The sequence below is a fragment of the Salvelinus alpinus genome, chromosome 7, assembly GCF_045679555.1.
Source record: "Salvelinus alpinus chromosome 7, SLU_Salpinus.1, whole genome shotgun sequence".
NCBI lineage: Eukaryota > Metazoa > Chordata > Actinopteri > Salmoniformes > Salmonidae > Salvelinus > Salvelinus alpinus.
This window is the reverse complement of record NC_092092.1, coordinates 35,877,508-36,021,686: the sequence shown is the minus strand read 5'-3', so window position 1 is coordinate 36,021,686 and position 144,179 is coordinate 35,877,508. Positions and strand designations below refer to the sequence as shown.

The 144,179-nt window shown below is 42.4% G+C and overlaps 6 protein-coding genes across 12 annotated transcripts; 2 read left to right on the top strand and 4 right to left on the bottom strand.

Moving 5' to 3' along the window:
* Positions 1-14,161: 14,161 nt before the first annotated feature.
* On the bottom strand, positions 14,162-49,747 carry hectd2 (HECT domain containing 2). Its single transcript, XM_071410071.1, has 21 exons — positions 49,195-49,747; positions 47,550-47,667; positions 46,439-46,583; positions 46,149-46,251; positions 45,550-45,639; positions 45,398-45,462; positions 45,187-45,232; positions 43,795-43,904; positions 43,301-43,449; positions 39,878-40,001; positions 37,456-37,552; positions 35,506-35,613; positions 35,100-35,232; positions 34,571-34,659; positions 28,311-28,469; positions 25,519-25,593; positions 25,307-25,394; positions 25,050-25,156; positions 19,582-19,697; positions 15,788-15,931; positions 14,162-15,617 (listed from the first exon to the last, which is right to left on the bottom strand). Exons 1-21 carry the CDS (start codon positions 49,288-49,290, stop codon positions 15,497-15,499), a joined length of 2,283 nt encoding a protein of 760 aa, XP_071266172.1. The 5' UTR covers positions 49,291-49,747; the 3' UTR covers positions 14,162-15,496.
* A 28,998-nt stretch (positions 49,748-78,745) lies between these two features.
* LOC139580920 (polycomb group RING finger protein 5-B) lies at positions 78,746-97,149 on the bottom strand. 3 transcript variants are annotated; one of them, XM_071410068.1, is made up of 9 exons: positions 96,988-97,149; positions 95,466-95,791; positions 91,631-91,727; positions 91,107-91,162; positions 89,658-89,717; positions 88,892-89,037; positions 87,531-87,629; positions 85,425-85,514; positions 78,746-80,006 (listed from the first exon to the last, which is right to left on the bottom strand). In XM_071410068.1, the coding sequence occupies exons 2-9, from the start codon at positions 95,575-95,577 to the stop codon at positions 79,959-79,961; spliced, it is 708 nt and encodes a 235-aa protein (XP_071266169.1). In that variant the 5' UTR covers positions 95,578-95,791; positions 96,988-97,149; the 3' UTR covers positions 78,746-79,958. The 3 variants fall into 3 exon arrangements, 2 of the variants coding, with proteins under 2 accessions (XP_071266169.1, XP_071266170.1); XM_071410069.1 differs by having other exon boundaries at positions 88,892-89,034; positions 96,937-97,134; XR_011676124.1 differs by lacking the exon at positions 96,988-97,149 and adding an exon at positions 80,434-80,503 and having other exon boundaries at positions 79,904-80,006; positions 95,466-95,726.
* A 10,093-nt stretch (positions 97,150-107,242) lies between these two features.
* LOC139580917 (ankyrin repeat domain-containing protein 1-like) lies at positions 107,243-110,950 on the top strand. The gene is made up of 9 exons (XM_071410066.1): positions 107,243-107,331; positions 107,882-108,016; positions 108,311-108,439; positions 108,591-108,698; positions 108,812-108,910; positions 109,065-109,163; positions 109,256-109,354; positions 109,541-109,639; positions 110,195-110,950. The coding sequence occupies exons 1-9, from the start codon at positions 107,299-107,301 to the stop codon at positions 110,291-110,293; spliced, it is 900 nt and encodes a 299-aa protein (XP_071266167.1). The 5' UTR covers positions 107,243-107,298; the 3' UTR covers positions 110,294-110,950.
* Positions 110,739-114,796, bottom strand: LOC139580919 (ribonuclease P protein subunit p30-like). Its single transcript, XM_071410067.1, has 11 exons — positions 114,652-114,796; positions 114,408-114,463; positions 114,245-114,301; positions 112,577-112,642; positions 112,412-112,480; positions 112,211-112,300; positions 112,000-112,116; positions 111,873-111,902; positions 111,726-111,763; positions 111,506-111,585; positions 110,739-111,265 (listed from the first exon to the last, which is right to left on the bottom strand). The coding sequence occupies exons 1-11, from the start codon at positions 114,731-114,733 to the stop codon at positions 111,144-111,146; spliced, it is 807 nt and encodes a 268-aa protein (XP_071266168.1). The 5' UTR covers positions 114,734-114,796; the 3' UTR covers positions 110,739-111,143.
* A 92-nt stretch (positions 114,797-114,888) lies between these two features.
* On the bottom strand, positions 114,889-117,537 carry LOC139580916 (ribonuclease P protein subunit p30-like). Of its 2 annotated transcripts, XM_071410064.1 has the most exons (11): positions 117,346-117,537; positions 116,996-117,051; positions 116,849-116,905; positions 116,662-116,727; positions 116,503-116,571; positions 116,299-116,388; positions 116,048-116,164; positions 115,923-115,952; positions 115,788-115,825; positions 115,588-115,667; positions 114,889-115,149 (listed from the first exon to the last, which is right to left on the bottom strand). In XM_071410064.1, the coding sequence occupies exons 1-11, from the start codon at positions 117,425-117,427 to the stop codon at positions 115,031-115,033; spliced, it is 804 nt and encodes a 267-aa protein (XP_071266165.1). In that variant the 5' UTR covers positions 117,428-117,537; the 3' UTR covers positions 114,889-115,030. The 2 variants fall into 2 exon arrangements, with proteins under 2 accessions (XP_071266165.1, XP_071266166.1); XM_071410065.1 differs by lacking the exon at positions 116,503-116,571 and having other exon boundaries at positions 117,346-117,500.
* Positions 117,536-141,212, top strand: LOC139580915 (kinesin-like protein KIF20B). 4 transcript variants are annotated; one of them, XM_071410062.1, is made up of 27 exons: positions 117,536-117,639; positions 117,856-117,970; positions 118,154-118,243; positions 118,528-118,665; positions 118,779-118,917; positions 119,118-119,302; positions 119,410-119,464; positions 119,591-119,800; positions 119,898-120,081; positions 120,171-120,317; positions 120,427-120,589; positions 120,686-120,967; positions 124,941-125,080; positions 125,176-125,305; positions 126,805-127,009; positions 128,691-128,752; positions 128,852-128,971; positions 129,098-129,248; positions 129,351-130,508; positions 130,620-130,744; positions 130,884-131,051; positions 131,448-131,504; positions 132,437-132,619; positions 137,667-137,732; positions 137,812-137,947; positions 138,060-138,193; positions 140,593-141,212. In XM_071410062.1, exons 1-27 carry the CDS (start codon positions 117,584-117,586, stop codon positions 140,674-140,676), a joined length of 4,683 nt encoding a protein of 1,560 aa, XP_071266163.1. In that variant the 5' UTR covers positions 117,536-117,583; the 3' UTR covers positions 140,677-141,212. The 4 variants fall into 4 exon arrangements, with proteins under 4 accessions (XP_071266163.1, XP_071266161.1, XP_071266164.1 ...); XM_071410060.1 differs by having other exon boundaries at positions 131,448-131,594; XM_071410061.1 differs by lacking the exon at positions 117,536-117,639 and adding an exon at positions 117,642-117,757 and having other exon boundaries at positions 131,448-131,594.
* Positions 141,213-144,179: the final 2,967 nt, after the last annotated feature.

Below are 144,179 nucleotides of genomic sequence, written 5' to 3'. Positions count from 1 at the left end.
AGTCATTGCTCAACTGCAAAACATACAGAATGCTGCAGCACGGGTACTGACCAAGACCAGACAGAGAGCACACATTACACCAGTTTTAAAGTCTCTGCTCTGGCTGCCTGCGAGTTTTAGAATTCATTTTAAGGTAATTCTATTGGTTTTTAAATCAATTCACGATTGTGCAACCCAATACATATCAGACATGCTTTTGAGGTAAGTACCCAGTAGGATCCTCAGGTCCTCTGGCACTGGCCTTTTAACTATCCCAAAGCCTAGGACCAAGAGGAATGGAGATCAGCCTTTTATTACTTTGCCCCCTGCCTCTGGAATAGCCTGCCATAAAACCTGAGGGGCAGAAACTGTGGGCGTATTTAAAAGAGGTCTTAAAACACACCTTTTTAGCATTGCTTTTCCTTAAGGTGATATTTTTTCACTCCATTTTTTATTGGTATTCTTTTGTTTTTTATCCTCTCACAGTATGTTCGTTGTGTAGTAAATGCACTGCATGATCAAAAGTATGTGGACACCTGCTCGTCGAACATCTCATTCCAAATGATGGTGCCACGTTGAAAGTCACTAAGCTCTTCAGTAAGGCCATTCTACTGCCAATGTTTGTCTATGGAGATTGCATGGCTGTGTGCTCAATGTTATACACCTGTCAGCAACGGGTGTAGCTGAAATAACCAAATCAATTAATTTGAATGGGGTGTCCAAAGACTATTGTACAGATAGTGTATTTCTGTTTTTATTTTATTTTATTTTTTAAATAGTTTTTTTTTATTTGAAGCGCGTTGCAGTGCATTGATGTCTGAAATGTGCATTAGAAATTAAGCTTGATTTGGTTTGATTTGATGTAAGGATGAAATTCCTCAGAGCTTTCTCACTTTTATTGGAAAAGGCATTAGCTTACACTGTGTGCAAAGTCACTGACACTCATGCACATTATATTTGTGTATCTGTGATTTCTTGCAAGCCAGTATTCCCATTCAACTACTCTCAGGGGTTCTTTTAAGAGTTTTGTGGTACGATTACCTCGATGGCGCCACCATCCACCTTGAAAGTCTGCCGAGTGATTTTGTTTTGCCCCCAATGTTTTTTTGTGAAAAAAGAAATTCTGCTAAAAATGTGTTTAATTTAACAAATATTTTCCCATGAATAAAAAAAAGAGACATATGTGATAATGCCTCAGTGTAATCAAGGTATTAAATGATTGTCACACACACACAGCCAACGCTGCTGTCCCATGTATATAGAAATATCATACACTGAACCGTTTCTTTTATACCGTTTTTCACACTGTGTATTCACATACTATATTCTTCACATAGCTCATTCTAATATATCTACTGCTGTAGCCTACATTGCTATTTTGTTACACTGTTTATTTATACACTGGATTCTCAGCATAGCTTGCTGCATTATATATGCTGCTGTACATATCATACTGTATATATACTGATCCTAGTACTGTATATATCTTTGGTGTATATACACATAGATCACATTTGGATTAGTGATACAGTGTATTTCTGTTTCTAGTTTTTGATTATTACTTGTGTACTTTTTGCTGCACTGTTAGGAGCAAGTAATACAAGCATTTTGCTGTACCTGCTATAACATCTGCTAAACTGTGTACGCAACTAATAAACTTTGATTTGATTAGAATTGTTTTTTTCAAATAAAATTTATTTTTGGGCTTAGTTGGGGTCAATTTGCAGTGTACAAATTATTATAATTATGTTCCGGGCCCTCGACCATCCACTCCGACAAAAATTGTCCTGCGGCTGAATCTAGTTGCCTACCTCTGGTGTATTATAACTGTCTGCCTTAGACATTTCATCACTTTACCTAAAGCAATTTTATAGTGGCTTATAAGTATGCTAATACACATCATAACAAAGATTGTGATTTTTCTTTTAACCAGGCAAGTCAGTTAAGAACAAATTCTTATTTACAATGACGGCCTACCCCGGACGACGCTGGACAAATTGTGTGCAGCCCTTTTGGACTTCCAATCACGGCTGGATGTGATACAGCCTGGATTCGAACCAGGGACTGTAGTGACACCTCTTGCACTGAGATGTAGTGCCTTAGACCGCTGCGCCACTCGGGAGCCCAAATGCAGTAACAATGATGTGCTGCTCATTGACAAAAACGTTTGAAATGCATCACACTGATGGTCATTATAATGCTGTATGATCCTTGAGCAACAAATGACCAGCAATTATGAAGCACTATGTTGCTGTATATTACAAGTGATTATGAGTATGCTTATAATGCATTAGGAGTATTTATATACAGAATTATGAGTCTATATGAGTTTTTATGTGTGTCTATAAATATTCTTATATTGCAGTATTACTCTATCATTATGCATTATGAGTATAATGCATATGGGCTTCATAGAAAGTGATACTAAAACCTCTAGGTCCAAGTTATGGGCTATATAGTTAGGGCACAGAGTCTTTCCTGGTTAGGTCATGTGGTCAGATAAAAGCCCTAACCCTATGTATAGGACCAACCTACAGGTATCCTACAGTATGCCTTCGTTACCATTTCTAAGTCTTGGTGCAATAGCATAAGCTTTTCAGGATTGCATCTATATTTCACAAAATAAACAAGTGCACATTGTGCAGGAGCAACAAGTGTTCAGCGTGCTAAAAGCATATTTTCCTTGAAAAGACAGAACAGACTACAGGCACCAGTGCTCATGATAAGCACCACGCACTGCGCCATTGTCACATCAGATAAGATTGATATAAACAAGTCAACTAAAAAAGCTCAGAACAATCATATGTTCTTTAGGTGTCATGTGCTCACATCCACATGCCATGTGACGGATCGAGAGAACAGTTCAAAGTAACAAAATAAACCTGAACACTGTTGTGTGCTTCCAAGTGATTTTTATTTTCATGAGGACAACAACATCCTTAGTACAATAGCCTGACCTATTCTCTCAACCCTAACAGCCACTTCTAGCCACAGAGATGAGTAGATGCAGCCATGAGCTATGTGCAGCTCTGTTTAATTTCCCTTACAGAAGAGACCTCCCCCTCTCTCTCACCCCACTCCAGTGCTCTGCGTGGTCTGAGATCTGAATAGGACTGAGCAGGGTGGGTGCATTGCCTCACGAACCAACTGATTGGATGGATGAGGACGACAGAACCAGGGCAAGCCACTGCAGATCAGTTCACTCTGGTCTGCCAGAAAATGTACAAGCTGTTAAATCCTTGCACCCTGTTGTCACTTTTCATTTCCTATCAAAGGCCATTCGAGGAGGAGGTCCGAGTGGGAGACCTTGGAACCTCTACTCCGATGTGTTTTGAAAGGAACTGAGGAAACAAATGGTTAATACAGGACTAAGATCGAATCCTACTACACTGGCTCTGATGCTCGTCGCATGTGGCAGGACTTGCAAATTATCACGGATTACAAAGGGAAACCCAGCCGTAAACTGCCCATTGACGTGAGCCTACCAGGCGAGCTAAATGCTTTTTATCCACGCTTCGAGGCTAGCAACACTGAGCCATGCATGAGACCACCAGCTGTTCTGGACGACTCTGCAATCATGTTCTCCGCAGTCGATGTTAGTAACGCCTTTAAACAGGTTAACATTCACAAGGCCGCAGGGCCAGACGGATTACCAGGACGTGTACTCAACGCATGCACTGACCAGCTGGCAAGTATCTTCACTGACATTTTCAACCTCTCCCTGACCCAGTATGAAATACCTACATGTTTCAAGCAGACCACCATAATCCCTGTGACCAAGAATGCCAAGGTAACCTGTCTAAATGCCTATGGAAATACTATATATAGAGGAATGGTCTAAGATCCCTCTCAATGTGTTCTCCAATCTCACAAAAAAAAGTGTAAAGCCTACGCATATCAAACAGGATTAGTGCAGGTGTTGGATACCCCAGGATGGATTCACTTACTGAGAAAAGAAGCTGCCCTGTTTAAATACTGCAGATGTGAACTCATCATGGCTATTCATTTGACTTTTGATCTGTTTAACCGTGAGAAACTGATATGTGCCCTATCATGCCCAGAAGAATGGATGACTCAGCTGGCAGTGAAACCACCAAATGTCAAATGATAACGCCTGATCATGCAAACATCACCTGACAAATTGACCTCACTATCCTTCAAACATGCATCAAAAGTGGGCAATGCCAAATACAGTATATTAACAATATGTTGTAAAATGTCCATTACCTATTGATTCATATTCCACAACTATGTAGACTTAATTCCACCTTTTTGTTAAGTATTTTCATCAGAATGCTTAGAATAACTGTGATGGAATCTGTCTCACTGAAAGAACGCCATGCACAGTACCAAACAGCATTCAGAACATTTTTAATCTAGAGACTGGTTAACTGACATATTAATGCTTGAGCAATACTAGAGCATTAAAAAAAATGGTGCCACCAAGACTCAGTATAAACACTTTTTTGACCCTGAAATTTTTACATTGCACTAAAGGCATGTAATTTATGGATTGAAAAGTGGAAACATTCATAATTTCCATTCTATTGTGATGGCCCTAGGCTGGGTCAGTGTTCAGCCAGGACCCTAAGGGAGTACAGAAAACAAAATGGCGTCTCTGCACTGCTCAGAGGACAGGGCAGAACATTCTCTGTTATCAGTTCTATGAAATGGTACTAAATATGAACATATATATTTTACAGTTATAAGGAAGGTCTTATAGCGAGTAGTTTTATAATTTGTTACTATAACATTGGGCCTGGCCCGTCCTACCGTACCTCATATTGAAATATTGATAATTTATTTGACCGAGACGTGCGCCGACAGAAAGATGCATCAATTTCAGTTAAAGATTACGAGCGAGCGAAACAGCGCCCCTCTGTCTCAGTAGGTGTAGACCATGTACCTGATGCTGTCTGGACCAAAAGAGTATGGCATGTTTTACTATTTCTGTCCACACAGCATCAAATACGTGGGCTACATACAAAGGGGTGCTGTTTCGCTTGCACGGATGCTTTCTCCGGTGACATAGTTTCAGCAGAGAGGAAGAGGCTAAGCGAAAGGGCTCACTCTCGCCAAAATCTGTCCAGAATAAACCCAAAATACCCATTGCGTTTCAACTGGAATAATATACAGACCTAAGCTTGTCGCCTGCCTTCCCACCTTTGGGACAAAGACTCCCATTGTTAGGGCGGAGACATGAACATCTTGTCATTATATTCAGATCTCTGGTTTCAGAGCCTCTTGCGAATTGGAAAGGAAAGTTGGCGAGTGCACTGTCCACTGTTATGATGCTGGATTGCCCTAAGGTTTGCCCTAATGTTTCGCCCAAATTATATAATTACTCCTGTTTAAATGAAATCATTCAAAATACTTCACCCGGGAGCATGATTTAGCCACAGAGCATCATTAGATATATATTTTTTAAATTAGCTATTGATTGTTTCAAATTACAAGTGTGTAATGTAGCCTATGCCTATTTGGGAAGACCGCAATTTGGGTAGTGCGCCTGGCAATAGGTCTAGTTGAATTGCGGCTGTCAATGAAAAGCGTCTAAAATATTTATGAAGATAAATGTGTCTCGAGTATAATTTAAAATGTTGCATCAAGAAGAAGGGGAAGGGTGTGTAGCAAATATATGGTGCGTCTCTCTCCAGAATGCATGCACATGTAGGAAAGTGCCCATCTGTCAATGTCTGATTTCTGATTGTCTTAACACACCACTAATAAGCTGAGTTTCTCCGTTTTCACACAGTAAGTCAACCAAGTCCGTTTTTTTCTTCACCTCACACAGTAAGTCAACCAAGTCCAGTTTTTTCTTCACCTCACACAGTAAGTCAACCAAGTCTGTTTTTTCTTCACCTCACACAGTAAGTCAACCAAGTCCGGTTTTTTCGTCACCTCACACAGTAAGTCAACCAAGTCCGGTTTTTTCTTCACCTCACACAGTAAGTCAACCAAGTCCGTTTTTTTCTTCACCTCACACAGTAAGTCAACCAAGTCCGTTTTTTTCTTCACCTCACACAGTAAGTCAACCAAGTCCGTTTTTTTTAAACACACATTGTGCATGATAGTTCCTCAGTATTTAAAAAAAAAAATCCAACACTCCCGCCTCAATAATCACCAAGCCTCGGTGTGATAGAGCAAAATATCATGATCTGATGATCCCATATATCCAGTGGAAACATAAAAAACACCTGTCTGTCCCGAGCTCAGTGGCGTACGAAACTCTGAGGGCCTGGAATAGGCTAGTTGATACAATGCTGAACTTCCCTAGCAATAGCTCCAGTCAAGACAGATGGAAAGTGAGGCAGACACGCGGAGTATAGATGAATGTGATTGAAAGAACCGTAATTTTCATCAGGATTGTATCTACTGTTTTTATTTGTCGACTTTAGGCCTATGTATTTTACTTACAGCCAATGGATCACAGTGTATCAATGTGTCCATGTGAAGCTGGTGCTCTTCCCTTAGTTGAATTTGAACTTTTACAATTTTACTTTTACTATTTTTTATGATTAACCACGTGACATTGACTTTGAGAAACGAAAACAGTATTATTGAAATTAAACTGTTACACGAAAATGCACATATAAAAATAATCATAACTGGCAGCAGACCCGTAGAAATGTTAGGATAAATTGTAAGCTTCCATAAACTTGAAACTCAGGAGATGCCTGTGGTATTTCCTATTATACCCATAAATTGAAGCTTACAATTTATCCTACCATTTCTACGGGTCTGCTGCCAGTTATGATTATTTTTATATGTGCATTTTCGTATGCACATATAAAGTATTTTGACTCATCAAGGTGACAGACAGTGACACATTCAGTACCAGGTTGCACACTCTTTTCTGCATCTAGTTGATCTAGGGTGTAATCATTAGTCCAACAGTTGCAAATAAGAGTTTGTATTGGACAAATTCAAGTATGTATATCCCCGTTTTGTTCCATTTGCCTCCATTTAAGAAACGTTTTTTAACAGAATCGGCGGAATGAGTCCAATCCTGATCACAAGCAAACAGTTCACCTTCATAGCAGCCACATAAAAACAGCATGATCACTTTGCTCGTTGTATAGGCTGTATAATACCTTCTCGCAAGTATCTATGCACTCTCCTCCTCTCACCTTTTCCCTTCGTTTGTGGACTTCAGTGCACAACACATCAGCTTTCTGTGACCAGGCGAAAAAAACTTTCCAAGCCAAACCGTCATATCATGACCACTTAACGCTACACACAGCCTACATCGTTGTCACGTCAAAGTCAACTAGAACTACCAGAACTAACGTGTTAGTAAACCCGCTACAATCATGCAGTACAGTGTACAGTCAGAAAGCAGTTTAGCAGTTACACCGGCAGGCCCTGTGAAAAGAATGTATAAAACCAAAAGCTTACCTTGACTTGGAAGAGTTCCAGTGTTGGATAGCCATAGCTAACATAGCATCCCTCTCTGTTTGAGCCGGGTGTTTGAGTAGACTAAACTAGCTAGCTGCATTTGCTAGCTAGGTGAAAGTAAATACAACCAAATAAATCTCTCTCTCTCTCTCCCTCTCTCTCTCTCTCTTGCTTCTCCTTCATTTTGGAAGAAATTAATTTGTTCAAAACTGTTTAACTATTGTCTTTCTCTCTTTGAGTCAACTACTCACCAAATGTTGTGCACTGCAGTGCTATCTAGCTGTAGCTTATGCTTTCAGTACTAGATTAATTCTCTGATCCTTTGATTGGGTGGACAACATGTCAGTTCATGCTGCAAGAGCTCTGATAGGTTGGAGGACGTCCTCTGGAAGTTGTCATAATTACTGTGTAAGTCTATGGAAGGGGGTGAGAACCATGAGCATCCAAGGTTTTGTATTGAAGTCAATGTACCCAGAGGAGAACAGAAGCCAGCTGTCCTCTGGCTACACCATGGTGCTACCCTACAGAGTGCTGTTGAGGCTACTGTAGACCTTCATTGCAAAACAGTGTGTTTTAAAACATGATTTGGTGGCGTGAATATATTTAATATAGTTTTATCTAAAAAGGATCACTTTTTTCATGCTTCATTATTTTTATGAAATTCACTGAGGAGGATGGTCCTCCCCTTTCTCCTCTGAGGAGCCTCCACTGGTGCCTGCCTATGGAATCAAAGGCCCATCTAACTGATTGACAGGACCCTGTCTTTCAAAGATAATTTGTAAAAATCCAAAAAACTTGCCTTAGGCATGCTGCAAGGAGGCATGAGGACTGCAGATGTGGCCAGGGCAATAAATTGCAATGTCCGTACTGTGAGACACCTAAGACAGCGCTACAGGGAGACAGGACGGACTGCTGATCGTCCTCGCAGTGGCAGACCATGTGTAACAACACCTGCACAGGATCGGTACATCCGAACATCATACCTGCGCGACAGGTACAGGATTGCAACAACAACTGCCCAAGTTACACCAGGAACGCACAATCCCTCCATCAGTGCTCAGACTGTCTGCAATAGGCTGAGAGAGGCTGGACTGAGGGCTGTAGGCCTGTTGTAAGGCAGGATCAGACAGGACTGGCAAAAAGTGCTCTTCACTGACGATTCAAGGTTTTGTCTCACCAGGGGTGATGGTCGGATTCACGTTTATCGTCGAAGGAATGAGCGTTACACCGAGGCCTGTACTCTGGAGCGGGATCGATTTGGAGGTGGAGGGTCCGTCATGTTCTGGGGCGGTGTGTCACAGCATCATCGGACTGAGCTTGTTGTCATTGCAGGCAATCTCAACGCTGTGTGTTACAGGGAAGACCTCCTCCTCCCTCATGTAGTACCCTTCCTGCAGGCTCATCCTGACATGACCCTCCAGCATGACAATGCCGACAGCCATACTGCTCGTTCTGTGCGTGATTTCCTGCAAGACAGGAATGTCAGTGTTCTGCCATGGCCAGCGAAGAGCCTGGATCTCAATCCCATTGAGCACGTCTGGGACCTGTTGGATCGGAGGGTGAGGGATAAGGCCATTCCCCCCAGAAATGTCCGGGAACTTGCAGGTGCCTTGGTGGAAGAGTGGGGTAACCTCTCACAGCAAGAACAGGCAAATCTGGTGCAGTCCATGAGGAAGAGATGCACTGCAGTACTTAATGCAGCTGGTGGCCACACCAGATACTGACTGTTGCTTTTGATTTTGACACCCCCACATTATTCCATTTCTGTTAGTCACATGTCTGTGGAACTTGTTCAGTTTATGTATCAGTTGTTGAATCTTGTTATGTTCATACAAATATTTACACATGTTAAGTTTGCTGAAAATAAACGCTGTTGACAGTGAGAGGACGTCTCTTTTTTTGCTGTTTATATATTACTTGTGAAACAAAATGCCTTTCTCTGAGAAATTGTATAAAAAAATATAATATTCAAAGTTTTTAGCATACAATACAGATCAGCATTTGCTTTATTGATTGTATACAGTATTTTTTGCTCATCTTTATCAAGGGTGACAATAATTTGATTGGTATGTTTTCTACAGTGCAGGATATTTATTTAACCTTTAACTGGGCAAGTCAATTAAGAACAAATTGTTATTTTACAATGGCGGCCTACCCCGGCCAAACCCGGTATGGTATGTATTAATTTGTGGATGTCCATCATCCATTTCACATGATATGTTACGAATTGCAATTAATACCATATGTTTTGAATTTCCAATATATATGATATGTTACGAATTCCAATTCCAATAACGTTAGGAGTTAGGTTAAAGGGTTACGGTTAGGGTTAGGTGAAGAGTTAGCTAACATGCTAAGTAATTGCAAATTAGCTAAAAAGTAGTAAGTTGTTGCAAAGTTGCTAATTAGCTAAAATTGTTCGTGATAAGATTCGAACATGCAACCTATTGGTTGCTAGATGTTTTTGTTATATGACCAGCCATCCACCGCCCTTTTGATGTTGCTTTAAATCAAATCAAATCACATTTTATTGGTCACATACACATGGTTAGCAGATGTTAATGTGAGTGTAGCGAAATGCTTATGCTTCTAGTTCCAACAATGCAGTAATATCTAACAAGTAATCTAACAATTTCACAACGACTACCTAATTCACACAAATGTAAAGGGATGAATAAGAATATGTACATATAAATATATGGATGAGCAATGGCCGTGCGGCAGTGGCAAGATGCAGTAGATGGTATAGAATACAGTATATACATATGAGATGAGTAATGTAGGATATGTAAACATTATTAAAGTGGCGTTATTTAAAGTGACTAGTGATACCTTTACAAAATACATTTCTTAAAGTGGCCAGAGATTTGAGTCTGTATGTTGGCAGCAGCCTCTATGTTAGTGATATCTGTTTAACAGTCTGATGACCTTGAGATAGAAGCTGTTTTTCAGTCTCTCGGTCTCAACTTTGATGCACCTCTACTGACCTTGCCTTCTGGATGATTGCGGGGTGAACAGGCAGTGGCTTGGGTGGTTGTTGTCCTTGATGATCTTTTTGGCCTTCCTGTGACATCAGGTGCTGTAGGTGTCCTGGAGGGCAGGTAGTTTGCCTCAGGTGATGCGTTGTGCAGACCGCACTACACTTTGGAGAGCATTGCGGTTGAGGGCGGTGCAGTTGCTGTACCAGGCCATGATACAGCCCGACAGGATGCTCTCGATTTTGCATCTGTAAAAGTTTGTGAGTGTTTTAGGTGACAAGCCAAATTTCTTCAGCCGCTATTGCGCCTACCTAACCACACTATCTGTGTGGGTGGACCATTTCAGTTTGTCCGTGATGTGTACGCCAAGGAACTTAAAAGTTTCAACCTTCTCCACTACTATCCCGTCAATGTGGATAGGGGGGGTGCTCCCTCTGCTGTTTCCTGAAGTCCACGATCATCTCCTTTGTTTTGTTGACGTTGAGTGAGAGGTTATTTTCCTGACACCACACTCCGAGGGCCCTCACCTCCTCCCTGTAGGCCATCTCATCGTTGTTGGTAATCAAGCCTACCACTGTAGTGTCGTCTGCAATCTTGATGATTGAGTTGGAGTTATGCATGGCCACACAGTCATGGGTGAACAGGGAGTACAGGAGAGGGCTGAGAACGCACCCTTGTGGGGCCCCAGTGTTGAGGATCAGCGGGGTGGAGATGTTGTTTCCTACCTTCACCGCCTGGGGGCGGCCCGTCAGAAAGTCCAGGACCCAATGGTACAGGTTGGGGTTGAGACCCAGGGCCTCCAGCTTAATGATGAGTTTGGAGGGTACTATGGTGTTGAATGCTGAGCTGTAGTCAATGAACAGCATTATTACATAGGTATTCCTCTTGTCCAGATGGGATAGGGCAGTGTGCTGTGTGATTGCGATTGCATCGTCTGTGGACCTATTGGGGCGGTAAGCAAATTGGAGTGGGTCTAGGGTATCAGGTAGGGTGAAGGTGATATGATCCTTGACTAGTCTCTCAAAGCACTTCATGATGACAGTAGTGAGTGCTACGAGGCAATAGTCATTTAGTTCAGTTACCTTAGCTTTCTTGGGAACAAGAACAATGGTGGCCATCTTGAAGCATGTGGGGACAGCAGACCGGGATAGGGATTGATTGAATATGTCCGTAAACACACCAGCCAGCTGGTTTGCGCATGCTCTGAGGACACGGCTAGGGATGCCATCTTTGCCGGGCAGCCTTGCGAGGGTTAACACGTTTAGATGTTTTACTCACGTTGGCCACGGAGAAGGAATCCGTAATCCGTGATTGACTGTAGACCCTGCCACATACATCTCGCGTTTGAGCCGTTGAATTGCGACTCTACTTTGTCTCTATACTGATGCTTTGCTTGTTTGATTGCCTTGCGGAGGGAATAACTACACTGTTTGTATTCGTGTCATGTTTCCAGTCGCCTTGCCATGATTAAAAGCGGTGGTTTGCGCTTTCAGTTTTGCGTGAATGCTGCCATCAATCCACGGTTTCTGGTTAGGGAAGGTTTTAATAGTCACAGTGGGTACAACATCTCTGATGCACTTGCTAATAAACTCGCTCACTGAGTCAGCATATACATCAATGTTATTGTTTGAGGCGACCTGGAACATATCCCAGTCCACGTGATCGAAGCAATCTTGAAGTGTGGAATCCGATTGGTCAGAACAGCGTTGGATAGACCTGAGCAAGGGTGTTTCCTGTTTTAGTTTCTGCCTATAGGATGGGAGCAACAACATGGAGTCATGGTCATATTTGCCGGGGGGAGGGCTTTGTATGCATCGCGGAAGTTAGTAGCAGTGGTCTCATGTAACCATACCAAACATAAAATATCAAACTAATTTGAGTGTCCCCGATTTGTTTACTATGTTAGTATAGTCCAGGATAGTCTAGTCTATAAGACAAAGCTGATATTTTAAACAACTTCCATTACATCACAGTTGGTGGTATGCATTTCAACTTCACTTTCTCACTGTTGGGGAGAACTACACTGCTCAGAAAAAAAAAAACACATCCTAGATCTGAATGAATGAAATATTCTTATTAAATACTTTTTTCTTTACATAGTTGAATGTGCTGACAACATAATCACACAAAAATTATCAATGGAAATCAAATTTATCAACCCATGGAGGTCTGGATTTGGAGTCACACTCAAAATTAAAGTGGAAAACCACACTACAGGCTGATCCAACTTTGATGTCATGTCCTTAAAACAAGTCAAAATGAGGCTCCGTAGTGTGTGTGGCCTCCACGTGCCTGTATGACCTCCCTACAACGCCTGGGCATGCTCCTGATGAGGTGGCGGATGGTCTCCTGAGGGATCTCCTCCCAGACCTGGACTAAAGCATCCGCCAACTCCTGGACAGTCTGTGGTGCAACGTGGCGTTGGTGGATGGAGCGAGACATGATGTCCCAGATGTGCTCAATTGGATTCAGGTCTGGGGAACGGGCGGGCCAGTCCATAGCATCAATGCCTTCCTCTTGCAGGAACTGCTGACACACTCCAGCCACATGAGGTCTAGCATTGTCTTGCATTAGGAGGAACCCAGGGCCAACCGCACCAGCATATGGTCTCACAAGGGGTCTGAGGATCTCATCTCGGTACCTAATGGCAGTCAGGCTACCTCTGGCGAGCACATGGAGGGCTGTGCGGCCCCCCAAAGAAATGCCACCCCACACCATGACTGACCCACCGCCAAACCGGTCATGCTGGAGGATGTTGCAGGCAGCAGAACGTTCTCCACGGCGTCTCCAGACTCTGTCACGTCTGTCACATGTGCGTGTACACCTGCTTTCATCTGTGAAGAGCACAGGGCGCCAGTGGCGAATTTGCCAATCTTGGTGTTCTCTGGCAAATGCCAAACGTCCTGCACGGTGTTGGGCTGTAAGCACAACCCCCACCTGTGGACGTCGGGCCCCATACCACCCTCATGGAGTCTGTTTCTGACCGTTTGAGCAGACACATGCACATTTGTGGCCTGCTGGAGGTCATTTTGCAGGGCTCTGCCAGTGCTCCTCCTGCTCCTCCTTGCACAAAGGCGGAGGTAGCGGTCCTGCTGCTGGGTTGTTGCCCTCCCAAGGCCTCCTCCACGTCTCCTGATGTACTGGCCTGTCTCCTGGTAGCGCCTCCATGCTCTGGACACTACGCTGACAGACACAGCAAACCTTCTTGCCACAGCTCGCATTGATGTGCCATCCTGGATGAGCTGCACTACCTGAGCCACTTGTGTGGGTTGTAGACTCCGTCTCATGCTACCACTAGAGTGAAAGCACCGCAAGCATTCAAAAGTGACCAAAACATCAGCCAGGAAGCATAGGAACTGAGAAGTGGTCTGTGGTCACCACCTGCAGAACCACTCCTTTATTGGGGGTGTCTTGCTAATTGCCTATAATTTCCACCTTTTGTCTATTCCATTTGCACAACAGCATGTGAAATTTATTGTCAATCAGTGTTGCTTCCTAAGTGGACAGTTTGATTTCACAGAAGTGTGATTGACTTGGAGTTACATTGTGTTGTTTAAGTGTTCCCTTTATTTTTTTGAGCAGTGTATAAACAGCTGACATGGGCCCATAAATCAAAATAACAGCTTGCTCCTGTGACAGAAGCACAGGTAGTCTTTCTGTACTGTAAGTGTCCATTCTCCGAGGAGAGAGTGATGAGGGAGGCCTAAATCTAAGGCAAGATCTTCTAAGTCCGGTAACCTTGGTTACTATGACGCTAAATAAAACAGGAGTGACACTTACATAACGGATCTGTTTAAACAAATACCTTTTTTTAAATATTTGATTTTATTTGATAAACAATACAAAATATACACATACAAACGTCATCATACAAAAATCCACAACTTCACCCCTGCCCAGAACCACTAGCACACACCCCCATCTCCAGCACCCGCATCACTTTCCGCACCATGGCCTCACACTGCACCATTTTGATTCTCTCCGTCACCCATGCACTATCAATTTTTAAATAATAAAGCAGTTTACCTTTCCACTGCGTTAACAAATACCTTATTTTTCTTATCAAGATCATCATTTAAGAAGAGTCGTACAGTACATGAAATGTGGACATCCTGAGAGTGAGCTAACTACTACAACACAAGAGGTGTCACTTTACAATAGAGATCACTTTACAACCGCATTAAATTATATAGTTCCCGACACTGTACAAGTCATACACCCGTTTCATCATTCTAACCTGCAGGTGTGTGAGGTCCATAGAACTCTTATTTGCCTTGATATCAATCATGATCCTATTGCTGTTTCGTTACCATTTCATACCTTTCCATACAATATGCCAAATGTACCAAGCGTATCCATAAGACGTAATCTGTATCGAGAGGCATCACCGACAATTGGGGAGCAAAAGAGGTATACCCAAAGTTCTCACATTAACAATGGTCATAAACCAGCACAACTACTGTAACATGATAAAACCCTATTGAAGCTTGATTTCCTTTCAGGCTCTACATTAAAACATCCTGAAAGGATCGTCTACAAAGTCTGCTCACAAATAACATAACAGGAACTTCTTCCAAATGTTTTAAAATCACTGAGACCTCTGACAACAAAATATATTAGTATAAATACCAAGGAGACAATCTCTGTGTTCATAATTTACCAACAGTCTCAGAATGAGTTCAATCTTAAGCCTGAAAAGGCCTTCGTCAAAGACAGAGAGTACAGGGACTCTGTTCAGGAAGAGAGATGGGCTCTGTCACAAAGAACCTACACCTCAGTACTGACATGCCTTCTAGATATTTTATCACAGTCCAAAACAGCCCGGATCTAACCTACATTCAACCCCTTACTACTTCATTGTTACTGGACTGGGCAGAACCTTTTCCATGTCCATTTTGATTTCCAAAAGGCAAAGGTATTTAGAGCACAAACACAAGTGCTCTGAAAGCTTTACCTGTAATATAACGTTTCACTCATATTTCTATACAAACAGATTGGTTAAGTTAATTGCTAAGAACATTTGAAGCGGAGAGCTTACTGGTATACCAATAGCATGTCTGAACATATCCAAATGTACACACCCTACTGACCACAAAACAAGATAAATGACAGTTTCACCATTGTGGTTTGTAGATCAGAGTTCACTCCAGTCCAAACCCTTCTGCGTTTGAAATGGCAATAGTTAACTTCTGCTTCAGTTCTTTTTTATTTTTGTATGTTGGCAGGCAGATCTGGTTGAAACATGTGTGAGATATAGGCAACCTGGAGAGGAAGAAAAGGTAAATGATGAATTCACGTTTGTTCAAAGTTGCTGTTCTATATAAATCAAATGTGACAATAGCAACTGATTAAAGGAGGTCTGCTTTTAGTACTTTTCAAAATGTTTACAATTAATAAGAAAGAATACAGTGAGGACATCTGCAGTATCTCACCAGTCGGTGGATGCATCAATCTTGGAGATCTTGAAGTTGAGGTCGGCCATTCCTCCCACGGGGACACGGTCACTTCCTGTTGAGAAATGGAGCAGCTTCTTCTGGAGCTCCAGAGGGAAGGCCAGCACCACGTCCCAGAATGCCCTGACCACAGAGACAGACAATTTAACTCATTAGATGCATTACCTTCAGAAAGTATTTTTTTTAAATATTTTTTCCATTGAATATTAAAACATCCAAAATACTTGCAGTGAAGCTGCTCAACAACTACATCACATTAGTCATCTAACAGATCATCCAGATCGACACACAGGAGCAACCAGGGTCAACACAAGGGCACGTCGACAGAACTCCCACAAGGTCAAAAACGGGGACCCGAACCAGCAATCCATCAACCACCGGCCCAAGCTCCCAACCGCCAGGCCACCAGCCCTCCAAGACCTCACCCCACAGTTCCCCAAGAGCTGCCCCTTAACCATCTGAGACCCCACCCCCACCAGTCCCCCAGTTGCAAACCGTAGTCTGGCTTTTTTAATGGCGGTTTTGGAGCAGTGGCTTCTTCCTTGCTGAGCGGCCTTTCAGGTTATGTCGATATAGGACTCGTTTTACTGTGGATATAGATAATTTTGTACCTGTTTCCTCCAGCATCTTCACAAGGTCCTTTGCTGTTGTTCTGGGATTGATTTGAACTTTTCGCACCAAAGTACATTCATCTCTAGGAGACAGAACGCGTCTCCTTCCTGAGAGGTATGACGGCTGCGTGGTCCCATGGTGTTTATACTTGCGTACTATTGTTTGCAGATGAACGTGTTACCTTCAGGCGTTTGGAAATTGCTCCCAAGGATGAACCAGACTTGCGAAGGTCTACAATAATTTTTCTGAGGTCTTGGCTGATTTCTTTTGATTTTCCCATGATGTCAAGCAAAGAGGCACTGAGTTTGAAGGTAGGACAGTAGGCACAGTCAACTTAGTGTATGTAAACTTCTGACCCACTGGAATTGTGATACAGTGAATTATAAGTGAAATAATCTGTCTGTAAACAATTGTTGGAAAAGGTACTTGTGTCATGCACAAAGTAGATGTCCTAACCGACTTGCCAAAACTATAGTTTGTTAACAAGAAATGTGTGGAGTGGTTGAAAAATGAGTTTTAATGTTTCCAACCTAAGTGTATGTACACTTCTGACTTCAACTGTATATATATATATACAAAAATATAAACGCAACATGTGAAGTGTTAGCATCATGTTTCATGAGCTTAAAAAAAGATCCCTGAAATGTTCCATACTCACAAAAAGCTTATTTCTCTCAAATTTTGTGCACAAATTTGTTTAAATCCCTGTTATTGAGTATTTCTCCTTTGCCATGATAATCCATCCACCTGACAGGTGTGGTATATCAGTAAGCTGATTAAACGGCATGATCATTACACAGGTGCACCTTGTGCTGGGGACAATAAAAGGGCACTCTAAAATGTGCAGTTTTGTCACACAAAACAATGCCACAGAAGTTTTGAGTGAGCTTGCAATTGGCATGCTGACTGCAGGAATGTCCACCAGAGCTGTTGCCAGAAAATGTAATAATAAATTCTATACCATAAGCCACCTCTGATGTCTTTTTAGAGAACTTGGCAGTATGTCTAACTGGCCTCACAACCGCAGACCACGTGTTACCATGCCAGCCAAGGGCTTCCACATCCGTCTTTTTCACCTACGGGATCATCTGAGACCTGGGCCTGGTTCCCAGTGGGTGGTCCTGGCTCACAAGTGGGTGGGCCTATGCCCTCTTAGTCGTGTGAAATCCATAGATAAGGGTCTAATTTATTTCTTTTTATTGAACAATTTCCTCATATGAACTATAACTCAGTAAAATCGTTGACATTGTTTCATGTTGCATTTATATTTTTTTTCCAGTATACGGATTCTTGGTCACCTTCCTGACCCAGGCCCTTCTCCCCCGATTGCTCAGTTTGGCCAAGTGGCCAGCTCTCGGAAGAGTCTTGGTGGTTGCAAACTTCTTCCATTGAAGAATGATGCAGGCCACTGCGTTCTTGGGGACCTTCAATGTTGCAGACATTTTTTAGTACCCTTCCCAGATCTGTGCCTTGACACAGTCCTGTCTCGGAGGTCTACGGACAATTCCTTTCGACTTCATGGCTTGGTTTTCGCTCTGATATGCACTGTCAACTGTGGGACCTTATATAGACAGGTGTTTCCCTTTCCAAATCATGTCCAATCAATTGAATTTACTACAGGTGGACTCCAATCAAGTTGTAGAAACATGATCAATGGAAACAGGATGCACCTGAGCTCAATTTTGAGTCTCATAGCAAAGAATCTGAATACCTATGTAAATAAGGTATTTATGTTATTAATTTTGTATTACGTGTGCAAAAATGTCTAAAAATCTGTTTTCGCTTTGTCATTATGGGGTATTGTGTATAGATTGATGAGAAAAAATAAATATTGAATTAATTTTAGAATAAGGTTAACGTAATAAAATGTGGAAAAAGTCAAGGGGTGTGAATACTTTCCGAATGCAGTGTATACCCTATATATACAAAAGTATGTGAACACCCCTTCAAACAAGTGGATTCGGCTATTTCAGAAACACCTGTTGCTGACAGGTGTATAAAATCGAGCACACAGGCATGCAATCTCCATAAAAAAACATTGGCAGTAGAAAGGCTTTACAGAAGAGCTCAGTGACTTTCAACATGGCACCGTCATAGGTTGCCACCTTTCCAACAAGTCAGTATGTCAAATTTCTGCACTGCTAGAGCTGCCCCAGTCAACTGTAGTGCTGTTATTGTGAAGTGGAAACGGCTAGGAGCAACAACGGCTCAGCCACAAAGTGGTAGACCACACAAGCTCACAGAACGGGACCTGGCGTAGCGCGTAAAAATTGTCTGTCATCAGTTGCAACACTCACTAGCGAGTTCCAAACTGCCTCTGGAAGCAACGTCAGCACAATAACTGTTCGTCGGGAGCGTCATGAAATGGGTTTCCATGGCCGAGCAACCACACACAAGCCTAAGGTCACCATGCGCAATGCCAAGCGTCAGCTGGAGTGGTGTAAAGCTCACCGCCATTGGACTCTGGAGCAGTGGAAACACATTTTCTGGAGTAATGAATCACGCTTCACCATCTGGCAGTCCGATGGACGAATCTAGGTTTGGCGGATGCCAGGAAAACGCTACCTGCCCGAATGCATAATGCCAACTGTAAAAATTGGTGGAGGAGGAAAAATGGTCTGAGCTGTTTTTCATGGTTTGTGCTAGGCCCCTAAGTTCCAGTGAAGGGAAATCTTAACGCTACAGCATACAATGACATTCTAGACGATTCTGTGCCTCCAATTTTGTGGCAACAGTTTGGGGAAGGCTCTTTCCTGTTTCAGCATGACAATGCCCCCGTGCACAATGCGAGGTCCATACAGAAATGGTTTGTGGCGATCGTTATGGATGAACTTGACTGGCCTGCACAGAGCCCTGACCTCAACCCCATTGAACATCTTTAGGATGAATTGGAATGTCGACTGCGAGCTAGGCCTAATCGCCCAACATCCGTGCCCGACCTCACTAATGCTCTTGTGGCTGAATGGAAGGCCTAGCTGGCGATCGGCGCTCCAATTCATCCCAAAGGTGTTCGATGGGGTTGAGGTCGCGGCCCATCCCTGCGTTAAATGCACCATCTGGGATATTTCCTACTGTTCAATGGTCATTTAGAAACTCAGGATAATGGCTTTAATATCAGGCCTTTTTACAAAATGAATGATATGATGATTGGTTTACAGTACCTGATGGTGGGGTCAGTCTTGCTGTAGCCCTCATACTGGGCTGCCTTCTGCAGAGAGCTCATGTCCAGGTTGGGACTACCACACACCAGGATCTCCACCTCCTCTGGCCTCAGCAACTAAAACAAGAGGGACAAGACAAGGAATCAATATCATGGTAGTCTGACAAGTAAAACTACAGGATATGAAAATACAGGACACCTGGGATTCCAGTGAAACTACAGGATTTCACAAGCCAACCAATCACTACCATCCTACTAGGAACAGACGTCAATTCAATGTCTATTTCACATTGGTTCAACATAATTTAATTGAAATGGCGTGGAAACAACGTTGATTCAACTAGTATGTGCCCAATGGGATGGAATTTTGTCCATTAAAGAGCAACTTCTCATTTAGAAAACAGCCTACGTGGCAACAATATGTGTCAGAAATATTTATTCTACTGTCAAAATTGACTACAAAGTGGAAATAGGATCATTTTGGTCAGCCACTCTAATCAAAAACTGAGTTTGGTGAGACTTGTAGTCATTACTGCATCCTAGCAGTAAATTTGAGTTTGTTTCAATCCTACCCACATAACCACAGCTGGCAGCACACAAGTAATCATCAATTCGGACTACAGCTGCACGCAACCCGATTGTAATGCTTGTGGTTAATTTGGGTTGACTTTGGATATCCCTGTAGGGCTGGTTAGCGACTATCTGTAAAATTACACAATGTACATTGGACAATACGTAAAAATTCCAATAGCTCCAAATTTCAATGACTTAAAACCTCAAACTAATTATACATTGTAGAAATTCAAATACAAATATTGAAAGCATTTCATGAGAAAACTAAAAGGTGTGCAACATGAAAATATTGTCTCATTTACATTGTGTTGACGGTCCCTAACTAGCCCCAGAGCTAGGCTATCCAAAGTCAAACCGACTTTGCCACAGTCGCACACCAGCCGGCTGAAGCTAATTGCTAGCATTTCTTAATGAACCCCCCAAAAAAGAAGCTAAATCAGGAAGTGGAGTTGCCCTTTAAAACTAACCTACTGCATGACACAAGACAATTAGTTACGATCAATGGTAGTCTGAATCATGAATCCCTGTTCATTGCACTAGTGCTGCACAAAATGTGCGCTTAAACAGAGCAATCAATGATTATGGTACAGTGTCATAGTAAGGGCATGGGGTGCATGATCAGCATGCCATATGCATGGATCATTGTGTCACACACTGTCTAAACTGTATTTATCAGATACAGTATCCAATCTGTTGCTAACTTGATACATTTGGCCTCATTTTGCAAACCCTATTTGACATAGTTGCATTTTCTCTGTATCACTCGGTCCTTGACCACATTCACTCCCATGCATTCTTCATATCTGTGACTCCACCTTATCAAAACACACCCAGACGTCTGTGTCAGGCAGTGCACGGTCTGCACAACCACCTCACAGCATCCGAGTTTCACCGTGACCACGGAGTGCAAACAGAAATACAACCCGGTGACTAGTTAGAGCAAGCCAAGCCAATGGCAAGTTCCAGCTGGGATATAGAGTTACTGAAGAATCTGGGACAGTTCAAACCTTGTCTGCCACACCCCCTCTTCCCTCACCCCACCAGGCAGCTGGTGAGTTATAACTGTCAAAGCAGCGTTGCATAACCAATGAGAGCGTAGACAACTGTTGCGTAACTGTCACAATGAGCTGGTTTGAAAGACGATTGCTTTCACTGGCGTGGGGGAGCTATAGCTGACTTTTCCTACATGTACATTACATGCTTCTATCCCACTGTCACACTATCATTGACCAGCATGAACATACATGTATAGTACGAGCCTGTTTATAGGCGCATGCACTGCCTTGGAAAGCAAAGAGGGAAAATCTCCTGATTTGCAAGAACTGAGTGGACTAATACAAATGTAGGATATTAATTTGACAAGGTTTGCTGCAGCAGGGAAATAATCCAGCAGCAACAGGAAATGTGAATTATTATGTGGATTATAATTGATGGATATTTTTGGAGGGGTTGATCCTGTTGAAAATGATATTGCTGGTACATGCATACTAGATTTCTATTTTTGTGTTTCTTTTCTATCTACAGTATCCAAAAAGGATGAATCAGCATGCTACAATTGCTGCAAAGGGAAAAGGAGTTAGGTTAATTAATTAATTAACAGTAAATACCAACTCTGGCATTCACTGACACGTACACCAAACAGATAATTGAACAGTCAAATATTTGTACAGCAGACTCCTTGTCCAGACAGATACTATTGACAGCAATAAAACAACGAGGGAAATGTCCATCCCTGAGCTTACTGCTGTCAGCTCATCTGACAGTTCACTACACACAGTTAATTGCAGTACCCCAGTCTATTTTAATCGTGTCAATTTTAATTGATTGATTACTTGGTGTAGTCCAGGGGTACTCAAATACTATTAGAAAGGGTCAATTCACACACATTTCCTAGGTGGCAAAGGTCCAGATGTACATTGCCATCTATCAGTGTAGTAATAAACCCCTACCTCAACACAGGCACTGTCCACGACAAACTGTTCACACACAACTCTTGTTGGTGGAGAGAAATTGTTGCAGTTTTAAAACTTATTTCCTGCAATTCTTAACATTTTGGCATATCTTAATTGTGCATATGTCACCTTCGGTCCATATTAACGCCGTTCTGGGTCCAGATATGGACCATGGTTTGCCTATTAAGGATGGTTGATGTAGTACAGGTAACTGCCAAAATAATGGAAACACTTGAGTAAATAAGGGATACAAAAGCAGTGCGGTTTGGTTGGGTCGTGTATCGTAGGACGCATGGCTCTCGACCATCGCCTCTCCCGAGTCCGTACGGGAGTTGCAGCGATGAGACAAGAGTGTAACTACCAATTGGATACTACGAAATTGGGGAGAAAAAGGGGTAAAAAAATCATATAAACCAGGCAAAAAAAGAGACGTCCTCTCACTGTCAACTGCGTTTATTTTCAGCAAACTTAACATGTGTAAATATTTGTATGAACATAACAAGATTCAACAACTGAGACATAAACTGAACAAGTTCCACAGACATGTGACTAACAGAAATGGAATAATGTGTCCCTGAAAACAGCTGGGGTCAAAATCAGTGTGGCCACCAGCTGCATTAAGTACTGCAGTGCATCTCCTCCTCATGGACTGCACCAGATTTGCCAGTTCTTGCTGTGAGATGTTACCCAGTCTTCCACCAAGGCACATGCAAAGTTCCCGTACATTTCTGGGGGAAATGGCCCTAGCCCTCACCCTCCGATCCAACAGGTCCCAGACGTGCTCAATGAGATTGAGATCAGGGCTCTTCGCTAGCCATGGCAGAACACTGACATTCCTGTCTTGCAGGAAATCACACACAGAATGAGCAGTATAGCTGGTGGCATTGTCATGGTGGAGGGTCATGTCAGGGTGAGCCTGCAGGAAGGGTACCACATGAGGGAGGAGGATGTCTTCCCTGTAACGCACAGCGTTGAGATTGCCTGCAATGACAACAAGCTCAGTCCGATGATGCTGTGACACACCGCCCCAGACCATGACGGACCCTTCACCTCCAAATCAATCCCGCTCCAGAGTACAGGCCTCGGTGTAACGCTCATTCCTTCGACGATAAACACGAATCCGACCACGAATCACCCCTGGTGAGACAAAACCGCGTCAGTGAAGAGCACTTTTTGCCAGTCCTGTCTGGTCCAGCGATGGTGGGTTTGTGCCCACAGATCGACGTTGTTGCCGGTGATTTCTGGTGAGGACCTGCCTTACAACAGGCCTACAAGCCCTCAGTCCAACTTCTCTCAGCTTATTGCGGACAATCTGAGCACTGATGGAGGGATTATGCGTTCCTGGTGTAACTCGGGCAGTTGTTGTTGCCATCCTGTACCTGTCCTGCAGGTGTGATGTTCGGATGTACCGATCCTGTGCAGGTGTTGTTACACGTGGTCTGCCACTGCGAGGATGATCAGCTGTCCGTCCTGTCTCCCTGTAGCGCTGTCTTCGGCGTCTCACAGTACGGACATTGCAATATATTTCCCTGGCCACATCTGCAGTCCTCATGCCTCCTTGCAGCATGCCTAAGGCATGTTCATGCAGATGAGCAGGGACCCTGGGCATCTTTCTTTTGGTGTTTTTCAGAGTCAGTAGAAAGGCCTCTTTAGTGTCCTAAGTTTTCATAACTGTGACCTTAATTGCCTACCGTCTGTAAACTGTTAGTGTCTTAATGACCGTTCCACAGGTGCATGTTCATTAATTGTTTATTGTTCATTGAACAAGTAGCATGGGAAACAGTGTTTAAACCCTTTACAATGAAGATCTGTGAAGTTATTTGGATTTTTACGAATTATCTTTGAAAGACAGGGTTCTGAAAAAGGGATGTTTATTTTTTTGCTGACGCATATGCCATGGCCGATGTAAGCCATATGTCATGGCCGTCTCAGTCACCAGATCTCATCCCAATTGAACACTTATGGGAGATTCTGGAGCGGTGCCTGAGACAGTGTTTTCCACCACCAACAAACACCAAATGATGGAATTTCTCATGGAAGAATGGTGTCTCACCCTTCCAATAGAGGTCCAAACACTTGTAGAAACTATTCCAAGGTGCATTGAAGCTGTTCTGGCTCGTGGTGGCCTAATGCCCTATTAAGACGCCTTATGTTGGCGTTTCCTTTATTTTGGCAGTTACCTGTATTTCACTCCTTGCTAGTTACACAGTATGCTGATAGGCTTCTGTCAGCAGATCAGTGAGGATACTCACAGGGTTCACAGAGCCTAGCAACAGTTAAGGAACTATTGGGAAACCAACTGACAACGACCAGAGTGATCCAGATCCTCCCATGTTAAACCATGCAAATCTAACCCTAAAGCTGGGCTGGTTCTGCATGAAAACTGCAGATTTGTGGTCTGTCTGATTGATATTCATGGTGGACGTCAACCCTGCCACTGTGGTTCCCTACGTACTCTTTAAATAGGCCACTCATACGAGCCTCCCCCTTTTGGCCCAAAGAGCTCTGGTCACTAAGTGGAGACAGAGCACGCACGCACACACACACACACAACACCCCCGTTAGGAGGCCTGTGCCAAGAGAGGGGGTGGGGAGCCTCTGTGAACAGGCAGCGAGGAACACTAGACTCACTCACACACATGCACGCACTCACAGTTGAGCTTCCAATTCTGCACTCCTCGTTGCCTCTCCGGGCCTCACGATCACGATGCTGCCTAATCAGAAAAGTTTCTATAGGAGTTGACTAAACTCTTGGCTCCTGACACTTCAAACAGGACCAGCTGACACTGAAATGATGTCCTCTGAATTCTCAGTGATAGTGATATACTTTATTCCAAAAACCTATAATGAAAGTTGGAATTCATAATGTTTTTCTTCAGTTGGTCACACCAATTAGAATTAATTTATTAATTCACTTTGATAGTAAAAGTCTTGATATTCTTACCAACAAAGCGTCGGAGGCACACACACTGTGGAAGCCATAGAAGAAGGCAGCAAACTGCCTGTAAATGGACTTATTCAGCAGGAAATCTACATACAGCTGTACATACTCTGCAAAGACAAGAATAATCAAACAATCATTCAACTATGAGAGAACAAACAAATGCCACATAGTCTGAAAGGCACTGTTAGATATCACATGCTACTACAGGACAGTTGTCTTTTCTCTGGTCTTTGGCAGTCTGTCTACTCCTCACTTACCCTTCCTGTTCTGGTTGGTAACAGGAATCTTATCTCCTCCTGGTTTCAGATTGTAGGACTTGATCACACCTAGTTCTTCCTGCGACACCTAAAATGATCATCACATTAGTGGAGCGCTTCCCTTGTGCTCTAACAGTATTGATTATGGTGACGTCAAAGATATTATGTTTCACAAGTGTTATTGTGAACAACAATGAGTGTGTTTTCCCAACCTGAAAAGTTGTGCAGAAGTCCTCCTCCACGTTTCCTTCATAGCTGAGAAGTTCTGCCAGCCCATGAGCAAGATCCTGAAACACAAGACTAAATCTATAAGCAATGCTTTTTATATACAGTACCAGTGAAAAGTTTGGACAAACCTACTCCTTCCTCCTTTATTTTTACTATTTTCTACATTGTAGAATAATAGTGAAGACATCAAAACTATGAAATAACACATATGGAATCATGTAGTAACCAAAAAAAGTATTGTTAAAAGTTAATTTGTGAGCCAATCAGTTGTGTTGTGACAAGGTAGGGTTGGTATACAGAAGAAAGCCCTATTTGGTAAAAGACCAAGTCCATATATGGTAAAAGACCAAGTCCATATTATGGCAAGAACAGCTCAAATAAGTAAAGAGAAACGACAGTCCATCATTAATTTAAGACATGAAGGTCAGTCAATCCGGAACATTTTAAGAACTTTGAATGTTTCTTCAAGTGCATTCGCAAAAACTATCAAGTGCTATGATGAAACTGGCTCGCATGAGGAACACCACAGGAAATGAAGACCCAGAATTACCTCTGCTGCAGAGTATTGTTGCAAATAAACCACTACTAAAGGACACCAATAAAAAGAAGAGACTTGCTTGGGCCAAGAAACACAAGCAATAGACATTAGGTTGGTGGAATCTGAGTCCAAATGAGACGCAGAGTAGGTGTTTCCCACTGTGAGGCATGGAATAGGAGGTGTGATGGTGTGGGGTGCACACTTAACCAACATGGCTACCACAGCATTCTGCAGCGATACGCCATCCCATCTGGTTTGTGCTTAGTGGGACTATAATTTGTTTTTCAACAGGACAATTACACAACACACCTCCAGGCTGTGTAAGGGCTATTTGACCAAGAAGGACAGTGATGGAGTGCTGCATCAGATGACCTGGTCTCCCCAATCACCCAACCTCAACCCAATTGAGATGGTTTGGAATGACTTGGACCGCAGTTGAAGGGAAAGCAGCCAACAAGTGCTCAGCATATGTGGGAACTCCTTCAAGACTGTTGGAAAAGCATTCCAGGTGAAGCTTTGAGTGTGCAAAGCTGTCTTCAAGGCAACGGGTGGCTATTTTGAAGAATCTAAAATCTAAAATAATTTTTGATTTGTTTAACACTTCTTTGGTTACTACATGATTCCATATGTGTTATTTTATAGTTGTGATGTCTTCACTATTATTCTACAATGTAGAAAACCGTAAAAATAAAGAAAAACCCTTGAATGAGTAGATTTGTCCAAACTTTTGACTGGTACTGTAGATTGCAACCAGTCTTTATGAAGTATATGTCTTCTTCTAAATCTGTGAAGGACTAATAGGAAAAAAACTAAGAGGAAAACAAATTGCCATTTGAAAGTTGCCACGGTGAGAACGTCTGCCCTATGCAGCACAGTACACCATGTTCATTGAATGTTTCATGGAGGAAAATCTGACTTCATTTTATTATTGATATCTAATGACTGACTTTACTGAATTACTATAATGGCATTGTAAGACAAAACAACAAGAAAATCATGTAAAGCCTTTGCCACTACACAATCTAGAAAGCGTACTGAGGAAACAAAATAGCCATTGTATGCTGTATGTATTTTACATGACATCACTGCGATTATGCTTTTCCAATCCATACCTCATAAAATGAAGTACATTTTACAATGCAAAATCATTTGAAGAACAATTGCATGTTTTTGACGTCAGTGCTGGGCACTATTAGCATGTCTTTTTAAAGAACTTGCAGTAGCTTTTTCCCTGTCCTCCACCAATTTAGGAAAATGTATTCAACAGGGAGCAAATAAACGCCCAGAGCCCGTTATGTAAGCAAAGAGAAGGCCAGCTGCCAAGTAAAAACCAACATCTGGCCTCAGCAAGGCTGACTCGACAAAACGCAGCGCAATGAGATGCATACTTCATAAAAAGCTATACAATTACACCAAAAGCAGGTAAATACTAGTCTTAGTGACAGTAATGTATTGTATGTGCATAAAACATTTTTATATGATTAATATAGATTTGGTTTGTTCTTTTGAGTTTGTGGAGTTCAAACATGCAAGTGGCAATGTGCAAAAGTTGGGCTTGACAGCCCTCTGCTGGTGAATATTGGAAAATGTCAAGGCTTCAATCACTGACTAGCAAATGAAAAATCAACATATTTTGAGGAAATACAGGATTATATAAGGAAATATTATAACAACAAAACATAACTTTGATGGCAATTGCAGAATATTAATGCGTATTGCATGTATTCCTGTACATTTAGCTATAAGTAGGAACAATGGCATATTGCAGTTAATTCTAACAAAGTATTTTTAACTAACACAGTCTATATAACATCTTAGTCTAGCAACCATACATCACCCACTAGGCACAGACGTCAATTCAACGTCTATTCCATGTTGGTTCAACGTCACTTCATTGAAATGACGTAGAAACAACATTGATTCAACCAGTGTTTGCCCAGTGGGCCATATTCATATACAGATCAACACTAAACCCTTCAGAGACAATGTAAACCTTTCTAAAACAGTCCAGTACTCTCATAAGCATCACATCCATTCATTTGATTATATACATTATTATTATTGAAAAGCGGAGTACTTTGCAAGTAAACAAATATTACTTCCCCATGGTTTATTACCACTGCAAGCAATATTATTGTACTTGTGATCCTTACGAGAAGAGTGCAGTGTAATGGGAAAGAATGCCAGTGAGAGAGGGTAACTAAGAGAGCTGAGTCACAGCTTGTGTCGTGTACATACAGGCATGACCTGCTGCAGGTCGTCCAGGGTGAGGGTTGCCATGCCAACGGGGGTATCGGGGTCACACGGCACCACGGGCGGGGTCAGAAGCTTCTTGTAGACACAGGGAGGGAAGCGGATGTCCAGGGTGATGCTGTTGTACACGGCCAGGCCCATGAGCTGACACACATACGGTTAAGTGTGTAACAAAGTACAGATCCTTTACAAAAGAAAGTATCTTCAACACCAAAATATCTTCAAGTATCTTCAACACCAAAATAACTCACGGTTATAATCATATAAACCACTAGAACAGATTAAAATGTGGCAAGTTATATTCATTTAATGTAGCATAGCATTCAGATGAAAACCTTTTCACTTCATTGTTAAAGTATTCTGCTTCTGAGCTCTTCATACTTCGTAACAATGACACCATTTTATACCAGCTTCAAAGACCCTGCAGCATGTGCTAATGATCCCAATCATTACTCTATTATCACTGCATTTTGCCATGTACTTTATATTGGCTTGTAGCAGATCTGAACAGGGAATATAAACAGCAGGTGTATTACGCATTTAGAATGAAATTGTAGGGAGCCTGAACTCCTAAAGTGCTACCAGCTGCTTCTGGCAGATCTCACTCCACGTGTCGTCCATATGGAACTTCTGTGGGAGAGGTTGAGCTGCAGAGCCCTCTCTCTACGAGCTCCCTAGCTTGCTAAATAGAGTTTGGAAAAATGCTTAAAGTTATATTGGCGCAGGCTTGGGGAAAATTCCATGAGAACTGACAGGCGGAGGATGAAACGCAGTCCGCTCCAGACCAGACTTGCAGCTCACAAAATAAGACACAACAAAACCTTCTGTTTCTATTACATCTCTCTCTTTCTCTCTTGCACCGTTGTGACATGGAATTCTTTGTCACCCTGCCCTCCCTGTTGTGTTCGCTTCAGATAGAGACACATAGCCACTTTAGTATCTGTCAGTGTGCTGTAATTCTAACCGAGTGAGGTGGAAGGGGTGCGAGTGTGAGGGTATGTGGGTGGACTGACTCAGGCTGTCAGTCCACCCACATAACATACAGTGCATTTGGAAAGTATTCAGACCCTTTGACCTTTTCCACATTTTGTTACGTTACAGCCTTATTCTAAAATTGATTAAATCGGTTTTTTCCCTCACTAATCTACACACAATACCTCATAATGACAAAGCAAAAACAGTTTTTTAATATATATTTTTGCAAATGTATTAAATTTTTTAAACTGAAATATCACATTTACATAGTATTCAGAACCTTTACCCAGTACTTTGTTGAATCACCTTTGGCAGCGAATACAGCCTTTGAGTCTTCTTGGGTATGATGCTACAAGCTTGGCACAACTGTATTTGGGGAGTTTCTCCCATTCTTCTCTACAGATCCTTTCAAGCTCTGTCAGGTTGGATGGGGAGCGTCGCTGCACAGCTATTTTCAGGTCTCTCCAGAGATGTTCGATCGGGTTCAAGTCCGGGCTCTGGCTGGGCCACTCAAGGACATTCAGAGACTTGTCCTGAAGCAACTCATGAGTTGTCTTGACTGTGTGCTAAGGGTCGTTGTCCTGTTGGAAGGTGAACCTTCGCCCCAGTCTGAGGTCCCGAGCGCACTGGAGCATGTGTTCATCAAGGGCCTCTCTGTACTTTGCTCCATTCATCTTTCCCTCTATCCTGACTAGTCTCCCAGATGCTGCCACCACCATGCTTCACCGTAGGGATGGTGCAAGGTTTCCTCCAAAAGTGACGCTTGGCTTTCAGGCCTAAGAGTTCAATCTTGGTTTCATCAGACCTGAGAATCTTGTTTCTCATGGTCTGGGAGTCCTTTAGGTGCATTTTGGCAAACTCCAAAAGGGCTGTCATGTGCCTTTTTTTGAGGAGTGGCTTCCATCTGGCCACTCTACCATAAAGGCCTGATTGGTGGAGTGCTGCAGAGATGGTTGTCCTCCTGGAAGGTTCTCCCATCTCCACAGAGGAACTCTGGAGCTCTGTCAGAGTGACCATCGGGTTCTTGGTCACCTCCCTGACCAAGGCCCTTCTCCCCCGATTGCTCAGTTTCGCCGGGCGGCCAACTCTAGGAAGAGTCTTGTGGTTCCAAACTTCTTCCATTTAAGAATGATGGAGGCCACTGCATTCTTGGGGACCTTCAATGCTGCAGAAATGCCCTAGATCTGTGCCTCAACACAACCCTGTCTCGGAGCTCTACGGATAATTCCTTCGACCTCATGGCTTGGTTTTTGCTCTGACATGCACTTTCAACTGTGGGACCTTATATAGACAGGTGTGTGTCTTTCCAAATCATGTTCAATCAATTGAATTTACCACAGGTGGACTCAAATCAAGTTGTAGGGATGATCAATGGAAACAGGATGCACCTGAGCTGAACTGCGAGTCTCATAGCAAAGGGTCTGAACAGTTATGTAAACAGGGTATTTCAGGTTTTTATTTTTAATAAATTTGCTAAATTTCCAAAAACCTGTTTTCGCTTTGTCACTATAGGTTATTGTATGTAGATTAATGAAGAAATGTTTTTATTTAATCTATTTTAGAATAAGGCTGTAACGTAACAAAATGTGGAAAAAGGGAAGGGGTCTGAATACTTTCCGAATGCACTGTAACTACCCACTGGGAACAAACTGGTTAAATTAACGTTGTTTCATTGTCATTTGTCAACGTATTGTGATGTGGAATCTACTTGGAAAATATATTGGATTCAAAGAAAGTCATCAACGTAGTAAACTGTTGTTTTGAGGGTCAAATTTCAACCATAGGATTATGTCATCATAACCCATTTTCAACATAGACAAACCTTGTATAAAATATATTGAATTTGTACATTTGAAACATCTTACTGGAGATTTGATCTATCTACATCTATTCATTTGGTCTCCCATCCAGAGTTTTAACCAAGCCCAGTGCTGCTTAGCTTTGATATTTGTCACTGACTATTACCAATGTAGTGTACTATCATGACAAAAAATTGGGAGAAATCTCTACTTAATAGATTCACTGTTGCTATCGAAGTCATTCCAAATAGTACTGTAGGTTCAACAGTGCAGATGAAATGGAACCCTACTTTATCAATCATAATGATGCTATTTGGGCCTTTCAAATGGAATCTACAAGTTAATAATAAATATGTTGGATTCACGTCTCCATCTCAAACAAAAAATACAAGTTAACGAATATGATTAAATTAAATCAAACTGTATTTAAAGTTTGCATTTATTTGATTTAGTCATATTCTTTAACTTTGCTTTTTGGTTGAAATGGAGACGTGAATCCAAAATAAAAATTATTAATTTGTAGACAGACTGGAATTAAAGCCAGACTCAGTGGCACAGATGGAGCTATCCATGCAGAAGATATATCTCCTTCGAAAGTTGATATTTGGTTGAGTTGACAATCAAACACAATTCCATATCACTTTTACAATACGATAAAAAGCCTATTAACTTGGGATTCTCTGCCTCTAACCCTATTTAAGGGGGCTGAGTCACTGGCTTACTGGTGCTCTTCCATGCTGTCCCTAGGAGGGGTGCGTCACTTGAGTGGGTTGAGTCACTGACGTGATCTTCCTGTCCGGGTTGGCGCCCCCCTCGGGTTCGTGCCGTGGGGGAGATCTTCGTGGGCTATACTCGGCCTTGTCTCAGGGTAGTAAGTTGGTGGTTTGAAGATATCCCTCTAGTGGTGTGGGGGCTGTGCTTTGGCAAAGTGGGTGAGGTTATATCCTACTTGGTTGGCCCTGTCCGGGGGTATCTATCGGACGTGGCCACAGTGTCTCCCGACCCCTACTGTCTTGGCCTCCATTATTTATGCTGCAATAGTTTATGTGTTGGTGGGCTTGGGTCAGTCTGTTATATCTGGAGTATTTCTCCTGTCTTATCCGGTGTCCTGTGTGAATTTAAGTATGCTCCTTCTAATTCTCTCTCTCTTTCTCTCTTCTCTCGGAGGACCTGAGCCCTAGGATCATGCCTCAGGACTACCTGGCCTGATGACTCCTTGCTGTCCCCAGTCTACCTGGTCGTGCTGCTGCTCCAGTTTCAACTGTTCTGCCTGCGGCTATGGAACCCTGACCTGTTCGCCGGACGTGCTACCTTGTCCCGGACCTGCTATTTTCGACTCTCTCTCTACCCACCTGCTGTCTCTAACTCTGAATGCTATGAAAAGCCAACTGACTCCAATTTACTCCTGAGGTGCTGAATAATCACAACCACTGTGATTATTATTATTTAACCCTGTATAGCACATTGTGACATTGGCTGATGTAAAAAGGGCTTTATAAAAAATGTATTGATTGATATGTAGGATTCACGTCTCCATCTCAATGAAAACTCAAAGTTAAAGAATAGGACTACATTTTAAATAGGAGCTAATTTTAAATACAGTTTGATTTGATTTAATCCTAATCTTTAACTTTTATTTTTGTTTGAGATGTTAAATAATAGGATTAAGCCAGTGGCTCAGATGGAACTATCCAAGCAGTAGATACCGTACACCTCCTTTAAATGTTGATATTTGGTTGCGTTGTCAACCAAACACAATTCAATATTACTTTTACAAGACAGTAAATAGCCTAATGTTAAGGCTATCTTACAAACTAATGTAACAGTATTTCAACCATAAAATTAGTAACACATCCATGGACACATTTTGAGGTTACTGTAACAATAAATGTATTCTTATGTAATCGTAGAAAGCATTCAGGGTCTCAGGTCTGCACAAAATCTCAAACGGCATTGATCCCTTGCACCATGTACTTTAACGTAATCTCAACTAACTGCAATCCAGGTTATTTGGTTGTGCTATTAGATCAAGCACAGTGATAACACATTAAGTTGTTGTATTTAAATAAACTAAATATCTGACATTGAATTCCCATTTGTACTTTGGTGTGCTTTTAAATGGTTGAAAGCGCAGTGATAACACATTTAGGTGACAACTAATCCAAAAATCCTATATATTTTCCATTGGAATTTGGTTGTGCTTGATGGTTGAAAGCAGAGGGATAACACATTGGGAATTCAACAAACTTTTGGTTGTCTTTTGAGTGGGTGAAAAAAGGGTGGAATCTCAATCTAGCTAGCTCTGGTCCAGCGTTAAAGCTAACTCTCGGAAGTTCAGAGACATTCAAAGTTCCTTCATAGAAGCAGCTCTTCCGTAGGTATAATTTTGTGGGCCTAATTCAGATAATTCATGTCATAAGAAGATGCATTTCAAGCCAAGCTTCCTCCTCCACCCTCTCTCCCTGTCTCTCCACCCGCAAAATGTCAGTCTCATCTCGCGCCCTACACTTGTCTGTCCAATTCATATAAATAACTAAAGCTTGCCCCCGCCATAAAAAGCTGTTCTATTCGCAGTGATTGGTGAAGTAATTTAATGTTAAAAGAAAATTGATTTCAAAGGTTTTAAAAGGAACAGAAAGGAACTATATAAACGGTTACTTATTTTGGTTCTGTATTTTGCTGGTCGAAACAGTGGAACGGAACCAAAAACGTGCTAATGGTGCACTAAAAATGGTGCACTAATAATGGTGCTGTTCAGAAAAAAAAGATTGGAAAATAATTTTGGTTCTAACCCCTGGTTAAAATAAGTCAATAAGGACAATCATGTGGGACATGCCAAAATTAGGATTTTCCTCGGAAATAACTTAATGAAAACACACTACTATTGGAATTGTTTAACATAGTTTACTTTAGTTAGAGCGTAAATGTATTGGATCCAACTGTTAAAATTAGTGTTTTATCAAAATGTACACGCATAATGTCAAAAGGACATAAAAGGTACTCTACTTGTGGAATGACCCGGTAACTTAACACAGTAATATTCTGCATACTTTAATTATTCTATAAGATTACATCAGATTGCAATGTGTCAAATAGAAAAGCATTACAGTCTCCTCTGATTGGATCCGCAGTTTAGAAGATAACAAAATTTTAAACAAATCCCCACAAAATTATAGTTGTAAAACTTAAAGCTATCATCTGCAAAGCAGCAATTAACATGGCGTAGGGAGAGTGGAGAACCTCAGAGTATCTATGGTAAATGTGCAAAGATCCCCTTAAGAGTAACGCCAGGATGTGCAAAGATCCCCTTAAGAGTAACGCCAGGTGTTTTAGTCAGCTAACTATGTGACTTGATAAAAAAGCCAGTTAAAAGGGTACAACATGAGGACTGCTGCTGTACGTTGAGAATCTGTTTACAGTTCACCACAGGCTACACAGTACCAAAAATCACGGTATGGTACAAAAGGATACGGCTCCGACCAATCGGAACTCGGAGTAGTTGTCACACTTCCAGCTGCTGAACCAGTGACAGTGGGAATCCTTGAAGAATGTAAACATGCCTTCAGAGAGGAGACACAAATAAACTCTGCTTAAACACAACTCTGGCCCAGACATGACATAGAACACAGGCCTCCAGTCAAAGAAAGATAACAAATGGTCAGAATAGAGTACATGGGAATTTCCTTTATGGACTGCTAGGTCCCAGACTAAATGGGAGTTACTATAATTGAATGGATATCTATTATTGCAGTGCTATAAGACCCAGAACATCATACATTTGAGTTTTGTTCTTCATTTATGGCTATGTCAACATTCTTAGTCTGGGTACTTGTTGAAACTTTAGGATGAGATATAGACAGCTAGGGCTAAAGGTGAAGTAACTCCCATAATCTTCTACTGTTATCTATGGAGAAAAATATTATTGTTGTAAACAAAACATCTGTATCTCTATGGCTCAGGACAACACATATGCCTGATCTGTTTGTACCATATGTCTCACCGTAGTCTGTATGAAAGATCTGTCGGATGAGAAGGAGAAACCACTCCTTGGTCAGACCGCCCATGTCTAAACCAGCCTCCCCCACAAACGTCACTTTCAGCTTCTTTTTCAAGTCTGCTCGGTTTCTAGCAAGCTAAAAGCAAGAGAACAAGTTAAGCTGTGGCCAACTCTCTTGAACTTATCAGACCTAGGCATGCTGCATGTCTGAACCTATACATATCTTGGACGTTTCAGTTTTGAAATGCACTGGATTGAAAGCAGTGGAATAACTGCTTCAAACTAATTGGCTCTTGCATGAACAGAAATAGCTATCAAGCTACTCTACCAGGGCTGGGCTGTCTTCTTAAGTAATGCTTGTGTGTGTCTGTGCGTACTGTGCCTAGATTAAGATGGGAGATGGTATTACCTCATCCAGTGAGTCACTGACCAGCTGCAGCCGCCTGACTTTGATGTTGAGAAACAGCAGGCTCATGTCAACTCGCTGTCTGCGAGACACTTTGTCCACTAGGCTTTGCTGCAATAAATAACAAGACGCATTCTTTATTTGCAGTTGCTCCCACAGTACATGCTGTTAGCATTGGACCACTGCTTTCAGAGTGGGAGAGTGTATGTTTTCAGGCTGATGCAGTGAGATACACACTGTAAATATTGTATACTTATAGGGTTATTCCTGATTTCAAGACTTGACCGGGAAATACTCTGGGTCCAACATACTTCAATTATTCCAAATAATAATAATACTACTAATAATAAACAGTACCAGTCAAAAGTGTGGACACACCTACTCAACACCTACTCATTCAAGTGTTTTTCTTTATTTGTACTATTTTCTACATTGTAGAATAATAGTGAAGACATCAAAATGATGAAATAACACATATGGAATCATTTAGTAACCAAAAAAGTGTTAAACAAATCAAAATATATTTTAGATTTGAGAGCCACCCTTTGCCTTGATGACAGCTTTGCACACTCTTGGCATTCTATCAATTTTTTTTATTTTTTTATTTTACCGTTATTTTACCAGGTAAGTTGACTGAGAATCAATCAGCTTCACCTGGAATGCTTTTCCAACAGTCTTGAAGGAGTTCCCACATATGCTGAGCACCTGTTGGCTGCTTTTCCTTCACTCTGAGCACGGGTGATTGTGGAGGCCAGGTCATCTGATGCAGCACTTCATCACTCTCCTTCTTGGTCACTCAGCCCTTACATAGCCTGGAGGTGTGTTGGGTCATTGACTTGTTGAAAAACCAATGAGAGTCCAACTAATCACAAACAAGATTGGATGGCATATCGCTGCAGAATGATGGTTAAGCGTGCCTTGAATTCTAAGAGAGTATCACCAGCAAAGCACCCCCACACCATCACACCTCCTCCTTCATGCTTCACGGTGGGAACCACACATGTGGAGATCATCCGTTCACCTACTCTGCATCTCACAAGGACACGGCAGTCTCAAATTTGGACTCATGAGATCAAAGGACAGATTTCCACCGGTCTAATGTCCATTGCTCGTGTTTCTTGGCCAAAGCAAGTCTCTTCTTCTTATTGGTGTCCTTTAGTAGTGGTTTCTTTGCAGCAATTCGACCATGAAGGCCTGATTCATGCAGTCTCCTCTGAACAGTTGATGTTGAGATGTGTCTGTTACATGAACTTTGTGAAGCATTTATTTGGGCTGCAATTTCTGAGGCTGATAACTCTATTGAACGTATCCTCTGCAGCAGAGGTAACTCTGGGTCTTCCTTTCCTATGACGGTCCTCATGAGAGCCAGTTTCATCATAGCGCTTGATGGTTTTTGTGACTGTACTTGAAGAAACTTTCAAAGCTTCAAAGTGAAATGTTCCATATTTGACTGACCTTCATGTTTTAAAGTAATGATGGACTGTCGTTTCTCTTTGCTTATTTGAGCTGTTCTTGACACTGTTCTTGACAGTCTTTTACCAAACAGGGCTATCTTCTGTATACCAACCCTACCTTGTCATAATACAATTTATTGGCTCAAACGTATTAAGGAAAGAAATTCCACAAATGTACTTTTAACAAGGCATACCTGTTAATTGAAATGCATTCCAGGTGACTACCTTAATGCTATTTGCCTCATGACTCTTTGTTGACTTGAACTTGCTTGTTTACTCAACCGTGGGACAGTATATGTTTGTTCCCACACTCGGGACTCTGACTCCATAATTCCATAAATTAACTTTTAACAAGACACACCTGTTAATTGAAATGCATTCCAGGTGACTACCTCATGAAGCTGGTTAGTCTGGGACTGTGAGGCATTGTCCGTGCTATACAATGACACTGTCATAGATGGATGACAAGGACCTATGTGAGCAGTGACCTCTGTCTCACCCTGGCCATGCTGATCATCTGCTGCTCCGAGTCCTTCTGAATGATTGCTTTCTTCACCACCGTGGATAGAATGAAGGGGAACTGGCAGAATGTAAACCTGCGGATGGGGAAGAACAGGTAGGAACGGGGATGTTTGGTTTACACAAATTATCATATAGAAAGAATGTTTTGGTTTAATCGGGGATTGTGTTCTCTTGGTGTATGATACTCATTGGAAATTGTATCATAGCTGGATGTTATGATATGTCTGGGTTTAACTGTAAATGAAATACACACAACAAGACTGAAAGTATGTGGACACCTACTCGTCAAACATCTCATTCCAAAATCGTGGGCATTAATATGGCGTTGGTCCCCCCTTTTGCTGCTATAACAGCCTCCACTCTTCTGGGAAGGCATTTCACTAGATGTTGCAACATTGCTGCGAGGATCGGATTCCATTCAGTCACAAGAGCATTAGTGAGGTCGGGCACTGATGTTGGGCGATTAGGCCTGGCTCGCAGTCAGCGCTCCAATTCATCCCAAAGGTGTTCAACAGGGTTGAGGTCAGGGCTCTGTGCAAGCCAATCAAGTTCTTCTACACCGATCTCGACAAACCATTTCTGTATGGACCTCGCTTTGTGCACGGGGTAATTGGCATGCAGAAGCAGAAAAGGGGCTTCCCCAAACTGTTGCCACAAAGTTGGAAGCACAGAATCGTCTAGAATGTCATTGTATGCTGTAGCGTTAAGATTTCCCTCCACTGGAACTAAGGGACCAAGCCCGAACCATGAAAAATCGCCCCAGACCATTATTCCTCCTCCACCAAACTTTACAGTTGGCAGTATGCATTTGAGCAGGTAGCATTTTCCTGGCATCTGCCAAACCCAGATTAGTCCATCGGACTGCCAGATGGTGTATTGTGATTCCTCACTCTAAAGAACGCATTTCCACTGCGTTCTGAGTCCAAAGGCAGCAGGCTTTGCTCCACTCCAGCCGACGCTTAGCATTCCAAGATGGTAAGTTGGTGGTTGAAGATATCCCTCTAGTGGTGTGGGGGCTGTGATTTGGCAAAATGGGTGGGGTTATATCCTGCCCATTTGGCCCTGTCCGGGGGTATCATCGGATGGGGCCACAGTGTCTCCTGACCCCTCCTGTCTCAGCCTCCAGTATTTATGCTGCAGTAGTTTATGTGTCGGGTGGCTAGGGTCAGTCTGTTATATCTGGAGTATTTCTCCAGTGTCCTGTGTGAATTTAAGTATGCTCTCTCTAATTCTCTCTTTCTCTCTTTCTTTATCTCTCTTGGGGGACCTGAGCCCTAGGACCATGCCTCAGGACTACCTGGCATGATGACTCCTTGCTGTCCCCAGTCCACCTGGCCATTCTGCTGCTCCAGTTTCAACTGTTCTGCCTGCGGCTATGGAAACCTGACCTGTTCACCGGACGTGCTACCTGTCCCAGACCTGCTGTTTTCAACTCTCTAGAGACAGGAGGAGCGGTAGAGATACTCTCAATGATCGGCTATGAAAAGCCAACTGACATTTACTCCTGAGGTGCTGACCTGTTGCACCCTCGACAACCACTGTGATTATTATTATTTGACCATGCTGGTCATTTATGAACATTTGAACATCTTGGCCATGTTCTGTTATAATCTCCACCCGGCACAGCCAGAAGAGGACTGTCCACCCCTCATAGCCTGGTTCTTCTCTAGGTTTCTTCCTAGGTTTTGGCCTTTCTAGGGAGTTTTTCCTAGCCACCGTGCTTCTACACCTGCATTGTTTGCTGTTTGGAGTTTTAGGCTGGGTTTCTGTACAGCACTTTGAGATATCAGCTGATGTAAGAAGGGCTATATAAATACATTTGATTTGATTTGATTCCACATGGTGATCTTAGGCTTGTGTAAGGACAGACAATTTTTACGCCTTACTTTCTTCAGCACTCGGCGGTCCCGTTCTGTGAGCTTGTGTGGCCTACCACTTCGCAGCTGAGCCGTTGTTGCTCCTAGATGTTTCCACTTCACAATAACAGCACTTACAGTTGACCGGGGCAACGCTAGCAGGGCAGAAATTTGACGGACTGACTTTTTGGAAAGTTGGCATCCTATAACGGTGCCATGTTGAAAGTCACTGAACTCTTCAGAGAGGCCATTCTACTGACAATGTTTGACTATGGAGATTGCATGGCTGTGTGCTCGATTTCATACTTTCATACAAATCCACCAATTTGAAGGGGTGTCCACATACCTTTGTATATATAGTGTATCTGATGTTGCAATCTGATATCATAAACAATAAATCTGTTGTTATAAAGCTGAAAGCTGGCACAAGAGGAAGTTCCATTTATTTACAGAGAAACACAGGTATCATAACAACAAGGGTTGTGGGCAGAATTGAACAGTACTGGTCAACATAAGCTTTGCTCTGATATTGTCCTGCCTCACCTGGTAGAGTTTCCATGAGTCTGCCATGTGTGATAATCCTCCATGAAGTCAGTGTGGTCCAGTGTGAGGTTGTAGAAGTCAACAAAGGGCATGATGGGAGTGCAAGAAATGCTATTGGCTGCATCTACAATGAAAAAACGTAGAAAAATACAAATGTATCAAGGTCTCTTGGAGACAGATGTTTGCTTGAACCTTGACACCTCTGAACTTCTCCTGACCCTCAAACTATGTGTACCCAAGACAAATATGGATAGGCGATCCAGACATACAGTGCATTCGGAAAGTATTCAGACCGCTTGACTTTATCCACATTTTGTTACGCTACAGCCTTATTTTAAAATGTTTATATGGTTGGTTTTTTCCTCATTAATCTACACACAATACACCACAATAACAAAGCAAAAACAGGTTTTTAGACATTTTAGCACATTTATTAAAAATAAAAAAGTATATACAGTGGGGAGAACAAGTATTTGATACACTGCCGATTTTGCAGGTTTTCCTACTTACAAAGCATGTAGAGGTCTGTAATTGTTATCATAGGTACACTTCAACTGTGAGAGACGGAATCTAAAACAAAAATCCAGAAAATCACATTGTATGATTTTTAAATAATTAATTTGCATTTTATTGCATGACATAAGTATTTGATCACCTACCAACCAGTAAGAATTCCGGCTCTCACAGACCTGTTAGTTTTTCTTTAAGAAGCCCTCCTGTTCTCCACTCATTACCTGTATTAACTGCACCTGTTTGAACTCGTTACCTGTATAAAAGACACCTGTCCACACACTCAATCAAACAGATTCCAACCTCTCCACAATGGCCAAGACCAGAGAGCTGTGTAAGGACATCAGGGATAAAATTGTAGACCTGCACAAGGCTGGGATGGGCTACAGGACAATAGGCAAGCAGCTTGGTGAGAAGGAAACAACTGTTGGCGCAATTATTAGAAAATGGAAGAAGTTCAAGATGACGGTCAATCACCCTCGGTCTGGGGCTCCATGCAAGATTTCACCTCGTGGGGCATCAATGATCATGAGGAAGGTGAGGGATCAGCCCAGAACTACACGGCAGGACCTGGTCAATGACCTGAAGAGAGCTGGGACCACAGTCTCAAAGAAAACCATTAGTAACACACTACGCCGTCATGGATTAAAATCCTGCAGCGCACGCAAGGTCCCCCTGCTTAAGCCAGTGCATGTCCAGGCCTGTCTGAAGTTTGCCAATGACCATCTGGATGATCCAGAGGAGGAATGGGAGAAGGTCATGTGGTCTGATGAGACAAAAATAGAGCTTTTTGGTCTAACTCCACTCGCCGTGTTTGGAGGAAGAAGAAGTATGAGTACAACCCCAAGAACACCATCCCAACCGTGAAGCATGGAGGTGGAAACATCATTCTTTGGGGATGCTTTTCTGCAAAGGGGACAGGACGACTGCACCGTATTGAGGGGAGGATGGATGGGGCCATGTATCGCGAGATCTTGGCCAACAACCTCCTTCCCTCAGTAAGAGCATTGAAGATGGGTCGTGGCTGGGTCTTCCAGCATGACAACGACACGAAGCACACAGCCATGGCAACTAAGGAGTGGCTCCGTAAGAAGCATCTCAAGGTCCTGGAGTGGCCTAGCCAGTCTCCAGACCTGAACCCAATAGAAAATCTTTGGAGGGAGCTGAAACTCCGTATTGCCCAGCGACAGCCCCGAAACCTGAAGGATCTGGAGAAGATCTGTAGGGAGGAGTGGGCCAAAATCCCTGCTGCAGTGTGTGCAAACCTAGTCAAGAACTACAGGAAACGTATGATCTCTGTAATTGCAAACAAAGGTTTCTGTACCAAATATTAAGTTCTGCTTTTCTGATGTATCAAATACTTATGTCATGCAATAAAATGCAAATTAATTACTTAAAAATCATACAATGTGATTTTCTGGATTTTTGATTTAGATTCCGTCTCTCATAGTTGAAGTGTACCTATGATAAAAATTACAGACCTCTACATGCTTTGTAAGTAGGAAAACCTGCAAAATCGGCAGTGTATCAAATACTTGTTCTCCCCACTGTATATACATAAATATACAAGTATACATAAGTATTTAGACCCTTTACTCAGTACTTTGTTGAAGGACCTTTGGCAGCGATTACAGCCTCAAGTCTTCTTGGGTATGACAATACAAGCTTGGCACACCAGTATTTGGGAAGTTTCTCCCATTCTTCTCTGCAGATCCTCTCAAGCATTGTCAGGTTGGATGGGGAGCGTAGCTGCACAGCTATTTTAAGGTCTGTGCAGAGATGATCAATCTGGTTCAAGTCCGGGCTCTGGGTGGGCCACTCAAGGACATTCAACATCCCGAAGCCACTCCAGCGTTGTCTTGTCTGTGTGCTTAGGGTTGTTGCCCTGTTAGAAAGTGAACCTTCGCCCCAGTCTGAGGTTCTGAGTGCTCTGGAGCAGGTTTTCATCAAGGATCTCTCTGTACTTTGCTCCATTCATCTTTCCCTCTATCCTCACTAGTCTCCCAGCATGATGCTGCCACCACCATGCTTCACCGTAGGGATGTTGCCAGGTTTCCTCCAGACGTGACGCATGGCATTCAGGCCAAAGAGTTCAATCTTGGTTTCATCAGACCAAAGAACCTTGTTTCTCATGGTCTGAGAGTCCTTTAGGTGCATTTTGGCAAACTCCAAAAGGTCTGTCATGTGCCTTTTACTGAGGTGTGGCTTCCGTCTGGCCACTCTACTATAAAGGCCTGATTGGTGGAGTACTGCAGAGATGGTTGTCCTTCTGGAAGGTTCTCCCATCTCCAGAGAGGAACTCTGGAGCTCTGTCAGAGTGACCATCGGGTCCTTGGTCACCTCCCTGACCAATGCCCTTCTTCACTGATTGCTCAGTTTGGCCGAGCGGCCAGCTCTCGGTAGAGTCTTGGTGGTTCCAAACTTCTTCCATTTAAGAATGATGGAGGCCACTGTGTTCTTGGGGACCTTCAATGCTGCAGAAATATTTTGGTACCCTTCCCCAGTTCTGTGCCTCGACACAATCCTGTCTCGGAGCTCTACGGACAATTCCTTCGACCTCATGGCACCTGAGCTCAATTTCGAGTCTCATAGCAAAGGGTCTGAATAGTTATGTAAATAAGGTATTTCTGTGTTTTATTTTTAATAAATGTGCAAAAATGTCTAAAAACATATTTTCGCTTTGTCATTATGGGGTATTGTGTGTAGATTGATGAGGGCAAAAAATTATTTGATCAATTTTGGAATAAGGCTGTAACGTAACAAAATGTGGAAAAAGTCAAGGGGTGTGAATACTTTCCGAATGCACAGTGTATATGGACAGGAGAATTCAATGTCTGTAGAAAGTGTAGTTCAATCCATTACCACCCCCCATTACCTCCCTGTGGGGGTGGATATAGAAGACGTCCTACTCACTGAGGAGGGAGAGGACCTTGGTGGCGGAGGGGATCCACCAGTAGCACTTGGCCATGGGGGGCAGCTCCTCAGGCTTGGCTGGGAACAAACGGGTGGAGATGAAGAAGTGGAGCCGCTCCACTAGCTGTTTGAATCGCTTCTGGGACAGCCTGGGAGTTAGATAATCATCATTAAAAAATCGAGGCATTATCAGGATCACCATCATCATCAGAATGATATAATGGAAAACGCTGAGCACACGACAAGGAACACATTTGAACTGTCAAAATAGATGGTCTTTGTTTGAAAGCTACAGTATGACTGCTCAATCCCTACCAACTGTTACTAAAGCAATTTCGAAAACATATTTTTTACGTAATTGATTTAACTTTCCTGGATAAAGAATAACAACAACGATTTCTTTCTTAGGACTGTGTTCACTTTGTGGATAACAACTATACTGGCTTGGAAAAGCATGGGACTGCATAACACAGAGGAACAATTCAGACTCTTACTTCTTAAACCAGTGCATCAGGAAATTATGGTCTGCTTCAGCCAGCGCGGCTATTTGCCTCAGTAAGTGTGCATAGATGACATATGTGGCTGGGCTGGTGCACTGAGGATTCTGCAACAAAGAGGAGCTTTTTCAGCAGTGGCAGTGCATTTCAAAAAGGAAATATAGCTTTTCATTTGGAGCAGCAACATAAGACGTCTGGCTTTACAGAGCAAACCAGACTTTTCCACTCCAAACATGACCTCATCCGTTCCTTTGGCAGAGAGAGAGAGAGAGAGAGAGAGAGAGAGAGAGAGAGAGAGAGAGAGAGAGAGAGAGAGAGAGAGAGAGAGAGAGAGAGAGAGAGAGAGAGAGAGAGAGAGAGAGAGAGAGAGAGAGAGAGAGAGAGAGAGAGAGAGAGTAATACCACTGGTATTACCAGGGGCTGACTGACATCAACCATGTCAGACAGACACGTCTACTAAGGCTGCTTCCCAAATGAGGCCCTGGTCAAAAGTAGTGCACTATATAGGAAATAGGGTGCCAATTGGGATACACACCCAATAATTCCCTCGTGCCTTTCAATTTCACAGGATCCGCCACCAAAATATAGGTCAGAGAGCCTATCAACAGCCCAAAGACAAACGTATGTCATCATACACAAAATGTGGATGAAAGAGAGAACTGTAGAGGCTCAATAGCCACAAAAGGTTGTTGGTAAGAAAGGGATAGAAGACGTGCTTTTTAATTTACTGCCCCATAAACCCCATAAAACATCTGAAACAATAATAAAACTTTGAATGGGATAGAAACCAGAAGTCTCCAACCAAAGTCTCACTTTTTAGCAGACAGAAATCCTTCCAGTTCTATTCAGCCATTTCCCAGTCTGCCCCCCCAAGTCTTTACCAGACTCTGTGTTTAATGGTCGTGTCCATATTTGTCCAGTACCAAGCCTGCCTCTAGTCTGTTGCTCATGTGTGAAGTAAACACTCTGCTCTCATTATATCCAGAGCCTGAATGAGACTGACTAACTGCCTGGGCTATGACTGGAGTCAATGGGCCATGTGGCGAGGTAGCAGATCGAGAGTTTCCTGTGTTTCCGATTCGCCTTTAGACTGATGGCTGCTGTGTTTAACATACTGAGGCCCCAAAACAAAAAGAGATTTTGTAAGATGGCTGTGGAGCACATGCGTGCGTGTGCTTAACGCATACATTTGCGTGCAGAAACTGTCTCACTTCTAATGAGGAAATTGCCGTTGTTACTGGAAAGTACACCATGTTCTCTTGTTACGTAATGAAATGGTTTGCTATATATAGCGTGGAATTAAGTATTAGCGGTCGAAAGAGCTCCTTGGCCAAATCTGTATGTAATTTCTACCAGCAGTATGTACATGTAGATAATGCATGAGGTTACCTGAACTAGAATGAAATATGCTCTCAGGTCATCCTTCGTCCGTCGACTGCAAAACAAAGCAGATAATATGAAATTAATTTCATTTCTCATCCAGTATGTAACATTTGCATTAATATTCAAGTCACAAAGTATAGAGCTTTACTATGTAGATAGGAATTGCTTGATTTGAGTGAGAAATATAAGAGCACTAATGTATGAGAGTACCACTCACCCCTTCCATTCTCTTAACAAGCTGTTAATGATCCCCTTCAGTACTGCTCTCTGGGTATCAGGAGGCTGTTGAATCAATGTTGGATCAACGTTAGCGAAAGGTTTTCATTTCAGCATGAACGCGGTTATTCGTTGCTCCATCATTCTACATACCGTGAGCAATAACGCGTCATAGACAGCATTGACGAATTTGGTGTTGATTCCTGAGTCTTCAATCGTGTTGAACGGGGCGTTTGCTTCTTTCTGAAAAGAGAAATGAAGAACACATTTAGATTAGGACTAACACATGAGCTAGTTAAGTCGACCATCACATGTGCTAAACATTTACCCAACTGTTCCTTGCCATATATGATCATACGCTTTCTTATAGGTTCTGCTCTCATGATTAATACTCTCTATGGAAACCACACACGTGCTCGTTTTTTTTTTACAACCTTCTGAATGACTTCATTCATTCATTTACAGACTCAAAAACAACTCTCCAAATTCCCCTTTTCCTGGCTCCCAGAAAGACTCTATTCACAGACTTTAAACACCAAAACAATGGTCACCTTTTATTTGCATTGATCGGTCATATTTCAAAATGATCACTGTTGCTTTAGCAATTTTACCATCGCACTTATCCATACAAATGAATTGATATAGTGTAATAAGTCATTTAAAAACATGCTGTATAACTAGCACTGGCTTGACTGACGATACAAATATGGAACCGCAGGATTGGATATGGCACACACATGGGGATCACCCACCTTAAAGGCAGCATTCAGTTCCAAAAAGGAGTCGAATGTGGTCAAGTAGAAATCATGGACGTGTTTCCAATCGCCGGAGACCGTTGCCCTCTCAATGTCCTCCCTAGTGAACGTTAGATGAATATGAACAGATGTTTCTGTTTGAGTATAATATTGATGATAACGATGACACAGGTGTGTGTGTGTGTGTGTTTGTGTGTGTGTTTGTGTGTGTGTGTGTGTGTGTGTGTGTGTGTGTGTGTGTGTGTGTGTGTGTGTGTGTGTGTGTGTGTGTGTGTGTGTGTGCTTACTGAAACTCTTTGGCTGTCTTGGTGCGGATGGGGATGACAGGATCGGAGGCAAAGCGAGCCCTGACCTCAGGAGGCAGAATGTCAATGGTGATGCGATGTTGATGCTTTTGTCTGACATCAGGACAGATGGGGGGAAGATCTCTACCTGCAGGGGGAATAACAACACAAATATATCATCCTAGAAAATGATTTTTACATGAACCAATTCCTAACTAAAATGAAGGCGGTAATTCATACGATCAACTCTACTTACTGGCAATGAGAGCCCAGGTACCAGAGTATAAGATGTGTAAGACAGGTACTCTAATCCACAATATTATAGTTTAACTATCTCAGTTAACTGTTATATAACAAGATGGACAGACTTGCAACCTTGGACTTTGTGAGCCATTAGATGAAACATGCATAAAAAAAATTTTTTGCATGGGTCAATGAACTCTCCATACTTACAAGTAGAAGTGACAACAACATATTAACATCTTGTATTTTGAAAACACAACAGTAGTGCTCATTTTTCTCAGAACAAGTTCCCCAACTAAAGGATGAGCAGCTCTGAATGGCCCTTTGTCTCCCTCATCTGCATCAATCAATGATCCTCAAGTCTTCTCCAACATCTTTGATCTCAAGAATATGAAGCCATGACAACACATCTGCCTGGCGTATTGTTCATTATTTCAAAGCAGCCTGTTTGGGTCACTTTGAAATTGAAACAAGCCTTTCTTTTGTGAGCGCTGTGAAAATGATTTCCTTGTAAACATCTCACTGATATTTCTAAGTCTCAATGTGTTCCTCTTGAACACTTTGTTCCTACTCAGCCAAGGTGCAGTCTATCCCAGGACAGTACTGTTTATCAATTAGAGATGATTGATGCCACAGACAATATCTGTTCATCAAATCAGCTTTGTTAGACACCCTGTACCTGAAGGTAAGAACATCAAAAATGTGCTAGGTAGCCATACTGATAGCTCATGTTGGATATGCTATCAGGATCAAACTGGAGTAAGTTCTTCATGTCTGCACTTTGATATTGGTTCACTATGAGCTTCACAATCTCAAGACGGACTCTTGAATGAAGTAATGTGTTCATTAGGGTTACCATGATGGGACCTACCATGCCGTATGCCAGGAAGGATAAACTGGGAGGAGAGGCTGTGGCTACCAGCCTCCTTTTTGTGGTTTGAGATGAAATTGAGGGAAGGATATGGCAGCTTTGGTCCACGATCAGTACTCTATGACAAAAAACATTATTCATATTACAGACATCATGGAGTCTTGGATGTCCAAAAATTGACATTAAGTCCTGGATGTAATCATAATTATAATAGTATAGATGAGAACTATAACAGCATAGAATACTGTTCATTCACAGCAAGTACAGCAGCACTTAGGCTACAGAAATAAAAGTGGGATACATAAACAAAATGTACAGTATAATATGTGGGCTTTGTTTTAGTGATAATGTGTTGGGGAGTAATGAACTACATGTAGGTCAACTAGTAATGTAACAACATTGTGCAGTAGCTTGGTGGTAGTTGAACTAAATTCAAATCTGGGTAGTGTTTCAGTAGTTAATTATTTATTTTTTTGCCATGTAGTGCTGTAGCTGACTACTGGAACTACACACAACTTTTTTTTAAACTGAAAGAAAATACTGCCTAATTGATTTTCTTTTTCGACATCAGACCTGGCTAATTCTCACTTGAAACTTAATAAGCTAAATTACACATTCGAGTTAACTCCAGGGTGATCTGTTCGTGCAATTTGTAGTCTATGACATTTCAGATTTTTATGATATGATCATTTATCACAAAGTAGTTTGGATGTGGTGAACTATTTTTTCATAGTGCTACATCTGCATTGCTTGCTGTTTGGGGTTTTAGGCTGGGTTTCTGTATAGCACTTTGTGACATGGCTGATGCAAAAAGGGCTTTATAAATACATTTGATTGATTGATAGTAACTTGAATTAAGTCAACTATATTTTAAGGGTAGCTTTGCTATTTGAATTTGTATTTATTATGGATCCCCATTAGCTGGTGCCAAGGCAGCAGCTTCTCTTCCTGGGGTTCAGCAAAATTAAGGCAGTTATACAATTGTAAAAACATTCACACACTGTGTACCCTCAGGCCCCATACTCCACCACTACCACATAACGTTATCTACAATACAAAATCCATGCGTACGTGTGTATCGTGTGTATATTATCGCGTGTGTACGCATGTTTCTGTGCCTATGTTTGTGTTGCTTCACAGTCCCGCTGTTCCATATGGTATATTTGTATCTGTTTTTTAAAATCTAATTTTACTGCTTGGTATAGCTTAACTTCTTTCAGTGTATAGTAATTGGTAGCTTGATGAACTATATTTTCTGAGTAGCTTCCCCAACACTGCATATTAGCACTCATTACTCACAGAGCTGCGATGCTGTTTTATAGCATAATAGGGTAGGAAGAGCTGTCCAAAAGTTCCACCCTCAGTTTTAACGTTAACACATTTCCCCAAAAGGACAAGCTCTGAGATCATTTAAATGGGTTAGTACGTTACTATTATGCACATTTTTAACACATTTTTCTAAATCTAAACCTTTTTCTAAACGTTTTATTGTATTTTTACATTATGACTTAATTTGTATGACATTGATCCCACATGATTTTTTTTTTTTACATTTTCATTTTTATTTGATGTCTTTGTTAATTGAACATGAAAATATTTCTTTGTCATATTTAATAAATAAAAAAATGTAAAAAATCATACTCACAGAGGAGGAATTATTTGAAATTGGAGGGAGTCTATCTCTCTCCCTTTCCCCCTGGTGCAGTTGTGTGTTATTTTCTCTCATAATGTTGAGTAGCATTTCTTCATCCGTTGAAGTCTGGTTAAGGTCGCAGTCACATAGCTTTTTTTCTTTTTTCTTAACTAAAACAAGTTAAAAGAACTCACAGTACCCGTATACACGGTACCCGCAGTAACAAAACATTCGATCTGAAACGAAGTAACGGTTCAGGATCTGAAAGGCTCTCTCGTCTTCATGGTAAACAGGTGAGCTCGCGCAAAGTTGTCAAAGCGCGCAGAGACTGATGCTGTTTGTCAAAGTAAACACGCGCGAGCGTCTGCATCCGATCGTGTCGCCGAAGTCTATTTTAGGTGCTAGGTGAGCATAATTGACTCATTTTCCACCTAACTGGATGTATCGTATATATTTGCAGCGCAGCTGTACACATGCGCCATGTTGTTTAAGAGGAGGTTCATAGTTACGAGCTTGGATACCATGGATGTCCTTACGTAAGTGCGCGGGTTTGCTGTGTGCACTGCCCAGTAGTGCTGACTGATTTACTTCTCCCAGCCAGGGTCTGTTTAGACTTCCAGGAAACGGCTCGAGCGATTAATTTATCACTACGTACAGTAGGCTACATTTTAGTTTTTTCTCTGTAGGTCTATTCAAGGAATCCAAGTGATACGATATAGACTAGGTTTACTACCCTGCCCTACTGGCCTACTTTATAAACTCAACACGTTATTATAACTGTGTTATTACACGTGATGACTTGACCTTGCTTTTGCCTTTTCTAGTCATAATACAGTACTACAAAGTTGATTGTGAAGATAGACACTTTCAGCATCTCAGCAGGCTACTGGTACGTTTCACTGGCAAGACAACCAGAGCAGAGGAGCCTTCTCCACCCTTTACCACAACTCTGTCATTAGTGCCAACCCAAACTCCTGATGAGTGCCAGGCACATCATGAGCATGAGCTAAGCTTTAAATAATATGGCAGATGAGTAATGAGGAGGATAATTACAGCCTCGTCATCACTGTAGATTGTGGTGATTGTTGCTGACGCAAATTGCTGTTATGTTATGGAACTTCTCGCTGACAGAGAGGGATCCTCACAGCTTCATCACTGGGCACTGAGTCAGAGTCCTATATGCTATAGCTATTCCTCCTGTGTTTTCCAACACAGCCAGAGTGGGGCCAGAGCCTGAATACAACCACTGAACTAGTGATCAGCACCACTCGGTGGTGAAGATCATGGACAGTGGACAAAGCAATCAACTGCTGCTATCTGAGGAGGACTATGCCAGAAGAATATTGATTACATTACTGGTGCAAATTGCACTAGACTCCACACAAGAGGCCAATTTGACTTACTACATGATTTTTGGGGGCTATCGTTTATTTTTCTCTTTGGGATGGTAAATGACAAAATAGTGAATGAGACAGAAATGTGTTTATAATTCCTAATGAAGATAGTTGATCAGTCAAATAACGTATCACAAATGTACAGAATACAATCGCACTGTAGTGCCACATGCCACACATGCTATGGTGTAAGTGTCTGACTCAACCAGTAGGTGGTAGAAGCGATCTGTTTTCAAATCGTTCCAGGCCTACTGTATTTGAACTAGGGTATTTTTCTATTTTGCAGTGCTATACATTACCTCATTCTATTCATTGAACAGTTCTTCTGTAAGGACGACAAGGTCAGCAGAACCATCACATCTTGTTTCTCCTCTCACTGTATTTGGTTTCATGGATGGCTTTGTATTTACAACTGACTCTTCCAGATGTACCTTCTCACTGTAAGAGCTCCATAGGCAGGGAAATGCAATCATTGTCCAGCCAAGAGATTGATCATTCACTCTCAGTTGACCCCCCTGCTGAAATACAGAAGGGAACATCTGGCTGTTCATTCCATAACATTACACATGGAACTGCAAGACCAGATTTCCATCTGTGACATCTAGGAAATAAATCTAGGAAATCTATGATGTCACTCAGTCATTACAAACAAAGGAGTCATTGTTTGAATACTAGGTAAAAGACATAAGCTCACTTTATCCATCTTATCCAATTGTTGTCAAATGTCATAATTTGCGGTGAATAACACACATGCTTCAGGTTACAATAACTGTTATATAATCATTACAATCACATCTAATATTTTAAGCTTATAATGGTTTTTGCATATTTATCCAAGCAAACCTACACCAAGGCTGACTCACACATCAGTAATAAAGAGGTGATAATATACTGCATGTTCCTCGTAAAGATGTGAATCACACATGATGTTCCCGCATGCCTCGACTGATACGTAAACATACCTAAGTGATGTTCAGGCAGCTTCTGTAAACTGTACAGAGTGCTCCATGTGTGCACCTATCCCCGTTCCACCCTGACCAATACACATTACTGCCCACCTGTCGGTATCCAGTAAGTCAGACAGACATTTCCAACCGTAACATGACCGTGTGTGTACACAGCCAAGACCCTTGGTGCTCGCTGGCGCTGCTGCTCTGGCCTCATGCAGGGGAACATGGCTTGGGTGACACTGGCACCTTTTCTCAGCAGAATATAAATCCCTGTGGAATGACACCTGACTGTCACCATGACTTAAGCCTATCTGTAGGGTCCTAACACGGTACTTTATGGTTTGATATGTTTATGGCCTCAGATTACCATGTTTTAAAACCTTAGGTAGTCAGACCCTGAAACTGGATCATTACATTTTAATTAACAAGACAGGCTTTATTGGTGCTTTCCACAGAGACACCCGAGAGGTGGTGACTGGAGGGCCATGTTAGGGAACATACTTTTGTTTAGAGCCTGTTTTAATGGGGCTAAATGCACATGCCGCCATTGACTATGGACTAAGTCAGCATGTCCTGCGAATTTCTTGGCAGAGCTGGAATTTTAATGAAGTCTTAGCAGCAGCATTGACGAGGTTGGCTTTTGTGAGGCGCTGACTATTCAGAGTCTGCAACGCCTGCAACTCACCACAAGCCACACTGAGACTGGTCATCTGAAGCACTGTCAATCTGTATTCCCTAAACTTCTGCATACTGTACACACTTTACGAGGTGTACAGGAAATATGACAATTCATATTAGTGACAACACCAAAGAAACTTCAATGTGGTTGAATGAGGTTTTACCATTTTTCTTTATTTTTTATTTTTCACCTTTATTTAACCAGGTAGGCAAGTTGAGAACAAGTTCTCATTTACAATTGCGACCTGGCCAAGATAAAGCAAAGCAGTTCGACACATACAACAACACAGAGTTACACATGGAGTAAAACAAACATACAGTCAATAATACAGTAGAAAAATAAGTCTATATACAATGTGAGCAAGTGAGGTGAGATAAGGGAGGTGAAGGCAAAAAAAAGGCCATGGTGGCGTAGTAAATACAAAATAGCAAGTAAAACACTGGAATGGTAGATTTGCAGAGGAAGAATGTGCAAAGTAGAGATAGAAATAATGGGGTGCAAAGGAGCAAAATAAATAAATAAATAAATACAGTAAGGAAAGAGGTAGTTGTTTGGGCTAAATTATAGATGGGCTATGTACAGGTGCAGTAATCTGTGAGCTGCTCTGACAGCTGGTGCTTAAAGCTAGTGAGGGAGATAAGTGTTTCCAGTTTCAGAGATTTTTGTAGTTCGTTCCAGTCATTGGCAGCAGAGAACTGGAAGGAGAGGTGGCCAAAGGAAGAATTGGTTTTGGGGGTGACCAGAGAGATATACCTGCTGGAGCGCGTGCTACAGGTGGGTGCTGTTATGGTCACCAGCGAGCTGAGATAAGGGGGGACTTTACCTAGCAGGGTCTTGTAGATGACCTGGAGCCAGTGGGTTTGGCGACGAGTATGAAGCGAGGGCCAGCCAACGAGAGCGTATAGGTCGCAGTGGTGGGTAGTATATGGGGCTTTGGTGACAAAACGGATGGCACTGTGATAGACTGCATCCAATTTATTGAGTAGGGTATTGGAGGCTATTTTGTAAATGACATCACCGAAGTCGAGGATTGGTAGGATGGTCAGTTTTACAAGGGTATGTTTGGCAGCATGAGTGAAGGATGCTTTGTTGCGGAATAGGAAGCCAATTCTAGATTTAACTTTGGATTGGAGATGTTTGATGTGAGTCTGGAAGGAGAGTTTATAGTGTAACCAGACACCTAGGTATTTGTAGTTGTCCACATATTCTAAGTCAGAGCCGTCCAGAGTAGTGATGTTGGACAGGTGCAGACAGCGACCATTACCTCTGCCCTGAGTTGTTGAGTTGGCCTGAGACTGGACTGAAATCCACATCGGGTAAGGAATGTGCTATCAATGCACAAAGTCAAACCAATTTCCAGGACAAAGAAAATAGAGCATGTTCAAATGTCAACATAGCTTTTGTTCTCCACATTCCAAATAAGCATTTTCAAGCCTCCTCTCTCACTCCCACCAAGCCCCTTATAGTTTCAGGAAACAGCAGAGGGAGCACCCCCCTATTCACAGAACTGACTCCTGCAGATGTATCTTCTCATTGTAAGAGCTCCATACGCAGGGAAATGCAATTATTGTCCAGCCAAGAGATTGGCTAAAAAGATCATCAAGGATAACAACTACCCATGCCACTGCCTGTTCATCCCGCTATCATCCAGAAGGCGAGGTCAGTACAGGTGCATCAAAGCTGGGACCGAGAGACTGAAAAACAGCTTCTATCTCAAGGCCATCAGACTGTTAAATAGCAATCAAATCAAATTTTATTAGTCACATGCGCCGAGTACAACAGGTATTACCTTACAGTGAAATGCTTACTCACGAGCCCCTAACCAACAATAAAATATGGATAAGAATAAGAAATAAAAGTAACAAGTAATTAAGAGCAGCAGTAAAATAACAATAGCGAGACTATATACAGGGGGGTACCAGTGCAGAGTCAAAGTGCGGGGGCACCGGTTAGTTGAAGTCTGGGTAGTCATCTGATTAGGTGTTCAGGAGTCTAATGGCTTGGGGGTAGAAGCTGTTTAGAAGCCTCTTGGACCTAGACTTGGCGCTCCGGTACCACTTGCCATGTGGTAGCAGAGAGAACAGTCTATGATGAGCAAGTCTTTGACAATTTTTTTGGCCTTCCTCTGACACCGCCTGGTATAAATGTCCTGGATGGCAGGAAGCTTGGACCCAGTGATGTACTGGGTCGTTCGCACTACCCTCTGTAGTGCCTGCGGTTGGAGGCTGAGCAGTTGCCATACCAGGCAGTGATGCAACCAGTCTGGATGCTCTCAATGGTGCAGCTGTAGAACCTTTTGAGGATCTGAGGACCCATGCCAAATGTTTTCAGTCTCCTGAAGGGGAAAAGGTGTTGTCGTTCCCTCTTTACGACTATCTTGGTGTGCTTGGACCATGTTAGTTTGTTGGTGATGTGGACACCAAGGAACTTGAAGCTCTCAACCTGCTCCACTGCAGCCCTGTCGATGAGAATGGGGGCGCGCTCGGTCCTCTTTTTCCTGTAGTCCACAATCATCTCCTTTGTCTTGGTCACGTTGAGGGAGAGGTTGTTGTCCCTGCACCACACGGCCAGGTCACTGACCTCCTCCCTATAGGCTGTCTCGTCATTGTCGGTGATCAGGCCAACCACTGTTGTGTCATCGGCAAACTTAATGATGGTGTTAGAATCGGGCCTGGATGTGCAGTCAAGAGTGAACAGGGAGTACAAGAGTGGACTGAGCACGCACCCCTGAGGGGCCCCTGTGTTGAGGATCAGCGTGGCGGATGTGTTGTTACCTACCCTTACCACTTGTGGGCGGCCCGTCAGAAAGTCCAGGATTCAGTTGCAGAGGGAGGTGTTTCAGTGTTATTTGCCTTGAAGCGAGCATAGAAGTAGTTTAGCTCGTCTGGTAGGCTCTTGTCACTGGGCAGCTCTCGGCTGTGCTTCCCTTTGTAGTCTGTAATGGTTTGCAAGCCCTGCCACATCCGATGAGCATCAGAGCCGGTGTAGTTTGATTCGATCTTAGTCCTGTATTGATGCTTTGCCTGTTTGATGGTTCCTCGGAGGATATAGCAGAATTTCTTATAAGCTTCCGGGTTAGAGTCCCGTTCCTTGAAAGCGGCAGCTCTGACCTTTAGCTCAGTGCAGATGTTGCCTGCGATCCATGGCTTCTGGTTGGGGTATGTAAGTACGGTCACTGTGGGGACGACGTTATCGATGCACTTATTGATGAAGCCAATGACTGATGTGGTGTACTCCACAATGCAATCGGAGGAATCCCGGAACATATTCCAGTCTGTGCTAGCAAAACAGTTATGTAGCTTAGCATCTGCTTCATTTTACCACTTTTTTATTTTTTCACTGGTGCTTCCTGCTTTAATTTTTGCTTGTCGGCAGGAATCAGGAGGATATAATTATGGTCAGATTTGCCAAATGGAGGGCGAGAGAGAGCTTTGTATGCGTCTCTGTGTGTGGAGTCCAGAGGTTTTTTTCCCTCTGGTTGCACATTTAACATGCTGATAGAAATTTGGTAAAACGGATTTAAGTTTCCCTGCATTAAAGTCCCCGGCTACTAGGAGCGCCGCCTCTGGGTGAGCGTTTACTTGTTTGCTTATGGCGGAATACAGCTCATTCAATGCTGTCTTAGTGCCAGCCTCTGACTGCGGTGGTATGTAAACAGCTATGAAAAATACAGATGAAAACTCTCTAGGTAGATAGTGTGGTCTACAGCTTATCATGAGATACCTCAGGTGAGAAATAGCTCGAGACTTCCTTAGATAGTGTGCACCAGCTGTTATTTGCAAAAATACATAGTCTGCCGCCCCTTGTCTTACCAGACGCCGCCGTTCTTTCCTGCTGGTACAGCGTATAACCAGACAGCTGTATGTTGATAGTGTCATCGTTCAGCCACGACTTCGTGAAGCAGAAGACATTACAGTTTTGTCCCGTTGGTAGTTTAATCTTGCACGTAGGTCATCGATTTTATTCTCCAAAGACTGCACATTTGCTAGCAGAATGGAAGGAAGTGGGGGTTTATTCGATCACCTACGAATTCTCAGAAGGCAGCCCGCCCTATGACCCCCTTTTCTCCGCCTCCTCTTCACACAAATCACGGGTATCTGGACCTGTTCCCGTGAAAGCAGTATATCGTTTGCGTCGGGCTCGTCAGACTCGTTAAAGGAAAAAAAGGATTCTGCCAGTTCGTGGTGAGTAATCGCAGTCCTGATGTCCAGAAGTTTTTTTCGTCATAAGAGACGGTAGCGGCAACATTATGTACAAAATAAGTAAAAAATAAGTTACAAACAACGCAAATAAACGAACAGAAAAACACAAATGGTTGGGGACACATAAAATATCTGGCGACATTTTATTGGCTGCTGCCCTATATACTGTACATAGACTTGAAATCACTGGCCACTTTAATAATGGAACACTAGTCACTTTAATAATGTTTACATATTTTGCATTACTCATCTCATATGTATATACTGTATTCTATTATATTCTACTGTATTTTACTCTATGCCGCTTCGACATTGCTCGTTCAAATATTTATATATTCTTAATTCCATTCCTTTACTTTAGATTTGTGTGTATTGTGTGTATTGTTGTGAAATTGTTAGATATTACTTTTTAGATATTACTGCACTGTTGGAGCTAGAAACACAAGCATTTCGCTACACCCACAATAACATCTGCTAAACATGTGTATGTGACCAATACAATTTGATTTGATTTGATTTGATTTTATAAATAACTTATCATGTCCAAAAATGAGGAACTGAAGCTGGATGTGTAGTCTCATAGCAACAGGAAGTCTGTTTATCGCAGATTATAATTTCCTGTGTTAATATGAGTCTGTGGTTTGAATAGTGCATGAAAGTCTTGAAGGCAAAATTGATTTGAACAGTGTTTACTGTAACTATGGCAAGGGGGTTTTACAAAAGTGTGGACGGACCAGGAAAAACTCTGGGTCATAGTTTTAGAAACAGAGTGTTTCCTGTAGGGTTAGGACCTGACCTGACGTTACATAACCATAGCTACTGTAAAACACAATACAGGATATGGATATGCATATCAAGTTCAATTCTGATAGGTGAGCTGTCTATGATTAGTTATTACAGGGATACCAGAAAGTAATTGAAAGGTATCACTTCTTCGGCTTGGTTTGAGTGCCTCTCTGTCCTGCTTTGTATCCCTACTCACATCCTTGATGCTTAGCAACGGCTGTGGAACATCACATGATGTATGAATCATTCTCTTCGCCTCCGAGAGGTGTGTGGTAATCTCCACCTGCATTTGGCAGCTCTATGTTTCAACATAATTGTCTGTTTTATTTTAACTCTGTGCTGTACTCTGTGCTGCTTCCCTAACAGTACAGAGAGGTACCACTCTAACTACTGTACTTCTGGTACATTTGATCACTATGGTCTAGGTTTTGCCAGCCTGTAGTTGTATCTGTACTGTATCCATTACTTAAAGCAAAAAATATGGGAACATGTCTACTGAACCTGTGCATGGGGCACATTGATCCAAATCACCTGATTTCAGATACCATTAACATGACACATAATAGTCACAGTGTCACTCACACGCCACCAGTGTTAATAATGGGAAGGATCAACTTTACAGGCTGACCCGGCGGGGAATGTTGTCACCATATCGGACGGTACATGTATATCTGTCACTAGCATCCTCTCCGGTGGTGGTCATGCCCTTTGGCGTGTTGTACCAGGTCTTCCAGGCTGAAGTATAGCAGGTCTAACCAAGTTTTAAGGTACCGCCCTCTTCAATAGGCTACATTTTGGGAGTTGTTCCCAAACAGTGAGTGATGTCATGGCTGAGCGTGGATGGCTTTGAAAGAAATGACATTCTGTGACTAAGCGATGCTGGCTGAATGGTAATTTTAGCCCTCCCGGCTGGGATGCCATCATGGTTTCGTAATGAGATCAATTCGTCTGAATTCGCGCTGAAGGTTTTGCTGATTTACAGTTGCAGTAGTCAGGTGACTTAGCACCGGATTCTTAGGCTAATGATAATACTTTCAAAGGTTCAGCTCATAATTAAAGAGTGATTGCCTACAGACTTAACTACAAGGCTATCCGATTATCAGCTATTTGACGTAATCAATTACTTTTTGATTTCAGCACACCCTTACACACCCTCATGTGGATGGCTTACTTTCTAAGGCTTTTACTAGGTCTGACTTAGGATGGGAAACCGCACACAAATTTGTGAAATTAAAGAGAGTGTGTGTGTGTGTCTGTCCATCCGTGTGTGTCTGTGTGAGCGTGTGTGTGTCTGTGTGTGTGTGTCTGTGTGTCTGTGTGCGAGCGTGTCTGTGTGTCTGTGTGCGAGTGTGTGTGGGTGTGTGTGTGTGTGTGTGTGTGTGTGTGTGTGTGTGTGTGTGTGTGTGTGTGTGTGTGTGTGTGTGTGTGTGTGTGTGTGTGTGTGTGTGTGTGTGTGTGTGTGTGTGTGTGTGTGTGTGTGTGTGTGTGTGTGTGTGGTGAGGGCCCAGGCACAAAGCTTTTATTTTCCTTGGCTGGCTCTCACACCACTGAGAGCAGCTGAAAGGGAGGCAGAACAGAACTCTTTGACCAGTGGTATGGCCCGGACCCAATGCCTTCATTTATGCCCTTTCCGTTTTTCTGCCTTGTTCCTCAACAAAGGGTGATTGAGACAAAGTTTCACAGACTGGCCTCAATCCTGTTAGTGACAATAGTATGAAGAGTGAAAGGGCACAAGCACATTTTTTATTCTATAATGGATTTTACTTGGACTTCCCAATAATATTACAGCCCAGCGCATTAAAGTGAAGGACAAATGATGACCCCTACATTATATTTGAAAAAAGTATCATCACAATTGAACTGTTGTCTTCAGCACTGTGGGAATAGGTGGGGACTACAATGCACAGCCTCCACTCTCAATTAATGCTACACACAAAATAATTCTGGGCTAAAAACAACACAATTTGGGTACTTTGGTAACCCAGCGCCAGGTAAATATTGGACAGAGCACAGACAGGGTTATTTTGACCCAGCCAGTTGGATTGGGTGAATAACCCAACATGTTGGGTTGTTTGGATTACCCAAACATGGATTAATTTAACCTGCATGTGTTTTGTTTTTTTTACGATCAGTTGGATTAACACAGCAGCTGGGTCTTAATGTAATCCATTGGATATTTTCAGGAGGTGTGGCCTATTAGGGGCGTGGCTTTCATATCATAATTTTTGGCCACCCGTAACAATAAATACAATTTTTGTTCATCATGTTAAGAATGTACACTGCAGATTTAAATTTTCCTTGAATATTTTTGCACAATACACTTTCTAATATAAAATTCATAACATTATTATTTACATGTCCCAAAATCGAGATACCATGTTGGGATACGTATTATTTATTTGTAATAAACTGCGCCGTTGGAAACACAGTTATTTCTCTCCTGCGTCTGACTTCTCTGCCCGCCAGTTAAACATCCCTTACAGAATCTCCGACCATACTATGGAGTCAGCAGGAGACGGTACCCCGGCCATAGGAGTGGAGGAGTGCGTCCAGGAGCATGCAGCAATACTACACCAATGGACCGCTGGGAGAGACAGGGAGTTCTTCCAGCGCCTCAACCAGCACAGCCGGGGTCTCCCCTGAGCGCCCCTTTCCCGCCTGAACCCAGAGGGATTCGTCTCTGCTTGCCCCAATAGTACGCCAGGAGGGCTGCAAACTGCCAGGGGTTCCTGTTACAATTAGACCTCTACCTGGCCACCGTCCACCCAGCTCCATCGGGTCGTGAGAAGGTTTCCGCCCTCGTCTCGTGCCTCACCGGGAAAGCCCTGGAGTGGGCCAACGCCGTGTGGAGAGAGGGAGATGCGGCGTTGGACCAGTTTGAGGAGTTCACCCATCTTCGACCACCCGCCCGAGGGTAGAGCGGTGGGTGAACACGGTGGGTGAACGCCTCTACCATCTGAGGCAGGAGACGAGGAGCATCCAGGAGTTCGCCCTGGAGTGAGGCTGCCGGCGTGGGATGGAACAACAGGGCCCTGATCGACCATTACCGTTGCAGTCTGCGCGAGGACGTCCGTCGGGAGCTGGCCTGCAGAGACACCACCCTCACGTTCAACCAGCTGTTGGACCTGTCCATCCGGCTGGACAACCTGCTGGCTTCTCGCGGACGTCCAGATCAGGGGGTTCCCGCTCGTGCACCATCTGTGGCCGCAGAGGTCACACTGCCGGTCGGTGCCGGGTTGGTTCCTCTGGGAATCGAGGCAGCAGGTAGGGCGCTCATACGGAGATAATTAGTCTCGTCCTCATTGACTCTCCTGCGTTTCCATGGTACTGGGCCTACCCTGGTTAGCTTGTCATAACCCCACTGTTTCTTGGCCACAGAGGGCTCTCACGGGGTGGTCGCGAGAGTGCTCAGGTAGGTGTTTAGGGGTTTCCGTTGGTGCTACAACGGTGGAGAGTCCAGACCAGGTCTCCTCCGTGCGCATTCCCCCTGAATATGCCAATTTGGCTCTCGCCTTCTCCAAAAAAAAGGTGACTCAATTACCACCTCATCGACGGGGCGATTGTGCGATAGACCTCTTGGTAGACGCTGCACTTCCCAGGAGTCACTTGTATCCCCTCTCACAGGCGGAGACGGAGGCTATGGAAACATATGTCTCCGAATCCCTGCGTCATGGGTACATTCGGTCCTCCACTTCACCCGCCTCCTCGAGTTTATTTTTTGTGAAGAAGAAGGAGGGGGGTCTGCGCCCGTGTATTGACTATCAGGGTCTGAATCAGATCACTGTGAGGTATAGTTACCCGCTACCGCTCATAGCCACAGCGATAGAGTCAATGCACGGGGCGCGCTTCTTCACTAAACTAGATCTCAGGAGCGCTTACAACCTGGTGCGTATCCGAGAGGGAGACGAGTGGAAGGCGGCTTTCAGTACCACCTCTGGGCACTATGAGTATCTCGTCATGCCGTACGGGTTGATGAATGCGCCATCAGTCTTCCAAGCCTTTGTAGACAAGATTTTCAGGGACCTGCACGGGCAGGGTGTAGTGGTGTATATTGATGACATTTTGATATACTCCGCTACACGTGCTGAGCATGTGTCCCTGGTGCGCAGAGTGCTTGGTCGCCTGTTGGAGCATGACCTGTACGTCAAGGCTGAGAAATGCCTGTTCTTCCAACAGTCCGTCTCCTTCCTAGGGTATCGCATTTCCACTTCAGGGTTGGAGATGGAGAGTGACCGCATTGCATCCGTGTGTAATTGGCCGACTCCCACCACGGTAAAGGAGGTGCAGCGGTTCTTAGGGTTTGCCAACTACTACCAGAGGTTTATCCGGGGTTTTGGTCAGGTGGCGGCTCCCATTACCTCACTGCTGAAGGGGGGCCCGGTGCATTTGCAGTGGTCAGCTGAGACGGACAGGGCTTTTAGTCACTTGAGGGCTCTGTTTACCTCCTGCTCCCGTGTTGGCTCATCCGGATCCCTCTTTGGCGTTCATAGTGGAGGTGGATGCGTCTGAGGCTGGGATAGGAGCGGTGCTATCTCAGCGCTCGGGTGCGCCACCAAAGCTTCGCCCCTGTGCCTTCTTCTCGATGAAGCTCAGCCCGGCGGAGCGAAACTATGATGTGGGGGACCGGGAGCTGTTGGCTGTCGTCAAGGCCTTGAACGCGTGGAGACATTGGCTTGAGGGGGCTAAACACCCTTTTCTCATCGCAATCTGGAGTACATCCGGGCGGCGAGGAGACTGAACCCTCGCCAGGCAAGGTGGGCCCTGTTTTTCACCCGTTTTATATTTACCCTTTCCTACAGACCAGGCTCTCAGAACGTTAAGGCAGACGCATTGTCCCGGCTGTATGACACAGAGGAGCGGCCCATGGATCCCACTCCCATACTCCCGGCCTCTTGCCTGGTGGCACGGGTGGTGTGGGAGCTGGACGCGGCATTGAGCAGGCGTTGCGTACAGAGCCCGCTCCCCTTCAGTGTCCGGCTGGGCGTCTGTACGTACCGTCTGCTGTCCACGATCGGCTAATCTATTGGGCCCATACGTCACCCTCCTCTGGTCATCCTGGTATCGGTCGGACGGTGCGCTGTCTTAGTGGAAAGTACTGGTGGCCCACTTTAGCTAACGACGTGAGGGTTTATGTTACCTCCTGCTCGGTGTGCGCCCAGTGCAAGGCTCCTAGACACCTGCCCAGAGGTAAGTTTACCCGTTCCACAACGGCCATGGTCGCACCTGTCGGTGGATTTCCTGACTAATCTTCCTCCTTCACAGGGTAACACCACGATCCTGGTCGTTGTGGATCGTTTTTCTAAGTCCTGTCGTCTCCTCCCTTTTCCCGGTCTCCCTACGGCCCTACAGACTGCAGAGGCTCTATTTACACACGTCTTCCGGCACTACGGGATGCCTGAGGATATAGTGTCTGATCGGGGTCCCCAGTTCACATCGAGGGTCTGGAGGGCGTTCATGGAACGTCTGGGGGTCTCGGTCAGCCTTACCTCAGGTTTTCACCCCGAGAGTAACGGGCAGGTGGAGAGAGTTAACCAGGATGTGGGTAGGTTTCTGAGGTCTTATTGCCAGGACCGGCCGTCACCACAGTGAGTCTGGTCTGGCTCTCGACCCGAAACCTGCCCCTCCGCCTGCCCTGTCGGAAGCTGGGTCCGCGGTTTGTGGGGCCAATTAATGTCCTGAGGAGAGTGATTGAGGTATGTTACAGGTTACAGCTTCCCCCCGATTACCGCATTAAACCCTCGTTCCTTGTGTCTCTCCTCAGGCCGGTGGTGGCTGGCCCGCTCCAGGAGTCTGCGGTGCGGGAGGTTCCTCTGCCCCCTCTGGACATCGAGGGGGCGAGGGGCCTTCAGTATCTCGTGGACTGGGAGGGGTATAGTCCGGAGGAGAGATGCTGGGTTCCGGTGGAGGACGTGTTGGATCCTTCTATGCTGCGAGATTTCCACCGTCTCCATCCGGATTGCCCTGCACCTCGCGCTCCGGGTCGTCCCCGAGGTCGGTGCCGACGCAATGCTGGAGCCGCGTGTCAGGGGGGGGGGTACTGTCACGACTTCCGCCGAAGTCGGTCCCTCTCCTTGTTCGGGCGGTGTTCGGCGGTCGACGTCACCGACCTTCTAGCCATCACTGATCCATTTTTCATTTTCCATTGGTTTTGTCTTGTCTTCCTTCACACCTGGTTCCAATCCCATCAATTACATGTTGTGTATTTAACCCTCTGTTTCCCCTCATTTCCTTGTCGGAGATTGTTTATTGTAAGTGTTTATGTACGTCTGTACTGGTGTGCGTCGGGTTATGTTTACCCATTGATTTTGTTTATTGTAAGTGTTTGTGTACGTCTGTACTGGTGTGCGTCGGGTTATGTTTACCCATTGATTTTTATTATTATGTTTTCCGGTGTTTTTTTTTTAATAAACTGCGCCGTTGGAAACACAGTTATTTCTCTCCTGCGTCTGACTTCTCTGCCGCCAGTTAAACACCCTTTACATCTTGACACACTCAAACCGGTGCGCCTGGTACCTACTACCATACCCCGTTCAAAGGCACTTAATCTTTTGTCTTGCCAATTCACCATCTGAATGGCACACCTACACAATCCATATCTCAATTGTCTCGAGGCTTAAAAATCATTCTTTAACCTGTCTCCTGCCCTTCATCTACAATGATTGAACTGGATTTAACAAGTGACATCAATAAGGGATCATAGCTTTCACCTCAATTCACCTGGTCAGTCTATGTCATCGAAAGAGCCTAATTGTCACACCCTGACCTGAGATATGTCAGGACCCGGTGCGAGAAACAGTCACTAAATCGGCAGAACCCAGAAGATGAGGCAGACACAGCAGTACTAGAGATGGTGGTTTAATAAAAAATAGATATCTTCCAAAATACAAAGAAATCCACAAAGTGGTAAAAACAGCAAGGGAAAAACAAACCTTAAAAGACTAATACAAAATACAAAAGAACAAAACCAGAGAACCTCTGGAAAATCCAACAAGAGAAAAATATATGTTCACAACAAGGCTTGGGCTGGGGCTGGGTGCTAACATACAAACACTGAGCAAGGAACTGAGGAACACACAGGGATTAAATACTAACAAGGGAACGACATACAGGTGCAAACAATAATTAGAGCAAGGGAAAAACAAAAGGTACAAAAAAGGTGCAATGGGGACATCTAGTGACAAAAAACCAGAACAGTCCTGGCCAAAACCTGACAGAATCCCCCTCCTAGGAACGGCTCCTGACGTTCCTACCAGCCTTCTCAGGGTGGAGGGCCCTGAACTGACGAATGAGGTCAGGGTCCAGTATGTCCTTGGCAGGAACCCAGGAGCGCTCATCGGGACCGTAGCCTTCCCAGTCCACCAGATACTGCCAGGACCGCTGCACCCGGCGGGAGTCCAGTATCCGGTGGACGGTATAAGCCGACTGGCCTCCGATGACACGGGGCGGAGGGGGAGGTCTGCCTGCCGGAATAAGGGGAGAAAAAACAACAGGTTTTAATAAAGAAATGTGAAATGTGGGATTGATTTTAAGGGATCTGGGTAAGTGCAGGCGAAAAGTAACGGGATTGACTCTCCTGGCAATCTTAAAGGGTCCGATGAATCTCTGGGACAGCTTGCGAGACTCCACCCGTAGCGGTAAGTTTTTTGTTGAGAGCCATACTCTCTGGCCGGGGTACAGGGTAGGACCGGGACGGCGACGTCTGTTGGCTTGTCGTTGGTACTGCTGTGAGGAACGCAGAAGATTAAGACGGGCCTTCTTCCACGTAAGCCGACAGCGTCTGATGAACCTCGAGGCTGAAGGCACTCTGACTTCTGCCTCCTGGTCCAGGAACAATAGAGGAGCATAGCCAAACTGACACTCGTGCGGGGATATACCAGTGGAGGAGGAGCACAAGGTGTTGTGCGCGTACTCAGCCCAAACAATGAAGGATGACCATGTGGATGGGTTGTTGGAAACCATACATCTGAGGGTGGTTTCCAGCTCCTGATTCATCCTCTCAGTTTGGCCGTTGGACTCCGGATGGTACCCTGAAGATAAACTGGCCGTGGCCCCTATGAGTTGGCAGAAGGCCTTCCAAAACCTTGAGGCGAACTGGGGACCTCTGTCGGAAACCATATCTTGCGGGATGCCAAAGACTCGGAACACATGGTTAATCACCAACTCAGCTGTTTCCTTGGCAGAAGGTAATTTGGTCAAGGGAACAAACCTGGCCGCCTTAGAAAACCTGTCGATGATGACTAGGATCGTAGTATTACCATGGGACGGAGGAAGGCCAGTAATAAAGTCCAGCGAGATATGGGACCAGGGTCGGTGGGGAATAGATAAGGGGTGAAGGAGTCCTTGAGGGCGGAGGTGAGAAGATTTGCCCTGGCAGCACACGGAACAGGCCTTGACGAAAGTGGCAACGTCTTCTTTTATGGTGGGCCACCAGAACTTACGCTGGATGAACTCCAAGGTGCGACCTACGCCCGGGTGACAGGTGAGGCGAGAGGAGTGCCCCCACAGAAGGACTTGGGACCTTGCTGCCTTGGGAACAAACAACCGATTAGCAGGACCTCCTCCAGGGCCCGGTTCGATGGCTTGAGCTTGTTTCACGGTATCCTCCACTTGCCACGAGATCGGAGCCACGATCTTAGCGGCAGGAAGAACAGTCATGTCAGTATCTTCTCGAATGGCAGGAGAGTAGACTCGTGACAAGGCATCCGGTTTGAGATTCTTCGACCCGGGTCTATAGGTGAGAATAAACTGGAATCGGCTGAAGAAAAGAGACCATCGAGCTTGTCTGGAGTTCAACCGCTTCGCCTGCTGGATATACTCCAGATTTTTGTGGTCCGTAAGCACTTCAAACGGTTGAGAAGCCCCCTCGAGCCAGTGTCTCCATTCCTTCAATGCCATCTTAACCGCTAGGAGTTCACGATCCCCCACATCGTAATTCCTCTCGGCCGGGGTAAGCCGGTGAGAGAAGAAGGCGCAAGGATGAAGCCTCTTGTCTTCACCCCTCTGAGACAGGACAGCTCCAACACCAACCTCTGATGCGTCTACCTCCACCACAAAAGGTTCATCCGCCGTCGGTAGTGTCAGGATGGGAGCAGAGAGGATGCGCTGCTTGAGTCCTTGGAAGGCCGTCTCAGCTTCTCTTCCCCACAGAAACCTTGTGTTGCCACCCTTGGTTAAAGCTGAGAGAGGGGCTGCCACCGAGCTGAAGTTCTTGATGAACTTGCGGTAGAAGTTAGTGAAGCCCAGGAAACGCTGAACTTCCTTAACGGACTTGGGGGTGGGCCAATCTGCTACCGCCCCTACCTTCTTGGGGTCCATCTGGACTCGACCGGGTTCCACTACAAATCCCAGGAACTGTACTCGAGAGGAATGGAATTCACACTTATCCGGCTTAACGTACAAATGGCTGTCTAGGAGGCGTTTGAGCACTTGTCTGACATGCTTAGTGTGTTCTTGAAGGGAGCTCGAAAAGATGAGGATGTCATCCAAGTAAACAAACACGAAAATGTTAAGCATATCCCTAAGCACATCGTTTATGAGCGCTTGGAACACAGCCGGGGCGTTGGTCAGGCCGAAGGGCATCACCAAGTATTCGTAGTGACCAGTAGGCGTGTTGAAAGCGGTCTTCCACTCGTCACCGGGTTTGATCCGCACAAGATGGTATGCGTTCCGCAGGTCAAGCTTAGTGAAGACCACTGCTTCCTGGAGCAGCTCAAAGGCTGTGGCCATAAGGGGTAGCGGGAAGCGGTTACGGACGGTTATGGCATTAAGTCCCCGGTAGTCGATGCAAGGACGTAATCCCCCGTCTTTTTTGGCCACAAAGAAAAACCCTGCTCCCGCCGGCGAGGTGGATGGACGCATGAGGCCTGCTGCCAGAGCGTCCTTGATGTAGGTATCCATAGCAGCTCGTTCGGGAGGAGATAGGGAAAAGATCCGACCCCTGGGAGGGCAGGTGCCCGGAAACAGGTCGATGGGGCAATCGTAAGGTCTATGGGGTGGTAGTTTGGTGGCCCTCTGTTTGCTAAATACCGGTTTGAGGTCATGGTAACACTCGGGAACTCGGGACAGGTCGATGGATTCTAGAGACTCGGGAGGGGAACTCGGGGAACTTGGGAAGATACAAGTGGCTTGGCACGTAGGACCCCACTGCTTGATAGTGCCCACAGACCAGTCGATGTGAGGGTTATGGCTGTGAAGCCAGGGGTATCCAAGGACGAGAGGGAACTCGGAACACGAGGTCAGATGAAAGTTCATCACTTCCTGGTGTTGGGAAACTGAAAGACGCAAGGGGGTAGTGACACGAGTGACAAGTCCAGATCCCAAAGGGCTTCCATCCAACGTAGTAACCCTTATGGGGTCACTTAGAGGTTCAGAGGGAACGCCATTCTCCTTCGCCCAGACACCATCCATGAAGTTACCTGCGGCTCCAGAGTCTACCAAGGCTTGAAGGGGAAGCTCGTGGTTGTCCCAGGAAAGGGTAACTGGAATGAGCAGGCGGGAGTTGGATGGATGAGAGGAGGTTATGTTTCCCGTTACCGTCCTCCCAGGCCTGCACGGGAGAGTGCGTTTTCCCTGGAGCCCGGGACACGTGGAGAGGAAATGGCCCGGTTTGCCGCAATATAGACAGCATCGCTCCCTCATCCGGCGGTCTCTCTCAGCCTGGGAGATGCGTCCAACCTGCATGGGTTCCGGTGGAGTCAGCGGGGATAAAGGTGGAGACTCGGAGCTGGGACCGATAGGAGCTAGGGTGAGAGATCTACGGTTGAGCTCTCTCTCTCTCAGACGCTGGTCTATGCGTGAAGCCAACTTGATCAGGGACTCGAGGTTGTCCGGTGGTTCCCGAGTGGCCAGTTCATCTTGGATGGTGTCGGAAAGACCCTTCAAAAAGCACACTGTGAGCGCCTCGTCATTCCAGCCACTCGCTGCTGCCACCGTGCGGAACTGGATGGCATAGTCCGTCACGCTGCGCCGACCTTGGCGGAGAGTCAGGAGCTGTTTGGCTGAGTCAGGACCGCTGGTAGGACCTTGAAACACTCGCTTGAATTCTTCAGCAAAGGTAGAGTAGCTGGCACAGCAGGGACTTTGGGCATCCCACACAGCAGTAGCCCAGGCTAGGGCTTTTTCCGACAGCAGGGTGATGATATATGCTATCTTGGACCGGTCGGTGGGAAATGACGAGGGTTGCAGCTCGAAGGAGAGAGAACATTGGGTGAAAAACCCCTTACAACCACTCGGATCACCTGAGAACCGTTGGGGAGGCGGCAGACGAGGTTCAGCCAGGGGGTTAACTGCCACGGGCACTTGAATCTGATGAACTGGAGCAGAAGCGGTTGCAGGAGAAAGTTGATCAGAAATCTGCTTTATGGAAGTCATCATCTCCGACAGAAGTTGAGAATGTCCAGCCATTAAGGCCTCTTGCTGAACCAGAGCAGCTTCGTGACGTTGGACAGTCCCCTCGTGGTGGGACAGCATGGGAAAAAAGTCCTGGGTACTGGCTGCCTCTGGGTTCATTTTAATGGCTCAGTGTTTCTGTCAGGACCCGGTGCGAGAAACAGTCACTAAATCGGCAGAACCCAGAAGATGAGGCAGACACAGCAGTACTAGAGATGGTGGTTTAATAAAAAATAGATATCTTCCAAAATACAAAGAAATCCACAAAGTGGTAAAAACAGCAAGGGAAAAACAAACCTTAAAAGACTAATACAAAATACAAAAGAACAAAACCAGAGAACCTCTGGAAAATCCAACAAGAGAAAAATATATGTTCACAACAAGGCTTGGGCTGGGGCTGGGTGCTAACATACAAACACTGAGCAAGGAACTGAGGAACACACAGGGATTAAATACTAACAAGGGAACGACATACAGGTGCAAACAATAATTAGAGCAAGGGAAAAACAAAAGGTACAAAAAAGGTGCAATGGGGACATCTAGTGACAAAAAAACAGAACAGTCCTGGCCAAAACCTGACAAGATATCTCTGTTTTCTTTATATTTTGGTTAGGTCAGGGTGTGACAAGGGTGGATTATGCTAGTTTTTGTATTGTCTAGGGGTTTTGTATTGTCTAGGGTTTTTGTATGTCTAGGGTTTTGTAGGTCTAGGTATTTGTATGTTTATGGTGGCCTGATATGGTTCCCAATCAGAGGCAGCTGTTTATCGTTGTCTCTGATTGGGCATCATATTTAGGTAGCCATTTCCCCTTTGGTGTTTGTGGGTTCTTATTCTATGTTTAGTTGCCTGTCTGCACTATTCATTTGGCTTCACGGTTCGTTTTGTTAGTTTGTTCAGTGTTCATTCTATTTAATAAAGAAGAATGTACGCATACCACGCTGCACCTTGGTCCGATCTTTATGACGAACGTGACACTAATGTTTTGTACAGTCAGTGTATATGACTGTTTTTCAGCGTCACAGATCTGAATCCTAGTTGTCATTTCACCATGGTGACATTTCCTGAAGACGATACCACGGGACCAAGATGCACAGGCAGTGATATGTCTCCATTTTTCTAAATGAATTTGAAGAACGAAACTGTTAACTTGAGATTACATTAAATCCTGAGATATTAAACAGCTGATAGTTTTATTACTTAAATAGGATAGAGGCCTCTGTTATAACTATTATAACACGACACCTTTCTCACCTCCCCACTCTGTTTAAAAGTTTCCCAATCGTCTATTCGTCACAGTCTCGTTTCTCAGAACCATAAACAATTCTACATTTCCCAGCTCCCACACAATATTACTGTTCATAAATTCTATCACTAATTACCCATTGAAGAGAAGGGGCAGCTGTATCGTGGGGCCTTGGCAGCATTTACTGTCTAACAGCACAGAGTTAATGAGGGAGCCTTAGCAATATGATCTCAATATAGGCTACACAGATTCTCACTGGACTTTGCCTTCCCTGTACTCCATGTGGACAGGGACAGAGACGCACAAGCTGGATTTACAAGATAACATGCATTCAGGTCATGGGAAAACGTTATGAAAGTGAGACTTCATAAAGAAAGAGAAACAGAATGACAAAACATTTAAAACATTACTCAGATCACATCTAGGAAAAGGGCAAGACCCTTTTTCATCACAAGACAGTGTTATTAACGTATTACTAAGATGTTATTAAGTGTTATTAACGGATGACTAACTGCAAACGGTCCTTATCTTAAAGATTACACTGTATTCAGTAGTTATGGGCTACTGTACGGACAGTTTATTTGTAACCTCTGGGGCTCAAGCCTCACAGCATTCCCAGATTAAATGAAACAATGGATGGCAGAAAGACAGTGCCTGCCTATCGATGACAACCCAACCAGGCAACACAGATACTGTAGTCATGGTCAAATGGAGCAAAGATTATGTTCTTATCTCATATTTCAAACTGGGCGTGGACATACTCATCGATCATTTCTCAGGCCATGTTGTAGGCTGTATGTTTGTCTATGTCCTCCTGTTGAATTGCAAATGTCCTAACCTTTAGCTGGCAGGCCTGATACTCAAATCTGTATTCACAACAAGGCAATAGTATGCTAAATGCTAGCACTATGATCACTGACATAAGTGGGCTTGGGTCTCACCCTAAGGCAATGATTGAATAATATCACGGAACATATCTCAGAGATACACAGCTGCTTGCGAAAGTATTCACCCCCCTTGGCATTTTTCCTATTTTGTTGACTTACAACCTGGAATTAAAATAGATTTTTGGGGGGTTTGTATCATTTGATTTACACAACATGCCTACCACTTTGAAGATGCAAAATATTTTTTCTTGTGAAACAAACAAGAAATGAGACAAAAAAACTGAAAACGTGAGTGTGAATAACTATTCACCCCCCTAAAGTCAATACTTTGTAGAGCCACCTTTTGCAGCAATTACAGCTGAAAGTTTATTGGGGTATGTCTCTATCAGCTTGGCACATCTAGCCCCTGGGATTTTTGCCAATTCTTCAAGGCAAAACTGCTCCAGCTCCTTCGAGTTGGATGGGTTCTGCTGGTTTACAGCAATCTTTAAGTCATACCACAGATTCTCAATTGGATTGAGATCTGGGCTTTGACTAGGCCATTCCAAGACATTTAAATGTTTCCCCTTAAACCACTCAAGTGTTGCTTCAGCAGTATGCTTAGGGTCATTGTCCTGCTGGAAGGTGAACCTCCGTCACAGTCTCAAATCTCTGGAAGACTGAAACAGGTTTCCCTCAAGAATTTTCCTGTATTTAGCGCCATCCATCATTCCTTCAATTCTGACCAGTTTCCCAGTCCCTGCCGATGAAAAACATCCCCACAGCATGATACTGCCACCACCATGCTTCACTGTGTTCTCGGAGTGATGAGAGGTGTTGGGTTTGCGCCAGACATAGTGTTTTGCTTGATGGCCTAAAGGCTACATTTTAGTCTTATCTGACCAGAGTACCTTCTTCCATATATTTGGGGAGTCTCCCACATGCCTTTTGGCGAACACCAAACGTCTTTGCTTCTTTTTTTCTTTAAGCAATGGCTTTTTTCTGGTCACTCTTCCGTAAAGCCCAGCTCTGTGGAGTGTACGGCTTAAAGTGGTCCTATGGACAGATACTCCAATCTCCGCTGTGGAGCTTTGCAGGGTTATCTTTTGTCTCTTTGTTGCCTCTCTGATTAATGCCCTCCTTGCCTGGTCTGTAAGTTTTGGTGGGCGGCCCTCTCTTGGCAGGTTTGTTGTGGTGCCATATTCTTTTCATTTTTAATAAAGGATTTAATGGTGATCCGTGGGATGTTCAAAGTTTCTGATATTTTTTTATAACCCAACCCTGATCGGTACTTCTCCAGAACTTTATCCCTGACCTGTTTGGAGAGCTCCTTGGTCTTCATGGTACCACTTGCTTGGTGGTACCCCTTGCTTAGTGGTGTTGCAGACTATGGGGCCTTTCAGAACAGGTGTATATATACTAAGATCATGTGACAGATCATGTGACACTTAGATTGCACACAGGTGGACTTTATTTAACTAATTATGTGACTTCTGAAGGTAACTGGTTGCACCAGATCTTATTTAGGGGCTTCATAGCAAAGGGGGTGAATACATACAGTTGAAGTCGGAAGTTTACATACACTTAGGTTGGAGTCATTAATACTCGTTTTTCAACCACTCCACAAATTTTTGGTTAACAAACTATAGTTTTTGGCAAGTCGGTTAGGACATCTACTTTGTGCATGACACAAGTAATTTTTCCAGCAATTGTTTACAGACAGATCATTTCACTTATAATTCACTGTATCACAATTCCAGTGGGTCAGAAGATTACATACACGAAATTGACTGTGCCTTTAAACAGCTTGGAAAATTCCAGAAAATGATGTCATGGCTTTAGAAGCTTCTGATAGGCTAATTGACATAATCTGAGTCAATTGGAGGTGTACCTGTGTACCTCTTTGCTTGACATCATGGGAAAATCAAAAGAAATCAGCCAAGACCTCAGAAGAAAAATTGTAGACCTCCACAAGTCTGGTTCATCCTTGGGAGCAATTTCCAAATGCCTGAAGGTACCACGTTCATCTGTACAAACAATAGTACGCAAGTATAAACACCATGGGACCACGCAGCCGTCATACAGCTCAGGAAGAAGACGCGTTCTGTCTCCTAGACATTAACGTACTTTGGTGCGAAAAGTGGAAATCAATCCCAGAACAACAGCAAAGGACCTTGTGAAGATGCTGGAGGAAACAGGTACAAAAGTATCTATATCCACAGTAAAACAAGTCTTATATCAACATAACCTGAAAGACCGCTCAGCAAGGAAGAAGCGACTGCTCCAAAACCTCCATAAAAAAAGCCAGACTACGGTTTGCAACAGCACATGGGGACAAAGATCGTACTTTTTGGAGAAATGTCCTCTGGAGTGATGAAAAATGGTCTGATGAAACAAAAATATAACTTTTTGGCCATAATGACTATCATTATGTTTGGAGGAAAAGGGGGAGGCTTGCACGTCGAAGAACACCATCCCAACCGTGAAGCATGGGGGTGGCAGCATCATGTTGTGGGGGTGCTTTGCTGCAGGAGGGACTGGTGCACTTCACAAAATAGATGGCATCATGAGGACGGTAAATTATTTGGATATATTGAAGCAACATTTCAAGACATCAGTCAGGAAGTTAAAGCTTGGTTGCAAATGGGTCTTCCAAATGGACAATGCCCCAATCATACTTCCAAAGTTGTGGCAAAATGGCTTAAGGACAACAAAGTCAAGGTATTTGAGTGGCCATCACAAAGCCCTGACCTCAATCCTATAGAAAATTTGTGGGCAGAACTGAAAAGGTGTGTGCAAGCAAGAAGGCCTACAAACCAGACTCAGTTCCACCAGCTCTGTCAGGAGGAATTGTCACGTTCGTCGTACGAGAGAGACCAAGGCGCAGCGTGAGTAGAGTTCCACATAATTTTAATTAACAGAAACTCACCTAACAAAAACAACAAACAACCAAACGAAACGTGAAGCTATACGAATAGTGCAGACAGGCAACTAAACATAGAACAAGATCCCACAAACACAAAAGGGAAATGGCTACCTAAATATGATCCCCAATCAGAGACAACGATAAACAGCTGTCTTTGATTGGGAACCATATCAGGCCAACATAGACATACAAAAACCCCATGACATACAAAACCCCTAGACATACAAAAACTAGCGTACCCACCCTAGTCACACCCTGACCTAACCAAAATATATAGAAAAACAGAGATATCTAAGGTCAGGGAGTGACAAGAATGGGCCAGAATTCACCCAACTTATTGTACGAAGCTTGTGGAAGGCTACTTGAAACGTTTGACCCAAGTTAAACAATTTAAAGGCATTGCTACCAAACACTAATTGAGTGTATGTAAACTTCTGACCCACTGGGAATGTGATGAAAGAAATAAAAGCTGAAATAAATAATTCTCTCTACTATTATTCTGATACTTCACATTCTTAAAATAAAGTGGTGATCCTAACTGACCTAAGACAGGGATTTTTTATTTGGATTAAATGCCAGGAATTGTGAAAAACTGAGTTTAAATGTATTTGGCTAAGGTGTATGTAAACTTCCGAATTCTGTATGCAGTATGCAGCAACCACTTTTCCGTTTTTTAATTTTTTAATTATTTTTTAAACAAGTAATTTTTTTCATTTCACTTCACCAATTTGGACTATTTTGTGTATGTCCATTACATGAAATCCAAATAAAAACCATTTAAATGATAGGTTGTAATGCAACAAAATAGGAAAAACGCAAAGGGGGGTGAATACTTTTGCAAGGCACTGTAATTGCTGATTGTTTTGATATAGTACCACACACTGCCCAGAGTGGATAGAATGAAGATTACTCACACAAACAAGCACTGTTTTTAAACAGTCGGAAACCATATAGGCCACGCATGTTAAGTAGAATCTCAAGGTTTAGTGGCACTGGAGCTCTTTTTTCCATAATTAGCCACAGACTGTTGTTTTTAAGTATTTCTAATGGCAATATGAGACAGTGATATCAAAGTCCTTCCTCCCGCAACCACTCCTGGCTAAAAACATGATTTCATAGTGTGTGTCTGTATGCAAGCACAACACCAGTAGTAAATGTGACCTGTATAATGTGAAAACATTAGGGGGACTTTGCATAGACATGTAAATGTTTGCAGCTGAGTAAATACTCCCCCAATTATAGCCAGTCAGTGGAGGAGCCAGTCGCTTGCAGAGGGAGACAAAAGTGTAAAAATGGACCCGAAGAGCATTGAGCTTAATTTAAACCCAGCTGGTGGTGCATCAGAGCTACTGCTCCTCTCAGCACAGATAAGAATGCCACAGCTTGCAGAACTTAAGCTGGGTTACAGCAGCTCCCTATTGTCCACAAGGAGGATAAACTTAACTCAGGTCAGCCAAGTTTTTTTTCGGCCTCACAATCACGACCATTTAGTAGTGGAAGTCTCCAGACAGAGAGAAGAAAGGAAGGGGGCCTGTGGAAAATGTGACAGTTTGGCTGACGGGCTGAATGGAAATCCAGAGACAATATTTTGGGCCAATCCAAGGAAAGCAACCGTTTTTTTCCGTAGGGATCACGATTCAGACAGTGTTGGCCACCAGAGGGATGGTCCTTTCAGGGGATCATTCAAATAGCAACACTGACCCCAAAGTTAGCGTGCCTCTGTCTGGCAGTCAACAGCTTTTGTACTGTGTGCTGTGTGTTTCTGTGTGTGTATGTAACCAACCTTCACTTTCTTCAAGCAAATGCAAAAGCTGGACTGGACAGCCGTGGTTGTCTCCTCGCCCTCCTCGCCCCACTCCAAAACAGCATGGGCACTTCTTCAGCACATGGGTTTTTTCCTGCCAAAAGCAGTGTCCTAGTATTCAAGTAGTCAAAAATGTTGATTGGTTTTAATATAGGAGAAACCTTGTCATTGGCAGATAAAGCACTGATGAAATCATGGTGAAAGTATGAGACTCTGTCTGAGGGCCCCTCTGGGGTTTCAAAGGGAGGGTATGTTACTGGAAGCTTTCAAAGTTTAGCCATAAACTGGCATCATGTTTGTATCTTTCAAGGATTTTATGTAGTCTATCACAAGACATCTAGTTTCCCTTTTAGGTACTTCCGATTATCACAGGTGTCTAATTATCTCTGGACCTTTGTGGCCTTATCACATGCAAAATGTATAAAATAAATAATTAAGATGATTTGAAAATAGAAACATTTCATGAAAGCTGTAAAACATTATCCTAAATATAAACAATAAACTTAGTGAATACCATTGGTGTTTAATATGAGGGTTTCAGCCTGAAATATCCTTAAAAAAAATGTACACACTTTTATTTATTTTACTATGTATTTGTTGTCAATGTTTTGGCGTCAAACTGGTGGCAGTTGTGAAAAGAAGTAAACAGTTGGAAGAGTTCATTGAAAATAATGCCATTGGTGATTAGATACTTTTTTCATTAATTAGTCTATTTTTTCTTGACCCATATGGTCTATCTACTAGAAACTCATGGACAATATGTACACAGATATAACAAAGGAATACTATATATTAATATCTATTTTTTTTTTAAAGTTATTAAAGTATAAATTACCAAAGTCAGATTGACATAGATTTTGTGTTAATTACCACAATGACTGAAGATTCTGGTAACTTTGGTAAATTACCGGTAGCTTTGCAACTCTTGGCAGAGCACTGAGGAGCCATGTTTGTCCAGGAGAAGCAGAAGGTTCAGGTCGCTCTTTGTCAGGATGAAAGATGGAACTGAAAGGAACTGGGATACCGTTTGGGATCCTTGGATTTGGGAGTGAATCAGAAAGATCAATTTAGCCTCCATAAGAAAGAAGGACGCAATCACAAAGCGCAGACCAGTCATATTATTAAGAAAAGCAGTCTTGAAACCAAATGTTTGAAACTTAAAAACGTTCTTTTTTAAATCACACTTTTGACACCAAGTTAAATGACACCAGGTTAATTCAGTGAGTTCTGGAGTTTTGTATTTTTGTTATTATGTCACATATAGAGCAGCTATGGCATATGTACAGTTCTAATCTTTCTAGGAATGCTTGTAGGTGCATTGACATTGAAAAATAGAATAGATTATTCCAGGCAGCATTTTAAGTTTGTTAAATGTACAACAAACAATGTCATTTTTAAAGATAAAATATCTACAAGTGCTTCTTGTTACAAAAATACATATTGTTCATTGCAGCACAGAGACGTTTCAAGGATTATTCGGTCTAAACATTTACTTTGCTAACATTTAAAACCACTAGATCTGGGTTTTTAGGGAAAATAAGAGATACCATTTCAAACAGGAAAAAGCACATGTGTGAAACAGGAAAGTACACAAGAACGCTAAGTAGGCTTCAAAGTTTTACTTGTGGAGATTTGTAAAGACTTGAACTTTTAGACCCTTCCAGAAAGTGGTGTCCAATCTGTCCATTGATTGGTTCGCCCATAACTGCAAATGAACATCAACTTACTATTGACAGACATCTACTGTATGGAAAGTCCTATTACAGTGGCAAATTGCACACGTTTTGTTTCCTACCAAGAAGACTTCAGTACTCTCAACGTTTGCCTACAATATGTTATAATTATTATGTCTCTGTTAAAATGTAACAGATAAAATACAACCACTGCTGTTTGTCTCTGCTCTTATTCTTTGGTGTTTCGATGAGAGTGAGAAAAAGATAAATGTTATACAGTGCCTTCAGAAAGTATTCATACCCCTTGACTTATTCCAAATGTTGGGTTACAGCCTGAATTCAAAATTGATATTTTTTCTCACCCATCTAAACACAATACCCCATAATGACAAAGTGAAAACATATTTTTTTGACATTTTAGCAAATGTACTGAAAATTAAATACAGAAATATCTCGTTTACATAAGTATTTAAACCCCTGTGTCACTACATGTTAGAATCACCGTTGGCAGCGATTACAGCTGTGAGTCTTTCTGGGTAAATCTCTAAGAGCTTTGCACAACTGGATTGTACAATTTGCACATTATTGTTTTCTAAATTCTTCAAGCTCTGCCAAGTTGGTTGTTGATCATTCCTAGACAGCCATTTTCATGTCTTGCCATTTTCAAGCCGATTTAAGTCAACACTGAAACTAGGCCACTCAGGAACATTCAATGTCATTTTGGTAAGCAACTCCAGTGTATTTGGCCTTGCGTTTTAGGTTATTGTCCTGCTGAAAGGTGCATTTGTCTCCCAGTGTCTGTTGGAAAGCAAACTGTACGAGGTTATCCTCTAGGATTTTGCCTGTGCTTAGCTCTATTCCATTTATTTTACTCCCTATTCCTTGCCAATGACAAGCATACCTATAACATGATGCATCCACCATCATGCTTGAAAATATGAAGAGTGGTACTCAGTGATGTGTTGTGTTGGATTTGCCCCAAACATAATGCCCTGTATTTAGGACGTAAAGTACATTTCTTTGCCCCATTTTTTGCAGTTTTACCTTAGTGCGTTATTGCAAACAGGATGCAGGTTTTATAATAGTTTTATTCTGTACAGGCTTCCTTCTTTTCACTCTGTCATTTAGGCTAGTATTGTCGAGTAACTACAATGTTTTCAGCCATTGAACTCAGTTTTCAGCCATTGAACTCTGTGACTGTTTTAAAGTCACCATTGGCCTTATGGTAAAATCCCTGAGGGGTTTCCTTCCTCTTCGGCAACTGAGTTAGGACGGATGCCTGGATCTTTGTAGTAAATGGGTGTATCGATACACCATCCAAAGTATAATTAATAACTTCAGCATTCTCAAAGGGAAATTCCATGTCTGTTTTTTTCCCGCATCTGCAAATAGGTGCCCTTCTTTGCGAGGCATTGGAAAACCTCCCTGGTCTTTGTGGTTAAATCTGTATTTGAAATTCACTGCTTGACTGAGGGACCTTACAGATAATTGTATATGTGAGGTACAGAGGTGAGGTAGTCATTCAAAAATCATGTTAAACACTATGCAAAGTCTGTGCAACTTATTATCTATCTTGTTATGCACATTTTTAATCCATCATTTATTTAGTCTTGCCATAACAAAGGGGTTGAATACTTATGGACTCAAGACATTTCAGCTTTTCATTTTTTATTAATCAGCTTTTTTTTTCTCGGGAAAACATAATTCCACTTTGACATTATGTGGTATTGTGTGTAGGCCAGTGACACAAAATCTCAATTTAATCTATTTTAAATTCAGGCTGTAACACAAAAACATTTGCAAAAAGTCAAGGGGTGTGAATACTTTCTGAAGGCACTGTATGTGAAGAGGGAAAAAGCATTTAAAGCACTTGTGTACTGATCCACCATTAGATACAAATAGCAAGGGTTATCGGATCCTGTAACGACAGTCTGGGCAGTTTCTATACGGCAACAACAATAAATTAATGTTAAGCCATCCAGTAGGACATACAGCATAGTAGTAAACAGTCTATACAAATCTCTGCTATGTACAAGTCAACAATAATGCCCAATACGTTTACATAGTGCACAAACACACAGCTACACATTTCAGACAGTGTAGGTGATATTCAGCTTCTTCTAACCTTCTTCCACCAAATCTAGTCTTACAGTACTCGTATTGCTTTATATGCGGTAATAACATCAAAATGGCATGGAATGGAAGAATATAGCTTATTGAGATAGGGATATGGTAGGTATGGTATCCATAGCTTCCTTGTAGTTGTATGTAGGCTATATATTGGGGCTGTTGAATTCACTATTAGGGATTTCATATGAAAAGCAGTTTGAATTTTCGAAGGGCACTGCACTGAAAGAGGCATGTGGGGAAAGGCACTACCGTAGTTAAAAACAGGAGTACGGGAGGGAGCCATGTAAGACACTAAATCCAGCATAGATAAGGTGGAATATTATGAGCCGTTTGCCAGTGCACGCACACCTGTCTTGTAATATCTCTGTTGTGTTGCGTAACAACAGACTACTAGTAATTTCACCTTGTATTATTAGGGACACTTCAATGTGCTGTAGAATTAAAGGGCATGTCTTCACTCTTCAGTCAATTACACTTCGGGAACATTTTTTAAGAATCAATACGTCATGATACGCAGGCATGTTCTCAAACCCTTGATGCGTTTTTGAAAAATGAAACGCAGACAAACTGAAGGATAACGTAAGAGAACAGAATGAGATTAGAGGCAATCACGGATTACTGCATGCAGATGATAAGAAGATGTGTGGTCCTTGTCTCTTGTGCCAGGCACATCCATTCATTGTGTAGTCTGTCAATGGGCTGTTAGTGCAGGAGTAGTCCCACGTCTCCCTCCGTCAACCAAAGTCTATCCGTGGGCGATATTCTAGTACCATTGGGTAGTCCTGAAGGAGAGAGATGACATTGATCACCCTTGGACAGAATCCATTACAATGTAGAACAGTAATCAGAGAGTAAGGAACGTAGATGTTCTAGCATTGTAAAAATACAATATACACAGTACACTTACAGGGGAACTTGCTAGTTAGAACACAAAAACAACACAATCTCTACAGATTGTAGCTTCGTAGCTACAGTAAAATGTTCTGCAGTGAGAGAAGAGCACTAATGCAGGTGAGTGCAGAGCGGTGGGAGTGTGATGAGGAGAGAACGAGTCTGATGCCAGAGCAGGTGAAAGTGAAAGACACACTCCACAGACATCACATGCAGCAGCCCTATTTTTAGACAGGCAGGCAGGCAGACAGCAGCGGTAGGCAGGAGACACTTATGTACAATCCCAAAGAAAACGGAAATGAGTCGGCCCACACTGACCCAGTTCCTGGTCATTTGGTCCAGGGGAGGACAGGAATTCATTCTTGGCATCACAGAGCTGTCACATATTCTGCACAGATAGAGAATTCCTAAGAGACCAATCAGATTATCCCTGTCTGGTACAATCAAAGTGGAACGATCTGGCCCTGATGACAAATTTGGTCATGTGAGATCAGTTATACTGTCATCTGATTTTTTTCTTTTTTTAACATGGATCTCTTCACTGGATATAGTTCTTCTAAGCTAAAAGCGCTTTACTGATTCCTTCCTGGGACTCTGTTCTTGGCATCAGAATGTTCTACATAAGGCCTGAGGACAAGGTTATTTTAAGCTTGCCAAAACCTGTATTTAATGCAAGCCTAAATTAGGGATGGACATTTACAGAATGGTTAACTGGAGGAAAATGGGGGAGGGTCATGCTTTTTCAATTTCAGTCAAGGCGAGGTTTTATTATTTTTCAAATCTAGTCCAGGGGAGGGTCATGTCATTTGTAATTGATGAAATTCCAATAATTCTCAGTGTTTTAGAATGACTTGCTTATTAGGCTATACAGTGCATTTGGAAAGTATTCAGACCCCTTGACTTTTTCCACATTTTGTTACGTTACAGCCTTAATCTAAAATTGAATAAATTGTTTTTTCCTCATCAATCTTCACACAATACCCCATAATGACGGGGCAAAAACAGGTTTTTAGAAATTGCAAATGTATAAAAAAAAACATTGGAAATATTATTTTACATAAGTATTCAGAACCTTTACTCTGTACATTGTTGAAGCACCTTTGGCAGTGATTACAGCCTCAAGTCTTCTTGGGTATGACAATACAAGCTTGGCACACCTGTATTTGGGGAGTTTCTCCCATTCTTCTCTGCAGATCCTCTCAAGCTCTGTCAGGTTGGATGGGGAGCGTCGCTGCACAGCTATTTTCAGGTCTCTCCAGAGATGTTCGATCGGGTTCAAGTCCGGGCTCTGGCTGGGCCACTCAAGGACATTCAGAGACTTGTCCCGAAGCCACTCCTGCATTGTTTTGGCTGTGAGCTTAGGGTCATTGTCCTGTTGGAAGGTGCACCTTCGCCCCAGTCTGAGGTACTGAGCACTCTGAAGCAGGTTTTCATCAAGGATCTCTCTGTACCTTTCTCCGTTCATCTTGCCCTCGATCCTGACTAGTCTCCCAGCCCCTGCTGCTGAAAAACATCCCCACAGCATGATGCTGCCACCACCATGCTTCACCGCAGGGATGATGCCAGGTTTCCTCCAGATGTGACGCTTGACATTCAGGCCAAAGAGTATAATATTGGTTTTATAAGACAAGAGAATCTTGTTTCTCATGGTCTGAGAGTCCTTTAGGTGCCTTTTGGCCATTCTACCATAAAGGCCTGATTGGTAAAGTGCTACAGAGATGGTTATCTTTCTGGAAGGTTCTCCCACCTCCACAGAGGAACTCTGGAGCTCTGTCAGGGTGACCATCGGGTTCTTGGTCACCTCCCTTATCAAGGCCCTCAACCCCCGATTGCTCAGTTTGGCCGGGCGGCCAGCTCTAGGATGAATCTTGGTGGTTCCAAACTACTTCCATTTAGGAATGATTGAGGCCACTGTGTTCTTCCACAGATCTGTGCCTCGACACAATTCTGTCTTGGAGCTCTAAGGACAATTCCTTTGACCTCAATGCTTGGTTTTTGCCATACACATGTCCAATCAATTCAATTTACCACAGGTTTGACTCCAATCAAGTTGTAGAAACAGGATGATCAATGGAAACAGGATGCACGTGAGCTCAATTTCAAGTCTCATAGCAAAGGGTCTGAACAAATAAGGTATTACTGTTTTGAATTTTGAATAGATTTGCAAACATTTCTAAAAACCTGTTTTCGCTTTGTCATTATGGGGTATTGTTTGTAGATTGATGAGGATTTTTTTTTATTTAATCAATTTTAGAATAAGGCTGTAGCGTAACAAAATGTGGAAAAGGTCAAGGGGTCTGAATACTTTCCGAATGCACTGTATGTCGATGTGTGCCTAATTCCGCCCCTCATCTCTGATTCTCTGCTGGGCACACAATATCAATTACGTCTATAGGCTATTTAGTGATGTCTCTATCAAATTATCCATAGTCTTTAGGCTATGAAGTGCATGCTCTGAGAAGCCCAGAACAAACGTATATTTCTAAGATAGCTGCTGGGATGCTAAATAAAACTAGGCTGCAATGGATATTCCAACCCTGCTCTGCTCTTGCTGATCAAACTTTGATAGCTTGCTATTACTATAATAGATTTTTTATTAAAAACAATATGTTTCTTACCCATGATGTATTTATCAGAGATCGAGTTCAATCAATCAGATTTGAGTAACTTACAATGTGGTGCTGAAACTTGAAGCAGCAGCCGCAGCACAATCTATCGGAAATGGACAGCTCATGGTGCTGAAAGTAGGCAAATTCGAGTAGGTATAATTCATTTAAACCGGATTCATTTTAATTAGACTTTACTAACAACAGGTAGGCTCCAGCTTTGTGTTGGAGCCTATTTCTTCCTATTTTAGAAATAAGAGGTAGGCCTACCTGTTAGATAGATTAAATTAGGCTAGAGGCTGCTATTTCCATAGATTTATCAGTCAATTCCTCCAACCACTATTCACTCTTTAAATAGCCTCCCTCCGTATCAGTGAAGTTAAAACCAAATCTCGAATTGAGGGGGTATGAGAGGGTATGCCATAGGCCCACCTTTTATGAAAGAAAATGGCAAAAAGCACAGGCCTACCTTGTTAGCTTAAGATTAGTTTTTTTTTTTACAGATCCGATTATATAAAACTATCTATATCAGCCCTTTGGTCCGCGAATGCTTTATGCTAGAAACAAGCTTTAAAATACCTGGGAAAACCGTGACTCTGACGCATATAGGGATATCATTGTTGAATTTCTTTGACATTCAGAGGCTGACTTTGCTTGAAAAGTAATACATTTTTGTCACTATCAACTGATTAAGCTATTCACGTTCTGTACAATAAAATATGTTTAAACCCAGACAGCTTTTACAGAAACACTTGTGATCTCTCTTTGGGTTAAGCCACGGTAGAAGAGTAGCTTAGCAGTTAAAGCTTACATTTTTCTGCATTGGTAGGCCTACTCTGTCTGGGGTGGAACGGTAGGCCTAACTTTTGAAAGTACCATGCTTTCGTTACACTGATTTGGCATTGGAGAAATACGATAAGATGAGCATATAGGCCTATCTCTCTGTCCATTCTTAGTTAATTTGTGTGGTATTAAAAAAAGATTCCGCTAACATTTTTTAACACAGAATTGCATGAACTGTTTATAAAAAGGTAATTTTTTCTCAGACCTGCAAAACAGATGAATGATAGATTAATGGGATCCTTTACTATAAAATATATATTTCCACCCCTACTCTTGTCCACGGTGCTCTGCAATCCCACAACCTTCTGGCCCGCAGCCCTGTGTGCTATCAAAATTCCCATGTTGCCATGTAATGCTTACAGGATGAAAAACTGTTTCTAACTGCATATCTAAGGCTCTGGTGTGTCCAAGAAGTGAGGGTAAACGGTAGACATGTTCTCTGCTATCCACTTTGTTTTAATTATTCTTTTGGGGAAAGGGGAGGGTCACTTTTTATATATTTTTTGTTTTCAGGGAGGGTTTAGGTAAAATACATTTTGCTGAAGGGAGGACCATCCATTTTCATTTCAAAGAGGTCCGATTTTCTCCATGTAACCCTTATTATAAATAAAATGTATTCTCTTAGCATAGTATCATTCAAAACAGGGGAATTAAATGAACTATTAAAACTGTACAGTTTACGAGGCCTTAGGTGCGTTGTACTGTATGTTGAAACCAAACAGGACAGAAATGGTCTTTGCTGCTGCTAACAGGACGCCTTCATTAAAAGGCCAGTGGTGATGAGCTATGGCTGTGGAAGAGGAGAGTGTCAGGCAATGAGCCCAGGAACAGGCACCCTGCTGGGGCAGCTGTCAGGGGCCTTCACTGCTTTCCTCACCTGTCTCCCTGGACCAATACAGCGATTCATGACCTGACCCCGTGCTGCCGGAGCCCCGACCAGCCCATCCGAAAGTGACAATCATCAGCAATGAAATTAGCAGCCAAGGCGCCTGGCGAGCAAAAGTGCTTTTGAGGTCAAGCTGAAGTGTGTTAGTTAGCCTAGCATACTGTGCAAAGGACTTGGGGTGCTTGGTTACGTTTATGCATGGTTGACTGAAGGTCCAGATATAGCAACCACAACATGCTTTTTTTGGTGAGGTGAACAAAGTGGGTTAATTCTGAATTGATTGAGGAAGAGAGGTAGAAATACAGTATGTACTGTATGTCAACTGCATTTTACCAGGAGTTACCAATACCATACTATCCTTGCAAATGTCTCCAATACTGTAAAGCACCATTATAACACAAGGAACCACCAACTTCATTCACCATATTTTTGATGTGAACCTATAGTACCAGACACATTTTAAAGGTGGCCTGTAATCAGCTCTATTAACCGTGCCACTGGTACATCCTCCCGAGTGGGGCACCCGAGTGGCGCAGCGGTCTAAGGCACTGCATCTCAGTGCTAGAGGCGTCACTACAGACACCCTGGTTCGAATCCAGGCTGTATTACAACCGGCCGTGATTGGGAGTCCCATAGTGCGGCGCAAAACTGGCCCAGTGTCGTCCGGGTTTGGCCAGTGTAGGCCGTCATTGTAAATAAGAATTTGTTCTTAACTGACTTGCCTAGTTAAATAAAGGTTAAATTTAAAAAAATCCTGCTTGCTGTGGCAGATTATACAGTAGAGTGGCGGTGGACTTCAGACGTCTAATCAGCTTTAAAGCCAAGCAAGCAGTGACTCACATGGAGACTAGACTTCAGGACCATCATTCAGCAGCCACAGTTTATCCCCATGGCTAGAAAGGTACAGGGCTTAGTATCCTTCAAAATGAGGGGAACAGGGGGGTGGGCATTGATATCATTTGGGGCTTACTTACGGTTTCACCGCGAAGTCTCCACCGCGTCATGTAGATGAACTCCATGGTGTGGTCTTTTCCCATGATCTCCCCGTTGCATAGGACGTCTAGCTGTGAGGGGACACAGAGGCTGGTGACTAAGAGGTAGACGGCGGGACATAGTGAGAGTATACGCTGCTTGAGAGGAAGACTAGAGCTAGAAAAATCTCCAACAAGCAGAAATCAAAAGGACAAGGACTCAAATAGGGGCCGTCATTTCAGCTAAACCTAGGAATTTTTTATAAAACTGATCATTTACTGCATTTCTACCAAAAAATATTTAAAAAATACAATTTGAGGATCAGTAAAAACAAGCAAAATTAACTCCATCTATTATCACCTTGGCTGCTGTAGCTTCATTCATCTCAGTCAATAGGCCTTAAAATTCTACAAACACGTGTCATACAGCAATTAGCTGCTATGCATTAGCTCAGCAACGGGATTAAAAACGCTAGTTTAGTTTCATGTCAAGTCAAACAGCAGTTATCTACCCATAAGCCATCTACTACAGCCATCTTCCACCTCTGCACTGTTTTGAGAGAAAAGCTGTGTCGATGCGCTCTCAGCCGTACTGTACCTCAGTGCTCTCAGCCGTACTGTACCTCAGTGCTCTCAGCCAGAGAGGAAGACGCGAAGCGAGAGGTTTCACTCTCTCCAAAATATAGCCTGCCCGTCAGCTCTGAACCATCCACATGGTCTTAAAGCCAGCCCGCTAATCTCGCTAAACTGCATTTGCCTTTTAATCAGGATTGGAATGATTTTAGTAGCCTATTTTAAATATCTGGTGTGTGCCACTGGCGTGGGGGGTGGGGGTAACCTTCAAAAAAGTCATTCCTAAACCTTTTTAATTTCCATATGTACTAGGAAGCTAAGTGTTTGTTTCTTGGGCTTCAGGAATGTGACTGAAAAAGTGCCTCAGGCCTTGCACTAACGCTAGTTATCATTGGCTCGTGAAACAACCTCTAACGTCCTTCATACTGGACAGAGATATATAAAAATGGAATCCAGGAGTTCATCTGACACCGGGGAAGAAGATACATTTTTTATTTTACCTTTATTTAACTAGGCAAGTCAGTTAAGAACAAATTCTTATTTTCAATGACGGCCTAGGAACTTGTTCAGGGGCAAAACTACAGATTTTTACCTTGTCAGCTTGGGGATTCGATCTTGCAACCTTTTGGTTACTAGTCTAACGCTCTAACCACTAGGGTACCTGCCGCCCCAAAATAAAGGGCCTCATTTCCAAAATCTCAAAGTATCCCTTTAATAAGTTAGAAACAACAATACCGTGCACCCACTAGTGGTCAAAAGGTTTTTGGCGCTCCAAAAATACGGTACGGTACTGTATTTTGTGGGGTGGAATTACCATTCGAAATACAGAAATTCTTTCCCCGCCAACATTTTCCCACAATGCACCAATATTTACAGTATGCTGCACACACACAAAAATCTTCGAGGCAAGCCGAATTTCGGAGCCGAAGTCTACGCCCCCTTGTTGATCACTGGTCAAGAATAAGGATTCTTGCATGTTTGTGTTGTGTGTGTTGTCATTCAACGAGAGATGACTCCTTTTCATGCACATTTTGTCACTTGAGAAATACTGCACTAAACATCTCAGTTAGATGTAAAATTGCGTGACTAAGATCTCCTCGGCAAAAACGTCAAAATGAATGACCGATGTCTGGAGTTATCTTAGAATAATTCTGACATTTTTGAGGAAGTGTATACTGGCTACGGCATCTCAAGATGGACAAACAGTACTATTGCCGCTTTTTCTCATTTTTCAAGCACAGGTATTTTAAAGGAGTATGCAAGCACACTCGTTCGGCTAGGCGCCAGCCGAACCGAAGCATGCTGAAGCCTTAAGGACAGACTCAGTACAGCAGGGGGCCTGCTAACAAGGCCAGAACTTTTACCCACAACACTAAACACACAGAAGAGACTCTGCAGGAACAGCTACTGTATGTGAGGCACAAACAAAACTGACATAAAGGGATAAATATTCAATAGCATATATGGCTTAATATCTGTCATATAGTAGATACATACGAAAGGGTATAGAGCACATACAAAAGCTTAATTTGTTACCTCATAAGAACTTGGAAGCTTTAACTTCAAGCTGAGAAACTTCTTGATTGTTCCGACTGTCACTCGAGTCGAGCAGCGTATAAATTTCTTCATTAAGCCCTAGAGGAGGTTCAGAAGATTACTTTAATGATTCAGGCACATCTCCCATTTTTTTTTTACTTATGTGAAGAGCATGCAAATCCAAACATTCAAACAGCCATTTTATGGTAAAAAAAAATGTTCTCAACAAATGCGTAATTAGGAATAGTTAGTGCATTTGATAGCAACCTTTTGGTACAGAGAAACTCCTTCTATACACACTAAAAACAATATATAGGACCTTTTCTATGGTCCTATATATAACCTTTATGGAGAATGGTTCTATAAATAACCTGTCTCAGTCTCAAAGGTTCTATAAATAACCTTTCTCAGTCTTTGTAAAACCATATATGTTTTTTAAATTCTGGTTTATTAGCCATATTATATTGGTAAAATTCCATACATTTTATTATTGTGTTTATTAACAAGTTGAATCAGGTGTGCTAGCTCTGGAACAGCTGTGGGTCCCTGAGGAGAGAATTGAGAACTACTGACGTAGTCAACCGTTCTCAATTGACACAAGGCCATACGTGAGTCTTTCACAAGACACTGTCACTAGCCATAGGCATATATAACAGGTAATAGAATAACACAACAGATTTTATCAACTGGAATGACACTCGCTCACAGTGGCACAAAAAGAGCTCTGCACAAACCACGTCCCAAAATAATATAATGAGCCACTGCCCCTACATCTTAATTATCACAAAAAGAGGAAATAACCCCTTTTTTAAAGTGCAAAGAAGCATTGAAGGGTTCAAAGGGTTATTTGGGTCAGTATGGTTCCACATCGAACCAACACCCATCCCAAAGAACCCTTTGAGGAACCCTCATTTTTTTGTATGTAGTATGCCTCAATTTGAAAGCATTGCGAGCCTCTCCTCTCTCCACATATTCCCTGTTCTGCCAACCAATTACGAACAGCAACACCACTGTTATAACGAGGACCACTATTTTAATGAAAACAACTGCCTAATTAGTGTTGGACTGGATTAACACCTGCTGATAGAGGAGCATGTCTGACTGAGTGACCTGCTTTCAATGGCAGCCCAGGAAATAAAGGAAAACCACAGCGTCATCGTCTATCTATATTCTACTAAACTCACATTCTGAGGTGTTAGACAGTTAGAGGGACGTAACGGAGTTAGCTTCATAACACTGTACCTAACCCAATCAGCTTAAAAGAGGGGGAGGAATGAGGTTAGGGAGACAGGGAAGAGGGTGAACGTGAAGTAAAGAGCAGCAGAGAGGCGCTACAGATAGAGCTCTCCACCGCGACTTACCCTAACAATGTTCTCTTCCACCAGGCTGTTGTTGCGTAGACAATCCAGACAGATGGCTATCTGAGGGTCACTCCTGTGGTAGTCTCCATCTCCACCATCATCATTATCGGCATCCAGCCTAGACCTCTTTGATCGGGGGCCATCTTCTATGACAAAGAAATGGATAAGCGTGTTATACTTATGTGTGTGAACAAGAGCACGCACTGTGCGGACACAAGTTCAGCTTGCTTTCCTTGGATTCGTTTAAAACTGTGAAAAGACACTTCACAATAAGCATGGGTTTGATTGATACTGATGTCTTTTGCTTTTCACTTAGAAATGCAAAATCATAAGGTAAGACCTTTGGGACAAATTGTCTATCGTCACATTGTCATGGAGATGGCATTTAAGTCTGGCGGACTGAATCCATCCACCTTTAGTCGTCCTGTGGTTTCCATCTGATTTATTCCCCACCTGTATTATACCTCATCAACAGGCTAATCTTGTCGATGCCTTGTAGAGTGTGCTGTCCCTCCTCCTCTTGTTCCTTCTCTCCCTCTGAGCCTCATATGACTCACAGCCACCTACGGTCGTGCGCCACTGCAACGATATCACCTAAGTCGTTCTGTAACTCCTTCTCTCTCTTTGTCGCCTTGCTGATCTGTCTCCCACATACCTTTCACCTCAATAACCAATCACAGCCCACTTCTGCACACCCAAGCCCAATGTTCATTCTGGTCCCCCCTGAGGGTCTTGGTCTTCATGGACACTAATACAGATCTTTTACCTTCTCCGTTCTCCTTCGACTTTCGACTCCTCCAGAACTCAATCTCCTGCTGTTGTTCCTCTAGTCAATAAGCAAAAACAGAGAAGATATGAATACACAGGGCAGGGCTCTATGATAAAAAATATTACAAGGAGAATGTGTGTTCCTAAGTTGAAAAATATATGAGCACACAAAGAAATTTAGGAGCACAATGAAAAATATTTTGGGTTTTAAAGCGGCAATCTGCAGCTGAATGATAACAAAGCCACTGTTTCAGTAAAAGGTTGAGGGATGGGGCTGGAGCAATGACTGTATATATAAATGGACAAAACCATTGATCACGTGACACCATTCATTCCTATTTGAAGAATCAGTAGCGCATTGAAGCCAAATGAAGTCGGTTAAGATGGTGTCTCGTGGGGACGTAACATGCTCAGTTTGAACTACTCCAGGAAGTGACGTTGTAGGCTAGCTCAGTTCTGCCCCCTCTCAGGATACTTCTTCTATGTGCGATTTTTAAATAATCGGTTCAAGGACATACTGTACATCTGGTGTATTAGAAGCAATTATTGGTACCACGATTGTCTTTAAAAAAAATAGATATATTTACACGAAGATTGACCACGAAAATTGACATCTTTTCCATTCACCATAATGGGGATCCTGTTTTCTACTAACAATGCCTGCAATACCACGGTTGGACTTGAACTCCCGTGGCTTCAATGAGAGGGGGCAGTCGTTCTCCCCTGGGATGGAGAAATGTAACAACCCTCAAATTCATAGGCAGAGCTATGGATGCAAGGATGATCGTTTTTAACCATGTTTTTGAGGCTATACAGTGTTACTTTGTTTACATTGACTTTGTTTACAAACAATGGATAAAAAAGCTTATATTTTGGCTTCTGATGGGGCACAACAGTTGAACTAAGCTCATGTGGCATTTAGAAGTTACACTCTTCAAGAATCAATGGATTTATATAATTCGTTTATGAGTCCATATATGGATGTACGAACTGCAGATCGCCCCTTTAATGATACGAATTGCCAGCAATGACAAAATACAGGGTTCAGGAGCACCAGAACAATAGATTTTTCAGATTGAGATATAGCCTAAATTGGGCCTATATGAATCCTAGCTACTTTTGAAGCTCATTTCCCGAAAAAAGCTCTCCCTTTTACTTTCTTTCCGTGCCACCACGTGTTTGCATGCTGCGGGACAGCGAAGAAATCATTACAATAATTATTACCTGGGCAATTTATTTTCTAGGGGCACTAGTGCTCCCAAATAAGAATTCCAGGTAGCACAGCATAGTATTTATATGCCCCCAAAATGGTAGCACTGTAGAGTCCTGCAGGGCAGGAGTTACATCATTCAAGACAAATGGAAAACAGCTTGAGTAACTCTTAGGCCTACTATCAAAGTCAAGATTTATATCTGATGTTGGTGGATACTAAAATGACATCACTCACTTTCTCTCAGCCCAGGCACGAGTTTGAAAATGATTTCCTCTAAAGTGTTGTCCAACCTGGCGATCGAATGAGACGTCAAGGAAGAATAAAAGTAAGTACACTTACACACACACAACCACAAACCCACACACCCACACACACATTCCCAGACATTGCATCTGTGGGCTGGGTAGCTGGGTGGCTGAGCACTGGGTGAGGTCTTCAGCTGAGACCTTGGCTCCAGAATGGTGTCCAGCTGTTGCCTGGATCTCACCGCAGCCAAGCTCAAGTTCACTCTATCCTCCCCCAGCCCAGCCCAGCCCACACCAGCCTTACAATCTCACAAGTCAAGTAGACAACTGAAGAAAAACTGCCAAAATCCAGCTAGGGTCAATTCAGTAGCGCAAAAGCCAGCATGTTTATACTTTACTGATGGTTTTGATATATTCATCTATTCAGTAGTATACATTACGACCCTGTGATTCTCAAAAGGAAAACATAAATGCAGATAGATTCTGTCAAAGGTGTCAAATTAGGTGTATTACCTTAACATCTCTAGAGGGTTGGTTTCATGGACTTGGATGCCACATTTGGGGCAGTCGTTGCTGTCTTCAAAGTGTTGGACGATGCAGCTTTTACAAACTGTTGACAGAATAAAGGAGATCGAGACAAAGACAAGTTGACCATCTCGAAATACGGACCTAAAGCAAACATGGATTTTAATCACACCATTCCGGTGTTAAATAAAAGCCAAGACGACGGCATTTTCTCTTTTCTTATCCCTTCCTCTCAGATAATCTCCACAATAAAATGATTCTCATTTGAAAGTAAAGTTTGAAACCAAAAAGGAATACATTCTAATATCTAATTTCTACAGTTTCAACTGGATAAACATCAGAGTGTCTATTGAGCCTGGACGCATGACTAAAAGCTCAGGCTTGCAGTTGAAATTTAAACTGTGGACTGGCAGGGAGATAAGGAAATAGTGGGTATAGCCTGGCCAGTTCTATCACACATCTATCACACAGCCAAGGACAGCTGCAGCCAATACCACAGAGCACACACACGTGCATGTACACGTACTGTATGTGCAATAAGGCACACATGCACACATATACCATCTATGAGGTGGTATATAATGTACAGTCTTATCGTTCTTTTAAGAACACAAACCGATTCCGTACAATACTGACCTGAGGATTAAGCCTACATCCCACCACGTGATGTCATCAAATCGTCAGATAAAAATACAGATCAACCATATCTGCAGGAATACAGGGCACAGTCTCCCCTCTAGCAATTGCCATGTAAACACAACGCATACTCTATGTACTTGTGCACTATGCACCGACCTGTAGCCTACATAACAATCCTCACAAACATACAGTAGTGCGCTGCTGTCATACTCAATCAACCATAACTGCCAAGGGAAACAATATGTCAGGACACCATCTTACATGTTTTTTCAATAGCCAGCACCACCTACTGCGCACGACTCATATGAGACAGACCTCACTGTGCACAGTAGTGTATAATAGTGGCAGATGTTCTCTTCAGACGTTTCCTATACGTATACATGTAATTGCATGTAATTCACATGTAATTGCATTCTGAATACTGTACTATATACATACACTTGGAACCACTGGCCACTTTAATAATGGAACACTAGTGACTTTGATCATGTTTAAATAATGTTTACATGCTGCTTTACTCATGAAATCATGTACAGTTGAAGTCGGATGTTTACATACACTTAGGTTGGAGTCATTAAAACTCGTTTTTCAACCACTCCCCAAATTTCTTGTTAAGAAACTATAGTTTTGGCAAGTCGGTTAGGACATCTACTGTGTGCATGACACATGTAATTTTTCCAACAATTTTTTACAGACAGATTATTTCACTTATAATTCACTGTATCACAATTTCAGTGGGTCAGAAGTTTACATACACGAAGTTGACTGTGCCTTTAAACTGCTTGGAAAATTCCAGAAAATTATGTCATGGCTTTAGAAGCTTCTGATAGGCTAATTGACATCATTTGAGTCAAGGAAGGAGACGCGTTCTGTCTCCTAGAGATGAACGTACTTTGGTGAGAAAAGTGCAAATCAATCCCAGCACAACAGCAAAGGACCTTTTGAAGATGCTGGAGGAAACAGGTACAAAAGTATCTATATCCACATAACCTGAAAGGCCGTTCAGCAAGGAAGAAGACACTGCTCCAAAACAGCCATAAAAAAGCCAGACTACGGTTTGCAACTGTACATGGGGACAAAGATCATACTTTTTGGAGAAATGTCCTCTGGTCTGATGACACAAAAATAGAACTGTTTGGCGATAATGACCATCCTTATGTTTGGAGGAAAAAGGGGGAGGCTTGCAAGCCAAAGAACACCATCCCAACCGTGAAGCACGGGGGTGGCAGCATCATGTTGTGGGGGTGCTTTGCTGCAGGAGGGACTGGTGCACTTCACAAAATATATGGCATCATGAGGCAGGAAAATTATGTGGATATATTAAAGCAACATCTCAAGACATCAGTCGGGAAGTTAAAGCTTGGTCGCAAATGGGTCTTCCAAAGTTGTGGGAAAATGGCTTAAGGACAACAAAGTCAAGGTATTGGAGTGGCCATCACAAAGCCCTGACCTCAATCCTATAGAAAATATGTGGGCAGAACTGAAAAAGCGTGTGCGAGCAAGGAGGCCTACAAACCTGACTCAGTTACACCAGCTCTGTCAGGAGGAATGGGCCAAAATTCACCCAACTTATTGTGGGAAGCTTGTGGAAGGCTACCCGAAACGTTTGACCCAAGTTAAACAATTTAAAGGCAATGCTACCAAATACTAATTGAGTGTATGTAAACTTCTGACCCACTGGGAATGTGATTAAAGAAATAAAAGCTGAAATAAATCAATCTCTCTACTATTATTCTGATATTTCACATTCTTAAAATAAAGTGGTGATCCTAACTGACCTAAGACAGGGAATTTCTACTCTGATTAAATGTCAGGAATTGTTAAAAAATTTGTTTAAATGTATTTGGCTAAGGTGTATGTAAACTTCCAACTTCAACTGTATATACTGTATTCTATTCTACCGTATTTTAGTCAATGCCACTCCGACATTGCTCGATCAAATATTTATATATTTCTTAATTCCATTATTTTACTTTTAGATTTGTGTGGATTGTGGTGAATCGTTTCTAGATACTACTGCACTGTTAGATACTACTGCAATGTTGGAGCGAGGAACACAAGCATTTCGCTACACCCGCAATAACATCTGCTAAATATGTGCGTGTGATCAATACAATTTGATTTGATTTATAGTAGATGTTACAACAAAAACAGTCTAGACTAATGTCAAATATATATTTTGCTGGAGATCTCTGAAATTGACTGGCATACACACTGAAAGAAATCATACAACAGCAGAAACGTACTGTACTAGGCAGCTGCTGATATTTTTCATTATTGAGATTATTGCTAGGGGTCGATACAACTTATATGACAGTAAAGAAGTGACTTTGCCCTCAAACAAACAAATAAATTGGACACAAACAGCTTATTCTGTGTGGAGGATATTTGTTGTCATGGTGACTGAACCCACAGATGACTGTGTTTTACCCTGATCACTTGAGATGTGTCATTCATGGGAGTGAGATCTGCCGTTCTCCTCCAATAAAACATTCAGTTCAGATGGAGAGGGCAGAAATGGAGAAGGATGCCATGTAATATGATCTGTAAATCATGCAGGATATGACATCGAGGAGATCAACAGAGGGCTTTTTAAAAATTCATAGCTGTGACTGTGCAAGGCTGTGGTATAAAACAACAAATAAGACAGCCAATTGATTCTGTGAGCTCTGAATTCCAGCTACTCTAGCACTTTTTAGTGGTGCAATAGATGCCGTAAAGATTTAGTTTTTTAAGTCACACTACACCAAAGAAAGCCTTAGGACATTTCCGCATAAAATCATTGTTAGATATAATTTCTAGTAAGGGAAGTTAGGTATAATGCATATATATTAGGCAGAACTAAATAGAAATCATAAAAATATGCCTGGAGATAGTGTAGCCTATGCATAGTGAAAATGTGTCGTGTTTTTCTGGTATAGCCAGCACCCATTTCCCACAGGCCTACATTACATGTCACATTACATGATGTCATTATGAATGAGGCACCTGAGAGAGAGAGAGAGAGAGAGAGAGAGAGAGAGAGAGAGAGAGAGAGAGAGAGAGAGAGAGAGAGAGAGAGAGAGAGAGAGAGAGAGAGAGAGAGAGAGAGAGAGAGAGAGAGAGAGAGAGAGAGAGAGAGAGAGAGAGAGAGAGAGAGAGAGAGAGAGAGAGAGAGAGAGAGAGAACAGGGGGGGGGGCTTACAGGTGTGCAGGCACTCTGTCACCGTGGTGGGCTTGTTCAGGTATCCTTTACACACGTAGCATGTGATAAAGTGGTTGAAATCCTTGACCAGGTGCTTTCTCGGCGAGGTCATCTTGGAACAGAGCAGGAGTGTTGATGGATGGGAGTGTTGTGTATTTGGGGGAAAGGAATGATGGCAGATGGGGGCTGGAGGTCAGAGTTCACAGGACTTTCTGAAATGCTCCACACTTCTGGGTTTTCCCCTTCAGTCGCTTCATCTTAATTCAGGCTTCCCCTCCAGGGAAATATCAAATGTGCTGCATTTTCATCTCTGGTGCTGTGGGTGTCTGTGAATGAAAGTAGAAAACAGCGTCATTTGGGTATTTCCCAGGTTACATGCTTGATATTTGAAAATGTGTTACCACAAATGCAAATTGCAAAGTTGTATTATTTCATGAAATAGAATACATTTGACCAAAACAAATATGGATAAGCTACAGGCAGTGCTTGACTTGGACAGGAGCTAACCGGAGCTAAGTACATTTACATTTAAGTCATTTAGCAGACGCTCTTATCCAGAGCGACTTACAAATTACAAGTACCTGCACCTCAAATGTTCTACTGCTTGAGCTCATGTTCCTCTTATAGAATATTATCTCAAAAGTATTGTGGAGCTCCTGCACCTAAATATGAACAGTGCCGGCACCCAAAACGAGTACCGACACCTATTTCATTACAAGTCAAGCACTGGCTACAGGTGCATGTAACGTTTCACCTTTATGCCCCGCCCCCTTTATGCTTTTTTAAAACCGAAAGCAACTTTAGTTCCTTCCAAAGATTGTTATGACATAAGTGTATAACCCCTTCATTGTCACAGTAATATAATTGAAATAGTATTTTCAAATCCAAAGTTTGGAAAAAGGCTACTTTGGTTAGCCCACTCAAACGGAACGACATAGAAAATCGAGATCTATGCTTTCGCTATTAGCTAGCTATGGTCATTATGCAGTGGCATGATCCCAGAGTTCAATACCAGCCTTGACACTGACTAGCATAAGTAAACCTATGACTAGTATATTCTGAGAAGAAATGCCATATGATATATTTGTCACAAATTTGATTGCTGAAAAATCCTCAATTGGCAGTAAGGAAATACATCGAGGACGGTCCCCTTTACAGTGACAAAATTGGGGCTTATGTCCCTCATCATCACCAGGAAACCATACGCGTCATTCTGTCAACCACGGTATTGCGCGAATTACATTATGGTGAGTTTATCATACCCTGAAAAACTGACTTAAGATCCAGCCTGTGGGGACAGTACAAAGATAATTAAATCACTAAGATAATAAATAAACTAGCGCCACGGCACACATTTGACTATGACCAAAAAGCACATGTCTAGAACTTGATAGCCCGTATGACACATGATCGCATTCCCAACCCACCCCAAACTTTACTATCACAGCACCTACGGAAAAAAGATACGCACAAGCATCGTTTTCTCGGCTTCTGAGTAGCGAGTAGTAAACGCATCTCTTACATTCCAGTTCAAGGCTCCATGGTCGAGATGGTGTGATCTTATCCGACAATTCTATCTATATACGCTGTATGATGTGGGCGCCGATGTTACATTAATGTAGGCTAGCACTGAATACGGAACTGGTTTCAGAATAGATGATAGGAAAGGAGCGGAGGAGGATCCAGCGCTTGTTTACGCATTGCTGCTTTATTCATTCCACGGCAGATACACTCTGATTGGACACAAACTAGGGCGCAGCCTTCAATTACCAACTACTCTAGTCCAGTAACGGGTAGTCTATATAATATGATAAACACAAGGCTCCTGAAACCTGTTCATCAACTGAGCAGAGGCATGGTATTGATTGATGGACCCGTGGTCCTATAGATCTGAAGTAGCCTGGGCTACCTAGCCTATACACATTAAAACAGTATTCACCAACATATAAAACAGATTTAGCCTACATATCCACTTGTCTTCATATCTTCATATAGTGTTAGTGTGATAAGTAGCCTGATATCACCATGTTATTACATCGTTTTAGTCCACTAGATATAAAATAGGACTGGCCAATATCCAGTTATTCAACATATGTAAAAATAACATAGAGTTTGCTATATTTCAGGAGTAACTCTTATTCCTAGTGAATTCATTTTTGTAGGTATCAATAAATAGGTTGATATGTGTCAGCCACCTTTCAGCCCTTTATGAAAATAAGAATTTGTTCTTAACTAACTTGTCTAGTTAAATAAAGGTCAAATAAAAAAATGTCTTAATTGAAAAGACATGCCCACCATTCTGTCTAGGGGTGTGTTAGGCTACATGTGGGCGGATCATGCCTTCATAAGGAACCCAAAACAACTGCTGAGGTTGGAAACAGATATAATTACTCTCTAGCAGCTGTGCTAAGGGCACATTTGATATACTAGAACTCACATTTCTTTATCCCTTTAACCCTATTCTCAACCGGCTGATAGTGCGTGTTTTGACAATGGACTTAGAAGTGGATATGAAAAAAAATCTTCATTTGAACTTGGTCAACTCCCCCAGCCTTCCTGCATCAATTAACATTATTTGTATCCTTTTGGGTTGCTGCAGTTCAGTGTTGTGGCACTCTAACTTTGCCCACTCAGAGGGCTGTAAGAAAACTCAAAATCAGTCACCAAAGATATGGGATAAAAGGCAGGAATGCAGTTGGTGAGGTATTAACATGACACCATTCCTGTTAGTAGAGACCTTGAATAGTAGGAATATGCAAATAAATAGCTAAAATGTAAACAGATGAAAAAGCAAGAATTTTGGAAAGATGTGCTCCATCAGGCGGTTGATATGTCAGCAAAAAGTATGGTGGACTAAGAATAGGGTAAATTAGTTTTTTTATTAAAAATAGTTATTTTGATTGAATTGTTGACAACCCACTTTATTAGGCAACATACATTGGTTAAACCACATTTCATGAACCATAGGCTCAATTAATCAATATTCAGACTTAAGGTTGCCTATAATAGTAAGAAAAACTGCACTGTCATATATTATCTCAGAATGTAGTCTGAACATGTAGTAGGACAAATGGTGGAAGAACCTGGATCATTTGAAATGTAAGAAAACCATTTTGAGGTACATTGCACTCTACACCACCTGAAAATGCATTAATTTCAATTTAATTTAATATTACCATTCATTTGTTAACGTTTGACATTAGTCCCCATTTAACAATGCTAACCTGTAAAAGCCATTGAAGCAGACCTAAAGTAATTTTCCTAATATTGTTGAGATAAGTGAAATGCTGTAAATTATACAACAGGTGGTTTGGAATTCCCATTGTTATAGCCTATCCTACCAATATTATACTAGACAACCTAGGCCTACATATGGCCAGTACATTAATAGAAAGTGCCATTGTTTACATCGTTAACTTGCAACGCCCTACTACTACTAGGCTACTACTTTCACAGATCCACTGCCCAGCCACGCAATTTAAAAACTTGTTATCGGAAAAGTTTCTGGTTCGAATCCCCGAGCCGACTAGGCGAAAAATCTGTCGATGTGCCCTTGAGCACTTAACCTTATTTTCTCCTGTAAGTCACTCTAGATAAGAGTGTCTGCTAAATGACTAACATTTTAATGTGTAGGGTGTCTATGGAAAGCCACTGGTGCGCTGCGGGTGTGTAAGGCAGTGGCGGTCGGTGCCGTTTAATAGGGAGGATGATTTTTTTTTTTTCATGAGCATGGCCTTATTTCTATTACAGCATATTGGATGACTGGCATTCATATTCACTCAGTTCAATGTAACAGAGATAGGTTTAGGCTACTACATGATACTCAAATTTTCCCTATACCCATCATGAGGTTGCTACAACCTAGCCTATGATCGGAGGTTTACAACACAGGTCGAAGAGAAACATTTGAGGTGACAGACAGCGACACTTTCCATATCGCCTTGCACACTCTTGCATTCATCTAGCTGATCCAGAGTGTAATCTTTAGTCCAACAGTTGCAAACAAGAGTTTCTATTGGACAAATTCAGACATGTTTATCCCGGTTCATTCAATTTGCTTCCGTTTTTCAACAAAATCGGCAAAATAAATACAGCCCTGATCACACGTAAACACAGTTCACTTTCATAGCAGCCACATTGTATTCCTTCTCGCATTTATGCGCTCTCCTCCTCTCACCTTTTCCCTTCACTTGTGGACTTCAATGCACAACACATCAGCTGTATATGACCAGGTCGGAACAACCTTTACAAGCCAAACCATATCATAACCGCTACACACAGCCTACATCGTTGTCACCATATTACCTAAAGTAACATCATAGGCAACATAGCTAATATAACTAACTTCTTAGTAAAACCGCTACAATCATGCAGTAACGTTACAGTGTACATTCAATAAGCAGTTTAGCACTTACAACGGCGAGCCCAAGTGGCAATACATTTGTAAAACCAAAAGCTTACCTTGACTCGGAAGAGTTCCAGTGTTGTGTTGGATAGTCATTGCCAGCTAGCTAACAAATCATCCCTCTGTTTGAGCAGGGTGGTTGAGTAGGCTAAACTAGCTAGCTGCATTTGCTAGCTAAGTAAGTGAAATTGAAAGTGAAAAAAATTATGAAATCTCTCTCGCTGTCGCTCTCTTGCTTCTCTTTCATTTTGGAAGAAATTAATTTGCTCAAAACTGTTCAACTATTGTCTCTCTCTCTCTTTGAGTCAATTACTCACCACATGTTATACACTGCAGTGCTAGCTAGCTATAGCTTATGATTTCAATACAGATCCTTTCATTGGGTGGTTTCGCTGGGGCCTGCTGCTGTGTCCAGCGAGCCACTCTCTCTCTCCTTTCCCCGGGGGGAGAAATAAAAGTGTTCTGATTGTATAATTTTTTTTTATCCAATTGCTGGGAAAACACAGCTATCCTGTTGTCACAAATGGAGAGAAGATGTTCTCAGCTTTCTGTAGGTATACCTTATTTCATTCTGTTGAGACATTTTCATTGACTAAATTATGTTTGATCTGTCTTTTCAATTGTGTGCTCCGTATTTAATTTAAGATAGGTTATAAGTAGCTTTCTGTAGGTATACCTTGTTTCATTCTGTTGAGACATTTTCGTTGGCCAAATTAAGTTCCAACTGTAATGTTGTGTTTGCTGCAATATTCTACCCGTATTTTCCTTAATAAAGTTTAGAAACTTTTGTGAAGGTTTGGTGTGGTGTGGTTATTAGCCTATTCTACTTCAGGCCTATGGTATGAAGGCAGTGCACCCTCCAAATGACTCTGACAGTTGAACTTGTGGTGTGGAAGAATGTTTTAGGGCTACCAGAGTTACTCCTATAATCTAACAATATAATGCTTATCTTTGTAAAAAATATTCGAATAGAAAATTTACGAAGTAGCCTCCTTCTGTCCGCCTATATCTGTATAGCAGACGCAGTAGCCTATCTGACCAGGATAAATAAATGAATGTTGGTGTCGTAGCATGCCGCCGGCATATCTCTATCTCTCTCTCTCTGGGGCAAGGCCTTAACTTCTCTTCCTTTATTTTATAAAACAATATATTAATACAGTAGACGCTTAAGCCAGTCTAAGCATGAAATGCATTTAGTGCTCGAATCTCTGACAGCTGAACCGTGAGGTGGACAATTATTGTTTTAGGAAAGTAAAAACCAATAAAACCATAGGCTATGAAGTTGTGCATACGCTACAGATCAAAACACAAGGAATAGTGTTTTTGTAATTAGTTATAGGCTGTTTTTAAGGACACGGCTAAACGTGCCTCTTCTGACAAAGGTAAGAAACAATCTAGCTGGTTGAGTTTTATCAAAATCTTGCTTTAGTGTGAAGGGCACTGTCAAATCAAATACAATCAAATCTAATGTTATTTGTCACATGCGCCAAATACAACAGGTGGAGACCTTACAGTGAAATGCTTACTTACAAGCCCTTAACCAACAATGCAGTTTTAAGAAAATCCGCCAAAAAGTAAGAGATAAGAATAACAAATAATTAAAGAGCAGCATTAAATAACAGTAGCAGGGCTATATACAGGGGGTACCGGTACAGAGTCAATGTGTCAATGTGGGGGGCACCGGTGTCGAGGTAATTGAGCTAATTATGTACACGTACAGTTGTAGTCGGAAGTTTACGTACACCTTAGCCAAATACATTTAAACTCAGTTTACCACAATTCCTGACATTTAATCCTAGTAAAAATTCCCTGTCTTATGTCAGTTAGGATCACCACTTTATTTTAAGAATGTGAAATGACAAAATAATGGTAGAGAGAATGATTTATTTCAGCTTGTATTTCTTTCATCACATTCCCAGTGGGTCAGAAGTTTACATACCCTCAATTAGAATTTGGTAGCATTGCCTTTAAATTGTTTAACTTGGGTCAAACGTTTCGGGTAGCCTTCCACAAGCTTCCCACAATAAGTTGGGAGAATTTTGGACCATTCCTCCTGGCTAATTGGCATCATTTGAGTCAATTGGAGGTGTACCTGTGGATGTATTTCAAGGCCTACCTTCAAACTCAGTGCCTCTTTGCTTGAGATCATGGGAAAATCAAAAGTTATCAGCCAAGATCTCAGAAAAAACATTGTAGACCTCCACAAGTCTGGTTCATCCTTGGGAGCAATTTCCAAACGCCTGAAGGTACCACGTTCATCTGTACAAACAATAATACGCAAGTATAAACACCATGAGAACATGCAGCCGTCATACCGCTCAGGTAGGAGACGCGTTCTGTCTCAGAGATGAACATACTTTGGAGAGAAAAGTGCAAATCAATCCCAGAACAACAGCAAAGGACCTTGTGAAGATGCTGGAGGAAACAGGTACAAAAGTATCTATATCTACAGTAAAAACGAGTCCTATATCGACATAACCTGAAAGGCCGCTCAGCAAGGAAGAAGCCACTGCTCCAAAACCGCCATAAAAAAAGCCAGACTGCGGTTTGCAACAGCACATGGGGACAAAGATTGTACTTTTTGGAGAAATGTCCTCTGGTCTGATGAAACAAAAATAGAACTGTTCAGCCATAATGGCATCGTTATGTTTGGAGGAAAATTGGGGATGCTTGCAAGGCAAAGAACACCATCCCAACCGTGAAGAATGGGGGTGGCAGCATCATGTTGTGGGGGTGCTTTGCTGCAGGAGGGACTGGTGCACTTCACAAAATAGATGGCATCACGAGGCAGGAAAATTATGTGGATATATTGAAGCAACATCTCAAGACATCAGTCAGGAAGTTAAAGCTTGGTCGCAAATGGGTCTTCCAAATAGACAATGACCCCAAGCATACTTCCAAAGTTGTGGCAAAATGGCTTAAGGACAACAAAGTCAAGGTATTGGAGTGGCCATCACAAAGCCCTGACCTCAATCCTATAGAAAATATGTGGGCAGAACTGAAAAAGCGTGTGTGAGCAAGGAGACCTACAAACCTGACTCAGTTCCACCAGCTCTGTCAGGAGGAATGGGCCAAAATTCACCCAACTTATTGTGGGAAGCTTGTGGAAGGCTACCCGAAACGTTTGACCCAAGTTAAACAATTTAAAGGCAATGCTACCAAATACTAATTGAGTGTATGTAAACTTCTGACCCACTGGGAATGTGATGAAAGAAATACAAGCTGAAATATATCATTCTCTCTACTATTATTCTGACATTTCACATTCTTAAAATAAAGTGGTGATACTACAGATAGGGAATCTTTACTTGGATTAAATGTCAGGAATTGTGGAAAACTGAGTTTAAATGTATTTGGCTAAGGTGTATGTAAACTTCTGACTTCAACTGTATGTAAACTTCCGACTTCAACTGTAGGTAGAGTTATTAAAGTGACTATGCATAGATTATAACAGAGAGTAGCAGCAGCGTTGGGGGTGGGGGGGTGGGGGGGCAATGCAAGTAGTCTAGGTAGCCATTTGATTAGCTGTTCAGGAGTCTTATGGCTTGGGGGTAGAAGCTGGTCCTGGATGGCAGGAAGCTTGGCACCAGTGAAGGAAGGCAGGAAGCTTGGCGGATGGCAGGAAGCTTGGCGCCACTACCCTCTAGTGCCTTGCGGTCGGAGGCTGAGCAGTTGCCATACCGGGCAGTGATGCAACCCGTCAGGATGCTCTTGATGGTGCAGCTGTAGAACCTTTTGAGGATCTGAGGACCCACCCATGCCAAATCTTTTCAGTCTCCTGAGGGGGAATAGGTTTTGTCGTGCCCTCTTCACAACTGTCTTGGTGTGCTTGAACCATGTTAGTTTGTTGGTGATGTGCACCCCAAGGAACTTGAAGCTCTCAACCTGCTCCACTACAGCCCCATCGATGAGAATGGGGACGTGCTCGGTCCTCCTTTTCCTGTAGTCCACAATCATCTCCTTTGTCTTGATTATGTTGAGGGAGAGGTTGTTATCCTTGCACCACACGGTCAGGTCTCTGACCTCCTCCCTATTGGCTGTCTCATCCTTGTCGGTGATCAGGCCTACCACCTACAGATTTTGTTTTAAAAATATTTTTTTTCATGAGTCCTCGTGATAGTCTGAGAGGAGGAAAGATGTGCAAGGAGGTAGAACTTGACCCCTGACCAGCACATCATTCAGTAGCACTGGTCTCTGACCTTTGACTTTTTATGTCCACTGTTTTATATATGGTTCTATTGTACTATACAACACTCCTGATCCAAAAGTATGCCAACCATGCCAGAGATAGGATTGCCACTTCACCTAGATTTGAAAGAACATTACCTCATGATAAATGTCTGGACAATGTGGGACTTTTCATTTCTGAAAACCCAGATGAAAACCTTTTTCAATGGAGATTCTCTATTTGAAGTGCTTGTTAGTCCACGTCGAGTAGGCTTCATCTAGGTCTAGGAAACAAGGCCTGTACATTCTAAATCCCATTATCACTATGATGTACCTGTTTAAGCTGGAAGACAGAGCACTGTTATCTTTTATTTAAAAACAACTAAACTTTTAGAATGATTAAATTCCCTAAAGAGGGGAAGATTTTACAGCTGCACAATTTTTTTACTATAAATTATTTTTGCTGCAGTCTCAGAGCAAGAGACCTAACTAACCTGGATAAATAAAGGTTGAAGAAAGAAAATTTGCTTTTTTACAGCTTTCTTACCTTTATGTCATCATGAGAGGCTGGATCGGGGTTTTCGTTTCTGTTCGACTGCTTGCTCGTATTCTATTCATGCTGTGGCTCATGAATTTTACAACTTGACAACATGAAAATATGTTATTCACTTGTATGTTGTTCTGAAACTGTATCTCAGTCCTTGTGTACATAGATGTCCTGTCGTCCTTTTATGTTGATAGCTCACACTGTTAATTTCTTCAGCTCCCTTCAGATTCAATTCCTCAAAGATACGTTTCTTCAAGTCCATTTTTGCTGTAACAAAAACAGTATGTCACTGTATTTAAAAAGTGAATAAAATATTCAAAAATAAAAATGATTGAAGGTAGTGTGAGAAATGCTAAAAATAGAACAACATGCCTCATAAAATGTTATCCTTTGATGGACCCCGGTATGAACTAAGCTGAGGATGGAGGTAAACAGGAGTGACGTATATCACGGTTGTTCTAGCGTTAGAGATACAGTGATGAGGGTGGGATGTGATTGGGTGGAGGTAGCAGACAAGTTGTAAAGCAGTGTTTTAAAGAGGGCCAACCTCCCTGCAGGAGTAAGATATTGACCTGAGCACAAGAGATCATACCCCCCTCACCTGTAAATATTGGGAGGAACTGAGAAACTACAATCAGGTAGAGACCCTGGTAGGGACGACTAGAGGCCATGGATCCTGCCACTGCAGACAATGTAAATATACTGTATTCATATATCCTCATATATGCTGTTGAATAATCAAACAACTTTGACAACAATGATGTGCAATGTTGGTGATGATACAATAATAAATGATGTAAAGGTGCTCAACAGTAGCTATGCAGGGTTTGGTAAACACATGTATTTGGCCACCTAAGACTATCTACTGTATTCCAACTGTAATCAAAGATTGATACTGATAATATCCATGGTACTCATTGAAAGCATGTTGAAGTTTAACCTTTTGGATGTTTTAATATTTGCTTTTTAGTGTTTGTTGGTCTTTGTTTTTTTCTAGCTTGGTGAAATATTATGGTAAAAGCAGCAATCAGGCTGGTTCCACCAGGCTAGTTTTTTTCATCATCACGTGTTAAACTACAAAATAGTGCAGATATTTCTTAAGTTCCATTTGTTTTGAAATAATGTGCTTTGTGAAACAAGCAGGAGTTTGAAAAATATATATATTTCCACTCTCTGAACATTTATGGAATGGATGTTTTATTTATTAATTGAAACCATTATCATGATTATTATAATAGTAATCCAATTGGTTCATCTTCTACAGTATATTACATTTTTGCATTGTGAAGTATGGTATGTTTAATGATCAGAGAGCAATTGAGGTGCAACCATGGATGCTGTGTAAACACGTGCAGTTAAATAATGCTATTATATCAACAGGATAGACTACTCAATTTCCAACCAATGTGAATCAACAGACACTTTTTTTCTCTCATCATTTTCACTATAATTATGATTCACTATGATTTTTATCATAAAAATGTTCCCAATTATAGAATCTCACTTCTGTGAAAAGTGAAATAATTATACGCCTACTGCACCAAGTTTAAGGAAATAAAATGTAGTGTATTTTTGGGAGCTGGCAAATAAAAATAAAAAAGTGATAAAGATCTGGTCCGTCCTTCTAAATGAATGTGATACGTAAGTGGAATGGTATGGCCTTTCCAGACATCGTCAAGGTCCTAATAAAGTAAGCTCTTCGATGTCAGGGCGAGAGACAACATATCAATATAGGTGTAATGGTTACATCTTAATGTCCTGTGTCATTGAAATATTACTTATATTGTCAAGACATGCCCGAATACTGCGCCACTCACATTGCTAAAGATAGCATTTAGGGTGTCATTTACCAATTGGACATGGAAATATGGTGATTTGTCCTTTGTAACTATAAAAAAAATAGCTGTTTCATTTGTTCATTTTGAGCTCTATAGCTTAGTGTGTACTCTTTAAAAAACAACAGCTGTCAAACATGTGAATCGTTAGAAAGATTATTTATCACCGGCTCCATTAAAAATGGTGTCAGGTAGTAATGGTTTTATTGCCCAATGTCAGCAATGCAGAGACAGAAACCGAAGAAGATGAAAACAAGACATAAAATGCAATCAGTCAGTACCCCCACTGAGGCACGAACAACCACTTATATCAGACGGTACATCATTTGTCCCGGGTAGTAGAATACAGAACACAAGTCAATGTTTTGTATAGATAGACATTTGGATGCTGTAAGACTACTAAGTCATCTCTTCCTGTCCTGTCCCGTCTGTGTCGCAGTTGAGGAATGTAGTTATGTTCTATGTGGCAGAGGCTACAGGGCCCGGGGCCAGCTGTTGGTGAGAAGTGTAGGAGAGGGGAGTGGAGGGCCATTACATGGCTGGAGCCTTTGGTCATCGTGCATGGCGGCATGGAGTCATAGAGTTAGTGCCACTCAGATTTCACCTACTGACTGACTGGAGGCGATGGCAGCCAAATGCATCTCACTCCCATGGATTTCTCAGCTCACCCCTTCCTTCTCCCAATCTTGCCAGCCGGGCCGTGACAGGAAACCTTGCCCTGTGGCGGGGGCAGGCGAGTCACCCAGGCTAGAACATGATCTCATTCCTTGCCGGCTCCAAACACATATAAAATGTTGAACTGAGGCCTGCAACCGTAGAGCACAGACAGTTGACACTGGTCATTGACTGGAGATTTGAGCTGCCACATATACTTGACAAATGATGATGGGTATTCTACGAGTACAAGAGCTGGTAGGTCTTTATCTTTATCTCTTTATCAAAATCTAGAGGCTTTCATAGTGGATTCCAGAGAATAACCACAGTTGCAAAGAATATAGGGTTGAAATGAGGATTTCAGGTGTTGGACTATGTTCACGGCTTTCATGATGCTTTAGCTGCAACCTCAACAAACCTTTGAGATGAATATGAATTTCTACAGCAACAGTTTGAGAATAATTATCACACTAAGACTGAAATTCTCCTTACACCCACTGCTGCTTGTCTTGCACTTACTCCTTTTTTAATTTAAAATATTTAACTAGGCAAGTCAGTTAAGAACAAATTCTTATTTACAATGACGGCCTAGGAACAGTGGGTTAACTGCCTTGTTCAGAATGACAGATTTTTTCCTTGTCAGCTCGGGATTCGATCTAGCAACTTTTCGGTTACTGGTCCAACGCTCTAACCACTAGGCTACCTGCTGCCCTTCTATCACAGACGCCAATGGGCATGGGGGCACAGGTCAAACAGAATTGTCTCAGTTGCTCACATATTCCTAATAGTCTTGTTTTTCTTATTCAAGGTTTCTGGCAAAGAATCCGGAGATGTGCAGTATTCAGAGGGAGAATACGAGACATCCATCAACCAGGAGAAACAAGAGGACCTGAGATCTCACAAGGACAGCCTGGCTGACACCGATGCCCCCGTGAATTTAAATGTAAGTCAAATACTCTCTTAGCCTCCTTAGTACAATGCCACCAAACCTGTTAAGTGGTTCAGACCTAATGATTATGTGTTGAATAGACAGACATAAGGTTTTGCAGTTTGAATCTTGGTTGGGCAACTGTCTGAATTTGCTGTAGTAGCTATGACTCTAACTTCAAATAAATCGGAAATCAAAAAGTGTAATCATAGAGATCATGGCACCAAGTGTTAAATCCTCAACTGGGAAGCCGCTTTGTAGAAGTGCAAGATGTATAATATCTCTTTATTTGAAATGTTTGGTTGGCAGGTAGACAAATTTGACCATCTGTGGTTAGAGACAATTGATGACCTCCAGATTATGCTGCAACTGAGGAAGTCGAGAAAGAGAGCAAGAAGAGTACAAGTTTGCAAGCCACCACCCGCACCCGAGACTGTGGTAAGACAGGCCTACTAGCTGAGTAGGGTGATAAGGTATCTAAATTGAGACATAGGAATAGAGGCAATTTACTTCAAGATTTGACCCTTCATAAGACAAATAATTACTAAGTAACTGCTATGTTCAGCTAAATCACCGTCTCTCTTTCCAGCCTTACTATGTGGATGAGGTGGACTTTTTCAAGGCCTGCGAAGAGAACAAACTGCCATTGATCGAGAGGTATCTGGAAAAATCAGGAGACGTCAATGCTTGTGACAATGTGAGTGTTTAGATAATACGAACCAACCAGAAGTTTGCCAACGCACCTCAGCTGTGTCATCACGTGTAGTGTGTGTTGTAATGCAATGTGTCCTGCTTCCTATGCCTTTACAGTTCAGACGTACAGGCCTGCACAGAGCTTGCACACAGGGACATGTGGATGTTGTGAAGAGGCTACTGGAGGCTGGAGCTTTAATTGAGAACAAAGACAAGGTACTTTAAATAGAAGAACTCCAAATAACTGCATGTCCACGGGAGCCAAGCTCTTGGCAATATATTGCAGTCTTTGATCCTATACTGTAAAATCATTTGGAGTGTTGATGAGAAAGGAGCAGATAAAAACAAGGGATTGCTTGTCTATCTTTAGCTGGATACCACTGCTGTCCATTGTGCCTGCCGGGGAGGAAGCATGCTTGTGTTAGAAGTGCTGCTCAACCACGATGGCAGCTTCTCTGCCAGGGATAAGGTAAGCCTACAGAACACTCAGCTGGCAATCTGGACACGGATCTGAGAATATGTTCAATGTGATTTATCCTTAAATGTTTCTGTGTCCCTAAGCTACGCAGCACTCCCCTTCACGTTGCAGTGAGAACCGGACACTATGAATGCGCTGAACATCTCGTCCACTGTGGAGCGGACATCAATGCCAAAGACAGAGTGAGCTATTCTCATTCAGTATAGGAATTCATTTTTATTTTACCTTTATTTAACTAGGCAATTCAGTTAAGAACACATTTTTATTTAAACCTTTGCTCTGATATACAGTATAAACACCTTAAGATCTCATCAGAAATATGAAACACCAATGGTTCTTTAAGTAGGAGAGGTTTTATTTTCACACAGGAAGGAGATACCCCCATGCACGATGCAGTAAGACTGAACAGATTCAAAATCATCCAACTACTTCTGCTTCATGGAGCCAATCCAAAACTCAAGAATTGCGTAAGTTCTTGACTAACATGGCCAGCAAACTTGTTACCTCAATCTATCATAGTATAGAATGTGGTATTTTGTTTGAATAACACAATGATTTTAAAATGACTTATTTGCTCGTAAGGCTTACATGTATCATGTATTCAGAGAATCAAACTAGTGATAGCAAAGGTGACAGGATTGATACATAACCACAGTGCCATCTTGTGGTGATACATAAGATTGCATCCGAGTACAGATTTTTTTATTTAACTAGGCAAGTCAGTTATTAAGAACAAATTCTTATTTACAATGACGGCCTATCCCAGCCAACGCTGGGCCAATTGTGCGCCGCCCTACAGGACTCCAAATCACGGCCGGATGTGATGCAGCCTGGATTCAAACCAGGGACTGCAGTGACGCCTCTCGCATTGAGATGCAGTGCCTTAGACCGCTGCGCCACTCAAGAGCAGAATAAATAAGGCCCTTCACATTTTAGTCATCTAGCAGAAGCTCTTATCCAGAGTGACTTAGGAAAACATACTATTGAAATATTTAATATATCTTTGCTTTTCTTCAACACAGGAGGGAAAGTCACCATTGGATAGCACGCTGGAGTGGCAGAGTGGGGCTAAATCCATTCTCAGCAACTTCAAGGATGATGCAAAAACTCCAGTCAAGTAAAGTCCAGTTCAATTCAATTGCATTTTACACAGGTCTCAAACTCAGAATAAGTAGATAAAAGCAAATGCTAACCCAGTTCCTTTGTGGAGAGACTAACTTTGACAACCACTCTGTTGATTATGGCGATACAGCTTCCAAGGTTTCATTAACCGGAGGCTGACTTCAAGACCGAAAGTCATTTCTTGCGAACTAGCAGAAGTTTGGGCTGAAAAATTGAAGTAACTTAGCATTTGCTTCTAAGGATGTTTGTTTCTTTATAGGCAGCTTATTAGAGGTCTGAGATGCTCAAGAAGGTTGAAAAGGTTGACAAATAACTATATGGGAAAAGAGAAAGTTTGGAAATTGTAGTTGTGACTTGACTTATGACATCAGCATGACTATAATATGCATTCAGTTACGTACTAAATTGTAGTTTAATTGTTGAAAAAAATATTTTGAATCAATACATTCTTCATTTCTCTTTAATATAAAATGAGAGTGAGTTGATGGCTTCAAACTGATTTTGTGCTAGTCAGTGAGAACACAGGATTTTAAAATGCTTGTGTGATTCTTATGCACTTCCTGAAGTAATTTTGATTGTTCTACTACATGTTTACCTTTAGCATTTTGCTTGTTATTTCACATTACGTTATGAAATAAACAGAATTGCCGTTGTCATCCGAATTTGTTTGCTTTGTCTAAAAGGAACAAGCGTCATCATTGTTGCTAATACATGACTATACAACCACTGAGCAGTTACTAGAAAACAGTCACATTTCCACAAATAAGGATATTCATAAAAGTAAATTTACATAAACACATTCTCTATCCAGAACGAAAACGTATCACAATTCAAACAAGTGATTACTTTCTACTGCGCCATCTCAATCTTAGCCCTCTTTGATGCGGGAACATCCTCTTTCTCCCATCTCTCAGTCAAAGGCTGCTCATTCTTCATAGAGTGTACTATCCCCAAGGCAGTCTTTCTCATTTCTGTAATGACAACACTGTATATGAATTGATTTTCTTGTGCGACAAACACGGCTTTGAGAATGATAGACAAGTAATACGTGTAGTTCAATGACACCGTGTTACATGATAATAACACTCACATTCCACGGATTGGCTACTCTCACTTGGCCTTTTAACCAAGTGTACACACCTGCCTGGCATATAACATTTTACACTATGTGTTCAACTGCTCGAGCAATGTGTAAACAGCAGCCTATTCACCTCCATGTAAGTGGACAGCTCGACAGTTGGTTGAGATCGCAGCTTTGCCATCTTCTTCTGACAGGCCAAACAGTAGACCCCTGGACACCATTCAGGATAATAGCAGTGACACAGGTTGGCCTCATCACACCTGCATATAGTCTGTCTGTAATACTGTACCGTATTCTAGTTACATACATCAAGTACTGTACTGGGTAGGTAATGTTTTAAGAAAGGATACAAATTGGCAATGTCATAGGGTCCCCTCAACTCAAGGGGCTGATTGAACAAAACAAACATTTACAGTGGTATGGTTAATTTCAGTAAGATGTTAATATCAGTATGTTCAATGCTCATGGTATGAATGGTATCTAAGTGGGTAATATACCTTTTCTGCCCCACTGGTCACAATTACGTTCTGTTAAAAAAAAAAAAACATTGCTGTTACAGACTGTGTGAAAATGGCAGGTTGATTGACAGGTGAAGTGAAGTTGAACCACGTTGGGTCTATTTACCTTGCCTTTGCACGCCTCCATGAGATTTAGAGCATTTGCGATGGTGTGTCTTCTCATGGTGGAGTCTCGGATTGCAGGTGTGTAACTTACCTCAAAAAACACACCCCTTTCAATTGCCTGAAACAAGCACAACTTGCATTACCATCTGTATATTACTTGGAAATGACCAAGCAATCGCTTCATTCAAATACACAGAGAGCAATGGTCTCACCCCATTGACTGAAGATCTTTTGAAAAAAAAGGGCTGTTTTTCTGTCGCTGCTACACAGATGATGTCAATAGTAAATTCCATGCAGGCTGCCTATTGAAACAAAGAGAAGACCGACACCAGCAGAATGTCGTCCATACATTGCCAGTGTAGTCAACAATAATACAGTACATATTGTTGAGGTTGGTGAACAAAAGTACTTACATGAAACAACTTCTCCGTTTTAGGATAGGCAGCCACTAAGTCATAGGCTTTGTACTCTCTTAATGGTTTCTGGGAAAGGATAAACTACATTAGTGCCATTTGACAAATTATGCAGTATGAATACTGTCAGCAAATGTTCAAACTTCTACTGTATATTGGACTTACAAAGTGTGCTGCCCTTGAGGCCACAACTGTCAGTCGGTTCAACACCTTGATTGGTCTGGATTTACCCTGTACAAAATCAGGGGGACATAGTGCCTTCAGAAAAGTATTCATACCCCTTGACTTATTCCAGTGTGTTATAGTCTGAAATCAAAATTGTTTCAATATTTATTTTCTCTCTCTCATCCATCTACACACAATAGCAGCCCATAATAACAAGGTGAAAACATGTTTATAGAAATTTTTGCAAACGTATTGAAAATGAAATATCTCACTTACAAAAGTATTCACCCCCCCCCCAAAACTTTGCAGATGCACATTTGGCAGCAATTACAGCTGTGAGTCTTTCTGGGTAAGTCTCTAAGAGCTTTGCACACCTGGATTGTACAATATTTGCACATTATTCTTTTAAAAATTCTTCAAGCTCTGTCAAGTTGGTTGTTGATCATTGCTAGACAGCCATTTTCAAGTCTTGCCATAGATTTTCAAGACGATTTCAGTCAAAACTGTAACTAGGCCACTCAGGAACATTCAAAGTCGTCTTGATAAGCAACTCCAGTGTCTATTTGGCCTTGTGTTTACAGTTATTGTCCTGCTGAAAGGTGAATTTGTCCCCAAGAGTCTGTTGGAAAGCAGATAATTAGGTTATCCTTTAAGATGTTGCATGTGCTTCGCTATATTCCATTTATTTTTAATCGCGAAACACTCCCTAGTCCTTGCCGATGACAAGCATACCAATACCATGATGCAGCCACCATCATGCTTGAAAATATGAAGTGGTACTCAGTGATGTGTTGTTTGCACCAAACATAACGTGTTATATTCAGGACATAAAGTACATTTCTTGCAGTTTTACTTTAGTGCCTTATTGCAAATAGGATGCATGTTTTGTAATATTTGTGTTCCTTCTTTTCACTCTGTCATTTAGGTTAGTATTGTGGCGTTACTACAATGTTGATCCATCCTCAGTTTTCTCTGATCACAGCCATTAAACTCAAACGGTGTTAAAGTCATCGTTGGCCTCATGGTGAAATCTCTGAGAGGTTGCTTCCTCTCCGGCAACTGAGTTAGGAAGGATGCCTGTATCTTGTAGTGACTGGGTGATTGATACACCAACCAAAATGTAATAGTAACTTCACCGTGCTCAACAGGATATTCAATGTCAGACCCATTTACCAATAGGTGCCCTTCTTTGCAAAGCATTAAAAAAGCCTCCCTGGTCTTAGTGGTTGAATCTGTTTGAAATTGTCTGCTCGACTGAGGAACTTTACAGATAAATGTGTGGGGTACAGAGATGAGGTAGTCATTCAAAAATCATGTTAAACAATATTATTGCAACTTGTGAATTGTTAAGCAAATGTTTACTCCTGAACTTATTTAGGCATGCCATAACAAAAGGGTTGAATACTCAAGACATTTCCATTTTTCCATGTTCTTTTTGTACACATTTTGAAAAACAAATTCACTTTGACATTGAGGTATTGTGTGTAGGCCAGTGACATCTTTTTAACCCATTTTAAATTCAAGCAGCAAAACAACAAAATATGTAAAAAGTAAAAGGGTGTGAATACTTTCTGAAAGCACTGTAATTATCCCAAGGCATGGAGAAATGGGATAGCTAGCTTCAAGAATATTACATAATGTAGCAACATTACTACTACACCACATTACCTGCACTATGGGAAATGTATCAAACAGCTCGGAGACACACTTCGGTTTGCCAATTTCCTGTAAACATACGCAAACAAAAAGGGTGAAATTTCACTGAAAGGGATATGTACAAGGAAAGCCCTCAACTTCATGATGCGCCATAACAGGGTAATCAGTAGCCTACCTGCTTATTTTGTTCCAAATCAACCACATAATTGATGGCAACTGTGGAGTATCCAACTGAGACATGAAAATAGTACAAATCAATCAAGACATAGTTCAGCTAACTCCTGTCCATCGCGCAACAGCTGTTGTCAGTAATTCCATTGACCCGCCCTTGAAGGTAGCAACGAAAGACGATTTAAATATCTTTGAAGTTTGTGCTAGCTAAACATTTTTGCAAATGTAACAAGATAAAATATAGTTACGATGAGCTGCTGTTTCAATAACACTCTGAAGTCGCTTCTTGTCGGTTGTGTAGCTAATATTGAAGTCCATGAACACAGCCATGCTTCCACGTGAGTTGACCCGAAATGCCTTATGGGACAAAAAGGTTTTTTTCTCGCATCTTGTTGTTGGATACAACAAGGCAAGCTCTCTGATTGGTTCAGTTATGTATCAGATTATAGTTTAAATGAACTTGAACAAATTGACTTTGAATCCAATACATTTCAAAATTCTCTTTAATATAAAATAATATTTCACAAAACAATCTACAAATATGGAGTATGTATCCATAAAAGGCTAATTACATACACATTCTCTTTCCATAAATAAACAGTTTCAAAATCAAAACAAGCCACCACTTTACACAGTCTCAATCTTAGCCCTCTTTGACGGTGGAACATGCTCTTCCTCCTGTCTCTCAGTCAACGGCTGGTCTTTCTTCATAGTGTGTACGATACCCAAGGCAGTCTTTCTTGTTTCTGTAATGACAACATGGAACATAAATTGGTTCTCTTATGCCACCCACAAATATTGATTTGAGACTGATACCCAAGTAATAAATGTAGTTAAATGACACATTGTGTTACAATTGTGTTATAATCACAACATTCACATTCCATGGATGGGCTACTAACTTGCCCTTTAAACCAAGTGAAGATAGGGCGGCAGGTAGCCTAGTGGTTAGAGCGGTGGGCCAGTAACCGAAAGGTTGCTGGATCGACTCCCCGAGCTGACAAGGTAAAAATCTGTAGTTCTGCCCCTGAACAAGGCAGTTAACCCACTTTTCCCCAGGTAGGCAGTCATTGTAAATAAGAATTGGTTCTTAACTGACTTGCCTAGTTAAATAAAAAAGATACGTGGCATGACACAATGTATTCAATTGATCGACAAATGCGTTAAAAATGCGGCCTATTTACCTCCATGTAAGTGGACAGCTCGACAGTTGGTTGAGATAGCAGCTTTGCCATCTCCTTCTGACAGCCCAAACAGTAGGCCTCTGGACACCATTCAGGATAATAGCAGTAACACGGGTTAACCTCATCACACCTACGTATAATATGTACCATATTCTAGCAGTCTACATCAAGTAGGTAGGTAATGTTTTATGAAAGGATACAAGTTGGCAATGTCGTAGGGTCCTCTCAACTCAAGGGGCTGAATGAGAGAAAAAACAGGTTCAAGGTTCATTGCAGAAAGATATTAACATGATTGGTATCTAAGAGGGTAAGACAATATCTAATTTCTACCTTACCTTTTCTGCCCCACTGGTCACAATTACATTCTGTTTGAAAAAAATAAATATTGCTGTTACACGCACTGTTTGAAAATGGTAGGTGGATTAATAGGTCAAAAATAAACCATGAGGGGTTGATATACCTTCCCTTTGCACGTCTCCATGAGACTGATGGCATTTGCGATGGTGTATCTTCTCATGGTGGAGTCTCGAATAGCAGGTGTGTAGCTTATCTCAAAGAACACACCTCTTTCAATTGCCTTACACAAGCACAAGTAATATCACTTTTACTACATAAAAAGCATTCAGTCCAACCAAAAGAAACAGGTCGTAGGCAAGTCTCCAAATCACTACAAAGTTGTTAATTCAAATACTGAGAGGTATTGATACGTACCCCATTTACTGGAGATCTCTTGAAAAAGAAGGGCTGTTTTTCAGTCACTGCTACACAGATGATGTCAACATCAAATGTCATGCAGGCTGCCTATTGAAACAAGTAGAACGCCAACATTAGCAGAAGGTCATCCTATTCTCAACATACATTGTCAGTAGTGGATGGTAAAACACAGTGATAATGATCCTGAACAAAAGTACTAACATGAAACAACTTCTCTGTTTTAGGATAGACAGCCACTAAGTCATAGGCTTTGTACTCTGCATTTGGTCTCTGGAAAGGGATAGATGTAGTTATTTGAGAAATTATGCAATATGAATACTGTCAACAAATGCTCAAACTTCTACAGTATATCGGACTCACAAAGTGTGATGGGTCTGAGGCCACAACTGTCAATCGGTTTAACACCTTGATTGGTCTGGATTTACCCTGTGCAAAAGGAAGGGGATATTACCTATTATTCCGATTTCCAATGCATGGAGAAATGGGATAGGTAGCATCATCGATAAGTATTCCATTATGTATCAACATTATTATTATGCCACATTACCTGCACTATGGGAAATGTATCAAACAGCTCTAAAACACATTTCGGTTTGCCAATTTCCTGTAAACATAAGCAAACAAACGTTAACAAGGGTGAGGAATAGTTCTCTTGACTTCATGAGTCATAAACTGGGAACACTGAGGAGCTTACCTGTTTCTTTTGTTGCAAATCAACCACATAATTGATGGCAACTGTAGAATATCCAACTGAAACATGAAAACATTAGTTACTTGATAAGCACATCAATCAAGATATATTGTAGCTTGCTCTGGTCCTGCTACATATATGGCTGCCTAGGCTAGAAGTTAGCAAAGACGATTCAGCGAATCTGAAGTTAGGGCTACAGTAGCTAAACAGTTTTCAAATATAGACAAGATTAAACAGTTATTTACGATGAGCTGTTAGCCAGTTAGCCAAATTGAGAGCCATGGTCTTCTTTATGAGGTTAGTGGAAGCTAGCTAAACAGTTTTGCAAATGTGAACAAGATAAACATAGTTACGGTGTGCTGCTGTTTCAATAACACTCTGAAGTCGTTTCTTGTCGGTTGTGTAGGTAATATTCAAGTCCATGAACACAGCCATGTTTCCATGTGTAAAATGTTAAACTTGCATGTGGACGGTGTGCGTTAACAGAATGCCTTATGGGACATGTTGTAGCCAACAACCGTATGCGGACTACAAGTTCTCTGATTGGTCCAGTTTGAAAATTAGACCGCGACCAACTTGTTCAAAAATCGAATGGAGAGGACTGTAGCTAGCTACATCAATGTGTCCATGAATAAAAACACACAAACGTGAGTTATTACAGTAGTTAATCGATTTTAATCAGATTACGAAAGATAGATGCATAACTTTTTTTACTCTGTCTGTGCCAACGTGTTTGCTCTTCTCTCTTTCCAGCAAGACACAACGGTAACATAACAGCTAGCCTTGCCTTGGCTAATTTATTGTAGGCTAGCTAAATAGTATAGGACTTCATCATAAACAATGTGAAATGTCTCTTTTTATAGAGTGATGGATACGTGTTTGGACAAGAAACCAGAGAGAGTGGGGCCTATAGTTGTTGAGGATTTGAGAAAGGACTTGTTTGCTGATTTTTCTGCAATTGCATCTGCTCTGCCACAGGTTTGATTTTGTACTGTATTGGAATTTTTCTTGATGCGACAAGCTAACGTTAGCTAACTAGGGGCTTATGTTATCAGATGTTTTAATATCATCTATATAGCTAGCAACCTTTTGGTAATTACGTTTTTTTTTTTTTTAAACACAATACCCCAAGCAATTCTGTATATTAATCTCTCCCTACAGGATTGTCTATTATTTGAGAAAGAGCATCTGCGGGTCTACCTCAGGATACGTCCCTTTACCACAGTAGAGAATGAAAGTGGTGAATCTCAGGTATTGTCCCATGACACCTACAGTAGTACACTGAGATAAGGCTCATGATTGATCTGCTGCAAAAGGACCTTGATATACTGTAACGTCACATTATTATTTCCAGTTATTACAACCAATGAAAAGTACCCTTGGATTGGATGAATATGACTTAGAAAATCCTCAATAGGATTGCACCTGTGTCAAGACACTTCCTGCAGTAGCAAGGGGCAGGATGGTCAGTCAGTGGTCCTTTGCTGATCAGAGTGCATTTGTTGACGTGCTCCTTTTCCTTTGTTTAAATCCAGGAATGTGTGTCCATGGAGCCACCAGACACTGTTTTACTCAGGGCTCCTAGGAGCTCTTTATCAACCAGACGACAAACCAGTCACTCAGATGGTGACAAACCAGTCACTCAGACCACCCAAAGATTTCAGTTCTCTCAGGTGAGGCCTTTTCCAGCTGTTTAATTAGTAGCTATTTGTAAAGATTGGCTTTTCAAAAAAAGTGTGTGGAGTGTGGCCATTTTTCCTAAACTGTTTAACCCCCCCCCCTCCAGGTATATGGCCCTGACACTACACAGAGGCAAATGTTTGATGGCACAGTGAAACGTCTGGTCAGAGATGTTCTAGAAGGAGGGAATTCTATTGTCTTCACATATGGAGTCACCAACGCCGGGAAGACATTCACATTCCTTGGTCAGAATTCTTTTAGCATGTTTCAATTTGCCCTTTGACCTCTCGGTTTCATAACAGATGCTCACCACAATAAATAAAAAAGTGACTGCTACGTTATTACGTTATATATTACGTTATTATTACGTTATTACGTTAACACAAAAGTGTTAAACACTTTTGGCTTCATGCCTTTTTAACACTTTGTCTATTTTTGCTTCCAGGCCCTGAGAGTGATGGTGGAATTCTTCCAAGGTCTTTGAACGTGATCTTCAACAGCATCGAGGGCAGGGTCTATGCGCAGAACAACATCAAACCACATCGATGCAGAGACTTCACTAGGCTCACAAAGGACCAGCAGGATGAAGAGTCTACTAATAAGCGAAACCTCATGAGACTGTCAAAGGAGGTGAGGTTTAACAGTAAATCCTCTCGCACAATTCCCCCCTGCTTTGCTTTCTTAATGAAATGTAAATTAGTCTCATCCTACTTTCTTTCCCACTTTTTTTTCTTCAGAGTGATTTTCTGAAAAGCACGATGAGCTCCACTTGCAGGTCAACAATTCTGGAGGGTAAGAAACTTGTTGCAGGCCTAGAGTATGCAAAGTACAGTAGCTATGTATTTTATGAGTTTCTTGATACTATATGTGACACATTTTTCATTGTTACAAGTAAATGTAAGATTTGTTGTTTGACAGGTTCCTCCTTGAGCGACATCAGTGATCAGGGGGAAGGAGACAGTTTCTGTCTGGATGTGGACTCTCACACTAAATACTCTGTGTGGGTTTCCTTTTGTGAAATCTACAACGAGAATATCTACGACCTACTGGAGCCCATTCCTAATGGCTCACATAGGAGAACCGTCCTTCGGCTGTCCCAAGACATCAAGGGAAACGCCTTTGTGAAAGGTAATGTCACTTTGATTGAATATGTGATGAATTAGCCTAGAAGCTATGGGATTTCAGTTCATACAGAACATTCACATACACATGGTTTCTCTTGTAGATTTAAAGTGGGTTCAAGTAAATAATTCAAAGGAGGCTTACAAAGTCCTGAAGATAGGAAAGAAGAATCAGAGTTTCTCCTGCACAAAGCTCAACAACGTCTCAAGCAGAAGCCATAGCATATTTTCCATTCGTATCTTGCGGATTGAAGATGTTGGTATACCCAGAGTCCACACAATTAGCGAGTAAGTGACCAAGTTATTACATTTTTTTTTCTCCTGCTTTTCTCAAGATTGTCTTGTGTTTTAATTCATAGTTGCGTGTTATGTTTAAGGTTGTCGTTGTGTGATCTGGCTGGATCTGAGAGATGTGCAAAGACTCAGAATAAAGGAGTGCAGCTAAAAGAGGCTGGCAATATCAACACCTCATTGCTCACTCTGGGCAAATGCATCAATGCTCTGAGGCTCAACCAACAAGCAAAGTGAGTATTTGACCTGTATACAGATTTAGTCTTTTACAAACACTGACTGCATGTTTGTTTCTAATAAACCAATATAATGCTCCTTTTATCCTATGTAAATATTGTCCAGGTTCCAACAACATGTCCCCTTCAGAGAGAGCAAGCTCACACACTACCTCCAGGGCTTTTTCTGTGGTAGAGGGAAAGCCTGCATGATCGTCAACATCAACCAGTGTGCCTCCATGTACGACGAGACGCTCAACGTCCTCAAGTTCTCCGCCATCGCTCAAAAGGTCAGTCAGTGGAGCTTTATAAGGAAAAGTAAGCTTGTGGTTGGTAATATAGGTGGCCAAATTGCTCATTTATTTAATTTCTTTATGACTTCTCAGGTGGTGGTCCTCAACATCAAACCAGTCCCTGCCATTGCTCCAAAGAGATCTGCCAGAGATGTGTCCCTCATCATCAACAATGCTGGCTGCAAGAACCTGTGGAGTAGGAGGGAGAGCTCCATGGTGGCTTGGGAAACAACTCTAGAAGATGTGCAGGAAGATGGGGATGAAGAGGAGGAGGAGGAGGATTATGAAGAAGAGGAAAGTTGCGATGAGAGCATGGCAGAGGAGACCATTCTGGAGGCGGGAGAAGAGGACAAGACGGTGCTTGAGGACTTCAATGTAGGTTATGTTCATATTCAGTATGTTGATATGCTGGTTCTTTTTCACTGACTTTACATGACTTTGAAAAATCCTCCTTTTTATAAGGAGGATGGGATCCACCTGAATAATTTGGGTTCCTGGATCCTTTCACAGCGACATAAGGCTGCGTTGAGACAATGACTTATCAATGGCTCAGCTCAATTAATTCCTACCATTGTGTCGCTGAGTTGTCATAATGCTTCGGCAAATCTACATTATCCCAGGAGTGTTGGTAGACACAATGTAAGTAACCTAATTTATGTAGCTTAAGAAACAAGGTTCATGAAATCAATAACTTGCTAGTAACATGACATTCATATTCTGATTATCTCTGAAACTCACTTAGATGATACCTTTTGATAGTGGTAGCAGTACATGGTTATAACATCTACAGGCAATACAGAAATGCCAATGTTGGAGGTGTTGCTGTTTTATATTCAGAACCACGTTCCTGTAAAGCTTAGAGAGGATCTCATGTTAAATACTGTTGAAGTAAAATGGCTACAGGTTCATCTGCCTCACCTGAAGCCCATTCTTGCGGGAAGCTGCTATAGACCATCTAGTGCTAACAGTTAGTATCTGGATTAGAGGTCGACCGATTATGATTTTTCAACGCCGATACTGATTTATTGCAGGACCCCCAAAAAAAGCCGATACCGATTAATCGGATGATTTATAATAATACAATTTATTAAAAAAAATAATATATATATATAATATATTTGTAATAATGACAATTACAACAATACTGAATGAACACTTTTATTTTAACTTAATATAATACATGAATAAAATCAATTTAGTGTCAAATAAATAATGAAACATGTTCAATTTGGTTTAACTAATGCAAAAACAAAGTGTTGGAGAAGAAAGTAAAAGTGCAATATTTGCCATGTAAAAAAATCTCATGTTTAAGTTCCTTGCTCCGAACATATGAAAGATGGTGGTTCTTTTAACATGAGTCTTCAATATTCCCAGGTAAGAAGTTTTAGGTTGTGGTTATTATAGGACTATTTCTCTCTCTACCATTTTTGTATTTCATATACCTTTGACTATTGGATGTTCTTATAGGCACTATAGTATTGCCAGCCTAATCTCGGGAGTTGATAGGCTTGAAGTCATAAACAGCGCAATGTTTGAAGCACAGCGAAGAGCTGCTAGCAAATGCAGGAAAGTGCTGTTTGAATGAATGCTTACGAGCCTGCTGCTGCCTACCACCGCTCAGTCAGACAGCTCTATCAAATATCAAATCATAGACTTAATTATAATATAACACACAGAAATACGAGCCTTAGTTCATTAATATGGTCGAAAACAAGAAGTTTATTCTTTCAGTGAAATACGAAACCGTTCCATCCCTAAGTCTAAATATTGCTGTTACAATGCACAACCTTCAATGTTATGTCATTATGTACAATTCTGGCAAATTTTAATTCTGGTCTTTGTTAGGAAGAAATGGTCTTCACACAGTTCGCAACGAGCCAGGCGGCCCAAACTGCTGCATATACCCTGACTCTGCTGGCACAGAATGCAAGAGAAGTGACACAATTTCCCTAGTTAAAAGAAATACATGTTAGCAGGAAATATTAACTAAATATGCAGGTTTAAAAAGATATACTTGTGTATTGATTTTAAGAAAGGCATTGATGTTTATGGTTAGGTACACATTGGTGCAACGACAGTGCTTTTTTCGCGAATGCGCTTGTTAAATCATCACCCGTTTGGTGAAGTAGGCTGTGGTTCGATGATAAATTAACAGGCACCGCATCAATTCTATGCAACGCAGGACAAGCTACATAAACTAGTAATATCATCAACCATGAGTAGTTAACTAGTGACTATGTTAAGATTGAATGTTTTTTATAAGATAAGTTTAATGCTAGCTAGCAACTTACCTTGGCTCCTTGCTGCACTGGTGTAACAGGTAGTCAGCCTGCCACGCAGTCTCCTCGTGGAGTGCAATGTAATCGGCCATAATCGATGTCCAAAAATGCAGATTACCGATTGTTATGAAAACTTGAAATCGGCCCTAATTAATCAGTCGACCTCTAATCTGGATAACGTATGAAATATGTGATATCAAGTGGTATTTTCTGGGTGACCTAAATATTGATTGGCTTTCAAGCTGCCCAGCTTCAAAATCTAACCAGTGCCTGCAACCTGAACCAGGTTATCAGTCAACCTACCAGGGTAATTAAACAGCACAGGAATTATCACATCTTTACTAATGCTGCAAAAGTTTGCTTTAAAGCAGCATCCAAATCCATCGGATGTACAGTAGTGATCACAATATACTAGCAATATCTAGGAAAACCAAAATTCCAAATGCTGGGCCTAATAGAGTATGAGGTCATACAATACGTTTTGTAGTGAGTCCTATGTTGTTGATGTAAAGAATATTTTTGGAGTCTGTGGTGTGTAAAGAGGAGCAACCAGACGCTGCACTTGACACATTTATGAAATAGCTTATTCCAGTTACTAATACCCATTAAGAAAAGGACTGTTAAAAACTGTTAAATCCCTGTAGATTGAAGAGGAATCAAATGTGTGTGTGGTTGAGAGGGATGAGGCAAAAGTAATGGCAAATGAGTGTGGCTGCACAACTGATTGGCAAAGCAAAGTACTGCAAATTGAGAAATCATGTGATTTTAAACTGAATAAAAAGAAGAAACTATACTATGAAACAAAGATGAATGATAGTAAAAAGCTTTGGAGCACCTTAAATTAAATGTAGGGTAAAAAGGCAAACTCAGCTCCATCATTCATTGAATCAGATGGCTCATTCATCACATAACCCACTGATATTTTTTATTGGCAAGATTAGCAAACTTAGACATGACATGCCAGCAACAAACACTAGCCCTACACATCCAAGTATAACTCAATGTAAGCCTACTAGAAAGTGTGTGCCCTCAGACCTGGAGGGAAGCAAAAGTCATTCTGCTACCTAAGAATAGTAAAGCCCCCTTTACTGGCTCGAATAGTCGACCAATCAGCCTTTTACCAACCCGTAGTACATTTTTTTTAGAAAATTGTGTTTGACCAGATGCTCCTGAGTGGCGCAGTGGTCTAAGGCACTGCATCTCAACCCTAAACCTCAACTAAATCTTGTAATAAATAATGTGCAAGTTGACGTGACTAAACTGCTTGGAGTTACCTTGGATTGTAAACTGTCATGGTCAGAACATGTTGATACAACAGTAGCGAAGATGGGTAGAAGTCTGTCAATAATAACTCGCCCCTCTGCCTTTTTTAAAAACCCTATCAACTAGACAGGTCCTACGTGCCCTAGTTTTGTCGCACCTGGACTACTGTTCAGTCAGGTGCCACAAAGAGGTGCCTCTGAAAATTAAAATAGGCTCAGAACAGAGCAGCGCGGCTGGCACTTAAATGTACACGGAGAGCTAACATTAATATGCATGTAAATCTCTCACGGCTCAAAGTGGAGGAGAGATTGACTTCATTACTTGTAAGAAGTGTTGACATGTTGAATGCACCGAGCTGTCTGTTTAAACAACTAGCACACAGCTCTGACACCCATGCATACCCCACAAGACATGCCACCAGAGGTCTCTTCACAATCCCCAAGTCAAGAACAGACTATGGGAGGCGCACAGTACTACGTAGAGCCATGGCTACATGGAACTCTATTCCACATTAGGTAACTGATGCAAGCAGTAGAATCAGATAAAATATTAAAATACACTTTTATGGAACAGCAGGGACTGTGACGAGACACACCAAGGTATTGTAGAGATGTGGTAGTTGTTTAGTGGCCTGAGGGAATACAATTAATATGTTGTGAAACGTATTATGTAATATTTTACTTTGTGATTGTAAATAACTGGCCCTAATGTTGCTTGACCCCAGGAAGAGTAGCTGCTGCCTTGGCAGCAGCTAATGGGGATCCTTAAGTACAAATACAAAAGATGGATTTGATTGTGTATTTTAGGGCCAGTTTGCTCTGGTGGAGGAACTGAGGGAGAAACTTCTGAAGGAGGAAGCTGAGAAATTGGCATTGGAGTCTCATATCCGTGAAGAGGTCACCATCGAGTTCATGGAGCTATTCTCCAAAATGGAAAGTGACTACAAGTAAGTAGTCGTCGCATTTCCCTCTCTTTGAAAGATCTGTCAATCTTGGCCATTGTCTGTAGATGCATTGACTGAACAATGTTTTTGTCATGCAGTGAGCGTCTTGCAAAAGAGAGGGAGATCATCGAGGACAGAGCGGACAAGAGGTTGGAGATCCTGAAGAATTTAGTCAGCAAAAGTGTCAGCAAGTGTGCAAGTGTCACTGGTGACGAGGAAATGACAAAGGTAAGTCATATTCACATCACAGGTGTCATGTCTCTGACTTATCATTAAATGTGAAGACTTATTTTATCAAATCCATTCTCTGTAATTATTATTACGTGATTAAACTAATCATGTTAATTTAATTAACCAGGAAGTCAGGGTACCACGGGAAATGTTGGTTTACAGAGTCATAATTTTCCGACTGACACTTCAGATATTTTAATATCTGATCAATTAGTCTTCTATTAATGAATTATTATTATTAACTTCCATCAGTCTCATCTGAACCTCGTAAAATTCTTGGTTATCTCCACGAACCCAGCCTTTACTTATGAATCATCCATACCCAAATTGGCTCAATTTATTTACTAACTAATTAAACAATTACAGAATATACAATCCATAATAACATACAGTTATTAGTGGACTAAACAAAAACAGTTTGGTTATAACACGATTGATTCAGAGAGAAGAGGGGGTTTTGGAAGGAAGACTAAGGAACATGGGTCTCTATCGGACCTGGGAAGCTATTTTCACAAATCCATATGCCACTAACGATCGCTCATTCGGAAAAGCAATGCATTGTATTTACGTGAAGCTTGCTTCGATAGTTGAGCTGGTGATGTGAGGCTCTGGTTTGCCCAGTCAGTGTTGCCATTGTCCTTTGTAGAATCTTCCGGGTTGTCGTGTGAGAGGTTCACGTGGTCTGAGAGGTTCATCTCACTCTGGAGATGCTTCTACGTCGGTCAGTGTTCTCGTACTAGATTTGCGCATACTAGCAAGCTCACGTTTCCTGGTCTGTGGAGTTGAAATTATAGTAAGACCTTTTAAACGTGAGTACTTGGAACTGAGTTGACTTTTCGTCGCGGAGGCTTTTATTCAAGAGTGTAAAAGGGGTTGGCTCTTTTCCAACCAATGTCTATTCACTTGGGCGTGGCTACTGAGTTAGTTTAACTTTACATGGGAAGCCAATTCTCTAATTTTAAAGGTTAACATGACATTACATAATTTCGCAAATAGTTTAATCTTTACTCATTAATTTTATACAAGAATTAGATGCAAGCCTCATAACTGAGGAACCTGTATAAACAGAGTTAGATTAATGTGGCTGTATTGTCTTTCATGAGGTCACAAACATGAAACAAACCGGACCGGGTCATAGCTGGCTTCTCCACTGACCGTTTACACGTTCTCCAAAATAGGAATATTGGTCAGTTCTCAAATTCTGGGATGTAGTAGAATTTGTTCTACTGTGACCCTCTCTCTCCTTTACGCCATGGTCAGGGAGACAAGATTCTCTGCAAGAAATTTACGACGTGATTGTAAAGTCATAACTGCCCCCCCTAACAGGAGCTTAGGGGGGGGTTGTTCACATCTCTCCTAGCCAATTCACTGAAATGGCTAGCGTCATGACACAGGTTATAATATCAGATCATGCAGATAATACAACTTCACCACTAACATCCTTACCTGTCCTTATTTAATGAGTTGAGTTCTGATATCTTTGTTTTCCGTCGCAGGAGGATAAGGTAGAGCTCTTGGAGGGGATCATTGACGCAATGCGAGACGACCTGGCTAGAATTAGGAGGGATGCGCAGGCTGCACAGACCTGTTTGGTGGACCTGCCTGAGTCTCCTGGCACTGAAGTCAGCCTGAGGAAGCAAGTGGATGACTTATCAGAGGAGCTCCTCAAGACCCAGCAGCAACTCAACCTCAAAACAAATGGTGTGTGTATAGTGTGTCTCAACTGTGATTTGTCCATGTCTGATAAATATTCAGGATTTAGCTTAAAGGGATGCTTTGGGATTTTGGCAATGAGGCCCTTTATCTACATCCCCAGAGTCAGATGAAGTCATAGATACCATTTTTATGCCTATGTGTCCAGTATGAAGGAATTGGAGGTAGTTTCGTAAGCCAATGCTAACTAGCCTTAGTGCAATGACTGGAAGTCTATGGGTATCTGCTAGCATGCTTCCTTCATACTGGACAGAGGTCTGACTCTGGGGAAGTAGCGTGCCTTCGGAAAGTATTCAGACCCACACAATATCCCATAATGACAAACTGAAATCAGGTTTAGAAATTTTTGCAAATGTATTAAAAAAATAGATACCTTATTTACAATAGTATTCAGACCCTTTGCTATGAGACTTGAAATTGAGATCAGGTGCATCCTGTTTCCATTGATCATCCTTGAGATGTTTCTACAACTTGATTGGAGTCCACCTGTGGTAAATTCAATTGTTTGGACATGAGGCACACACCTGTCTACAGAAGGTCCCACAGTTGTCAGAGCAAAAACCAAGCCATGAGGTCGAAGGAATTGTCCGTAGATCTCCAAGACAGGATTGTGTCGAGGCACAGATCTGGGGAAGGGTACCAAGAACACTGTGGCCTCCATCATTCTTCAATGGAAGTAGTTTGGAACCACCAAGACTCTTCCTAGAGCTGGCTGTCTGGCAAAACTGGGCTATCGGGGGAGAAGGGCCTTGTTCAGGGAGGTGACCAAGAACCCGATGGTCACTCTGACAGAGCTCTGGAGTTCCTCTGTGGAGATGGGGGAACCTTCCAGATGGACAACCTTCTCTGCAGCACTCCACAAATCAGGCCTTTATGGTAGAGTGGCCAGACAGAAGCCACTCCTCAGTAAAAGGCACATGACAGCCCGCTTGGAGTTTGCCAAGACACCTTAAGACTCTAGTCTGATGAAACCAAGATTGAACTCTTTGGCCTGAATGTAAAGTGTCACATCTGGAGGAAACCTGGTACCATCCATATGGTGAAGCATGGTGGTGGCAGCATCATGCTGTGGGTATGTTTTTCAGGGACTGGGAGACAAGTCAGGATCGAGGCAAAGATTAACGGAGCAAAATACAGAGATCCTTGATGAAAACCTGCTCCAGAGCGCTCAGGACCTCAGACTGGCGTGAACGTTCACCTTCCAACAGGACAACGACCCTAAGCGCACAGCCAAGACAACGTGGGAGTGGCTTTGGGACAAGTCTCTGAATGTCCTTGAGTGGCCCAGCCAGATTCTGGACTAACCCGATCAAACAGCTCTAGAGAGACCTGAAAAGAGCTGTGCAGCGACGCTCCCCATCCAACTGGACAGTTGAGAGAATCTGCAGAGAGGAAGGAGAGAGACTCCCCAAATACAGATGTGCCACGTTTGTAGCGTCATACCAAAGAAGACTCGAGGCTGTAATCGCTGCCAAAGGTGCTTCAACAAAGTACTGAGTAAATGGTCTGAATATTTATGTAAATATGATTTAGATAAGGGGGGAAAAACATGTTAATACATTTTAGAATAAGGTTGTAATGTCACAAAATGTGGATGCACTGTAGATAAAGGGCCTTATTGCCAAAATTCCCAAGTATCCCTTTAAGTGTGTTTTCTCTCTGTTTACAGGAATGGACGAAATGAGCATGGAATTGAAACAATTGTGCGGGCAGCTAGAGGATGCGAAGGAGGTAAGCCTGGCTGATATGGAGATGTGTTTTGTTCCATGTGAATACTGAATGAAAGGTTGGGTTGGAGTTAATGCTTCTCCATATTTTGGTTTTATGCAGAATTTGGAATCTCAGACACGGACGTTTGAGGCCTTAATGGAAATCTGCCATGAGAAAGATGAGGTGATAACCAAGCTGCAGGAAGCAATAGACCAGAATAGTGAGGCTGCAACTAGGGATGTAAGTAAATTACTTACTTGAACTAATGATTTCATACTTGCATTAATGGTGCATATGGGGGTGCTTTGTAATATGTCAATCACAGAACCTCTATATGCAATCCCTTTCACTGTTTTTGTACAACAGACGGCCTTGGTTGACTCCATCAAGGAGGAGATTCTGAGCTTGAAACAGAATTGTAAGTGTATGAGCCGGGACGGTCCCAGTGCTGAGGAGGGCAGGAACCGCCATGCTGATGTCCTGGAAAACCTTGATGATCAGCCTGCCCTGAAGAAAGGTAGTCATAAAAGATGAAAGGAGTAACATCTTGTATCGGGGCTAATGGTCCTTATTTACTTTTAGAGTTCTGTATGTGTCTGACCAGCCCCTCTCTCTCCAGGGAGTCTTGAGGATGAGCGTGTTATTCTAACAGGCGAGTTGGAGAAACTCCAGGCGGAATGTCATCAAAAAGACATGACCATTTCACAGTTAAAAGAAGAACATGAGGCGATGGTTCAGAAGTTGGAGACGGTCAAAGGAGAGATAAAAAGAAAGAACGTAGACTCCGATGAGCTCAACCACGAGAAGGTTTCGTTCGAACAGACCTTACAGAAGATCACCGATGATTTGGAGGAGCAGACGGATGACTGTGAAGCTGTGATGGCTTCGCTGGAGAAAGAGAGGAAAGAGACAGCCAGGCTCTCTAAAGACAACAAAGCACTGGTCAACGGCATCTTCCAGCTCCAGCAGACATCACAGAAAGCGGAGTCTTCAGTGAAAACTCTCCAAACAGAACTTATTGCACAGACTGAGAGGTCCGCCAATCTTTTAGAGGAGCTAGAAGCAGCCAGAGCACTCTTGAAGGAGCTCGAAGACAAATCCAACGAAAAATCCAAAACCATTGAATCCTTGACTTTGGAAACTGAACGACTCCGGAAGGAAGCGGAGGAACTGAAGGTCTCTTCTGTGCAGAGGAACAACTCCAAGTTCCATGACACCATAGATGCCATGAAAAGGGAGTGTGAGAGTGTGGTGGAACAGTTGCTCCAGAAGAACCAGTGGATAGCTGACCTGGAGCAGGAGCTCAACCAGGTCAGAGAACAGCTCTCTGGACAGGAAGAACTCTGCAGCCAGCTGAGACATGAGCTAGAGACACTGCGGTCAGAGGCACAATTCAACCTGCAGGACTACGAATTTGAGAAGGGGGCTTACAATGAAATTACGAAGAGTTACTCTGACCTCGAACAAATGGCAGGCCACCTGAAGGAGCGAATCGTGGACCTGGAGGTTCAGGTGCAGGCCTCTGGAGGCAGCTCTGAGAGGGTTGTGGAGTTGGAGAAGCAGCTGGCTGAGAGGGAGGCCCAGTGCGGAGCTCTGCAAGCGAGACTAGGGGAGGCTCAGCGGAAACTGGCCCAGGTGGAGGAAAGTCATATAAATAAGTCCAAGGAGAAGGTGATTGAAGACATGCGTCTTGCACTGACAGAGCAGGAGAGGACACAAACAGAACAAGAGCAGATTCTGGAGGCTAAGATGAAAGAGATTGAGGCTTTAAGTCGAGGTGAGTGGTCACACGATTAAAAAAAATAAAAAAATACCCACTGATTTAAGCATGTCTTCATTCAGAATGTTTGGGGGGAATTTGCACCCATGTCTAAATTTTGCATTTCAGAGCTGATGAGTTTGAAGAACAGCTGCCTTCCAAAAAATGTGAACAGTGCCAAGTTTTCTCATGTGATCAACTGTCCTGGCGAGAACGTGAAGCAGGAACGTCTGCGGACTGAAGAGCGCTTGAAGGTAAGAGCTGTCGTTTGATGCTCACACTCATTCTCAAAGTCTCTCTGAAACTCTGGCAATTTACGTTTCTGTTTGAAGCAGGACCCTGTATGCACACATGTGGTGAGGGAAGTAATCATTCCTTTTGATGTCCTCCTAGCTGGTTAATGAGCAGCATGAGGTGGAGAGCCAGAAGTGCCTTGAAGAGAGGGCAATTCTGATGGAGGGAGCCGAAGCGCCAGAGCAGGAGGAGAGTCAGTGCCCTGCTCCAGAGTTGATGAGGGAGTGTCAAAAGGAGCTCTGCCGTAGCACGCTGCAGACTGAAGAGGTAATGGGATCATCCTGACTGATTTAATAAACACATTAGAACTGCTGGGCTTTATGGCATCTCTGGGTGAGAGGAAGTACTCAATGGAGTTTCAGAGTGTGTAGGAAGCGGGAAGTTGATGAATGACGTTCAGAATAGGGGTTTCTGTGACCTAATCCCTAATTTCTGCATAATTTAGTGGGACATTGCTAACTTTTTACCTTTCTAATCTCTGAGGATCACATAAATCTAATAGCATTAACGTTGATCCATATATCATTGAAGTTACCAGCCTGTGTCTTGTCACTTCTTTCCCTCTAAATTATATGTATGTTGTTGCAGGGAAAGCAGGTGCAATTGACAGTATTTCTCACCATAAGTATTGTCTGCCTTTTTAAGCTAATGTCTGTTTTCCAGGTGAAATTGTCTAAACAACCTTCAAAGAAAGAAGAGGAGCGTGTCTCTGTAGTTGAGGTCCTCAAATTAGAGATGCAGGAGAGAAACGCAGAGAAAGAGCACAAGCTCAGGGAGCTCCAAGACCACTCCAATTTCCAAACACAAGATGTCAGTATACATCAGAGAATCATTTATACTGAACAAAAATATAAAAGCAACATGCAACAATTTTTATTTTTTATTTTTACTGAGTTACAGTTCATATAAGGAAATCATTCAATTGAAATAAATTCATTAGGCCCTAATCTATAGATTTCACATGACTGGGCAGGGGCGCAGCCATGGGTGGGCCTGGGAGGGCCACCCACTAGGGAGCCAGGCCCAGCCAATCAGAATTAGTTTTTCCCCACAAAAGGGCTTTATTACAGACCGAAATACTCCTCCGTTTCATCAGCTGTCCGGGTGGCTGGTCTCAGACGATCCTGCAGGTGAAGAAGCTGGATGTGGATGTCTTGGGCTGGCGTGGTTACACGTGGTCTGCGGTTGAGGCCGGTTGGACTTACTTATTCTCTAAAACGACATTGGAGGTGAAGCGGCTTATGGTAGAGAAATGAACATTAAATTCTCTGGCAACAGGTCTGGTGGACATTCCTGCAGTCAGCATGCTAATTGCACGCTCCCTCAACTTGAATTATCTTGGCAAAGGAGAAATGATTACTAACAGGGATGTTAGCAAATTTTTGCATAACATTTGAAAGAAATAAGTGTCTGGAAAATTTCAGAGGTATTTTATTTCTGCTCATGAAACATGGGACCAACACTTTACATGTTGCGTTTTATATTTTTGTTCAGTATAGCTGCTTCTCATGTTTGACTATTTTCTTGTCATTTTTTGCAATTTCAGCCACAAAATCAGGGATGGACTTATCCCAGTAAGGGTGTAAAGAAACATTCATATTTGATGAATCGGATAATAAATAGTGGTGTGTGATGTTGGTCTGTCTGGGCAGGTACTGGACTCCCCGCAGGTGTCCACAGACGGCAGGCGAGAGCTTTGCTTCCCCAAGCTGGAGAGCCAGTTCACCCCTCTGCACCCCAACAAGCTGAACGTCCGGAGGCAGGGAGAGAACAAGTCTGTGAACATCAAAATCACCCGCTCAGCCAGGAAGAGGAATAGCAACGAGATGGAGAAGGTACATTTCAAAGTGTGTGTGATAGGATAACGGATATGTCTAGAAAAGAAGGTCCAGAAGACATTTGACTGAAAACCATAAAAAAAATTAAATGAGTTATTGAGCTTGTTTTGGTTGATTTCATGCGGCAACCTTCCATTTGGGCCTTATTCTATTGTACTGATCAACATTTGCATAGAAGAAAATCTTATTTTTTAAAGTGTGACCCATTCCTTCATTCTCTCACACAAACACTTAGTTTGGGGCTCGAGCAAAGGTAGTCTTGACTGGGAGAGACGTAATGCAGGCGGGGGAGATGATGTGAATTAATAACGTTTTTGGTGACAATCACCTTTGAAATGAGCAATATTTAGCATTATGGTTTGCATATCACAGACAAGGTACTAGGGTAGTGAAATGTTACCTACAGCTGTAAGCTAGCAAGGAAAGTTAGCCTACAACGCTGGAAGCTACCGGTATTTTCTTGCAATGTGAAGTGTTCTAGCCTGTAATGGACATTGTTTGGCGAACAGTAATTAACGTTTTCAACATTTCTACATGCCGTGTTGCCTTATTCAAGTATGTTAACTCCTCTGCTGCATGAGCGGTGATGCAGCCAAGACTCACAGTGAGTGCAGTGGTTCCTCGGGACCGGCTAGAGCTGGCAATGAGTAAGTAGAGCTGGCAATGAGTAAGTGGAGCAGGCACGGTGCTCTTGCATTATAAGGGGACATCGGCTGTGCTGATAGAGAGACTTGGTCCTCTCTCAATCAGTAGACAACGTGAAACACTTTTGACAGAACTGCCGGTAGGAACAAATTCTAATACCGAACCGTTTTTCAGGTTCTATTAAGAAAAAGTACAGACGTTTTGGTATACCGTGCAACACTAATAGGTGCAGTGAAATGTGGTGTTTTACTGGGTCAGCCACAGTAATATGGCATCCCTGGAGCAAATTCGGGTTAAGTGTCTTGCTCACGGGCACATCAACAGATTATTCACCTTGGGTATTTGAACCAGCGACTCTTTGGTTACTGGTCCAACGCTCTAACCACTAGGCTAACATGGCATATCAAATTTATTTGTCACATGCGGCGAATACAACAGGTGTGGACTTTGAATGGATATGTAGTTATATTTCACGGTAATCTCATTACACTTCCTCCAAAATGTAGACATGGAGAGCCAGTTCTGTCACACTGGGTTGCCTTGCATTTGATTTTGTTTGTGCTTGTGCATGCATGTGTGAGAGATTTGAGTAAGAGGTGGAGGGGATGAGAACATCTTAACAAACAGACTGGGTATTATCCAGCCCTTCCAGAGACCAAGCCGCAGATAGACAACTATAAACACAACCGTGTCTGTCCTCTCTCACTTGCACTGACAAACTACCTCAAAGCAACCCTTCTATTTGTTCAGTAGGATTAAGGTCAGTGAACAATAATAACAACCCTACAGAAGCTGAATTGTATAGATAGTGGCTTTGCGTTAACATTCAGTCCAGAGGACCTTTCCAAACATTCTTATTGTATTATCCTGCTAAATCAACCCCCCCCCCCCCCCATATGGCTTTCACTAACAGACCTATGCCAAAGGAACAAGAGCAACGTCAACAGATGAGGCTTATAAACAGTTGTGGGAACTACAAGCACAATCCCTTCAGTCCCTTCACATTTCAGTCTCAGGCCAGATTGGACAGTATTAAGTTCCTGGTTGCTTTTCCTCCTTTTATTAGATACGTTGGAAAAATTTATAACAGATTTAACCAGATCCCTTTTGAAATTAGATCCCAATTATGCTATACATATAGCAGAAGGATGGCACCATTTTGACTTTGTGCTGAAGAATTGACCCCTTATTGTAGTGGCAGCCCTGCTTCTAGCTCCTAAGCAACTTTGCAGTATTTTGTTTTTGTGTGTTATTTCTTACATTATTAGCCCAGAAACTTTTTTTGTGTTATTACATACAGCCGGAAATAACTTTTTGGATATCAGAGCAGCGGTAACCCACCAGCATTAAGAAATACAACTTTCCCAAATTGGATGCTTTGTTCGTACCCCCAAGGGCAATTGCACTTATTCCAGAGGCTGCTCCAAAACACCACCGGCGGAGAAGAGGTATTCGGAGTGGACTTCTGGTCCAACTCAGGAGGCGTACACACCATCCACCGCTTCTGAGTATATATTACTCGCTAATGTTCAGTCTCTGGATAATAAAGTAGACTAGCTCAGGGCGAGGATCTCCTTCCAAAGAGACTTACTCTGTTTCACAGAATCTTGGCTCTTTCGGGATATACTGTCCCCATCCATTCAGCCATCTAGGTTCTCAGAACATCGAGCCGACAGGAATATAGAACTTTCCGGGAAGAAGAAAGGCTGTGGCGTATGTTTCATGATTAACTACTCCTGGTGTGTTTGTGATAACATACAGAAACGCAGGTCCTTTGGTTCACCCAACCTAGAATACCTCACAATCAAATGCCGACCATATTACCTCCCAAGAGAAGTCTCTTCGGTTATAGTCACAGTCGTGTATATTCCCCCTCAAGTCGATACCACGTCGGTCCTCAAATAACTACACTGGACTTTATGCAAACTGGAAACCACATAGCTTAAGGCCGCATTTTTTGTAGATGGGGATTTTAACAAAGCAAATTGAGAAACGCTTCCGAAGTTCTACCATCACATTGACTGTAGTACTTACTCTGGTAAAGCATTGGACCACTGCTACTCAACTTTTCAAAATACCTACAGGGCACTCCCCCGCCCTCCCTTCGGTAAATCTGATCACGCCTCCATTTTGCTCCTCCCTTCCTATAGCACGGGTACTTCCTGTTTGAGTTTCTGCCTAAGGTTTATTCAACGCTGGTCTGACCAATCGGAATCAATGTTTCAAGATTGTTTTGATCACATGGACTGGGATATGTTCCGGGTAGCCTCTGAGAATAACATCCACAGATACGGTGACTGAGTTCATCAGGTAGTGTATAGGAGATGTACCCACTGACTATAAAAACCTACCCAAACCAGAAGTCGTGGATAGGTGGCAGCGTTTGCAAAACTGAAAGTGCGAAGCACCGCATTTAACCAAGGCAAGGTGACTGGGAATATGGCCAAATTCAAACAGTGTAATTATTCCCTCCGTGGCAATCAAACAGGCAAAACATCAGAACAAAGTGGAGTCTCAATTCAACGGCTCAGACACGAGACGTATGTGGCAGGGTCTATAGACAACCACCAAAAACAAAGGGAAAACCAGCCATGTCGCGGACACTGACGTCTTGCTCCCGGACAAGCTAAACACCTTCTTCGCCCACTTTGAGGATAACGTGGGCCGCGCTGGCGGCACAGTTACCAAGGACTGTGGGCTCCTCCACCGTGACCGACGTAAGACATTTAAGAGTGTTAACCCTTACAAGGTTGCCGGCCCATACGGCATCCTTAGCCGCGTCCTCGGAGCATGCGCAGAGGTTCCCACCTGCATCAAGATGTCCATCATTGTTCCTGTACCCAAGTAAGCAAAGGTAACTGAACTAAATGACTATCGCTCCATAGCACTCACTTCTGTCATCATCAAGTGCTTTGAGAGGCTAGTTAAGGATCATATCACGCCTCTTACCTGACACCCTAGCCACTTCAATTTGCTTACCGCCCCAGTAGATCCACACTATGCAATCGCCATCGCATTGCACACTGCCCTATCCCATCTGGACAAGAGGAATACCTATGTAAGAATGCTGTTCATTAATTATAGCTCAGCATTCAACACCATAGTACCCTCCAAGCTCATAATTAAGCTTGGGGCCCTGGGTCTGAACCCCGCCCTGTGCAACTGGGTCCTGGACTTCCTGACGAGCCGCCCCCTAGGTGGTGATGGTAGGAAACAACACCTCCACTTCGCTGATCCTCAACACAGGGGCCCCAAAGGGGTGTGTGCTCAGCCCCCTCCTGTACTCCCTGTTCACCCATGACTGGCCACGCACGCCTCTAACTCAATCATCAAGTTTGCAGACGACACAACAGTAGTAGGCCTGATTACCAACAATGACGACACAGCCTACAGGGAGGAGGTGAGGGCCCTGGGAGAGTGGTGCCAGGAAAATAACCTCCCACTCAATGTCAACAAAACAATGGAGCTGCTCGTGGACTTCAGGAAACCGCAGAGGGAACACGCCCCTATCCACACAGACGGAACTGCGGTGGAGAAGGTGGAAAGCTTCAAGTTCCTCGGCGTACACATCACTGACGATCTGAAATGGTGAAGAAGGCGCAACTGCACCTCTTCAACCTCAGCAGGCTGAAGAAATTTTACTTTGTCCCCTAAAACCCTCAAACGTTTACAGGTGCATAATTGAGAGCATCCTGTCGGCCTGTATCACCGACTGGTACAGAAACTTCGTCCGCAACAAGCAGGGCTCCAGGTGGTGGTGTGGTCTGCCCAACGCATCACCGGGTGCAAACTACCTGCCCTCCAGGACACCTACATCACTCGTTGTCACAGGAAGGCCAAAAAGATCATCAAGGACCTCAACCTCCCGAGCCACAGCCTGTTCACCCCGCTATCATCTAGAAGGGGAGGTCAGTACAGGTGCATCAAAGCTGGGACCGAGAGACAAAAAAACAGGTATCTCAAGGCCATCAAACTGTTAAATAGCCATCAGTAGCCGGCTACCACTCGGTTAGTCAAACCTGCACCTTATAGGCTGCTGCCCTATATACATAGACTTGGAATCTCTGGTCACTTTAATAATTAAACACTAGTCACTTTTTAATGTTTACATTCTGCTTTTCTCTTCTCAAATGTATATACTGTGTTCTATTCTACTGTATTTTAGTATGCCACTCTGACATTGCTCAATCTAATATTTCTTGATTCCATTCTTTTTAATTTTAGATTTGTGTATTATTGTGAATCGTTTTTAGATACTATTGCATTGTTGGCGCTGGGAACACAAGCATTTCGCTACACCCACAATAACATCTGCTAAATATGTGTATGTGACAAGTAAAATTTGATTTGATACAACACTGTGTGTCACTAATCCTAAAATGTTCTCTCTGTCCCTTAGGACCCTGTGGAAAGTGAGAACATAAAGAATATCAAGTTGAGGGTGAACAACAGAGTGAACATGCAGGTGAGAAGAGAATCTATACTTTTAATCCTATTTGACTGTGACTAGTAAAGCTTATCCTGTATATATTTTATGTCAACAGTCGCCGACAGTGCTCGGTGTAAAAACAGACCAGAACAAGCAACAGACACCAGCAAGTCTGAAAGCCAAAAAGGATGGAACCCTCCAGAAGATTGGAGACTTCATCCAGAGTTCCCCAACTCTGCTCGGGGTTGAAGGTTAGCAAGACTTGGCTGTTGTCCTTTACTGATGTCAATGTTCTGCACACACATCAGACATTGTCTAATATATATATATATATATACACTACATGTCTGTCTCTATCCATAGCTAAGACAATTACGGGGATTGTAAATGGAAGATCTACCAAGCGAGAGAAAGCCACATCAGTGAAACCGAAGAGGACCAAGAGGAAACTGTACAAGACAGAGATCTCCTCTCCTCTGGACATCCCATCTCATCCGGTGAGTGGCAACTGGGTGGAACTTGGCATCAGAAGCCCAGTCTTCTTGTGTTCTGTTTGAAAGCCTGGGAAAATTCTGCTCAGGAAGCCAATAAAAAGGGGTAGAGTTTGCTGCCTTACAATGGCAAAAGCAGTAACTGTGCCAACAGTAAAGCCATTTCTCAGTTTCAATGTTTTTTTTGTTAGCCAGCTATTATGTTGTAGGTCGATAAGTGATGTATCTTATTATGAAGTAATATTTTATGCATATCATAATGCGTCAGCGCTTTATCACTTGTCTACCTACAACATACAGTTGAAGTCAGAAGTTTACATACACCTTACCCAAATACATTTAAACTCAGTCTTTCACAATTCCCGACATTTAATCCCTGTAAAAAATTCCATGTTTTAGATCAGTTAGGATCACCACTTTTATTTTAAGAATGTGAAATATCAGAATAAGAGTAATTTATTTCAGCTTTTATTTATTTCATCACAATCCCAGTGGGTCAGAAGTTTGCATACACTCAATTAGTATTTGGTAGCCTTGCCTTTTAAATTGTTTAACTTGGGTCAACCGTTTCGGGTAGCCTTCCACAAGCTTCCCACAATAAGTTGGGTGAATTTTGGCCCATTTCTCCTGACAGAGCTGGTGTAACTGAGTCAGGTTTGTATGCCTCCTTGCTCACACACGCTTTTTCAGTTCTGCCCACATATTTTCTATAGGATTGAGGTCAGGGCTTTGTGATGGCCACTCCAATACCTTGACTTTGTTGTCCTTAAGCCATTTTGCCACAACTTTGGAAGTATGCTTGGGGGCATTGTCCATTTGGAAGACCCACTTGCGACCAAGCTTTAACTTCCTGACTGATATCGAGATGTTGCTTCAATATATCTACATCATTTTCCAGCCTCATGATGCCATCTATTTTGTGAAGTGCACCAGTCCCAAAGCACCCCGACAACATGCTGCCACCCCTGTGCTTCACGGTTGGGATGGTGTTCTTTGGCTTGCAAGTCTCCCTGTTTTTCCTGCAAACATAACGATGGTCATTATGGCCAAACAGTTCTATTTTTGTTTCATCAGGCCAGAGGACATTTCTCCAAAAAGTATGATCTTTGTCCCCATGTGCAGTTGCAATCCGTAGTCTGGCTTTTTCATGGCGGTTTTGGAGCAGTGGCTTCTTCCTTGCTGAGCAGCCTTTCAGGTTATGTCGATATAGGACTCGTTTTACTGTGGATATAGATACTTTTGTACCTGTTTTCTCCAGCATCTTCACAAGGTCCTTTGCTGTTGTTCTGGGATTGATTTACACTTTTCGTACCACAGTATGGTACCGCTCAGCATTCCTGAGCGGTATGACGGCTGCGTGGTCCCATGGTGTTTATACTTGTGTACTATTGTTTGTACAGATGAACGTGGTACCTTCAGACATTTGGAAATTGCTCCCAAGGATGAACCAGACTTCTGGAGGTCTACTGTTTTTTTTCTGAGTTCTTGGCTGATTTTCTTTTGATTTTTTTCCCGTGTTGTCAAGCAAAGAGGTACTGAGTTTGAAGGTAGGCCTTGAAATACATCCACAGGTACACCTCCAATTGACTCAAATGATGTCAATTAGCCTGTCAGAAGCTTCTAAAATGTGACATAATTTTCTGGAATTTTCCAAGCTGTTTAAAAGCACAGTCAAGTTAGTGTATGTAAACTTCTGAACCACTGGAATTGTGATACTGTGAAGTATTGTCTGTAAACAATTGTTGGAAAAATTACTTGTGTCATGCACAAAGTAGATGTCCTTAAACGACTTGCCAAAACTATAGTTTAACAAGAAATTTGTGGAGTGGTTGAAAAACGAGTTTTAATGACTCCAACCTAAGTGAATGTAAACTTCCGACTTCTTCAATTGTATTTGTCTGGACAGCAAATGAACTGTAAAGGCATTTTTCATAGTTTCACTGTTTGTGTAGTTACTATTCTTTGCCTTTGTATGGCAGAGCTGGTAACTGCATTCAGAACACGGTGGACCAAAGCCAAAGTGTTTGCCTTACTTTTTACTTTGTAGTTACTGCAAGTTTCACACAAAACTAACTTTTTCCGACACAGTAGGGAAATGGGCACAGGAAAAAACTGGCAATTCCTCTTCTGGGGAGAAATGTAATTTCTAATTAGAGCTAATCAAATATGAGCGTTAACAGCCAGTGAGTGTTTCCAATAAAACAAAACAAAAATCCAATACTGAAGTTTTCCATACTTGCATTAACAAGATTTGGAAGGATGGCCCGATCTCATCAGGTGGTGGGACTTTGATGGTTTCTCTTTTTAAAAACAGACATAGATTGTATAAAAACTTGATCTATTTAGGTGGTATTATCAAACGACTGGTGCAAGCAAGCTAATATTGTTTTGTTCTTATGTTGCAGATCATTGGTCTTGATCAAGATGAGAAAGAAAGCGACCATCTCATTATCAGGAGGCAGCTTAGATCAAGAACAGCAAGGAAATGACTTAGTCAACAGTGGCCAGGAGTTGATATTGCTTACTTGATTTAAAAACTATTGTTAGAAAACTAGCTATGTACATATGTGAATATTTTCATATTTTGTTTCTCATTCTTTTACATTATGTTTTAAACTTTCTCATTATTTTTTTAAAATTGAAAATAGTATATACACTAACATGGCAATTCCACACGGTTTTGTAAATGTACATTGGAGACGTCTACTGCTCTCCAATCACAGGCTGCAAGGGACACATTGGAGGATGGAGTATTGTTTTGTCCTGCTCGAATGGGGCCAAAAGTGTAGAATGTCATGGTCATTTATTTTAGTGGCAGCCGTCAGGGGTGGTTGTCATCTGAAGAGTAAATAATACAGCTCATCTCTCACCCCTTCTCTGTGGTGGGCTCCTGACAGGTCCCACTCTCACAGCCAGTCAGGTTCAGTCTCAAGTGGGCAATTACTGGGACAATTGCCAGTGTTTGTCTACGTCATTGCTGTTGTCATTGAAAATATGTCTCTGATTAAATGCATTTTGTTCTCTGCATTGCCTGGCTGTTTTTCGTGAACAATAGAAAATGCATTAGAATTCATAATAGCCTACAGGAATTGAAGTTGGGTTAGAGCCACATTAATCGAAAATGGGGGGCAAGATGGTGCAGATAGACCTGTCCGCTCTGTTTCTGGCTCCTAAGCAACTTTGCAGTATTTAATTTTTTTGTATATTTCTCACATATTACTGCACTGTTGGTGCTAGGAACACAAGTGTTTCCCTACACCCGCAATAACATCTGCTAAATATGTGTAAGCGACCAATAAGATTTGGACCATCTGTTTAGCAGGGTATCAAGAGACCATTGATTTATCTTGTTTACGCCTATCAGCACTTCTTTAAAAACAGTTGGATAGCAATCTGTGTCTCAGGATCCCGAGGGGAGAGACCAAGTAGAACATCCAGTTGAGGGTAAACGTGCAGGTGAGAAGAGAACATGGAATCTACTCAACTATTTCACTATGCTACAAATTGATGCATCTAATCTCTGAACTTTGCTTGTTAAACTTCTACTGTATCTTGTCCCATGTCAACAGCCCCCTACAGTTGTCAATGTAAAAGGAGACCACAAAGAAGAAACACCACACTAAGTCTGATTGTCTTAGGCAAAAAGGATGTGAACCTTTTCTTCCTTTAGTGTTCCCCAACTGCTCAGCAGTAAACGTTAGCAAGGCCATTGATTTATCTAGTTTACTACTATCAGCACTTTAGAAACAGTTGGATAACAACAATCAAAGTTTCTTTGTCATGTGTGCCGAATACAACGGGTGTAGACCTTACAGTGAAATGCAAATAGTCTGGGTAGTTGTTTGCTTACCTGTTCAGGAGTCTTATGGCTTGGGGGTAAAAGCTGTTGAGAAGCCTTTTGGTCCTAGACTTGGCGCTCCGGTACCGCTTGCCATGTGGTAGCAGAGGGAACAGTCTGTGGCTGGGGTCTCAGACAATTTTTAGGGCCGCCTAGTGTAGCGGTCCTGGATGGCAGGCAGCTTAGCTCCAGTGATGTACTGGGACGTATGCACTACCCTCTGTAGTGCCTTGCGGTCGGAGGCCGAGCAGTTGCCGTACAAGGCAGTGATGCAACCAGTCAGGATGCTCTCGATGTTGCAGCTGTAGAACCTTTTGAGGATCTGAGGACCCATGCCAAATCTTTTCAGTCTCCTGAGGGAGAATAGGTTTTGTCGTGCCCTCTCCACGACTCTCTTGGTGTGTTTGGACCATTCTAGTTTGTTGTTGATGTGGACACCAAGGAACTTGAAGCTCTCAACCTGTTCCACTACAGCCCCGTCGATGAGAATGGGGTGTGCTCGGTCCTCCTTTTCCTGTAGTCCACAATCATCTCCTTTGTCTTGATTACGTTGAAAGATAGGTTGTTATTCTGGCACCACACGGCCAGGTCTCTGACCTCCACCCTATAGACTGTCTCGTTATCGGTGTAGTAGAGAGAATTATTTATTTCAGCTTTTATTTCTTTCATCACATTCCCAGTGGGTCAGAAGTTTACATCCACTCAATTAGTATTTGGTAGCATTGCCTTTAAATTGTTTAACTTTGGTCAAACGTTTCAGGTAGCCTTCCACAAGCTTCGTACAATAAGTTGTGTACATTTTGGCCCATTCCTCCTGACAGAGCTGGTGTAACTGAGTCAGGTTTGTAGGCCTCCTTGCTCGTACACGCTTTTTCAGTTCTGCCCACAAATGTTCTATAGGATTGAGGTCAGGGCTTTGTGATGGCCACTCCAATACCTTGACTTTGTTGTCCTTAAGCCATTTTGGCACAACTTTGGAAGTATGCTTGGGGTCATTGTCCATTTGGAAGATCCATTTGCGACCAAGCTTTAACTTCCTGACTGATGTCTTGAGATGTTGCTTCAGTATATTCACATCATTTTCCAGCCTCATGATGCCATCTATTTTGTGAAGTGCAACAGTCCCTCCTGCAGCAAAGCACCCCCACAACATGATGCTGCCACCCCCGTGCTTCACGGTTGGGATGGTGTTCTTCTGGCTTGCAAGCCTCCCCCTTCCCCCGTCATTATGGCCAAACAGTTCTATTTTTGTTTCAACAGAACAGAGGACATTTCTCCAAAAGTACGATCTGGAATTTTGCAAGCTGTTTAAAGGCACAGTCAACTTAGTGTATGTAAACTTCTGAACCACTGGAATTGATATATGTAAGTGAAATAATCTGTCTGTAAACAATTGTTGGAAAAATAACTTTTGTCATGCACAAAGTAGATGTCCTAACCGACATGCCAAAACTATAGTTTGTTGACAAGAAATTTGTGGAGTGGTTGAAAAACGAGTTTTAAAACTTCTTAAGGCTAGGGGGCAGTATTTTGACGCCCGGATGAAAAGCGTGCCCAAAGTAAAATGCCTGTTACTCAGGCCCAGAAGCTAGGATATGCATATAATTGGTATATTTGGATAGAAAACATTAGAAAGTTTCTAAAACTGTTAAAATAATATCTGTGAGTATAACAGAACTGTTTTGGCAGGCGAAACCCCGAGGACAAACCATCCAGGGGGAAAAAATTGAGGTCATAGGATTTCCCAATGGGTTTCTATCATTATTAAACTGGTTGCAGTTCCTATGCCTTCCACTAGATGTCAACAGTCTTCAGAAATAGTTTTTTTCTTTTGAGAAATGAAGAAGTAGTGCTATTCATTCCATGTGTCACTGAAGGTCCCTACTATTTTGGTGCGCATGAACAGGAACGCGCTCCACGTTGTTTTTAGCCGGTATTAGAAACAGTTTATTCCGTCTTAAATTTGATCGATTATTTACATTTTAGGATACCTGAGGTTAGGAACGTTGTTTAAAATGTTTGGACGAAGTTAACAGGTAACTTATTAGATACTTTGTAGTCATGTTGGGCGAGTTGGAACCGGTGTATTTCTGAATCAAACGCGCCAAATAAATGGACATTTTGGCGATTATAAAGAAGGAATTTATTGAACAA

Bases quoted from the DNA above. Each gene is read 5' to 3' on its own strand.
- LOC139580920 (XM_071410068.1), bottom strand. From the start codon at position 95,577: ATGACCTCGCCGAGAAAGCACCTGGTCAAGGATTTCAACCACTTTATC. The intron at 89,038-89,657 runs GTAAAAGATCTG...TCTTTGTCATAG, and splicing joins GTCGAAGGAGAACGGAGAAG to AAGATGGCCCCCGATCAAAG. The intron at 87,630-88,891 runs GTAAGTCGCGGT...AACCTCCTCTAG, and splicing joins TGGAAGAGAACATTGTTAGG to GGCTTAATGAAGAAATTTAT.
- hectd2 (XM_071410071.1), bottom strand. From the start codon at position 49,290: ATGCTACTCAACATTATGAGAGAAAATAACACACAACTGCACCAGGGG. The intron at 43,905-45,186 runs GTAACCTCATGC...TCTTTGTTGCAG, and splicing joins CATATTTCATTCTAGTTCAG to AATCCTCAGTGCACCAGCCC. The intron at 37,553-39,877 runs GTGAGGCAGGAC...CCCCATCCGCAG, and splicing joins ACTCATGGAAACTCTACCAG to GTTTACATTCTGCCAGTTCC.
- LOC139580919 (XM_071410067.1), bottom strand. From the start codon at position 114,733: ATGGCTGTGTTCATGGACTTCAATATTAGCTACACAACCGACAAGAAG. The intron at 114,302-114,407 runs GTAGGCTACTGA...GTATGTTTACAG, and splicing joins ATTTGGAACAAAATAAGCAG to GAAATTGGCAAACCGAAGTG. The intron at 112,301-112,411 runs GTAAGTACTTTT...TTGTTTCAATAG, and splicing joins AAACGGAGAAGTTGTTTCAT to GCAGCCTGCATGGAATTTAC.
- LOC139580915 (XM_071410060.1), top strand. From the start codon at position 117,584: ATGGAGAGGACTGTAGCTAGCTACATCAATGTGTCCATGAATAAAAAC. The intron at 131,052-131,447 runs GTAATGGGATCA...TCTGTTTTCCAG, and splicing joins GCACGCTGCAGACTGAAGAG to GTGAAATTGTCTAAACAACC. The intron at 131,595-132,436 runs GTCAGTATACAT...CTGTCTGGGCAG, and splicing joins CCAATTTCCAAACACAAGAT to GTACTGGACTCCCCGCAGGT.
- LOC139580916 (XM_071410064.1), bottom strand. From the start codon at position 117,427: ATGGCTGTGTTCATGGACTTGAATATTACCTACACAACCGACAAGAAA. The intron at 116,389-116,502 runs GTTAGTACTTTT...TTGTTTCAATAG, and splicing joins AAACAGAGAAGTTGTTTCAT to GCAGCCTGCATGACATTTGA. The intron at 116,165-116,298 runs GTACGTATCAAT...TGCTTGTGTAAG, and splicing joins AGAGATCTCCAGTAAATGGG to GCAATTGAAAGAGGTGTGTT.
- LOC139580917 (XM_071410066.1), top strand. From the start codon at position 107,299: ATGATGATGGGTATTCTACGAGTACAAGAGCTG. The intron at 108,440-108,590 runs GTAAGACAGGCC...CTCTCTTTCCAG, and splicing joins CACCCGCACCCGAGACTGTG to CCTTACTATGTGGATGAGGT. The intron at 108,911-109,064 runs GTACTTTAAATA...GTCTATCTTTAG, and splicing joins TAATTGAGAACAAAGACAAG to CTGGATACCACTGCTGTCCA.